The sequence below is a fragment of the Pongo abelii genome, chromosome 1, assembly GCF_028885655.2.
Source record: "Pongo abelii isolate AG06213 chromosome 1, NHGRI_mPonAbe1-v2.0_pri, whole genome shotgun sequence".
Lineage (NCBI taxonomy): Eukaryota > Metazoa > Chordata > Mammalia > Primates > Hominidae > Pongo > Pongo abelii.
The window spans coordinates 121,797,515-121,941,693 of record NC_071985.2 but is presented as its reverse complement, the minus strand read 5'-3'; the positions used below and the strand labels follow the sequence as shown (position 1 = coordinate 121,941,693).

At 37.4% G+C, this 144,179-nt stretch overlaps 2 protein-coding genes across 2 annotated transcripts; both read left to right on the top strand.

The window, feature by feature from the left end:
* The first annotated feature begins 55,150 nt into the window (after positions 1-55,150).
* Positions 55,151-56,103, top strand: LOC134762108 (olfactory receptor 6N2-like). The gene is given in 2 exon segments (XM_063728241.1): positions 55,151-55,322; positions 55,325-56,103. Coding segments are annotated over 2 exon segments (951 nt in total).
* Positions 56,104-74,330: 18,227 nt separating this feature from the next.
* On the top strand, positions 74,331-101,552 carry CD53 (CD53 molecule). Its single transcript, XM_024253389.2, has 8 exons — positions 74,331-74,482; positions 92,656-92,735; positions 93,609-93,797; positions 95,583-95,657; positions 96,218-96,313; positions 98,284-98,364; positions 99,440-99,523; positions 100,748-101,552. Exons 2-8 carry the CDS (start codon positions 92,673-92,675, stop codon positions 100,817-100,819), a joined length of 660 nt encoding a protein of 219 aa, XP_024109157.1. The 5' UTR covers positions 74,331-74,482; positions 92,656-92,672; the 3' UTR covers positions 100,820-101,552.
* Positions 101,553-144,179: the final 42,627 nt, after the last annotated feature.

The window sequence follows — 144,179 nt, the reverse complement described above, 5'->3', positions numbered from 1 at the left end:
AATAGACACTCAAAAAAACTTTCAATAAAACCCAAATACCTTCATGACAAAAATCCTTAACAAACTAGGCATCAAAAGAACATACCTCAAAATAATAAGAGCTATCTATGACAAACCCGTAGTCAATATCAGATGGAATGGGCAAAAGCTGGAAGAATTCCTTTTAAGAACTGGAACAAACCAAGGATGCCCACTCTCACTGCTTTTATTCAACATAGTACTGTAAGTCCTAGCCAGAGCAATTAGGCAAGAAAAAGAAATGAAAGGGATCCAATAGGAAAAAAAGAAGTAAAATTTTCTGTCTTTACTGAACATATAATCTACTCCTAGAAAACATTAAAAACTCCACCAAAAGGCTCATGGAACTGATAAACCACTTCAGTAAAGTTTCAGGTTATAAAATCATATGCACAAAAATTAGTAGTGGCTGGCCATGGTGGCTCACACCTCTATTCCCAGAAATTTGGAAGGCTGAGGTGGGAGGATGGCATAAGCCCAGGAGTTCAAAGACTAGCCTGGGCAAAATAGTAAGACCCCAACTCCACCCCTCAGCTGCCCCAGATCTGTAGCATTTTTATAGACCAATAATGCTCAAGCTGAGAGCCAAATCAAGAACACAATCCCATTTACAGTAGCAACACACACAAAAATAAAATACCTAGAAATACATCTAACCAAGAAGGTGAAAGATCTCTATGAGAAGACTACAAAACACTGCTGAAAGAAATTGTAGATGACACAAACGAATGGAAAAACATTCCATGCTCATGGATTGGAAGAATCAATATTATTAAAATGACCATGCTGCTTAAAGCATTCTACAGATTCAATGCTATCCCTATCAAACTACTGGCATTTTACTGTCGTTTTTACTATCAATTAGAAAAAAAATTCTAAAAGTCATCTGGAACCAAACAAGAGCCCAAATAGCCAAAACAATCCTAAGCTAAATGAACAAAGCAGTAGGCATCACATTACCCAACTTTGAACTATATTATAAAGCTACAATAACCAAAACAGCATAATACTGGTACAAATGCAGACACATAGACCAATGGAACAGAAGAATCAAGAACCCAGAAATAAAGCTGCACACCTACAGCCATCTAATCTTCAACAAGTTGACAAAAATCAGCAATGAGGAAAGGACTCCCTATTCAATAAATGGTGCTGGGATAGCTAGCTAGCCATATGCAGAAGAATGAAACTAGACACCTACATTTCACCATATATAAAAATTAACTCAAGATGGATTAAAGATTTAAGTGTAAGACCTCAAACCATAAGAATCCTAGAAGACAACCTAGAAAATATCATTCTGGAAATCAGCCTTAAGAAAAAATTTGAGTAAGTCTTCAAAAGCAATTGCAACAAAAAAAAAATCGACAAGTGGAACCTAATTAAACTAAAGAGCTTCTGCACAACAAAAGAAACTGTCAACATATTAAACAGCAGCCTACAGAATGGAAGAAAATATTCACAAACTGTGCAATTGACAAAGGTTTAATATACAGAATCTATAAGAAACTTAAACAATTCAATGAATAAAAAACAAATAGACTCATTAAAAAGTGGACAAAAGACATGAACAGACATTGCTCAAAGGAAGACATACACACAGACAACAAACATATGAAAAAATGCTGAATACTAATCATTAGAGAAATGCAAATCAAAATCACAATTAGATACCATCTCACGCCTGTTGGAATAGCTATTAATAAACAGTCAAAGGGCCAGGTGCGGTGGCTCACGCCTGTAATCCCAGCACTTTGGGAGGCCGAGGCGGGTGGATCACGAGGTCAGGAGTTCAAGACCAGCCTGGCCAAGATGGTGAAACCCTGTCTCTACTAAAAATACAAAAAAAAAAAAATTAGCCGGGTGTGGTGGCAGGTGCCTGTAATCCCCCCAGCTACTTGGGAGGCTGAGGCAGGAGAATCACTTGAACCCGGGAGGTGGAGGTTGCAGTGAGCTGAGATTGCGCCACTGCACTCCAGCCTGGGTGACAAAAAAAAAAAAAGTCAAAAAATAACAGATGCTGGTGAAGCTGCAGAGAAAAGGAAACATTTATACATTGTTGGTGGGAATGTAGATTAGTTCAGCCACTGTGGAAAAGTTTGGAAATTTCTCAAAGAACATAAAACAGAACTACCATTTGACCCCGCAATACCATTACTGGGTACATATCTAAAGGAAAACAAACTATTCTTTTAAAAAATAATTAAGAGAGTATTATTTTCTTTTTCTTTTTTAACTTTTGTTTTAGATTCAGGGGTACATGTGCATGTTTGTTGTATAGGTAAACTCATGTCATGAAGGTTTTTTGCACAGATTATTTAATCACTCAGGTAGTAAGCCTAGTACCCAATAGATAGTTGTTTTTTCTGCTCCTCTCCCTCTTCCCAACCTCCACCCTCAAGTAGGCCCCACTGTTGGTTGTTTTCCTCTTTGTGTCCATGTGTTCTCATCAGTTAGCTCCCACTTTATAAGTGAGAATATCCATATTTGGTTTTCCGTTCCTGCATTAGTTTGCTAAGGATGATGGCCATCACCTCCATTCATGTTCCTGCAAAGGACATGATCTCATTCTTTTTTATGGCTGTGTAGTAGTCCAATGTATTTGTGTCACATTTTCTTTATCCAGTCTACCACTGATGGGCATTTAGGTTGATTGTATGTCTTCCTATTGTGAATGGTGCTGTGATGAACATACAGGTGTATGTCTTTGTGGTAGAATGATTTACATTCCTTTGGGTATATACTCAGTAATGTGACTGTTGGGCCTAATGATAGTTCTGTTTTCAGGTCTTTGAGGAATCACCACACTGCTTTCCACAATGGTTGAACTAATTTTCTCTCCCACCAGCAGTGTATAAGTGTTCCCTTTTCTCTGCAACCTCACCAGCATCTGTTATTTTTTACTTTTTTATCAATAGCCATTCTGCCTGGTGTGAGATGATGTCTCATTGTGGTTTTGATTTGTGTTTCTCTAATAATCAGTGATATTGAGTTTTTTTCATATGCTTGTGGGCTGCATGTATGTCTTCTTTTGAAAAGTGTCTGTTCATGTCCTTTGCCCACTTTTTAATGTGGTTGTTTGGTTTTTTTCTTGTAAATTTGAATTTTTTATAAATTCTGAACCTTTGTCAGATGCAAACATTGTAAATACTCTCTCCCATTCTGTAGGTTGTCTATTTACTCTGTCAATAGCTTCTTTTGCTGTGCAGAAGCTCTTAACTTTAATTAGATCTCATTTGAAAACAAATTATTCTACCAAAAAGACATATGCACTTGGATGTTCATTGCACCACTATTCACAATAGCAAAGATAATGGAATCAACATAGGTGCCCATAAATGCTAGACTGGATAAAGAAAATGTGGTACATATGCACTATGAAAGACTATGTAGCCATAAGGAAGAATGAAAACATCTGCACTGCAGCAACATGGATACGTTATTAGGAGGTCATTATCCTACGTTAATTAACACAAGAACAGAAAACCAAATGCTGCATGTTCTTACTTTTAAGTGGGAGTTAAGCACAGGGTACACAGATGGGAACAACAGACACTGAGGACAACAAGAGGAGAGAGAAAGGGAGGAGGGAAAGGGCTGAAAAACTACATAATGGGTACTGTGCTCACTACTTGGGTGACGGGATCATTCAAACTCCAAACCTCAGCATCAGGCAATGTACCCTTGTAACAAACCTGCACATGTACTCCTTGAATCTGAAATAAAAGTTGAAATTTTAAAAAAGTTATCAACATGTAAACTTACAAACAGTGAATTTCACTGTGTAAAAATTATATCAGTAAATGTGACTTTAAAATATCTTTGAGAAACAACTAAACTTTACTGACTCATAATGACATATTTTATATAAGGTACTCTTTGAAAGAATGTACAGAATCATGCCTGATCTTTCTTAACACTTTATCTTCAATTTAATTTGTATTTTCACTCCCTTGAACACTTGCCAACAACCCCAGAACAGAGATTATCAAATTTTTAGGGGGTCAGTGAATCTTTGGAAATTAAGGGCAGATTTTGTGTGTGTATACAAATAGGTCCTCATATGAGAAGAAGCTTCATAACTTTGAGTTTTCAAAAGTGGTCCCAAAAGTTACCGATATGTAATGCTTCATTAAATCCAGGGGGAAGAGGTTCCACTGTTGTGTGATACCAACTGTGGAAGATTCTGTTCTGTGGCAGCCTGGGGCCTTGCCGCCCCCAGACTCCAATGCTGGCACCAAATAAAAAGTTTTATGAGAGATAGGCCTAATCTTGGCTGACACATGAGTAGTTTCCTGTGGGAATTCTAGGAGCCTTTTGTTTTTGATAAGGTATTTGGAGAAATCTTTGGCTTTATATTTCTGCTTTTGTGTATAGTTGTTCAAGGGGTTATTATTATTATTAGAGATTCTGCAGCAATCTTGTAACCAATGGAGAAAGATCCAAAGAATTTCTGAGAAGACATCTCAGAGCTCTGATATGGTTGAACTGCTGAAGAAAACTTCAACTGCTTACCTAACCCTTAAGGGTAATTACCTGGATCCTTTCTACCCTACTTTTATGAATGAGAGACGGAAGGTTGGTAAAGGGAGCACAGAAGGGGCAATCTTTTCCAGACATCTCCACCCCTCAGCCTGGGATAGCATGGTCTGAAGAGAGAGCAGACTCGACAGCTCTCAACAATTGATAATCTTAGAATACTCTGATAAAGGTGGGGGAAATTAGACAATTAATTATAATAAGTTTCATGAATCATTGTTTAAAAATTTTGTACTTTTATCTTTGTTTAAATTGACCTGAAAACCTGAGGGACATCATTAAAAGTTGAGTGTTAAATAACAAGGGAGTGTGGATTTGTTTTAAACTTACCTGGTTTTAATGTGAAAATGACCCAGTGATAATGTATACGTAATTAAGATCTCATTTGCTTCCCTATACACTATGAGAGTTAATAAATATAATCCTCTATGGGCAATTTCTTTAAATCACAAGAATATGGGTCCCTGAGGGAGTGTGAGTGATCGAGCACTTCCAGGATATTTCCTTCTTTGAAAAGTCTGTTACTCTTATTTCAAATGGATACATACCATCCACTTAGACATGTAGCAGCAGGCCAGGTAATTCCTCTGATACTCATGCCAGATGGCAATGAAGTCACCAGATTCACTCAGCACTGGTCTCCAGTTGCCCAGGATATGCATCACTCACTACAGCCAATAACTTGGTGGATGAATAGATCAGAATGTGGCTATCAGGTTTTCTTGTTTTGTGGGGCAAACCACATCCAAACTGTAGTACTCATAAAAGTTAAAGAGGCAGAGCAGGTGCACTTCCAGAAGCTCAGCACAATCTTCTTTGGGTCTATAGTATGTCACACAGTACCTGCCAAACAGCAAGTATTAATACAAAATAAATAAATATTATGTACTTAATGAACCCAGTTCACTAAGAAAGAGCAATGCTTTACAGTAGTGACTACCCCCAGATTCTTAAAATAAACACAGTTAGTGGTGAGTTGAAGAAACTCTCTAAAGTTTCTTTAAACATTTCTAGGCTTATTTTTTTGTAGAATAATGAGAGGTCTAGGAATAAGAAGTCCAGAGGTGATATCATATATCAAAGATGGCACAAAGCCCCAGCCTCCTTTGTTTCTTTCTGATCCACTAAACTTAGCCTGAGGTTGTTCTCCTAGTTGAGAGATGGCATAGGGGATGTGTAAGCTTTTTAGATTTTATTTTATTTTTTTTTAGATTTCCTGAGTATTTCTTCCTTGTTAATTATGATTATCTAACCTATTTTAGAAGGAGAAACTATTCGGATGGCCTTCTGGTTCTCATAAGATTTTACTCTTTCAAAAGTCTAGTTAATATAAAACATAATTCTTGCTTACCTTGGCCTCTTTTTGTATAATTTTGGCTCCATTTTATATGATATCATCATTAGAGCAGTTCCATTTCAAGCCCATAAATATTTGTTTCCTCTGCTTCATTAGTATTTTTCTCATAGTGACCCCAGAGGGAGGAAAGTAACTATAAAAGAAAAAAAGGAAAGGAAAGAAGGAAGAAAATAGCTATCAAGGGGTCGGAAGAAAATAGCTATCAAGGTGTTGTTATTAAGGCCTGTATAACATTCTAAGAAGACCATATGTATTCAGGAGTTAAACTGACTAGCTAATGACTTCTAGAATAGCCTCTGGTTAAAAATAGCAAATCTGAGCCTTGCGTTTGAGCTGTGGCAGGAGGGATAAGTTTCTGCAACAATTACCCTACTCCCCAAGATGTTGATTGATGTTTATCAACATTTTCCTTTGGTTTAATCTCCCTGCCACTGACTTTTGGACTATAAAATGTGGTTCCCTGTTTAAAAAAAAAAAAAACCCTTGAAGATATAAGGTTTATTTCATGGATTCAAAGGAAAAAGCTGGCAAAAACTAGGCAAGGATGCTTTGGTAATAAGATTGCTTTAGTGATATATAGCCAACTACATAAATCTCTCATTTTCAGGGTGACAGCTTTCTGCCACAACCAGAACATCTGCTTTTGGTGGCTATCCATGGTACTGATCGTCCTCTGCCTTCAATTCTCTTTGATCCAGTAGTGCAAACTTCCATCTTTGGGCCTGCCCTAGTTATACTGTGAATATAGTATTGAATTCGATTTTTTAAAAAGTATTATCTTCTTATTATAAGCATACAAAAAGCAAATTACCCATAAACCCATTAGCTCCAAGCAAGTATAAATAAGACATAGGTTCATAACTCTCTAGTCTTTTTTAAATACATATTTTCAAATATTTGAGATTATGTGGAATATGCAATGCAATTTTGTACATTTCTCTTTTTCATAGTGGTACATGCATTATTTATATTAGATACTGTTTGAATACACTTTTGAAGTAAATACGTAACACATTCTGTTCCATAATTGACCTAAAAATGCTTATGTAATTGAAGTCTTTTTATCTTAAATATTATTTATAACAAGATAGTAAATTGTTTTCTGATAATTTTTTCAGTATTCAACATTCAAAATGGTTTCCTTAGGAAAAAATACTGAAAATGCATTCCATGTAGTCACTTGCTAAAGGAAATGACAAATCTAAACTTGATGAAAATTTGATAAATTATGTAATTCACTCTGAGTTTAGAAAGAAAGCAAACAGAAAGCTCAAGAAAACAACACTATTCTAGTGTTAAAGAATAGATAAATTTTTTCCTGAAGCTCCTCAAAAAGAGACTAAAAGTTAACATAACAAACCATGCTCTTGATAACATCATTATAGCAAACAGTGATATATTTCAAAGGGTTATTATTTATGAGAGGTCAATGACACCACACTAAAACCAATAGAAGGATGGGAGAAGATTCATTATAATATCTTCTTGATAAACAGTGCTCTACTGGTATGTTTCAATACAGGGTCAATTTTGAAACATCTAGAGGAATGATAGACATTGGGCTAGTTTCTATTAACATATTTCCTTCAGAAAATAAACGAAAATGAAATGGCAATCTTGTTCATAAATATAGATGCAAACACATCTTTTAAAAATATTAGCAAACAAATCTAGTAATATAAAAGAGGATATTAGGTCACAATCATAAAAAAGTTTATTAGGTCACAATCAAGTTGCATTATTTCATTAACATTAGAAAATCAATAAATTTATCACATTAACAGTTTAAAGGAGAAAAACTATGTGAATATCTCAATAGATGTAGAAAAAGCATTTGCCAAAATTCAACCCACATTTATAACAACAACTTTTAGCAAATTTTAAAAAAAGAAAAGAATTTTCTTGCTCTGCAAAATGTAGCCTCAAAAATCTACTGCAATCATTTTTAGTGGCAAAATATTAAAATTTCTCCCTTTGATATTTAGAGCAGAACAGATACCTACTAACATCAGTATTTTCTATATTGTAACAGAAGTCCTAGCCATCACAAAGAGATAAAATATATATTTGGAAAACGAAATATATATCATTATTCATCAATGACATGATTATGTAAAAAATCCAAAATAATCTACAGATAAATTATTAGCATTAAAAATGAGTTTATCAAGATTTCTGGGTACAGACAACATACAAAATCAACTAGGATTTTATATACCAGTATCAAACAAAAAATGACTTTGAAATAGCATAAAATGACTTCTGGTTCCAACATGATGACAGAAGCAAGCTGGCTTTAGTTTCCTCCTGCCCCCCAGAAAACCAAAAACAAAGATACACTGCTGAGATTACAATCCGCAATATCTCAAAACTCAGACATGAAGATGAGACCGTTCCCAGGGCAATAGAGAAGTGAAAAAACTTTAAGCAGACAATAAGAGAACAAGACTTCCATATTCATGACACCCCTCTCCGCAATCTGCTTGGCACCAAGTTTACCAAAAACTTTACTCCAACTCACCGTTTTTTCACAAATACATGAGTTTGAGGTGAACAACCAGACTCCCCATCATCAAGGTTCCTTGACAAGAAACCTTTTTCCTGCCTCCACCCGCAGGAAGCATCAAGAGTGCCTAAAGGGAGAAATCTCCCTGAGGACAGCCAGAGACAAATGGAAGAGACAGGACTACCTTAGGCCTAAAAACTCTGATCTGTAACTCTGCCAAACTAGATGTCAAAGAAGAGTGGATATTCAGCAGCAGCATGCTATAGAAGGTTTGTTTCACAGGTCCCCTGGGCATGAACCCCTAGCCAACCTTCCCGCACTGCCAGAATGTCCTCTTTGGGACCTCCCTCATTCTGGACAAGCAGTGTTCCATTTATTAGAGCTGAGGTAAACCTGGGCTTAAAGTCCCATGTAGTGCCAAAAAGGAGGCAGTGACCTAGGAGGCAAAAAGAAAGATATCCAACAAGGAAATTACAAGGAAACTCTAAGAAAACATGTTCAATAAAAACAAAAACAAACCAGATAAAGAAGAATAAATTAGATTAGAATAAATAACTAATCATTCAATGCAAAGACATAGATGTACATTCACAAGAAACAGCTGCAAACAGGGAACCATGCTCTCCCCAGACTGAGGAACAAACGAGACAGTGATATCTGAGCTCTCTGACCAATAATCCAAAATAGTAATTTAAAGGAAACTCAGTTATCTCCAAGCTAACACAGAAAAGCAGTTCAAAAATTTATCAGAAAGCCCAGGCATGGTGCCTCACGCCTGTAATCCCAGTACTTTGGGAGGCTGAGGAGGGTGGATCACGAGGTCAGGAGTTTGAGACCAGCCTGGCCAAGATGGTGAAACCCCGTCTCTACTAAAAATACAAAAATTAGCCGGGCGCAGTGGCGGGTGCCTGAAATCCCAGATTCTCAGGAGGCTGAAGCAGGAGAATCACTTGAACCTGGGAGGCAGAGGTTGCAGTGAGCCAAGATCGTGCTACTGCACTCCAGCCTGGGCGACAGAAAGAGACTCTGTCTCAAAAAAAAAAAAAAAATTATCAGAGAAATTTAATGAAACTTGAAACAATAATACATAAATCAAACAGAAATACTGGGACTGAGAAATACATTTGCTAGACTAGAAAAAACAGCAGAAGCTCTCAACAGCAGAATGGATCAAGCAAAAGAAAGGATCCGTGAGCTTAAAAACAGGCTATTTGAAAATACACAGAGGAGAAAAAGAAAAAAGAATAAAAAGGACCAAAGATCACCTGTGAAATACAGAAAACTACCACAAAAGACTATATATAAGAATTATTGGTGTTCAAGAGAGAGTTGAGCAAAAACAAAGGATAAAAATCTCATTGAAAGAAATAATGACAGAAAAAAATTTCAAAATTCGAGAAAGATACAAATATCCAGGTACAGAAAAGCCAGAGAACACTAAACAGATTTGACCCAAATAAGACTACCCAAAGGCATATAATAATAAAACTCTCAAAGGGAAAGGACTAAGAGAGGATTCTTAAGTCAGAAAGAGAATATAAGCAAATAGCACATAAAGGAGCTCCAATTTGTCAGGCCGCAGACTCTTCAATGGAAACAATACAGGCCAGAAAGGAATTGAATGGCATTTTCAAAGTGCTGAAAGGCGGGGAAAAAAACCCTTCTCTTTAAGAATACTGTACCCAGAAAAGCTAGTTTTCAAATATGAAGAAGAGATAGTCTTTGTTTCCCAACTTTTATTTTAGGTTCAAGAGGCACATGTGCAGGTTTGTTACATTGGTAAGTTGCATGTCATGAGGATTTGGTGTACAGATAATTTTGTCACTCAGATAATCAGCATAATACCATATGTGTAGTGTGTCTATCTTCACCCTCCTCTCAGCCTCCATCCTCAAGTAGGCCTGAGTGTCTTTCGTTCCCTCCTTTGTGTCCATGTGTGCTCAATGTTGAGCTTCCACTTGTAAGTGAGAATATGTAGTATTTGGTTTTCTGTTTCTGTGGTAATTTGCTAAGGATAATGGCCTCTAGCCCCATCCATGTTGCTGCAGAAGATATAATCTTATTTTTTATAGCTGCATAGTATTCCATGGTATATACGTACTATATTTTCTTTATCCAGTCCACTACTGGTGGTCATCTAGCTTGACTCTGTCTTTGCTATTGTGAATAGTGCTGCGATGAACATACTAGTGCATGTTTTGTTTTTTTTTTCTGTAGAAAGATTTGTTTTCCTTTGGGTATGTAACCAGTAATGGAAATGCTGGGTCAAATGGTAGTTCTGTTTTAAATTCTTTGAGAAATCTCCAAACTGCTTTCCACAGTAGCTGAACTAATTTACATTTCTGCCTGCAGTGTATAAGCATTCCCTTTTCTCTGCAACATCATCAGCATCTGTTATTTTTTGACTGTTTAATAATATCCATTCTGACTGGCATGAGGTGGTATCATATTATGGTTCTGATTTGCATTTCTCTAATGATTAGTGGTGACATCGAGCCTTTTTTTCATATGCTTGTTGGCCATGTATATGTTGTTTTCTGAGAAGTGTCTGTTCATGTCCTTTGCCAGTTTTTTAGTGTGGTTCTTGGTTTTGTGCTTGTTGATTTGTTTGAGTTCCCTGTGGATTCTGTATATTAGACCTTTGTTGGATGCATAGTTTGCAAGTATTTTCTCCCATTCTGTAGATTGTCCATTTACTCTGTTGATAGTTTCTTTTGCTGTGCAGAAGCTCTTTGGCTCCATTTATCAATTTTTGTTTTTGTTGCACTTGCTTTCAGAGTCTTCAACATGAGGTTCTTGCCTGGGCCAATGTCCAGAATAGTATTTTCTAGATTTTAGGAAGAATCAATATTGTTAAAATGGCCATACCGCCCAATGCTATTTGCAGATTCAATGTTATTTCTATCAAACTACCAATGACATTTTTCACAGGATTAGAAAAAAAATTCTAAAATTCATTTGGAACCATAAAAACTTCACCCTGAATAGCCAAAGCAATCCTAAGCAAAAAGAACAAAGCTGGAGGCATATACTACCTGACTTCAAACTATACTACAGGGCTACAGTGACTAAAACAGCATGGTACCATTACAAAAACAAGCACAGAGACCTATGGAATAAGACTATCTGATCTTCAACAAAGCCCACAAAAACAAGTAATGTAGAAAGAACCCCTTATTCAATAAATGGTGCTGGAATAACTGGCTGGCCATATATAGAAGATTGAAACCGGACCCCTTCCTTTCACCACATACAGCAGTCAATTCAAGATGGATTAAAGACTTAAATGTAAAACCTAAAACTATAAAAAATACTAGGAAATAAAGTCTTTACCAGACAAACAAAACCTGAGAGAATTCACCACCGCCAGCCCTGTCTTACAAGAAGCGCTAAAGGGAGTTCTTTAGTCTGAAAGAAAAAACACTAACATGCAAAAGAAAAACATTTGAAGGCATAAAACCCACTGGTAAAATTAAGTAGCAGCAAACCTAGAATAACCTACTACTGTGATTTTGGTGTGTATTCCACTGATAACTCTAGGATGAAGCCTAAAAAAATAGATTTATTAAAGACAATAATAGCTACAACAACCTGTCAAGGGATAGGCAATATAATAATATGTAAATCAAGACAATAAAATGTGAGAATGTTGGGTTGGTGAAGTTAGAATGTAGAGGGTTTTTTTTCATTTTTTCTATTTCTATTCTTTTCTTTGTGATCTAAGATAAGTTGTTATCTCTTTAAAATAACTTGTTATATCTATAAGATGTTTGTTTGCAAGCCTCACGGTAACCACAATGCAAAAACCTATAACAGCTTCACTAAAAAAGTAATAAATTAAAACATACATCAGTGAAAAATACTTTTCCACCTAGAAAGACAGTAAGAAAGGAAGAAGGGAACAGAGGAGTTACAATACAACCAGAAAACAAACAAAATTGCAGAAATAAGTTTTTACTTAATAATAACACTGAAGTTAAATGAACTCAGTTCTCCTATTAAAAGGCACAGAGTGGGTGAATGGATAAAGAAACAAGACCCAAGTATGTATTACCTGTAAGAAACCCACTTCACTTATAAAGACACCATAGACTGAAAGTGAAGAGAAAAAGTTATTCCAAGCAAGTGGAAACCAAAAACAACAGGAGTAGCTATACTTAGATAGAATAGACTGCAAGTTAAACACTATAAAATGAGACAAACAAGGTCACTATATAAAGATAAAGGGGTCAATTCAGCAACGGATATAACAACTATAACTATCAAGGCACCCCACACCAGAGCACCCAAGTAGATAAAACAAACATTAACAAATCTAAAGGGAGAGATAGACTGCAATACAATTATAATAGGGAACTTTAACACTCCACTCTCAGCAAAGAACAGATGATGCAGACAAAAAAATCAGCAAAAAAATCAGAGTTAAACTGTACACTAGAATAAATTGGTCTAACTGACATTTACAGAACATATCACCCAACTGTTGAAGAACACACACTTTTTTTTCATTAGCATGTGGAACATCTCCGGAATAGATCATATCTTAGGCCAAAAAACAAGTCTCAAAAAATTCAAAAAGGTAGAAATCATATCAAGTATATTTTCTGACTGCAATTGAATAATGCTAGAAAATCGATAACAAGAGGAATCTCAGAAGCCACACAAACACATGGAAATTAAACAACATGCTCCTGAATAATCAATGGGTCATGAAGAAATTAAGAAGGAAATAAAAAATTAAGAAGGAAACAAAAATTTTTTGAAACAAATGAAAATGGAACCTACAACATACAAAAATCTATGAGATACAGCAAAGCAGTATTATGAAAACAGTTTATAGCAATAAATATCTATATTAAAAAAGTAGAACGACCTCAAATAAATAACCTAATGATGCACTTCAAGGAACTAGAAAAGCATGAACAAACCAAACCCAAAATTAGTAGAAGAAAAGAAATAATAAAGATCAGAGCAGAAAAAATAAAACTGAGACTAAAAATTACAAAAGATAACCAAAATGAAAAATTGGTTTTTTGAAAAGATAAACAAAACTGACAGACCTTTACCTAGACTAAGAAAAAAAGAAGATGAAAATAAATGAAATTAGAAACAAAAAAGGAGACATAACAACTGATACCACAGAAATACAGGAATCATTAGAGACTATTATGAACAACTGTACACCACTAAATTGGGAAACCTAGAGGAAATGGACAAATTCTTGGACACATACCTACCATGATTGAACCATGAAAAAATAGAAAACCTCAACAAACCAATAAGGAGTTATGAAATCAAAGCTGTAATAAAACGTCTCCCATCAAAGATTGAACCACGAAGAAATAGAAAACCTCAACAATATGGAGTAATGAAATCAAAGCTGTAATAAAACGTCTTCCATCAAAGAAAAGCTTAGGATCTGATGGCTTCACTGCTAAATTCTAGCAAACATTTAAATAAAAACTAATACCAATTCTAATGAAAGCCTTCAAAAAAATTAAAGAGGAAAAAATACTTCCAAACTCATTCTATGAGGCCAGCATTATCCTAATACCAAAACCAGTCAAAGAAGCAACAACAACAAAAAAGACTATAGGCCAATATCACTTACACCAGTGGTTTGCCAGGGGCTCTCAGGCCTTTGGCCGTAGACTCAAGGCTGCACTGTTGGCTTCTCTACTTTTGAGGTTTTGGGACTTGGACTGGCTTCCTGGCTTCTCAGCTTGCAGATGGCTGGACCTTGTGATTGTGTGAGTCAATTCTCCTAATAAACTCCTCTTCATATATTAATCTATCCTATTAGTTCTGTCCCTTTAGAGAACCCTGACTAATGCAATAGCCTATATGAAAACAAAATCACGAAAACACATTTACAGTAGCATAAAAAATAATTAGGAATAAATTTAACCAAGAGGATGAAAGATCTGTACACTGAAAACTATAAAACATTGATGAAAGAAATTGAAGAAAGTACAAATAAACAGAAAGATACCTTATGCTCTTAGATAAAAAGAGTTAATATTATTAAAATGTACATACTACACAAAGTGTACACATTCAATGTAATCTCTATCAAAATCCTGATTGTATTCTTCACAGAAATAGAAAAAACAATCCAAAAGTTTATATGAAACCATAAAAGCTTCTGAATAGCCAAAGCAATTCTGAGAAAAAAGAATAAATTTAGAAACATCACACTTCCTGATTTTAAATTATGTTACAAAATGATAGTAATCAAAACAGTTTGGTACTGGTATAAAAACAGACACATAGACCAGTGGAACAGAATAGAGAGTGAAGACGTAAATTTAAACTTACATAGTTAACTAACTTTTGACAGGGGCACTACAATGACACAATGGGAAAAAATAGTTTCTTCAATAAATGGTGCTGGAAAAACTGGATTTCTGCATGCAAAGAATGGAACTGGACCTTTATCTTACACCATACACACAAAATCAACTCAAAATGGATAAGAAATCTGACTGTAAGACCTAAGACCATAAAACTCCTAGAAAAGAACATAGTGAAAAAGCTCCTTGACATTGGCCTTGTCAATGACTTATTTCAACATCACAGCTGAAAGACTACAAAAGCAAAGATAAATACATAATACTATTTTAAAATGAAAAGCTCACTGGGCACAGTGGCATGCATCTGTAATTCCAGCTACTTGTGTGGCTGAGGTGGGAGGATCCCTTGAGCCTAGAAGTCTGAGACCAGCCTGGGCTATATAGCAAGACTCTCATCTCAATAAATAAATACATACATAAAATAAAAAGCTTCTTCACAGCAAAGGAAACTATCAACAGAATGAAGAGACAACCTATGGAATGTAAGAAAATATTTGCAAGTCATATATATCTGACAAGGGTTAATATCTAAAATTTATTTGTTTTGAATTATTTGTCTTCTACTATTGTGTCTGTTTTCAGTTAAAAGTGGGCGAAGGATCTGAATAGATATTTTTGCCAGAGAAGACATAAAAATGGCCAACAGGTATAGAAAAAGATGCTTAACTTCATTAATCATCAGGGAAATGCAAATGAAAACCATTATGAGATATCATCTGATACCTGTTAAGTTGACTATTACCAAAAATTCAAGAGAACAAATGTTGGTGAAGGTGTGAGGAAATCACTGTAGGAATGTAGATTGGTGCAGCCATTATGAAAAACAATATAGAGGTTCTTACAGAAATTAAAAACAGAGGTACCATATGATCCAACAATCCCTCTTCTCGGCATGTACTCAAAGGAAATAAAGTCACCTCCTCAAAAATAAATCTGTGCTCCCATGTTCATTGCAGCATTATTCATAATAGCCAAGATAGGGAAACCCAAATGTCTGTCAATGGACAAATAGATAAACAAGTATATGTACACACACACACAGACACACACACACACAGAGAGTATTATTCATCCTTAAAAAAGAAAGAGATCCTGCCATTAGCTATAACATGGATAAACCTGGAAGACGTTATTCTAGTGGAAATAAGCCAGGCACAGAAAGAAAAAAATGTTGCATGATCTCACTTACATGCGGAGTCTGTTTTTAGAAGTCAAATATACAAAGATAGGGAGTAAAAGAGTATTTACCAGGGGCACGGTTGGGGGTAGAGAGGAAAAGTAGAAATTAGGTCAGAGGATGCAAAGTAGCATATATGTGGGATGAACAAGTCTAGAGATCTAATAAACAACATAAGGGCTATAGTTAATAAAAATTGTACTGTATTTAGGATTATTGCTAAATAAGTAGATTTCAGCTGTTCTTGCCACAAAAACAAAACCAGAAAAAGTGGTATGGATTTTTTTGATGATGGATATGTTAATTTGCTTCACTATAGTAATCATTCTACTATCTATATGTCATCCCATACAGCATACTGTATATCTTAAATATACACAATAAATATTTTTTATAAAGAGTAATACTATACACAGTAACATGTAAGAATTGTAGATGCTGAGGGAAAAAAACATTAAGTATAAAAAGTACATATTGTACTATTTTATTTATATAAATCTCAAACATGAAACTATTGTGTTTTGGGATGCATATTTAGGTAGTAAAACTTTAAAATATAGCGAGGAAATAATCACACAAACTGTCAAAACAGTGGTTGCCTTTAGGAGAAGGAAGCTAGACTAAAGAAATTTAATGAGATTCTATTTACAAAACATTTTCTTTTTTTTTTTTTTCTGAGACAGGGTCTCACTCTGTCACCCAGGCTGGAGTGCAGTGGCGTGATCTCGGCCCACTGCAACCTCCGCCTCCCAGGTTCAATCGCTTCTTCTGCCTCAGTCTCCCTAGTAGCCTGGATTACAGGCACCCACCACCGCGCCCAGCTAGTTTTTGTATATTTACTAGAGATGGGGTTTCACCATGTTGGCCAGGCTTACAAAAACACTTTCAAAGCAGAAAGTTTGAAAATGCAAGGATAGGAAAAGATATTCCATTAAAAAACACACAAGCACACACACACTGACACTATGAAGCAAATAATCATTTTGGATAAGACCGCTGAAGGCAGAAAAATGGTCTATAAAAAGTCTCTAAAGCTTAAAGTAATGTAGTGCATTTAAGAACATATAGGATGCCAATTTGGTTGAAGTCTAATGAGCCAAAGAGCATAGGTATGATGGATCTGGTGAGGGACTTACAGTGGAGTCATATTGTGGAGATTTGAGACTTTATCCTAATAATCAGAAGTCATAGACAGGTCTTCATCAGAGAATATTTTTGTTTTCTGACTACAAAACAAACAATTGCAGTGAACAAGAGTTTAAGTGGAGACACTAGCTAGGAACCTGCTGTAATGTCCAAGGCTAGTGTCTTGTACTAAAGCAATAACCCAGGTGGGAGAAAGGAGCTTTTTTAATAAGATACTTTGGATGTAAAACTGAAAGGACTTAATGGTAAGAGTAAGGGAGTTCTCAATTAATTATTTCCAGAGAACATCGTAAGAGGGAGAGAGGTATGGCACTTCTTTTGAAGGACTCTATTGTCTTCACTTCTCCCAGGAAAAATATATTTATTCTTTCCCTCTATGCAAGACATTTGCCCAAATTCAAAAGAACCAAATGCTTGAATCAACAGGAAATCTAGTACATGCCCCCAAGACAAATATGAATACAGGCTGAATGGACAAGCACACATGGAACTGGGGTTGGATGGAAGTTCAGAGAGAGAAAAATACCTTCATAATAAGCTAGATGAAAGTTGCACTGCAATAAACATGCAGATTGTGTAGAATCATATTTTGGTTAAATAAATCCAGGGTGATTGAAAGCAGGGCTCTAGAGTTTTGAGAAAGAACTCCTTCTAGTTTTCCTTCTTCCTTAGAGAGGGTCTCGCTCTGTTGGCCAGGCTGAAGTGCAGTGGTATGATCATAGCTCACTGCAGCCTCAATCTCCTGGGCTCAATCCCCTGCCTCAGTGTCCTGAATAACTAGGACTTCAGGTGTGTGCTACCATGCTATTATTATTATTATTATTATTTTTGTAGAAACAAGGGTCTCACTATGTTGCCCAGGCTGGTCTTGAACTCCTGGCCTCAAGTGATCCTCCTACCTTGACCTCCCAAAATGCTGGGATTACAGGTATGAGCCACTGTGCCTGGCGAATACTTTCCCTAAGGTAAAGCTAGGGATGACACTTATGTTCCAGGGAAGATTATGAAAAAATGTAGGTGGAGTAATTGACAAGAAACCATCGGTTTCCGGAAACAAATAGATTAGTCTTCAATGAAAATAAAGTTTATAAAATCCTTTTGTGTCTGTCAGTTTGTGTACTCATAAGATTGAAATCCGATTTTTAAAGAAATTTTATAATCCCACAAGACTTTCCAACAGCAACCAATATTATAATCTCTTTAATAAATATGAGTTCCCAAATTATACAACATTAAACCTTAAGACGGTCAGGACTAGGTGTAGTGGTCTCTGTAGTGGAATCCTCAGTTGCCACTTATCCTTCACTGTATAGCTGCAGTGTGATTAGAACAAATTCAGCTTCACGGTTGGGCTCTAATTAAGTTAATCATGCTAATTTATTCCCCTAGGCAATAACCCGAAACTCTGTTGTCAGCCATTAATTTCATGGCATTCCCTACTAAGGTTTTGGCCCAGGGACGGGCTTGGGACTTCAGTTGGTCCAAATTAAAGAGAACTCTCATTCTCTGATTTAGATGGAGTTACTTTTTCTCTGCCTGTTGGCTATGCACACGGAAATACACGGCTTTAATCACTGCTGCAGCCATCACAGCAGCCTGTGAAGAAAGCCAGTCTAAACATGACATTGATACTGTGGCAAGTAGAATTATGGGCAAAATTCCTATGGGTCTTTGATGCCCTCATAGAACCACTGACCACTGAATCAGACCACTGAATCAGATTGAACAGTATTACCTTAGTTTTGTAAGAATACATGTGGTGTATGTATGAATGTGTGTGTGCACACTAACAGAGGGAAAAGAATAGAGTGAGAGTGAGAGAAAGAGAGTAGGCTATGAAAAGATATACATCAAAATATTAATTGTGCTTATCATTAGGTGACGGGATGTGGTAATCTTATTTTCTACTTTAGAGAGGGCTTTTAAAAAGCATAGTCTCTAATTTCAGTCAATCTATAACTTCATAAGTCAATTTTTTATTTGCAAAAGGTTGGAGTGAAACTTTGTGTCACACAGGTCAATTCAATGCTGAACTTCTGAATTCCTCTAGCTTCAGTCCTGACTTTCTAATGTCACCTAATTTTGCATAACACAATTATCAATAATGAAAATAATAATCCGCATTTGTATTGCTTTATAGTTTACAAAGCTTTTCATCTGTATTATTATTTCCTTTCCCCATTGAGAAAAAAAAGACTCCTAAATATTTAATGACTTGATAAAATTTACACAGTGAAGCTTAACTCTTTACACAGCATGAGTGCCTCAGAATTTTAGCTCCTATAGACAACTACATATGTCTTCATGCTTTTCTTTAATCCATACTTTTCTATTTGGGGGATATACTTTTTGATATTTCTTTATATATAAGAATCCCTCAGTGAAAATAGAAACATCATACCTGTTCAATGAATCCTCAGTGTGTTCATTCATTTACATCTTAATTTAGCAAGTGTACAATGAGCCCCTGCTGTATGTTCGGCACTGTGCTAGGTATCAGAGATAGCATGATGGTGAAGAAGATCCAATCCCTGCCTAAAAGTTGCTCAAGATCTAATTGGGTAGATGGGCTTTTAAATAGATTTATAAAGCTGTGTGGAAGGGTAATAACAGGAATATGTACATGGTGTTTGATTTTCTTTTGAACCAGACACACAGTAGACACTCAAAAAATGTTTGTTTTGAATGCTGTAGTTTGATGTGCTTGATTACTGGTACTGATTTTGAAAGGCTGATTTCTGTTTGTGAGGATGGTAGTCTTGATTGCTATTATCTAGTTGCTCAGTGTTATGTTATGAATAGGATTCTTAAACATCCTATTCATAATATCTTTTATGTAGTTTGTTCACCTATGTTCTCAAAAAATTCTCTGCTTTCTCTCCAGTCTTTCAACTTGAGCAGATAAATTTTCAAAATTATCTCCCAATGTTAATAAACCCTATTGAGAAGAAGAATAAAAGCAAGAATGACTCATGATTGAGAAGACAAATTAACAGTTGGATCTACTTCATTGGATACTCAGAATAAAAGACAAAATTAAACAGCTGAACTAGCTTCTTTGCTGTGTTAAATTCAAGTCCCCTAGCAGCCATTCTCCCATTCTTCCAAGTAGTAACAGAACCTTTCCCCCCAAAAAAAATTTTCCAGGGAATATGACTAACAAGTTAGAGATGACATTTTCCAGCCCTCCTTGCACTGCATTCACACCCATGTGAATACAGTGTGGTGTGTAAGCACAGTGTGTGTGCAATTTCCATGTGAAATCTTTAAAAGGACACTGCTTGCCTTCCGCTTTCTCCTTTCCTCACTTCTTGTAGGATGGTGTGCAGGTATGCTTCTGTTGAGCTATTTCCAGGCATGTGGTTGAGGACAACACTCCAGGGAGAATGTAGAATAACACAGAGGGAACATCAGGGACCAATGCCAGCTACAAAGCTTGGACCATGTACCTGCCTCTGTTATGGTAGATAAAGATGAAGTTCTATCTTGTTACAATCACTGTATTTGGGAATCTTTTTACTATAGGAACTTAGCCTGTATGCAAACTCATAACAGTGCCTTGTTTGCTTCAGGGAAGCACATGACACTTCTGGAGAAACAAAGGATAATAGACATGGGATACAAACAGATTGATGCCTTTATGGACAGATGTTACAGCTCACTTAATACATAATTCCAATAATATTTTATCTTGCTTTCCTCTGATAAGGGCTGAAATATTAAAAACTTCTCTTTCTAGACTCCACGGCAGCTGGTATGATCATGTGACCCAGTTCTATCCAATGTATCATATGTGAAAATTGGACGAGGATTTCGGGCAAAACCTTGCTTTCCTGATATTATCCCCTCCTCCTCCTTCTCTTTTCCAGTTTCCTTCTTCCAAGAACATATATGTGAGGATTTAAAGTAGAATATTCTTGTAATCATGAAGGAAAAGTAGGGATCATAGAGATCTCAGTCCTACCATGTTAGGCCATTGAACTTACGCCAGCAACTACTTAACTAAACATATTTTGGTATATGATGTCTCTACTAAAAATACAAAAAATTAACCGGGCGCGGTGGCGGGTGCCTGTAGTCCCAGCTACTCAGGAGTCTGAGGCAGGAGAATGGCATGAACCCGGGAGGCGGAGCTTGCAGTGAGCCGAGATGGCGCCACTGCACTCCAGCCTGGGCGACAGAGAGAGATTCCATCTCAAAAAACAAACAAACAAACAAACAAACAAACAAAAACATTGAAAATGTGTTTAACCACAATGTAGATAACTTTTCTGTAACTCATAACTAAAAATTGTTACTAATCGATTTATGAAAGAGCAAAGAGAAGGTAACCCTCATGGAGGAAAAAGAGACAAGATAAACTTCCCTCAATATTTTTCTGCTTATTGGTTATCTATTGCCACAAATGTGTCAAAAGTGTACTGTAAAAGAAATAACAATAAAGCCTTGGTGACATTAAATAGGAAACATTTATTGCTCATACGTCTGGAGCCTATTGGAGGTTGGTTAGGTGACTCTGCTAATCTTGGTTTGGCTCGCTCACATGTCCAAGGGTAAGCTGTCTCTTAGCTGATCTAGAATGCTTTATGTGAGCTAGCAGATGAATAATTTCTGCTCCACCTCTTTCTCAACCTTCAACATAATTGTCCTGACATGTTCTCATGTTGATGGCAGAGATAAAACAGCAAGGACAAATCCAATTACTTAAGCACTTGTCAAGTCTCTACTTGTATTATGTTTGCTAACAACTCATGAGCCCAAGCAAATCACATGGCCAGGCACAGATTCAAGGAGTTCAATAAATAGTCAGGACACAAAATATATCACTGTGTTGGGTAAAGCTTCCTCCTTCCTTCCTTCCTTCCTTCCTTTATTCCTTCCTTCCTTCCTTTCTTCCTTCCTTCCTTTCCCAAAGTTTCTTTCTTTTTTTCTCAACTTTTATTTTAGGTTCAGGGGGTACATGTGCAGTTTTGTTACATGAGTAAATTGTGTATCACTATGGTTTGGTGTACAAATGATTTCATCACTCAGGTAGTGAGCATAGTACCTGATAGGTAGTTTTTTGACCCTCACCCTCCTCCAACCCTCCTCTTACAAGTAGGCCCCAGTGTCTATTGTTCCCATCTTTATGCTCATGTATACTCAATGTTTAGCTCCCACTTTTCAGTGAGAACATGTGGTGTGTGGTTTTCTAATCTTGCATTACTTTGCTAGGATAAAGTCCTCTAGCTCCATCCATGTTGCTGCAAATCACATGATTTTATTTTTTTCATGGTTGTGTAGCAAACCATGGTGTATGTGTACCATTTTCTTTATCCAGTTGCCACTGTTGGGCACCTAGATTGATTCTATGTCTTTGCTATTGTGAATAGTGCTGCAACGAATGTACAGATGCACATGTCTTTTTGATAGAATTACTGGGTATACACCCAATAATGGGATTGCTGGGTCAAATGGTAGTTTGGTTTTAAGTTCTTGGAGAAATCTCCAAACTGCTTTCCCCAGGGGACACTAATTTATTTTCCCACTGGGAGTGTATGTATTCCTCTTTCTCCACAACCTCACCAACATCTGTTATTTTTTGACTTTTTACTAATAGCTATTCTGACTGGTGTAAGATGATATCTCATTGTGGTTTTGATTTGCATTTCTCTAATGATTAGTGATGCTGAATATTTTTTAACATGCTTATTGGCTACATGTATGTCTTCTTTTGAGAAATGTCTGTTCATGTCATTTGCCCATTTTTAATGGGGTTGTTTGTGTTGTGTTCGTTAATTTGTTTAAGTTGCTTATAGATTCTGGATGTTAGAACTTTGTCAGATGCATAGTTTATGAATATTTACTCCAATTCTGTAGGTTGATAGTTTCTTTTGCTGTGCAGAAGTTGTTTAGTTTAATTAGGTTCCACTTGTCTATTTTTGTTTTGTTGCAATTTCTTTTGGAGACTCCGTCATGAAATCTTTGCCAAGGCCTATATCCTGAATGGTATTCCCTAGGTTTTTTTAAAGAGATTTTTATAGCTTTAGGTCTTACATTTAAGTCTTTAATTTATCTTGATTTAATTTTTGTATATGGTGTAAGGAAGGGGTCTAGGTTCAATCTTCTGCACATGGTTAGCTAGGTAGCCCAGCACCTTTTATTGAATAGGGAGTCCTTTCCCCATTGCTTGTTATTGTTGACTTTGTCAAAGATCAGGTGGTTGTAGGTGTGTGGCTTTATTTCTGGGCTTTCTATTTTGTTCCATTTGTCTCCATGTCTGTTTTTGTACCAGTACCACACGGTTTTGGTTACTATAGCCTTGTGGTATAGTTTGAAGTTGGAGAATGTGGTTCATCCAGTTTGTTCTTTTTGCTTAGGATTGCTTTGGTTATTGGGGCTATTTTGGGGTTCCTTGTGAATTTTAGAATAGTTTTTTTTAAAAATCTGTGAAAAATGATATTGGTAATTTGATATGAATAACATTGTAAATTACTTTATGTAGTACGGCCATTTTAATAATATTGATTCTTCTAATCCATGACCGTGAAATGTTTTTCCATTTGTTTGTTTCATCTCTGATTATATTCAGCAGTGTTTTGTCATTCTGTTGCAGAGATCTTTCACTTCCCTGATTGGCTGTATTCCTAGGTATTTTATTCTTTTTGTGGCTAGTGTGAATGAGATTGTGTTCTTAATTTGGCTAGTGTGAATGAGATTGTGTTCTTAATGTGGATGTTGTTGGTGTATAGAAATGCTGATGATTTTTTATATTGATTTTGTATCCTGAAACTTTACTGAAGTTGTTTATTAGTACTTGGAGCCTTTGGCAAAGACTATGGAATTTTCTAGGTATAGAATCAAATCATCTGGAAAGCAAGGTAATTTGACTTTCTCCCTTCCTATTTGAATGCCTTTTATTCATTTCTCTTGCCTGATTGCTTTGGCTAGGACTTTCAGTACTTTTTTTTTATTTTTGAGATGAAGTCTCACTCTTGTCCCCCCGGCTAGAGTGAAATGGTGATCTCGGCTTACTGTAACCTCTGCCTCCTGTGTTCAAGCAATTCTCCTGCCTCAGCCTCCCAAGTAGCTGGGATTACAGGTACCTGCCACCATGCCCAGCTAATTTTTGTATTTTTAGTAGAGACGAGGTTTCACCATGTTGGCCAGGCTGGTCTTGAACTCCTGACCCCAGGTGATCTGCCCACCTCGGCCTCCCAAAGTGCTGGGATTACAGGCATGAGCCACCACACCCAGCCTTTCAGTACTATTTGAATAGGAGTGGTGAGAGTGGGTATCTTTGTCTTGTTGCAGTTCTCCAGGGGAATGCTTCCAGCTTTTGCCCATTCAGTATGATGTTCATTGTGCATCTGCCATAGATGGCTCTTATTATTTTCAGATATGTTCCTTCAATGCCTAGTTTGTTGAGAGTTTTCAACATGAAGCAATGGTGAATTTTATCAAAAACCTTTCTGCATCTATTGAGGTAATCATGTGGATTTTTATTTTTAGTTCTCTTTATGTGATGAATCACATTTATTGATTTGCATATGTTGAACCAACTTTGCATCTCAAGAATAAAGCCTACTTGATCATGGCGAATTAGCTATTTGATGTGCTCCTGGATTTGGTTTGCTAGTATTTTGTTGAGGATTTTTGTGTATATTTTCATCATGGATATTGGTCTGAAGCTTTCTTTTTTTCAATGTATCTTTGCCAGGTTGTGGTATCAGAATGAGTTAGGAAGGATTTTCTCCTCCTTGATTTTTTCAGAGCAATTTTAGTAAGATTGGTGCCAACTCTTCTTTGTACATCTGGTAGAATTTTGCTATGAATCCATCTGTTCTATGGCTTTTTCTGGTTGACAGGTTTTTTTTTTTCTTTTTACATTACTCTTCAGTTTTGGAACTCATTAATTGGTCTGTTCAGGATTTCAGTTTTTTTCTGGTTCAATCTTGGGAGGTTGTATGTTTCCAGGAATTCATCCATTTCTTCTGGGATTTCTAGTTTGTATACATAGAGGTGTTCATAATAGTCTCTGAGGATTTTCTGTATTTCTGTGGGGCTGAGGCTTATGTCACCTTTGTCATTTCTGATCGTGTTTATTGGGATCTTCTCTCTTTTTCTCTTTCTTCTTTGTTAATCTAGCTAGTGATTTATCAATTTTGTTTATTCTTTTGATGAACTAAATTTTGTTTTTGTTCATCTTTTGCATGCTCAGTTTTGTTCAGTTCAGCTCTGATTTTGGTTATTTCTTTTCTTCTGCTGGTCTGAAGATTGGTTTGCACTTTTTTCCCCAGTTCCTCTAGGTGTGATATTATGTTGTTAATTTGAGATCTTTCTAATTTCTTGATGTAGGTGTTTAATGTTCCTATTAACATTGCTTTAGCTGTGTCCCAGAGATTCTGTTATATCTTCATTTTTACTCATTTCAAATTTTTTTTTGTTTTTGCCTTAATTTCAATCTTTACTCAAAAGTCATTCAGGAGCAGGTTGTTTAATTTCCATGTAATTGTCTGGTTTTGAGAGATCATCTTGATATTGATTTCTATTTTATTGTGCTGTGATTCAAGAGTGTGATTAGTATGATTTTGTTTTTTTAAATTTTTTTCAGAATGCTTTAAGGCCAAGTGTGTGGTTGATCATAGAGTATGTGCTGCATGCAGATGAAAACAATGGATATTCTGTTGTTGTTGAGTGGGGTATTCTGTAAACTTCTTTTGTTCATTTGGTGAAATGTTGAGTTTAGGTTCTGGATATTACTGTTACTTTTCTGCCTCAGTGATCTGTCTAACACTGTCAGTGGAGTGTTGATGTCTCCCGCTATTATTGTGTGGTTATCTAAATCTCTTCATAGGTCTCTAAGAACTTGTTTTATGAATCTACATGCTCCAATGTTGGGTACATATATATTTAGAATAGTTAAGTCTTATTGTTTAATTAAACACTTTATCGTTATATCAGGTCCTTCTTTGTCATTACTGATCATTGTTTGTGTAAAGTCTGTTTTGTCTGATATAAGCATAGGAACTCCTGCTCTTTTTTGTTTTCTGTTTCCTTGATAGATCTTTCTCCATCCTTTTATTTTGAGCCTATGGGTGTCATTGCATATGAGATGCATCTCTTGAAGACAGCATACAGTTAGGTCTTGCTTCTTTATCCGACTTACTGCTCTATGCCTTTTCAGTGGGGGTGTTTAGTCCATTTACATTAAAGATCAGTATTGATTTGTGAGGATATGATCCTATCACTATGTTGTTAGCTGGTTGTTATGTATACCTGATTATATAGTTGCTTTATAGTGTCGGTGGGCTATGTACTTAGTGGGCTATGTACAAAAGCATGATGTGCTTTTGTGGGAGCAGGTATGGATCAGGCAAGTTTACCATTCCCTTAAGGACCTCTTGTAAGGTAGGTCTGGTGGTAATGAATTCTTTTAGCATTTCCTTGCCTGAAAAGGATTTTATTTCTCCTTTGCATATGAAGCTTAGTTTGGCTGAATATCAAATTCTTGGTTGAAATTTCTTTTCTTTCAGGATGTTGAATATAAGCCCCCAGTCTCTTCTGGCTTGTAAGGTTTCTGCTGAAAGTTTCACTGTTAGCCCGATGGGGTTCCCTTTGTAAATGACTTTCTCCTTCTCTTTAGCTTCTTTTAAGGTTTTTTCTTTCACATTGACCTTTGGGAATGTGATTACTATGTGTCTTGGGGATGGTCACTTTGTAGATTATCTTGCAGGAGTCCTCTGAATTTTCTAAATTTACATGTTGGTCTCTCTAGCAAGGCTGGGGAAATTTTCATGGACAATAACCTCAAATATGTTTTCCAAGTTATTTGCTGTCTCTTCATCTCTTTCAGGAATGCCAATGAGACATCTGTTTGATATCTTGACATAATCCCATATTTCTCAGAGGTTTTGCTCATTTTTAAAATTATTTTTTGTTTATATTTGTCTGCCTGTCTTAATTTGAAGGAGCAGTCTTCAAGCTCTGAGATTCTTTCCTCAGCTTGCTCTATTCTGTTATTAATGCTTCAGATTACATTATGAAATTCCTGTAGTTAATTTTTCACTTCCAGAAGTTCTGTTTGGTTTTTCTTGAAATGGCTTTGTCACCTTTCAACTCTTTGGTTGTTTACTGCTTTCCTTCTATTGGTTTAAGCCTCCTCCTATATCTTGTTGAACTGCCTTGTCCTCTAGATTCTGAATTCTATATCTATTATGTCAGCCACTTCAATCTGGTTAAGAAGCATTGCTCAGGAGCTAGCATGGGCATTTGGAGATAAATAGACACTGGCTGTTAGAATTGCCAGAGTTCTTGTGCTGGTTCTTTCTCATCTGTGTGGTTTGAAGTTCCTTCAATCTTTAAAGTTACTGTACTTTGGATGAGGCCTTTTGTTTTTTTTTTTTTTTAATGTCTTTGAGGGTTTGATTGTAGTACATGTTGAATACCATCAATTGGCTTCATTTCTGGATTCTTTCAGGGGGCCACAGCTCAGCTCAGCACTCCTGGGCTATATATTCTAACGCTAGGGAGCTGGAATCCAGCCCACAACTTCATTCTCTGTCCACTCAAGGTCCAGCACCTGCTGCATTGGAGGGAGCATGGTGTTCCCAGACTACTGGGAACAACACTCTGATGGGTGCTGTTGGCAAAAGTGCTGCAGCAGGGGGGCTGGAGGGCCACAGGATACTGTGCTGTTTTGGGGTGGGGGGTGCAAGTGAGTGTGCCCTACTGGGGTGGTGTGGGGGATGCCAGCAGGTGTGTATCAACAGGGCAGTGGGGGTGCTGCAGGTGAGTGCACGCTGGTGGGGTAGCAGTGGGTCCTGGTACATATCCTCTGGCAAGGCAGCAAGGTGGGTGGGGGCAGTAATGCAGGCAAGCACTTCCATGGAGGAAGGCTGCAGGTGGATGTGTGGCAGTGGATGTCCATCTGCAAATGCTTTGGGACAGAAAGGCAGGGGCTGCTGGTGAAAGAGCTATGGTGGTGGCCGCTGGTAAGCATTTCAGCAGGGCAGCTGAGGCTGCACTCTAAGTGTGTCCAGTCACGCCAGGATGATGGGAAAGGCTGGCAGACTGGGGCATTTACGTCAGACTGGCCCCAGCCTGTGGTCAGGACAGCCCTGCTGTCTTCAGGTCTGGCTGCTAACAAAGGCTAAATCCACCTACAAGAGCATGGCAAGCCTTGGGGGATGGGTGTCCATGGCCATGCTACATTACAGCCCTTCCCATGCCAAATGCTTGGGTTCCACGCAGACTGAAGTTCTGTCTCTTCCAACTTCCCAGGAAGTTTTCTTTGCCAACCCAAATGTCCATGAGGGTCATGGGGTCTCCTGAAGCTAGAATCACTGAGGTCCATGGTGAAAGTAGGTCACTCCATGCCTATTTCATTCACCTCTTCCCTAAGTGTGGCTTGGGGCTAAAAACGAGTGCGGGTGGTCAGCAACCCTGTGCAGGGTTCCTAGCTTCCTCCACTTTCAGCCCCAGAATCTGAGTCCTCCCTGTATCCACTCTCAATGCCTTATTTCCAATGATCTGTTCTGAGTGTGCTGGTCTCCTTGATGGTCTGGTCTGTCTCTGTGGAAGAAGCTCTTCCTGGCTGCATCTAGTAGACTATCTTGGCTCTTCCCCTAGGAATAAGACATTTGTTTATGTGGAAAGAGAGGTGGTAACTTAGGTTATCTCTACATCAGTTATTCCTGGGAAGTTAGGTATAGGAGAAACAAACTTGTCTGGCATCACTATCCTCTCTAGAGTTCACTAATTAGTGGAGTCATTAATTTTAAAGCAGCTGAGATGAAACACTTACAAAGAAAGATAGTACTACAATAGGACATGGTGATTAAGTTAGGATGCATTTGATTATAATTATCAGAAAAATATAACTCAAATGTCTACTTATAATAACACATTAAAGGAGGGATAATGTAGTGGAGTAGATAAAATAGAAGATTTTCCACCTAAAAACTCCTAGAAATGCCTACATTCTAGATTCAGAAAAGCATAACATCTTTCAGGCACATGGCTCACTTCAAAGAGAGAAAAAAATAAAAAACGGAGCAGGCAAAAATAGAGTATTGAGTAGATGCTAAAGTCACAACTACTATTGGCACATTAAGCAATCTCAGTAAACAAGAGACTTGTTTTTTGATGACTACATGAAGCCAGGAAATACAGTTTGGGACCCAAATGTGACACACAGTTTGAACATAGGCCTGTGCATAAAGCCAATCCTATATGTCCTATATACTCAATGGAAAAATGGACTAGAAAACAGATACATTCTGTCAAAGAGAGAAAGCAAAGACCACCTGAGTAGGAAAGTAGTCTAAACATTCTAACCATAGCTGTTCATCTCACAGCATATAAAAAAATCAACTCAAAATGGACCGAAGACTTAAATGTAAGACCAGAAACCCTAAAACTACAAGAAGAAAACAAAGGGGAAAAACTAAACAACACTGGCCTGGGCAATATTTTTTTTTCAATTTACCCAAAGAACAGACAGCAAAAGCAAAAATGTAAAAATGGTATTGTATTAAAATAAAAAGCTTCTGCACAGCACAGAAAACAGCAACGTGAAGAGACAATTTATTGATTGGGTGAAAATATTATAAGCCATACATTCAATAAGGGGTTAATACCAAAATACACAAGGAACTGAAACAATTCAAAGCAACAAAACAAATAACTCAATTTACAAATGGGCAAGGGACTTGAATATACATTTCTCAAGAGAAAACATACAAATGGCCAACAGATATATTTAAAATGTTCAACATTGCTAATTCATTTGCATTAGGGAAATGCAAATTAAAACCACAATGAGATATCATCTCACACCTGTCAGACAAAACAGCTATTATCAAAAAGACAAAAGGTAACAAGTGTTGGCAAGGATGTGGAGAAAAGAGAGCCCTTGTACATTGGTGGGAATGTAAATTAGTACAACCATTATGGAAAACTGCATGGAGGTTCCTAAAAAAAAATAAAAACAGAATTACTACACGATCCAGCAATCCTACTTCTAGATATTTGGCCAAAATATTTAAAATTAATTTTTCAGGAGCTCCAGGGGTGCAATCAGTTAGTGTACATTACTTATATAAAATTAATTTGTCAAAGAAATGTCTGCATTCCCATGTTCAGTGAACCACTATTCACAATAGCCAAGTTACTGAATCAACTTAAATGTCAATCAATGAGTGAATAAAGAAAAATGTGGTATATAAATATACAATGGATGTTAACAATGGATACTATTCAGCTTTTTTATAAAAGGAAATTCTGTCATTTGTGACAGCATGGATTGAATTGGAGAATATTACACTAAGTGAAATAAGCCAGGCACAGAAAGACAGATATTTCATGTTCTCACTTATATGTGAAATCTGAAACAATCAAAATAGAAGCAGAGAGTAGAATGGTGATTACAAAGGATGGGAGGTAAGGGAATGGAAAAATGATGATCAAAGGGTACAAAATTTCAATTAGACAGGAGAAATAAAATTTTTGAGACCTATCACACAGTGTGGTGAATATAGTTAATAACAGCATATTGTACTTCTCAACATTGCTGAGTAAATTTCAAGCATTTTCACTACAAAGATAATAAGTATTTGAGGTGATGGATATGTTAATTTGATTGATTTAATTATTCCATATTGTATTCATAAATCATAACATCACTTTGTACCCATAAATATATATAACAATTAATTGCCTATTTATAATACATTTCATTAAAAAGGAGGTCATGCAATCACAAGGCCCATGATCCCTCTGAAACTCTGGGTAGAATCTTTTATTGCTTCTTCCTAGCTTCTCGTGGTGATCAGCAATCCTTGGAACTCTTTGGCTTGCAGCCGCATCACTTCAGTCTTTGCTGCTGTTGTCACATGGCGCTCTCCCTGCATGTCTCTCCCTTCACACAGCATTTTCCTCTTCTTATAAGGACACCAGTCATATTATAGTAGGAAACCCTACAACCTCATCTTAACTTTATTACATCTGCAAAGACGCTATTTCTAAATAAGGCCACATTCACAGGTATCACAGGTAGGGGTTGGAATTTAAACATGTCTTTTTGGGTGACACAGTTCAACTCACAATAATGAGTAAGGGACCTTACTTTGGTATGATGAAAATGGTTAATTTTATGTTACGTTAATTTCACCTCAATAAGTTATTATTTAAAGAATCATCTGTGCATATTAATAATTATAGTAAACATAGATAAAATAAACTTTACAACTAAAAGATGGGGACTGTTGCTTTTTTAAAAAGCCAGATACATACTATTTACAGACACATGCTTAAATTCCCAAGATACAATAAGGTTACAAATAAAGTGGTGAAAAAATTCTAAGAAAATACTAATCAAAAGCAAACTAGTTTAGCCATGTTAATACCAGACAAATAAACTTTAAAGCAAAACCCATGATTAGGGATAAAGAGAATACATGTATAATGCGAAAATGCTTTACTTAATTGACTATGCAATGTGTTAAATTCAAAAGGCATGTATATCGTTTGAAGTATTTTTAAAATATAGACTCAAAATTACATAAAGCAAAAATTATTAGAATTACAAGAAGAAACTGACACAACAAATACAGTAAACATAATTCTTTAGTAATTCCTCATTCATATACAACAAAAATTAGCAAAAAGATTAAACAGACATCCAAATTAGTGAGCTTGATCTTATGAATATATTTATAGCTATATTTATAGCTATATTTATACTTATATCTATAGCTACAAATGTTAACCTTATCCAAAAGTACAGAGTATATATTCTTAACAAGTATACATAGAACTTTCTGAAAGTTGGACATATATGCTAAGCCATGAAACAATGCTCAACAAATTTTGAAGAATGAATGACAAAGAGAGTACAATATCTGAGTAAAAGTTAATTAGACCAGAAATCAATAACAAAATGATAATTCCAAACAAATAAAACATGAATCCAAAATGTAAACCCTACATCTGAGAAATGTAAATGTCAAAGAAAAATAACAAAATGGAAATTACAAAAGCAGAACTAAACAATAATGAAAATACATTTCAAAACTGTGGACTGCAGCTAACCTTGTATTTACAGAAAAAATTGCATAGTTCTCAATGTTCATGTCATAGAATGAGGTGTGAGTATTAATGAGCTAGGTGTTCAAATAAAAAAGATTGGGATAAAAATGAAAAAAAGCAAATAGAATAGAATAAAGGAAAGAAAGAGGAGAGCTAAACTTATAAATAGAGAACTTTGATGCAAATAATGGTGAACTAAGTGATTCAGATAAACCAAACCCTCCCACTACTAGCAACTAAAAAAGTTGTAAAAAATAAGATTAGATGTGCCAAAGAGCTAATGAGTTAATAAAGAATTATGGACCAGAAACTTTACATTAAAAACTTAAGCACACAATTGAGAGAATATGAAAAAGTTCTAAATAAATGAAAGTATTCATTTATGTTTATGGATTGAAAATCTAGGTATTATCAAAAATGTACATTCTTTTCAAACTGATCAATAGATTTTGATGCAATCTCAATGAAAATCCCAAAAGTTTTGTGTGTGCATAAATTGACAAAACATTTGTAAAAATAAACTATAGTGTTCAGGGATGCTTTTATGATAAAACTATAGAGAAAGGTAACTAGTTGTTTGCTATAACATCCTAGATAGTGGTTATCTTTGGGGATAAAGAGCATTATTGGCAGTCAAAACAACACTCAAAACATATGCAGAGACTCCAGATACTGAAATTAATGGACATAGTCTAAAAAGATTACACTTACATTCAAGGAAATAAAAGCTAAGATTGAAAATTTGGCAGTGTAGTAAAAACCATGATATGTTACACAGAAGAATTGAAAAATAAGAAAACTGTAGATTAAAAATAAAGTCATCAAAATTTAAAATTTAAAAGGACTGGTTTAACAATAGAACTAAACGGGGAATAAGAACATTGAAACTTGGGCCAAGCACTGGAATATTTCCCAAAACCAACAACCCATTCTCTGATTCTTTAGACACCAGCTGGCTGGTGTTCAACAACTCAGTTCAATTCTGACACTACCCAGAGTTAGTGCAGACCCCACAGCTTAAGTACTCAGTCTCACAAGACTGTTTCTCACTTCAGATGCTAATTGCAAATTCCAGGACACCCATACTTCTAAACAACTGGCTATAAATTTAGGATTCCCATGATCTGCTCCCCACTGTCTGCCCCTGTGTTTGATAATCTGCTGGAACAGCTCACAGAACTCAAAAAGGTATTTTACTTATGTTTACCAGTTTACTATAGAAGATACAACACAGGAACACCAAATGGATGCATAGGGCAAGGTATAGGGAGAGGAGTGTGTGGAGTGTCCATGATCTTTCTGGGTAGGCCATTATCCCAGCACTTCGATGTGTTCACTAACCAAGTCTGATCATTCAAAAGACTTTAGTGGAGCTCAATCTTCAGTTACCCCACTCCCTTTCCCTCCCTAGAGGTTGATAGGTGAGGCTGAAAATTCCAACCCTCAAGTCACTTGACCTTTCTGGTGACCAGTGCCATCTTGAGGCTATCTAGGGGTACTACCCTAAGTCACCTCAATAGTATAAACTCAGGTATGATAGATAGGGACTTGTTCTGAATAACAAACAACACTCCTAACACTCAGGAAATCCCAAGGGTTTTAAAAGCACTGTGCTAGGAACTGGGGACAAAGACTAAATATGTTTCTTATTATGCCACAAGCACAGAGTCAAAAATTGGAAAATACAGGAGAAGGTAAAAGACATGCATATAATGGAGAGGGATATTGAATGTTTCACTGGCATTTCAGAAAGGATAGAGAAAACGGGAAAGAAAATATATTTTAAATAGGAAATAGAAACTTAAAAACAGGAAAAAAAGGTGTTCTGCATCCCTTTAATTGTCTGAAGAGGACAGTAAAGGAAATGATTCATGTTAGAAATGGATAATTCAAGAATGTTGTAATTTCTAGGTGCATTAGTCCCTTTTGCATTGCTATAAAGAAATACCTGGGACTGGGTAATTTATAAAGAATACAGATTTATTTGGCTCACTGTTCTGCAGGCTGTACAAGCATGGCGCCAGCATCTGCTCAGCTTATGGAGTGGCCTCAGGAAGCTTACAATCATGGTGGACAGTGAAGGGAGAGCTGGCATATCACATGGAGAGAGAGGGAGCAAGAGAGAGAGAACAAGAGAGATGCCAGGCTCCTTTATCAACCAACTCTCACATGAACAAATAGAGTGAGAACTCACTCATTACTGCAAGCACAGCATTAAGCCATTGGTGAGGAATCTGCCTCCATGATCCAAACACCTCCCACTAGGCCCACCTCTAACATTAGAGGTCACATTTCATCATGGGATTTGGAAGGGACAAAACATCCAAACCATATGACTAGGTTTGCCTCTAAAAGAATAAAAAATGTCAAAGTTAATATATGGCAGAAATGGAATCATTTAAAAAATCAAACATCACCTCATACCCACTAGAACAGCTATATTTTAAAATACAGATAATAAGTGTTTGCAAAGATGTACAGAAATGAGAGCCCTCAAACACTGCTGAAAGGAATGCATTTGGTTCAGCTGCTTTGGAAAACAGTCTTACAGTTCCACACACAGGTAAACATAGAGTTACTATAGGATCCAGCAATTCCTCTGTTAGGTATACCCAAGAAGATTGAAAGCATATATGTCCACACCAAAAAAAATACACAAATATTCATAGCAGCCTTATTCATAATAGCCAAAAAGTGAAACAACCCAAATTCCCCCTGAGTGGATAAACAAAATGTGGTATGTCCATACAGTGGAATATTATTCATCCATTAAAAAGGAAGTATTCAAAGATGATTCAACATAGATAAACTTTTAAATCATTATGCTAAGTAAAAGAGTCAGTCACCAGATATTGTGTCATTCCATTAATTTCAAATGTCCAGAATAGGCAAATCTGTAGACACAGAAAATAGATTAATGATTGCCTAGGGCTTGGAGGGAGTCAGGTATAGAGGATGAAGTAATGGCTACAATGTGTGGGGTTTATTTTTGGGGTAATAAAAATGTTCTACAAATGACTGTGGCAACATATACACAACTCTGTGAATGTACTAAAAGCCATTGAATTGTACACTTTATATGAATAAATATATGGTATGTAAATTGTATCAAGATAAAACTTAAAAATGAATCTAAGCAAAAACAAAATCAGAAGAAAAAACAAAATCAGGAGTAAAAACATGGAATAGATGGGAAAAATAAAAATTACATCCTAAACATATATATTAAATGAAAATAAATTTTCCAATTTGAGATAAATATGTTCACAGGCTTGATAGAAGAACAAAACGGAACTATATGTTGTTTTAAAGTCATAAATAAAATTTAAAAAATTTTAAAAGATCAAAAGTTAAAGGATGAAAAACTATATAACCTTTGAACACTAACCAAATCAAGGAGATACAGCCATATTAATACAATCATGTGGCATATAATGTTTTAGTCAATGATGAACCACATATGTGATGGTAACCCCATAAGATGATAATGCCACATTTTTACTATACATTTCCAAAGTACAAAATGCTTTTGTACTTTGAATACAAAATATTTTTCAGAGTATTTGCAAAGTATTTCAAGGTATTTGCAAAATATACACTTTGCAAATTTTTTATTTTAAAATTTTACTATTGTATTTATCATTGATCTTTACTGTGCCTTTAACTCTTAAAATATTACATTAAATTATCTTTGAAATCTTAAAATTCTTTTTGCTTAATAAAAATCATATGTACTTATGATATCTAGCATGTTTTGATATATGTATATACTGTAAAATGGTTAATCAGTCTAATTAACATGTGCTTAGATACATTTAGGTACACAAATACTTACCTTTGTGTTACAGTTGCCTACAGTAGTCAGTATAGTAACAGGCTGTACAGGTTTGTAGCCTACAACAATAGGCTATATACCATATTTCCTAGGTACGTAGTAGGCTATACGATCTAGGTTTGTATACATACACTGATGTTTACACAATGACAAAATTGTATAATGATGCATTTTTCAGAATATGTCCTCAGTGTTAAACAACACATGAATGTATAAGAAAAATAGAAATAAATATTACTAGAGAAAAAGAGAGTTATATCATAATAACAAAATTCATCAAAGAGTTAGGAAATTTCTAAATTTGTATGAATGGAATAGTATAGCCTAAATCTGAATAAAACAAAACAAAAACAAAGACAAAAATGAGAGAATTAGAGGAAATAGAAAATTCCACACTGACAGTGGGATGATTTAAGGTACTCTTTCAGTAACTTAGATACGTTTTTTCAATTAAATTTTAATTTTGAGATCATTGTAGATTCACACGCAGTTGTAAAAAATTACACAGAGAGATTCCCTGTACACTTTATATAGTTCCCTCCAATGGTAACATTTTGTAAAACTATAGTGCAATATCACAACCACAATATTGGCTTTGATACAGTCAAGATAAAAATTATTTTTTATCAAGGCAAGAATTCCTCATGCTGCCCTTTTTATAGCTACACTCTCTTCCCTGCAACTCTCAACACTTTTCTTTGGCCTTAACCCCTGGCAACCACTAATTCGTTCTCTAGTCTATAACTCTGCCATTTAAAGAATGTTATATAATTAGAAGACTTTATATTTTCTCTGAAATTTACTATTATCTATGAGAAAACTGGTTTCTCCTGTTAATTATGTGAAAAATGGCATAGTGTCATGCCAAATCACTGTAAGAGACTAACACTTTATAAGGACTTTATATGTTTGATGTGTTTTAAATCTAATGCAACTGAGTCTATATGAATTTTGCCTCCTTTTAAGCTAGCCTTGCAGGGCATCTGCTTGGAATAGACCATTTGGCAGTTTGGGTTATGAACATACTTGAGCATATCACTTCATTTCTTTGATAAAAAATGATGGAAATGCCAGCTATTTCTGTCAACCTAGAATAACACTTATCCACATGTTTAATAGTGCTTAGGAAATTTGTGAGGACTTTTTTTTATTATTATATTTTAAGTTCTAGGGTACGTGTGCACAACGTGCAGGTTTGTTACATATGTATACATGTGCCATGTTGGTGTGCTGCACCCATTAGCTTGTCCTTTACATTAGGTATTTCTCCTAATGCTATCCCTCCCCCCTCACCCCACCCCACAACAGGCCCCGGTGTGTGATGTTCCCCTTCCTGTGTCCAAATGTTCTCATTGTTCAATTCCCACCTATAAGTAAGAATATGCGGTGTTTGGTTTTCTGTCCTTGCAATAGTTTGCTCAGAATGATGGTTTCCAGCTTTGTCCATGTCCCTACAAAGGACATGAACTCATCCTTTTTTATGGCTGCATAGTATTCCATGGTGTATATGTACCACATTTTCTTAATCCAGTTTATCACTGATGGACATTTGGGTTTGTTCCAAGTCTTTGCTATTGTGAATAGTGCCCCAATAAACATACGTGTGCATGTGTCTTTACAGCAGCATGATTTATAATCCTTTGGGTATATACCCAGTAAACGGATGGCTGGGTCAAATGGTATTTCTAGTTCTAGATCCTTGAGGAATCGCCACACTGTCTTCCACAACGGTTGAGCTAGTTTACAGTCCCACCAACAGTGTAAAAGCGTTCCTATTTCTCCATATCCTCTCCATCACCTGTTGTTTCCTGACTTTTTAACGATCGCCATTCTAACTGGTGTGAGATGGAATCTCATTGTGGTTTTGATTTGCATTTCTCTGATGGCCAGTGATGATGAGCATTTTTTTTCATGTGTCTGTTGGCTGCACAGATGTCTTCTTTTGAGAAGTGTCTGTTTGTATCCTTTGCCCACTTTTTGATAGGGTTGTTTGATTTTTTCTTGTAAATTTGTTTAAGTTCCTTGTAGGTTCTGGATATTAGCCCTTTGTCAGATGAGGAGATTGTAAAAATTTTCTCCCATTCTGTAGGTTGCCTGTTCACTCTGATGGTAGTTTCTTTTGCTGTGCAGAAGCTCTTTAGTTTAATTAGATCCCATTTGTCAATTTTGGCTTTTGTTGCCATTGCTCTTGATGTTTTAGTCATGAAGTCCTTGCCCATGCCTATGTCCTGAATGGTATTACCTAGGTTTTCTTCTAGGGTTTTTATGGTTTTAGGTCTAACATTTAAGTCTTTATTCCATCTTGAATTAATTTTTGTATAAGGTGTAAGGAAGGGATCCAGTTTCAGCTTCCTACATATAGCTAGCCAGTTTTCCCAGCACCATTTATTAAATAGGGAATCCTTTCCCCATTTCTTGTTTTTGTCAGGTTCAAAATCACTCAACTACATGGAAACTGAACAACCTGCTCCTGAATGACTACTGGGTACATAACGAAATGAAGGCAGAAATAAAGGTGTTCTTTGAAACCAATGAGAACAAAGACGCAACATACCAGAATCTCTGGGACACATTTAATGCAGTGTGTAGAGGGAAATTTATAGCATTAAATGCCCACAAGAGAAAGCAGGAAAGATCTAAAATTGACACCCTAACATCACAATTAAAAGAACTAGAGAAGCGAGAGCAAACAAATTCGAAAGCTAGCAGAAGGCAAGAAATAACTAAGATCAGGGCAGAACTGAAGGAAATAGAGACACAAAAAACCCTTCAAAAAATCAATGAATCCAGGAGCTGGTTTCTTGAAAAGATCAACAAAATTGATAGACTGCTAGCAAGACTAATAAAAAAGAAAGGAGAGAAGAATCAAATAGATGCAATAAAAAATGATAAAGGGGGTATCACCACCGATCCCACAGAAATACAAACTACCATCAGAAAATACTATAAACACCTCTACGCAAATATACTAGAAAATCTAGAAGAAATGGATAAATTCCTGGACACATACACCCTCCCAACACTAAACCAGGAAGAAGTTGAATCCCTGAATAGACCAATAACAGGCTCTGAAATTGAGGCAATAATTAATAGCCTACCAACCAAAAAAAGTCTAGGACCAGACGGATTCACAGCTGAATTCTACCAGAGGTACAAAGAGGAGCTGGTACCATTCCTTCTGAATCTATTCCGATCAATAGAAAAAGAGGGAATCCTCCCTAACTCATTTTATGAGGCCAGCATCATCCTGCTAACAAAGCCTGGCAGAGACACAACAAAAAAAAGAGAATTTTAGACCAATATCCCTGATGAACATGGATGCAAAAATCCTCAATAAAATACTGGCAAACCGAATCCAGCAGCACATCAAAAAGCTTATCCACCACGATCAAGTTGGCTTCATCCCTGGGATGTGAGGACATTATTAACCAGGGGTTTATGATCTTCCTTTATAATCCTACTGGAGTCTTTGGGTTTTCGAACTTCAGATGCTAGTGGGGGCCAAGATGGATGCATTGGAGTGAGCTATTTGCAAATATCAGGATTTGGGGACACCAGAGGTTTTCTAAATGAGACAAACATGTTAGTGAATTTGTGAAGAAAAGACAAGTGATTTAATAATGGCTTTAATATTAACCAACCAAATGAACTTGAAACACCTAGGTGAAAAACTATAAAATATAGAACAGCAATAGTATATTATTATATTTTTATGCAACTGACATGATCTTTAGAAAGAAATCTGAATCCTTTCTCTTACAACCATAATGGTCAACTGGGGGGTGAGTAATTTACATTTTCACTGCTCTTTTATCTTTACTTCAGTTTGTGTAAGGGCTTATCAAATCAGCAAACATTTATTGAATATGTATGTTGAATATACTAAGTACAGTATCACAAAAATAGGGCTCACTCCCTGCTCTCAGAGAGCATAGCATCTAGAATGGATGGGAGAAATAGATAATTACCATAAAAGGTAAAATGTGATAAGTGCTTGCAGAAGGTACTAGTAATGACAGAAGCGTTCAGGATAGTAGACATTGGATTCTGCTTGGAAGAAGTAGCATTTGAATTGAATCCTCAGTAATGAAGTATGTTTGCTTACTTATTTATTTTAGTGCTTACTTTGTAGCATGTTTATTGTAACAGAATTAGAAAAAATTCAAGCATGAAACAGAAGGTAAAAACTCCTTGTAATCTGGTCACTCAAAAGATTATAAAAATTAAAACTTGGTTTGTTTCCACTCAAGAAAAAAAGAATGTTGTATAAATGGAATCATGAGAAGGTAACTCCTTTGAAATCAGCTTTTTCCCCCCCATTTAGCATAATTCTATGGAGCTTTGTCCACGTTGCTGCATGTAGCAATCGTTTATTCTTTTTTATTGCTGATTAATATTCCATGGTATGAATATGCCACAGTTTGCTTAAAAACGGTTACTGAAGGACATATGGATTGTTTCCAGTTTTTGGCTATTACTATAAAGCTGCTATAAACATTTGTGTACATTTTTTGTGAACATAAATTTTTATTTCTCTGGATTAAATGCCTAATAGTTCAATTGCTGGGTTGTATGGTAATTGCAGGTTAAGTTTTGAAAGAAACTGCCAAACTGTATTTCATAGCAGCTATGCTGTTTTACATTTCTACGAAGATATGAGTGATCCAATTTCTCTGCATCCTTGCCAGATTTTGATGTCTTTGTTTTTATTTTATCCATTATGATAGGTGTGTAGTGATATTTTATTGCTGTTTTAATTTGCAGTTCCCTAATGGCTAATGATGTTGAACATATTTTGATGTGCTCATTTGCCATCTGTATATCCTCTTTAGTGAAATGTCTTTTTATGTCTTTGCCATTTTCTAACTAGATTATTTTCTGGTGAGTTTTGACCATTCTTTGTATATTCTGATTACTAGTTCTTTGTCATATATGCACTTTGCAAATTTTTTATTGAAATTTATTTAGCTTTTACTTTAGATTTTGGGATACATGTGTGGATTTATTTTATAGGTAAACTTGTGTTATGGGGGGGTTGCTGTGAGATTATTTCATAACCAGGTACTAAGCCTAGTACCTAATTGTTATTTTTGTTGTTGTTCCTCTACCTCCTCCCATCCTTCACTCTCAAATAGGCCCCAGTATCTGTTGTTCCCTTCTTTGCATTCAGAAAGCCAAATACCACATGTTCTCACGTATAACTGGCAGGTAAGTGATTTAAACTTTTAAATATTTTATTCATCATTGATTTTTACACTAATTTTAACTCAAAATATTACATTAAACTCTTTTCAAAACTAATTATTTTTACTTGATAAAAATTATATATATTAGTTTTGTATAGCATGATGTTTTGATATATGTATATATTGTGAAATGCCTAATCAATCTAATTAATATATGCATTACCTCACATACTTATTATATTTGTGGTGAAAACATTTAAAATCTACTATTTTAGTAATTTTCAAGTATACAGTATATTGTTATTAACTGTATTCACCTTGATGTATAATAGCTTTCCTGAGTTTATTCCTCCTGTCTAACTAAAATTTTATATCCTTTGACCAACATCTCTCTATTACCCCATTTCCCAGACTGGTAATCACTATTCTACTCTCTGCTCCCATGAGTTTAACCTTTTTAGAATCCATGTGGTATTTGTCTTTCTGTGCCTTGCTTATTTCACTGAACATAATGTCCTCCAGCTTCTTCCATGTTGCTGCAAATGACAGGATTTTCTTTTTTAAAGGCTGAATAGTATTCCATTGTGTGTATATTCAACACAGTACTAGAAGCCCTAGCGAGAGTAATCAGGCAAGAGGAAGAATTAAAAGCCATCCAAATAGGAAAGGAAAAAGTTAAATTGTCTGTTTGCAGATGACAGGACCTTATATTTAGAAAAATTTAGATTCCAGCACAAAACAGAACTAATAAACAAATTCAATAAAGTAGCAGGGTACAAAATCAACATACAAAAATCAGTAGCATTTCTATACACTAACAACAAACTATCTGAACAAGAAATGAAGAAAACAATACCATTTATAATATATACAAAAAATCAAAATAGTCAAGAATAAATTTAACCAAGGAGGTGAAAGATATGTATACTAAAAACCTCCTGGGTAGCTGGAGCAGAGAATTGCTTGAGACCAGGAGTTTGTTCAGCAACATATTAAAAGGATTACACACCATGACCAAATGGGATCTATCCCAAGAATGCAAGTATGGTTTCATATAAAAAATCAATCAATATAATACACTACAGTAATAGAATAAGGACAATATCATATGATCATCTCAACTGATGCTGAAAAAGCGTTTGAAAAAATCCAACACCTTATAATAATAAAAATATTCAACAAACTAGAAATAGAGAACCTCCTCAACATGATCAAAGCCTTATATTAAAAAAACCCATAGTTAACATTATATTTCATGATTAAAGTCTGAAAGGTTTGCCCTAAGATCAGGAACAAGACAAGGATGTCCATCTCTGTCACTTCCATTAAACATTGTTATGGAAATTCTAAGCAGGAAAATTAGATAAGAAAAAGAAATAAAAGGCATTGTATCAAAACTGCAAAGGAGAAAGTAAATCTATTTCCATTTGCAAATGACATAATTGTATATAAAGAAAGTCCCAAAGAATCTACACACAAAAAAACTACTAGAGTTGATAAAAGAATTAAGCAAAGTTGCAGATTACCAGATAAACATACAAAATATCAGTTTCATTTTCACATGCTAAAAATGAATAATCTGAAAATGAAAGTTTAAAAAAATTTCATTCACAATACCATAAAAAAGTTAAGAATAAATTTAACCAAGGCAAGACTTGTATACTGAAAACTACAAAAACATTGCTGAAAGGAATTAAAGACCGAAATAAAGGAAAAGATATCTACGTTCATGGATTAGAGGACTTCATATTAAGAAGACAATACTCCCCAAAGAGATATACAGATATACAGATACATAAAAATAATTATCAATATCTTAATGTCATTTTTTGCACAAAAGTAAAATCTGATCTTAACATTCATATAGAATTACAATAGATTCTAGTCAAACAATTTTGAAAAAGAATAAGTTGAAGAATTTACATTTTCTGATTTTAAAATATATTTCAAAGCCACAGAAACCAAACGTAGTATGGTACTGGCACAAGGATAGACACATAGGCTAATAGAACAGAATTCAGAGTGCAATTATAAACTCTCACTTTCATGGACAATTCATTTGTGACAAAGATACCAAGACAATTCAATGTGGAAAAAAATCATCTTTTCAATAAATGATGCTGGGACAACTTGATGTTGACCTATAAAAGAATGTAGGCTCACATCATATGCAGAATATAACTCAGAATCATTCAAAGAAGAAAACGTAGTGATACATCTTCATGATCTTGGATTTTGCTATGGATTCTTAGATTTGACACCAACAGCCCAAGACACAAAAGAGAAAATGATAAATTGAAATTAATGAAAATTTAGAACTTTTCTGCACCAAGGCATATCATCAAGAAAGTGAAAAGACAACTCACAAAATTGGAGAAAATATTGGCAGCCATATATCTGATAAGGTCTGGTAATCAGAATATGTAAAGAACTCTTACAAGTCAACAACAAAAAGACAACCTGATTTAAAACTGGACAAAGGACTTGAATAGACATTTCTCCAAAGAAGATATATAAAAGGCCAATAAGCACATGAAAATATGTTCAATATCACCAGTCATAGGGGATTGCAAATCAAAACCACAGTTTTATACTACTTTACACCCACTAGGATGGCTATAATAATAATTTTAAAAAGGAAAATAAATGTTGGTGAGAATGTGGAGATGTTGGAATCCCCATACTGATAATGCAAAATGGTATAGTTGCTGTCAAAAAGAAACAAGCAGTTTCTCAATATGTTAAACATAGAATTATTATATTATCCAGAAATGTCAGATAATTGAAAACAGGTGTTTGAACAAAAACTTGTACATAAATACTCATAGCAACATTATTCATAATAGTCAAAAAATTAAAGCAACCCAAATTTACAACAATTGATGAATGGATAAATAAATTGTGGCATTTCCAAATCATGGTATATCCATACAATGGAATATTATTCAACCATAAAAATAATGAAATACCGATACATGTTACAACTACTTGATGAACCTTGAAAACATTATATAATGTGAAAGAAGCGAGACCCAAAAGTCATATATTACATAATTCCATGTATGTGAAATGCCCAAAATAGGCAAATCCATAGAAACAAAAAGTAGATCAGTGGTTGCCAGAGGCTAGAAGTAAAAAGAGAATGAACGGTGACTGCTGAATAGGTATAGGATTTCTTTTGGGGGTAATGCAAATGTGCTGGGGTTAGATAGTAGTGATGGTTGTGCAATATAGTGAATGTATTAAAGGTTACTTAATTTATACTTTGAAATGGTTACAGTGGTGAACTTTTTTAATGTGAATTTTACCTCAATAAAAAAATTCAAAAATAGTGATAACATCAAATGCTGGCAAAGATTCAGAGAAACTGAGTTATTCATATATTACTGTGAAAATATAAAATGGTACAACTACTCCAGAAAACCAGTTTTGCAGTTTCTTAAAACACTAAGCATGCAACCATCATTCAACGCAGCAATTGTGCTCCTGGGCACTCTAGAAAAAGAAAAAACTTACATTTACACACAAAAACCTGTACACAAATGTCTATAGCAGCTTTATAGAAAAAGCCAAAAACTGAAAAAAACTCAGATGTCTTTAAACTCATAAATGGTTGAACAAACTACTACATCCATACCATAGACTACTTCTCAGCCTTAAAATGAAATCAACTATTGATACATGCAACATCTCTAGATAAATCACTCTTTGGGTGAATCTCCAGAAAACTATGCTTAGTGAATAAAGTCAGTCCCAAAAGATTAGGTACTGTATGATTCCATACACAAAACGTTCTTGAAATTACAGAAATGGATATGAAGTTATAAAATTGTAGAGCGAGTTGGTGTTTGCTAGGAATTAATGAGAGGTGGTGATGAGGGATATGAGGGTGGCTATGTAAAGGCAACATGAGGAATTTGGGGGTGATGTAAATATTCTTTATCTTAACTGTATCAATGCCATAGTTATGATATTGTGATATAGTTTTGCGAGATGTGTTCATTGAGAGGAAATTGCGGAAAAGGTACATGGGCTCTCTATTATTTTTTTTAAACTCTGTGTAATCTACAATTGTCTTCAGGCAAATAAACTTTTAAAAATTTTAATAATATATTTTATTTCATCCAATATAACAAAAAATATTTTCATTCATCAAATAATATATGAAGTTATTTTTATAAGTTTTATTTTGTTTTTAGTTGATGCATAATAATTGCACATATTTATGGGGTACAGTGTGATATTTTCAATATATAGTATATATGTGTATATATAGTGTGTGCATATATATATGTAACGATCATATACATATACATATATATAGTATATATGTGTATATATACTGTAATGATCAAATCAGGGTAAATAGCATATCCATAACCTCAAACACTTGTCATTTCTTCATGGTGGGAGTACTCTAAATCCTCTCTTCTAGCTATTTTGAAGTATACAATAGATTGTTGCTGACTATAGTCACCCCACTATACAATAGAACACCAGAACTTATTCCTCCTATCTAACTGTAACTTTGTATACATTGACCAATCTCTCTTCATCCTCCCTCTTTCCTACTCTTCCCAGTCTCTGGCAACCACTATTCTACTCTCTACTTCTATGAGATTAACTTATTAGATCTCACATACGAGTGAGATCATGCAGTGTTTGTCCTGTGCTTGGCTTATTTCACTTAACATGATGTCCTCTAGGTTAATTCATTTTGTTGCAAATGACAGGGTTTCATTCTTTTTTATAGCTGAATAGTATTCCATTGTGTATATATGTCACATTTTCCTTATCCATTCATCCATCAATAGATGCTTAGGTTGATGTCATATGTTGGCCATTGTGAATAGTGCTGTAATAAGCATGAGGGTGCAGATATCTCTTCAATACATTGCTTTTATTTCTTTTGGATAAATACAAATAGTAAGATTGTTGGATCCTATGGTAGTTCTATTTGCAATTTTTTTGAGGAACCTCCATACTGTTTTTCATAATAGCTGTACAAATTTACCTTTCCACCAACAGTGTATAAGGGTTCCTCTTTCCCCATATCCTCACCAGCATTTGTTATTTTTATCTTTTTGATAATAGCCATTCTAACTGACCTGGGGTGATATGGTGATTTTGATTTGCATTTCCCCAGTGATTAGTGATGTTGAGCATTTTCTTCAAATAATGTTGGCTGTTTGTCTTGGGTCAAATATCTGAAACGTCTATTCAGATTTTTGCTCATTTTAAAAATTATTTGTTCTTTTGCTATGAGTTGTTTGAATTGTTTATATACTCTGGATATTAACAGCTTGTAAGATGCATAGTTTGAGAATATTTTCTCCCATTTTGCAGGCTGTCTTTTCATCCTGTTGATTGTTTCCTTTGCTGTGCAGAAGCTTTTTAGTTTGATGTCACTCCATTTGTCTATTTTTGTTCTTGTTGTCTCTTTCTGAGGTCTTATTAAAAAATATTCTTGCCCAAACCAATGTCATGTTTTCTTCCAGTAGTTTCATAGCTTTGGATATTACATTTAAATCTTTATTCAGTTTCGAGTTGATTTTTGTAAGTGGTGAGAGAGAGGGGTCTAGTTTCATCCTTCTGCATATGGATATCCAGTTTTCCCAGCACCATTTATTGGAGAGACGGTCCTTTCTCCAAGGTGTGCTCTGGGCACCTTTGTCAAAAATGAGTTGGCTGTAAATGTGTGAATTTATTTTGAGCATTCTATTCTGTTCCATTTGTCTATATGTCTGTTTTTATACCAGAAGCATGCTGTTTGGTTACTATTGCTTTGTAGCATATCTTAAAGTCAGGTAGTGTGATGCCTCCGGTTTTGTTCTCTTTTCTCAAGAAAGCTTTAGCTATTTAGGGTATTTTGTGGTTTAATATGCATTTTAGGATTGCTTTTTTTCTATTTCTGTAAAAAATGTCATTGATATTTTGATAGGGATTGAATTGAATCTGTAGATCACTTTGGGTAGTATGGACTTTTTATTTTTGTAAAAATATAATAAAGAGAAATCTGATTTGCTTCTATGGTGAAGTCCTTGTTATCTGGTGGTAACTTGGAGGTAAAAGACCAAGCTGGCTAAGGCAATCATGTGCACTGTAGCCCCACCGTCCTGTCAGGGCACAGCAGTCAGGAAGGGGGACCTAGAGGTGGTGACTGTGTGAGGACCTTCTGGACCTCTGTCTACTTCCACTCTGCTTCCTGGATCTGGCTATCAAACAGGAGCAAGAAACTGGGGGAGAGTGTTTCACAATTTTCCTGTGGCAAAGATTTCTACAACTTCTAGGAAAGGAAACCAGTGGCAAAGAATCTATAAGAAGACTAGTCAATTCCTTGGTTATTTGTAATCTTGTGTCCAGTATACAGAAGCTGGAGTCAGAACTGGGTTCTATAGTTCTATTGATGATGAAATAGGTGAACTCAAGACAATTTTTTTTCCTAACTTACTTGTGTTTCAGTTTTCTTTTTAAAACGTTGTACTAACCTCTCCTTTTATTATTATCTAGATGTTTTTACGTCAACTTCCCTAATCGGACTACAAATAACAGGATGGCAAGCAGTGTACCTCCATAATTTTCTGTCTGCAGTATCAAATTAGCACAGTGTACACAGCCAATAAAAGAATGAAGATACAATCCAAATGGAAGCCTAATAATTATGTAGGCAAGCAGGTCCTTTCCCTCAGAACTCTTAAGTACAATGTCTGGAGAATGGGTTTAGAAAGATAAATTTGGAACAAATGAATTAGAGCCATGGTTGCCAGGAAAGTCTTTCCTGATTGGAAAGGACCCACCAATTCATGTAGGTGCAAGGAGTCACCTTGAGAAATAGTTCAGTGTCCTCTTCCTTTTCACAAGAAAATAGCAAGAAATAAAGATTAAGACAAATTTTGCAATGAAGCCTTACAAAGCAAAAAGAAATTCACCTTCCTTTCTCCATCTGTTAACTTTTGGGTATGGCAATGCTCACAAGTCAATTAACAGTTAATTAGTAACTCTCTGTCACAGGATATAAACAGCAAAGTGAGATTGAACTAGAACCACTTATCAAGGAAGCCTGAAGCCCAAGTGCTAGAACAGTCCACATTCCCCACAGTGCCCTGGCTCTAAGCAAAGATTCAGGTTAAGTTTGCTATTGAGGCCCAGACAACAACTAAAATAATCTTTGAGAAACTAGTCTGTAGCTGGTGTTTGTATATACTATTTTAAAATATTTATCTTTACCTAAAATTTGTACAATGTGAGTAATATATTTATTTAATATTCATATGTCTATTTTAAAGTAATTCTTTCTAGAAAAGCTAAGAAGCAGGGTTGTGTGGTCCACACTGCCTCTGTCTGTGATATGCACATGAGGACAACTTGGCTGGTTAGGCACAGAAGCATAATTTTTCCCCTGAAGACAAAGTCCCTGAGGAAGATAACCAACCTCTAACAGCTGGCCTTGGGAACCCAATTCTTAAGAACAACTTCAAACTTCAAGGTAGTATCATTGATTTTTTGTTCTCATTATTTCCTGCAAATAATTATTATCTACTATGTGATAGATACTGTTCTTGGCACTGGGATACAGTATCAGACAAGGTGGAAGAGTTCCCTGCTCTTGTGGGATTATAGTCTAGTAGTAGATGCAGTCAATTACCAAGGAAATAAAAAAAAATGCAGGGAAATAATGATACACATCATGCAGAAATAAAAGCAGGGCATGTTCTAGGCAGAGTCAACATTACAGATTCTCTGAGATAAAATAGGACTTGGTGCTATTACAGGATGAGGCAAAAGAGAAAAAAAAAGTAACAGGCAGCCAAAAATAGTTAACTTTTCATTATATCCACATAGTCACGTTCACAATCATGTGAATATCTGAAGTTGACACATTAGGCTCAAAAATCCTTTTATTTCAGCCCTTTATATTTTCTTATTAGATTTTTTTCACCTTTTAAAGACAAATGGTATGTAAAGATTATAATTGTAATCTTTTCTGAAGTCAAAGGATCAGTTATAATTGCTTCTTATATTATGCTATATGGGTTAAGAGTCAAGTATTTATCTGAATCTGTACCCTCTGCAGAATATATTTGAAATGTCTATTCCTGAATAAATGTGTATTAGTGGCTTGGTTTCAAAAAATAAATATCTCTTATTTCTAAAAGTAGAATGATCTCTTAGAAATTGAAAAATAGCCTTTCTGCAAAATAACTAAATAGCTGAAATGCTTGAAACAGCTTCTCTGAAATGGTCTTGCTCTAAATAAAATAATCTTTGTGTTTTGATCAGTGGTCTTTGACTTTTAAAAAGTATCTTTTGCCATTTAAAATCTTTTTAGCATCATTACTGCTTCTAACACCTATTCAGCTTCAATTCAGGCTCTAGAGTCCTTCCTCTAAACTGACTTGCTGACAATACCATTTGTGCAGTTTGCTAAAATGGAAAGGACACTAGATTTGAAGGAGTCAGACATTTGCTCCATATTTGTCCATTCCTCTAAGTGATTAATCTTAATCCCTTGCTATGTGACAGGCTCCAAGATAGGACCTAAGTACGGAGTAGTAATGAGACAGACACACTCTGTCTTCATGAGACGTGCAGTTTGCTCCCAGCTCCCTCACAGTCCTCTGCCTGGAGAATTCTCATGAGGAACTCTCTCAGAGCCTGGATGTCCTCATTTGTCAAATTGACAACATGCAGAGGGGTTGTGAGGATGATAGAAAGATATGCTGGCATACATTAGATATGTAGTAAATAGATATCAATAAGGACAAGATTGCAGGAAGTCTGGGTACTATACCATAGACAAAAAAAACCTTTAGTTCTAAAGAACAAATGAGATGGTTTCAATTTAGTGTTTATTTCATCATTGTTTCCTTTGTTTCACTTATTGGAGAGCTGTGTTAATTTGTTAGTTTGAGCAAATGTCTCTCCAGTTTGCTAATGCCTGTCAATAAATAAGAACTTTAATTCCATAAGGTTTCCATCACAAACTTACATTTCCTAGAACAGAACTAGCCTCAGTCACTATTTTTTATTTATTTATTTATTTATTTTTTTTGAGACAGAGTCTTAGTCTGTCACCCAGACCAGAGTGCAGTGGCATGATCTTGGCTCACTGCAACCTTTGCTGCCCAAGTTCAAACAATTCTCCTGCCTTAGCCTCCCGAGTAGCTTGGATTACAGGAACCTGCCACCACACCCAGCTAATTTTTTTTGTATTTTTAGTAGAGACGAGGTTTCATCATGTTGGCCAGGCTGGTCTTGAACTCCTGACCTCGTGATCCACCCGCCTTGGCCTCGCAAAGTGCTGGGATTACAGTCGTGAGCCACCGTGCCAGGCCCTTCAGTCACTATTTTTAATCAATGACAGGAATCCAGGAGGACACAAGTTCTTTAGAATCTTAATTGATGGCTTTGACAATAAATGTTTACTATTGCAGATAATTGTTTCAGTTCCCTACCAAACGTGTGACAATAAGGAGATACACAGTAATTTTTCTTTCGGGAGGTAGAAACAAATTGAATACTTCCTTCAAAATATTCTTTTAATCCATTCCCCTAAAGCACAGCATAATCACTCATTTTCAATTAAATCTCTTTATAAAGGTCATATAAGTAAAAAGAGTCATTATCAAAGTAAAAGCTTAATGCAAAGCAAGGAGGAAAAAAACATTTTCTTTAAGGTGAAGGTACCTTGGTTTCATAGAATTTGTAAGGTAAACAACAATTTCCCGCCAGAGTCATTTGGGAAATGCCCACGAGCACCAGTAGCAGGGGAGATGATGGCTTTGCCCACAAAGGGACTCAAGTTTATATGGAAAAAAGAAGGTTGAGAAATGAGGCCCAAACTCAAGTATCCTCCTACGTTCATGGGGAGAGACAGCTCTGACGTGGTTTTTGTCAAGTGCACCACGTGGCATATTTCTGGATAAAAGCTGGATTCCAGACATCTAGCCCAGTTCTACAAATCCAGGAGAGGTGGACACGCCATAGTCTTTGTGGCCTGGCTCCCCAAATTGGGAGTGGGTTCCTGTAAGGCACTGACAGGTAAAGCTCATCTATTCTGATGGTGTACACTTGACTTTTTCCTGTTTTGAGTCCTTAATTTGCTAGATGAGTCCGTGTGCACAATTGCCTACTATATTAAATAAACTATTCCATGCTGGTTTGGTGGCAAAATCAAATTATTTGTCTATCTGGTTGCCCAATTGTTCACTTGAACTGACCAGCACCTGGCATGAGTTAACTGTCCTTATCATCAGCTAGATGCTGGCTAAATGGATTGGTTAGTTCACTGACCACTTAATTCAGCTAAGAGGGTAGATCCTATTCAGATAGCCCCTGAATCCTCCTCTGCTTTTTGTTGTTGTTAGTGGAAGTTACAAAGCCCAGGATAATTCACCGAGTACTTGTGTTTTTTCTTGGCTTTGTGATAAGCCTCTTACCTTTTGCCTGAATTTGCTTTATGTGTGTGTCCTGGGGGAATGAAATGCTTCTCAATTAGGAAAAAAAATCTTAAGTTTGAAAGGAATGTTTAAAATCATCAGATCCAAATAATTCTCTACTGATTTAGTTTCCTTTAGTTGTCTTCACATGTTTTTCTCATTGAACATCTCCAGTGATGGGGAGCAGATTCCTTCCATTTACCTATAGACAATACTAACTGTGCTGGGCATATTTGGAAGGAAAGGAGGGAGTAGATGAGAAAGAGCTGGAGAGGAGAGGATGAGGAGAAAGCACTGCCACTTACTGAGCACATTCCCTGGGCTCAGCCCTGTCCCAACATCATTTACAGACATATTGTGCAATTTGCTGGGCTGTGGCTCTAGAGTCAAGCTGCCTTATGTGAGCAGAGTTAACATAAGAGCATGTTAGCAGAGTTCACACCTCTAGCTTTTTCAATAATACCCTTTTAAAATTTGCTCTCTTCTGCTGAGGAGATAAGGGAGGAGAGAGTGGTTGCATGCTAGGATGGGAGGTCAGTATCACTGGCTTCTCTGCTGCCCTTGAAGGCCTCTTTCTGCACAGACCTGGAGACGGTAGACTTGTTTTTCCCTTAAAGATTGTCCAACTTGCCTTTGCTAAATGTCTTTGTGGCTGAGCAGCAACTGAAGCCAGACTGTTTAGTTTTACAGCCCATGCTCTCACAGGCTTCACTGTCTTTCTAGTTAATTCTCTCGCACATTCACTTGGCTTTCCATTCTCCATCATGGGGCTCTGACCTGCATCCAGGTGGTGAGGCAGTCCCGCAGCAGAAATGTAACTGCCTGGTAGAGGGGAAGAGGTAATGCCCTGTGCACATAAAAGTAGCAGCGTGAAGGCAAGTTCAGGAGATGATATAGAAAGTTGTCAGAGAGTGTGACTCTTCATGGGATTGTACCCTCACCAAGCAACAAAGCAGGCCTCACTTTCCCTGAAGTTAAAAGCAGGATGAAAGGCCGCCCTGTGAAAACTTTTATCTTCCTGCCTCTGTGAGATGATGCACATGAGCCTATGTACTCAGGCTCCATGACAGGCAGTGTTAGCGGTTAGGTACAAGAGATCTAGAGTGAGTCTAAATTTCATCTCTTCCACTTTTTAGATGATTATCACGGATAAGTTATTTCACATCTCTGTGCCTCCATGTAAAGTGTGCCTCCATCTGTAATAAGAGTACTCACTACATAGGGTTGTTGTGATGATGAAATTTAGTTCTATATTTTCAGCACTTAGAACAGTGCCTGGGATAAAGAACATCACCATCATTAGCAGCAGCCCCAGCCAGGAGTTTGGCTGTGTTTTGTCAGAACTGAAGCCCTCTCTTTGAGATCTCAGACCATCATTTGTGCTTTGCAGGGGCTGGAGAGAAGTTTTCTCTTTGCACCTTCCCCATACTCCACTCAATGTGTTCAGGGTCTGAATCACCAGTTGCTGGGCATCCTCAGGGAACCAGGGCATCCTCTAGGCGCCAGGACTGCCAGGCAGCACAGATTCCAGGTTATTTCTATAAGCCACGTGGAAAGCTAGAACTGATGCTCCACAAGATGGTTCCCAAGACATTGGATCAGTTTAAACATGCGATCAGTGTATTGCCAAAGGCTATTGGTATGAGAACAGATAGCAGGAACAGCTTAATTATTCATGCAGTTGCACACACACACACACACACACACATACACACACACACACACACACACACTACAGGATACTGCAAAGGAGACTGAGCTTTGTTTCCAGTGCTCCCTTCAAAGTAAAAGCAATTCCTTGGTAAATTTAAGTAGTGTCTGCAGCCCTGAATAACCAGTGATTTCCCAGTCTTTTCAGTTATATGCTTTTTGTACCTACTTAGCACATGTGACGTTCTCTGGTCCTAAATCCCATTTTATAGTTTATAGCAAACTGTTGAACAACTTGCTCAAAGTCTGATGCATAAACAGAGCTCCTGCTTTGTTTGGGACTCTCTGGCTACTCATGGTAGCTACCTCATTATTATAGCCACACAATGCTTTCCATGCCTGTGTGTAGGCTTTCCCATCTCCACTTGCTTTCCTGCAGCCAACCAGTCCCTCTAAAAACTACCTCAAGTAGGTGCAGATCCAGCACAAGGGAGTTGAGGATACTAAAGTGGGTTCAGCTTCAGACCTTGCCTGTGGCCTTAGCAGTTTTTTTGTGGGGGTTGGGGGAGATTGTCTATCCACCCCGAGCGTTTTGGTTGGGTGCGTGGTGGGCTTTAACCAATATGGTACTGAAGATGAGACTTGGGCTTCCTTAACTCATTTAAAATAACCCAAGTCTATCTTACACTCAATTGGTTGGTTGCACACAGTATGTTAGGCCAGTTAGTTCTGAATCTTCTTTTCCATTTACTGCAGTCCTAGATAAAATATTTTCAATGATCTGATTTTACCTATTTAAAACTGTGAGATAAGGCATTCCTGGGTTATACCAGCATGCATGCTGACCTCAGAATCAGAGAATCTCAGCTGGGCACGGTGGCTCACACCTGTAATCCCAGAGCTTTGGGAAGCTGAGGCGGGCAGATTACTTGAGGTCAGGAGTTCAAGACTAGCCTGGCCAACAAGGTAAAACCCTGTCCCTAATAGAAATACAAAAATTAGCCAGGCATGGTGGTGCACACCTGTAATCCCAGCTACTTGGGAGGCTGAGGCAGGAGAATCACTTGAACCCGGGAGGCAGAGGTTGCAGTGAGTCAAGATCATACCACTGCACTCCAGCCTGGGTGACAGAGTGAGACTTTGTCTCAGAAAAAACAACAACAACAAAAAGAATCAGAGAATCTCAAACCTCACATTCACATGATTTTCTCTTGATAGTGCCACGGAAACCAAAATAGAAATAAAAAAACTTCCTTCCCAACTCAGGAAGAAACTGAAAAGAAAAGGATACATGATTGATAGGACAGGGCCATTTCACTAAAGACAAACAATGCTTGAGGTGGGAGGGGAGGGGTTCTTTGTCTTGGATCTGTGACTCTCTTAGGTCCTCTGTGAGAGTTCTTGAATCCTCTGGAATGTGCTCCTCATCCTCCTCTCTGTCCTACCTCCCTTCAGATCTTCTTCCTTCCTTTTCATAACTCACCAGATGAACACAGTACATGCAGGAAGGGCATATAGTAGGTGATTCTTCCTCTCTTTCTTTGTCCTCCTTCCCCTTTGCATTCCTGTTTCCGTTTTTCTCTGCATTCCTCTGTTTCCGTTTTCCTCAAAGACTGACATTGCTCCTGAGGAAGTGAAGATACAAGATAAGAGAAAAGGGGAGATTGAAGGCATAGGTTCTTATTCCAAATTTTTTTCTTTCCCATTTTAGACCTTGAAATGAAAAGATGATCTCTCTCCACTCAAATAAGAAACCTTCCAAAAACCTGAGTGGGGATTAAAAACCATTCACTGTCCATGTTCTTTGTGTAAGCTAGAACTTTCTACATTTTCTTGTTTTATCACTGGGTGTTCTGTTTCTAGTGAAGCTGAGGCATGGTGATCCTGTCCTGGGAAAACCAAACGATGAGAGTGGAATTCGTGCTTCAAGGATTGTCTTCAATCAGACAGTTAAATATTTTCCTCTTTATGATAATTTTAGTTTTCTACATCTTAACTGTTTCTGGAAACATCCTCATTGTCCTTCTAGTTTTAGTCAGACATCATCTCCAAACCCTATGTACTTCTTCCTGGTGAACTTATCCTGTCTGGAGATCTGGTATACCTCTAACATCATCCCCAAAATGTTGCTGATTATCATAGCTGAACAGAAGACTATCTCTGTGGCTGGCTGCCTGGCACAGTTCTACTTCTTCGGATCCCTGGCTGCCACGGAGTGCCTCTTGCTCACTGTGATGTCCTGTGACCGCTACCTAGCCATCTACCAGCCTCTTTGCTACCGTGTCCTCATGACTGGCCCCCTTTGCATCAGGCTAGCTGCTGGCTCTTGGTTCTGCTGCTTCCTCCTTACAGCAGTCACCGTGGTCTTGCTATGTAGACTCACCTTCTGTGCACCCTATGAAATTAATCACTTCTTTTGTGACTTCACTCCTCTGGTTCATCTCTCCTGCATGGATACCTCAGTGACTGAGACCATTGCCTTTGCCACCTCTTCTGCAGTGACTCTGGTCCCATTTCTCCTCATTGTAGCCTCCTACTCCTGCGTCCTTTCTGCTATCCTAAGAATCCCATCTGGCACAGGCCAGAAAAAGGCCTTCTCCACCTGTTCTTCCCACCTCACTGTGGTCATGGTGTTTTATGGGACACTGATTGCCACATACCTTGTGCCCTCAGCCAACTCATCCCGACTCTTTCGCAAAGGGTCCTCTCTGCTCTACATCATCCTGACACCCATGTTTAACCCCATCATTTATAGCCTGAGAAACAGAGACATCCATGAAGCTCTGAAGAAGTGCTTGAGGAAGAAGTCAGGTGGTTGCCTTAGATAATACGAAAAGGAAAAAAGTTGTATTTGTCTAAATGTTGATGAACTGAGTTGAGTCATTTAAATTCTACACAAAATGCAATTGCCTAAATGAGGAGCTACCTAAAACAGATGACCAGATACCTCTACTGAGTTATGACAGCCCCAGGTAAACTGCTGTCCCAGGATACGATCTATGCAGGTGAGACTGTGCTCCATCATCTCCAGTAGACTTGGATTCTTATGTAGAAGCCCATATTCAAAATGAGCCAGTAAGTGTGTTCACTCGTTCATTAAAATATTCATCAAGGGTTTGTTAATGCTCAAGGCATTGTGTTGGACATAAGTGATAAAGTGATGGGCAAAAACAGAGGCAGTCCCTGCTTTCACTGAACTCACAGTCTATGGGGAGAAAAACATTAATCAAGTAACGAATATAAAACTACATATATGATATAAAACTGTACTTGTAATTCAAAATTGAAAATAAGATGACCAGTACACACCTATTAGAACGGCCAAAACCCAAAACACTGACAACACCAAATGCTGGTGAGGCTGTGGAGCAACAGGAACTTTCATTCACTGCTGGTGGGAATACAAAATGGTACACCAACTTTGGAGTATACTCTTACGGTTTCTCACAATACTGAATATACTTTTACAACAAAATTCAATAATCACCTTCATTGCTATTTACCCAAATTAGTTGAAAACGTATGTCCATACAAAAACCTGTACATGGATGTTCATAGCAGCTTTATTCATAATTGCCGACATTTGGAAGCAAACAAGATGTCCTTCAGTAAGTGAATGAATAAATAAACTGTGGTACATCCAGACAATAGAATACTATTTGGTGCTAAAAAGAAATGAACTATCAAGCTATGAAAAGACATGAAGCAAACTTAAATGCATATTACTAAGTAAAAAAAAAACAATCGGAAAAGGCAAAATTATGGAAATACGTAAAAAGATTAGTAGTTGCCAAGAGGTAGGAGGGAGGGAGGAATAAGAGCACAAAGCGGAGCGCAGAGAAATTTTACAGCCGTGAAGCTACTCTATATGATAATACAGGGGTGGATACATGCCATTATACATTTGTCCAAACCTATTCAATGTACAACACGAAGCATGAACCCTAATGTAAATTACGGACTTTGCTGATGATGTGTCATTGTGGGTTCATTGATTATAAAAAATGTACCACTCAGATGTGAGATGTCAGTAGTGGGGAAGGCTGTGCATGTGTGAGGGTGAAGGATATGTGGAAACCATCTGTATTTTCTGCTCAGTTTTGCCGTGAACCTAAAACTGCTCTAAAAAATCAATTTAAAAAGAACATTATTATAGATGTTAATTGTATATTAATAATGTAAAACTTCAGTCTCTTTGGAGTAGATTTTGCCTAGGAAAAGCATTTTCTAGTCCTTTGTACTCTTGAAATTAGAAGTGGGAAAATGAAGATTTGGAGAAATAAGCTAGACAAAGGACCTATGACAATATCTCCAGTACTCCATCTCCTCCACTGCCACAGTGGTAGGCTCAGTTGGAAGTTAGGGATTTATATTTATTGAGTGCCACCTCTTCCTGCCAGGCTCTTGTCTGTACTTGGTCCTCTTCCTGTTGGCACATACTCTCAGCAGTTGGAACACAGGGTGTGGTGAGCTTGTGTTTGTTCTTGGCTCTATGCAATTCTAAAGAGCAGAATTGACTTCAGAGTAGAAAAGCTGAGGTCAGCATTGCACACAGATGCTACCTGCCTCTTTCTCTGGTTCCTACAAAGTATGTTCCCCCAGTGCTGGGAACAGGAGTCTTTCTTATCCAAACTTTTCTCTTTTTTTGAGTTAAGCAAAGAGATTATATTCACCATTCATGGAGGTTACTCAAAACTCTGGCTGGGAAACAGTTCATAAGTAGCTGAAGACATTCTCAGGCTTTGCTTATGAAAAGATAATTAATTGCCCTCTTCTTGTAAACTAGAAGAATATTGTTGAAATCATCTTAGAGTAGTTTCAGCAAAAGTAAAAGTTGTCAGCTTTCAATTATCTGCAGGTGGCTCATCTGCAGCACGTTTCAAAGCCAGATTAAATTTAAAGGAAGATGGATGGCTGGATAAGAAAGCAAGATCTGCATCAAGGGCAAGTTTGAATTCAAGTACTGCCACTTTCTAGCAGTGTGGCTTTGGTTAAGTTATCCAACATCACAAATCTTAGGATTTCCTATCTGTAAAGGAGAAAATGCCATGTCTATCTTTTTTTTTTTTTTTTTTTTTTTTTTTTGAGACAGAGTCTTGCTCTGTCACCCAGGCTGGAGTGCAGTGGCGCGATCTCGGCTCACTTCAACTTCCACCTCCCAGGTTCAGACAATTCTCCTACCTCAGCCTCCTGAATAGCTGGGACTATAGGCATGCACCACCACACCTGGCTTTTTTTTTTTTTTTTTTTGTATTTTTAGTAGAGACAGGGTTTTACCATGTTGGTCAGGCTGGTCTCGAACTCCTGACCTCAAATGATCTGCCCACCTCGGTCTTTCAAAGTGCTGGGATTACAGGTATGAGCCACTGCGCCCTGCCTGTCATGTCTATCTCATACTGCTAAAAACATGTCCAGTTCACGGTCTGGCCCACAGGAAAAGCTCAGAAAATGAAAAGCTCTTGTAATTGTTCTAGGTTCCACCTTCTGCACCAAATCCTAGTCAAAACTATGCTCTACTAAGAATTATTTTTGATATTATAAAGTGATGAATGCTCAGAATTTTTTTTTTTTTTTTTTGAGACGGAATTTCACTCTGCTGCCTAGGCTGGAGTGCAATGGTGCAATCTCGGCTCACCACAACCTCTGCCTCTGGGGTTCAAGTGATTCTCCTGCCTCAGCCTCCTGAGTAGCTGGGATTACAGGCATGTGCCACTAAGCCCGGCTAATTTTTGTATTATTAGTAGAGATGGGGTTTCACCATGTTGGTCAGGCTGGTCTCGAACCCCCAACCTCAGGTGATCTGCCCACCTCAGCCTCCCAAAGTGCTGGAATTACAAACATGAGCCACCGTGCACGGCCAATGCTCAGAATTTTTAAGATGCAGACAGAATATATGGCTTACCTAGTCTATATATTATTTCACAGATAGAAAAGTGATCTCCTACTTTAGGTGGACTTTTCCTAGGTAATTATATAACAAAGGCTAGAATCCAGTGCTTCTGTTTCCAAATCTAGGCCTCTTCCCCAACAACACACCACCTACCAACTCAGTGGCTTCTCTCTCTGTCCAGAGGCACCTAAGAAACTTCCCTTTTGTAGTAGTGCTCCCCTTATCTGAGGTTTTGCTTTCCATGGTGTCAGTTGCCCTCAATAAACTATGCTCCAAAAATATTAAGTGGAAAATTCTGGAAATAAGAAATGTATAAGTTTTAACTTGCCTGTTCTCCTGAGTAGCATGTTAAAAATCTTTCACTGTCCCACTCTGTCCTGCACAGAAGTGAATCATCTCTTTATCCAGTGTATCCACACTGTATAGGCTACCTGCCCCATTAGTCACTCAGTAGCCCTCTTGAGTGTCACAGCAATTGTCCTAGTATCGCAGAGCTTGTGTTCAAGTAACCCTTATTTTGCTGAATAATGGCCCCTAAGTGCAAGAGTAGTGAGATTGGTATATTGTTATTATTGTTTTATGTTATTATTAGTTATTGCTGTGAATCTTACTGTGCCTAATTTATAAATTAAATTTTAGCAGGGGCGTGTATGTATAGGTAAAAAACATAGTGTATATAGGGTTTGGTGATATCTGTGGTTTCAGGCATCCACCAGGGGTCTTGAAATGTAGTACCCCCTGCAGATAAGAGGAGACTACTGCGTATGCCAGAATTGCCTCTAGGATCACTGTTAGGTTGCACTCGGCAGGGATTGAGTGCCGTGTATCACAGCACATGCCAGTGCCATTGACATCCCCTGCCAGCACTGAGCTCCATGTTGTACATTCTACAAAGTCACAGCCTTGAATTAGGTAACACGGCCTCGGATTTTTGTGGTGAGCAAACCCCTATCAGATGGGAGATATTCCCATTATTCTTTCTGCAAAAAAGCCACAACTCCCAGCCTTCTAAATAGGGAAGGGGAAATGTTGGGTATAGAACTGGCTTATTTTCACTGTGACATGACAATGAAGCACAAAGACTGGAGACTCTCCTTCCAGGTCACTGAGGGATGTAGGACTGGAGGAGCCACACCCCTGGTCTCACAACTGAAAATAAATTCCAACACTGGCAAGGAACCCAGAAGTCTGACCCCCTGGACCAGTGGTTTTTTATCCTGAGAGTTGGGCAAAGGTGCCTAAGAAGCCACCAAAGGAGGAAAGTGGCTGAGCAGTCTCTGAGCCCCACCCCTGTGCTCACTGAGCAATTCTGCTTTTATCTATCCTGTTTACTGCTATTCTGTTTAAAACTTCATTTGAATAAAGACTTTTGGTGCCATATATGCATGCCCACACACTTTCACACATATAGCTTTTTGGTAGGCCTTTTCTTTCTTTAGAGCTTACCTTATTTTTCTGCTAGAAAACATGCAAAACACAAGGGTCATGTTCGGCTTAATTTATATCCTGTGAGTTCAAAGACAGTTGGTGTGCCCTTGCTGAGAGGAGAAAAAGGAGAGAGTATCTGGAGAAGGCTACGGTTAATAGAGAATGACCAGCTTCTATAGATAATTTTGTACATCACCATTACAAGCACTATACCTTTTTAAGCCTTCTGAATCTCTGTAACTGACTTTTCTTCTACAAGTTGAGTCATAAAACAACACTTGCCACCAGGCGCAGTGGCTCACGCCTGTAATCCCAGCACTTTGGGAGGCCGAGGTGGGTGGATCACGAGGTCAGGAGATGGAGACCATCCTGGCCAACATGGTGAAACCCCATCTCTACCAAAAATACAAAAATTAGCTGGGCGTGGTGGTGGGCACCTGTAATCCCAGCTGCTCGGGAGGCTGAGCCAGGAGAATGGCTTGAATCCAGGAGGCAGAGGTTGCAGTGAGCCAAGATCGCGCCACTGCACTCCAGCTCGTTGACAGAGCAAGACTCTGTCTCAAAAAAAAAAAAAAAAATACTTGCCAATACCTTCTCCAAATTTATGAACGATGCCCATCCCTGTGTGGCATAGGATACCAGTTAGCCTGGCTACACCCTGACATATTTGTTCTTTGAAGCTCAGGTGTGAGATGGCCTTCAAAAAGTGTGTCTTGTCATCCACAGACAGTCAAATTACTTCTGAGGACAAGAAAAGGGAGTAATGCTACATGATGATCTATAAGTTACTGATTCTTGGCTCATAGCTGGCAGTCCTTTGGTGATAAATGGGAGAGGATACTGATGTACAGTCAAGGTTGGATTGGGGAACTACATGGGAGATATCACAGCCACTGCAGTCATCACAGGACGTAGCAGTGTTTCCTGAGAGACTTCTCACTCTTCCCTCTCTGAGTTGGGACAAGAAAATCCATTCAGTCTGGGCTACGGTGTCATCCAGTCTGGGTGGTTTCTCACTATCCACATCCATCTGAGCTCAAAGAAGATGAAACCTAAACAAGAGAAAGTCACAGCCTTCATGCTGAAATCAAGAGTCTGCAGCACAAGAGACCACTTTTTTTTTTTTTTTTTGTACTTTAAGTTACAGGGTACATGTGCACAACGTGCAGGTTTGTTACATATGTATACATGTGCCATGTTGGTGTGCTGCACCCATTAACTCGTCATTTACATTAGGTATATCTCCTAATGCTATCCCTCCCCCCTGCCCCCACCCCACGACAGGCCCCTGTGTGTTATGTTCCCCATCCTGTGTCCAAGTGTTCTCACTGTTCGATTCCCACCTATGAGTGAGAACATGTGGTGTTTGGTTTTCTGTCCTTGAGATAGTTTGCTCAGAATGATGGTTAAGGAGACCACTTCTTGTACATCCTCCTGGGACCTACCTGTTCCTCAACCGCTGAGTGAGTCAAGTTTGTGATGGTTCCTATGTAGCTGACAGACCTGGGCCAGTCTCTTAACTGCTTTGGGGCTCAGACTCCAAATCTGAAAAACCAGGAATATTGGCTAGGTGTTTTCTAAGGAACATACTAAGAATAATAACTAATATTTATATTGTATTTTAAACTTTATAAAACTTTTCCACACAGTTACTCACTTGCTCCTCATTTAGTTGTAAAGTAGAAACCATCTCCATGGCACAGATGAAAAAACTAAGACTCAAAGATGCTAAACAACTTTCACGAAGTGTCTCTGCGAATGCCTTCAGGTTTCCAACATTCCATTATTTATTTCCATTACATCACACTCTTAGCTCTAAGATTTCATAATTCAGTGTTTTTCTTCTGGATATATACATATATATATACACATATATCTCCATCCAAAGTACAGCAACTTCAAAGACTGAAGGAACATCAGCCCACACAGATGAGAAAGAACCAGCTCAAGAACTCTGGCAACTCAGAGAGCCAGAATGCCTTCTTACCTTCAAACAACCACACTAGTTTCCCAGCAATGGCTCTTAACCAGACTAAAATGGATGAAATGACAGAAAGAAATAGAATTCATATATATATATATATATATACACACAGTTATATATATATATATATATACACACAGTTATATATGTTTATATATAATTATAGCTATATAAAAAAAATATATTTAATTACAGTTACAATAATCAACCATAATACTGCCTTATCTTTGGGGCTTAATCCAATGTGATACAGATTGGAAAGCTTGCATCCATGGTAGCTGCATGCTGGTACCACTGTCCCAGATGCCATACTGCCAAATAGTTTGGTACTTTTTATGTAATCTGTGACATATTATGCATAACTTGAATTAGGCACTAGTAATGATATGGGCTCTTGATAATACATACCCAATTTCTGAAATCCAGATTTTAATTCATATTTAATACGATTTTTTTAAACTTTTATTTTAGGTTTGGGGGTATATGTGGAGTTTTGTTACATAGATAAACACATGTCATGGGTGTTTGTTGTACATATCATTTCATCACCCAGGTATTAAGCCCAATACCCAATAGTTATCTTTTCTGCTTCTCTGCCTCCTCCCAGACTCCACCCTCCAGTAGACCCAGGGGCTATTGTTTCCTTCTTTGTGTTCATAAGCTCTTATCATTTAGCTCCCACTTACAAGTGAGAACATGCAGTATTTTGTTTTCTGTTCCTACATGAATTTGTCTAGGATAAAAGCCTCCAGCTCCATCCATGTTCCCACAAAATACATAATCTTATTCTTTTTTATGGCTGCATAGTATTCCATGGTATGTGTGTAACACATTTTCTTTATCCAATCTGTCATTGATGGGCATTTATGTTGATTCCATGTCATTGCTCTTATGAATAGTGCTGTAATGAACATTTGCATGCATATGTCTTTATGGTGGAATGATTTATATTCCTCTGGGTATATAGCCAGTAATGGGATTGCTGGGTTGAATGGCAGTTCTGGTTTCAGCTCTTTGAGGAATTGCCATACTGCTTTCCACAATGGTTAAACTAATAATTTACTCTCCCACCAACAGTGTATAAGCATACCTTTTTCTCTGCAGCCTTATTGGCATCTATTGTTTTTTGACTTCTTAGTAATAGCCATTCTGACTGGTGTGAGATATTATCTCATTGTGGTTTTGATTTGCATTTCTCTAACGATCGATGATATTGAGATTTTTTTCATGTGCCTGTTGGGCACATGCATGTCTTCTTTAGAGAGGTGTTTGTTCATGTCCTTTGCCCACTTTTTTATTGGGTTGTTTTTCTCTTGTAAATTTGTTTAAGTTCCTTATAGATTCTGGATATTAGACCTTTGTCAGATGCACAGTTTGCAGATATTTTTTCCCATTTTGTAGGTTGTCTGTTTACTCTGTTGACTGTTTCTTTTGCTGTGCAGAAGTTCTTAAGTTTAGCTCTTAATCAGGTCCCAATTGTCAATTTTTGCCTTTGTTGTGATTGCTTTTGGTGCCTTTGTCATGAAATCTTGCCCATTCCCATGTCCAGGATGGTATTTTCCAGGTTATCTCCCATGGTTTTATAAAGTTTTATGTTTTAGATTTAAATATTTCATCCATCTTGAGTTGATTTTTGTATATGGTGTAAGGAACGGGTCCAGTTTCAATCTTCTGCATATGGATAGCCAGTTAGCCCACTACCATTTATTGAATATGGGGTCTTTCCCCATAGCTTGTTTATGTCAGCTTTGTTGAAGATCAGATGGTCATAGATGTGCAGCCTTATTTCTGGGCTCTCTATTCTGTTCCATTGGTCTATGTGTCTGTTTCTGTACCAGTTCCATGCTGTTTTGGTTACTATAGCCTTATAGCATAGTTTGAAGGTGAGCAACGTAATGCCTCCAGTTTTGTTCTTTTTGCTTAGGATTGTCTTGGCTATTTGGGCTCTTTTTTTTTTTTGTTCTATATGAATTTTAAAATAGATTTTTCTAGTTTTATGAAGAATGACATTAATAATTTGATAGGAATAGCACTGAATCTGTAAATTGCTTTGGGCAGTATAGCCATTTTAATGATATTAATTCTTCCTATTTATGAGCATGGGATGTTTTTCCATTTGTTTGTGTCTTCTCTGATTTCTTTGAGCAGTGTTTTGTAATTCTCATTGTAGAGATCTTTCACCTTCCTGGGTAGTTATAGTCTAGATTACTAGACATCTTATTCATTTTGTGGTGATTGTGAATGGAATTTCCTTTTGGTTTCGCTGTTGTTGGTGTATAAGAATGCTAGTGATTTTTGTATTGTACAACTTTGCTGCAGTTGTTTATCAGCTGGAGGAGCTTTTGGGCTAAGACCATGGGGTTTTCTAGATATAGAATCATGTAATCTGCAGAGATGGTTTGACTTCCTTTCTTCTTATTTGGATGCCATTTATTTATTTCTCTTGCCAGATTGCTTTGGCTAGGACTTCCAATACTATGTTGAATAAGAGTGGTGAAAGAGGGCATCTTTGTCTCGTGCTGGTTTTCAAGGGGAATACTTCCAGCATTTGCCCATTCAATATAATGTTTCTGGAGTTTTGAAAAACCATTTGTTGTCCCACAGCCAATGAATGGTTTTTTGAAACTCCAGAAATATCCAGATTATATGAAGGCAAATATTAGAATTTTTAAACACCTATGCTTATTTCTAAGTAATAATAGAAATGAAATTATATGATACATTTTCTTATTAAAGATGATATTCTGGCACTGAGCTTAGTTGCTGTCTCCACTGCTCCATCTTCTCTGTTCCAGGAGTCCCTGAGTGATTATACTGCAGCCTCTGTCTGTCATCCTGTGACCTGCAGGTACTGGGAGGAGATCCATAGAAAAGTCTCCAGAACATATGGAGGCTGGGAAATGTACTGGTTGATTCCACCGTGCTGTCATGGCTGCTGGCATACATGAGTGAACATAGATCCTGATAAAACACTTTGGCTAGAACCACCCATTGGAGTGTTGTGGCCAGTAGACTAGGAACACTTTGGCCCCACCAGCATAGCAGGTTCCTAATCTCCAGAGACTGCAGAACAAAGCTAGAGGCTGAGTACCAGCCCCCCAGAGTTAGAGCATGCAGATCAGAAGTGCTGAGCTGAGCCTTTGCCCTGTAAAACTTTCCAGATATAAATTCAGTCGACTGAACCCACCTCATGTTGCAATCAAACCACCAAGGGCATCAGAGAAGATAAACCCCCCCCCCAAAAAAAAATCCAAAGTACAGCATCTTCAAAGACTGAGGGATCATCAGCCCACACAAGTGAGAAAAAAACCAATGCAAGAACTCCAGCAATTCAAAAAGCCAGAATGTCTTCTTACCTCCAAATGACCATACTAGTTCCCCAGAAATGGCTTTTAACCAGGGTGAAATGGCTGAAATGACAGGAAGAGGATTCAGAATATGGATAGGAACAAAGGTCATTGACAGGAGAAAGTCTAAACTCAATCCAAGGAATCTAAGTAATACAATACAATGATATAAAAGATGAAAGATGAAATAGCTATTTTAAGAAAGAACCAAATTGATCTGATAAAGCTGAAAAATTCATTTCAAGGATCTCATAATAAAATACAAGTATTAACAGCAAAACCAACCAAGCTGAGGAACAATCTCAGAGCTTGAAGACTAGTTCTCCAAACTAACTCGGTCAGACAAAAATAAAGAAAAAACAATAAGGAAGAATGAACAAAACCTCTGAGAAATATGGGTTTATGTGAAGAGATCAATCTATGACTCATTGGCATCCCTGAAAGGAGGCAGAGAAGACAAGCAAGTTGAAAAACATATTTGAGGACACCATCCATTAAAGTTTCCCCAACCTTGCTAGAGAGACGAACATTTAAATTCAGGAAATGCAGAGAACTCTTCTGGGATACTATACAAGATGATCATCCTCAAGTCACATAGTAATCAGATTCTCAGAGGATGAAATGAAAGAAAAAATGTTAAAGGCAGCTAAAGAGAAGGGAGGAGACACCTACAAAGGGAACCCCATCAGCCTAATAGCAGACCTTTCAGCAGAAACCCTATAAGCCATAAGACATTGGGGGCTATATTTAGCATCTGTAAAGAAAAGAAACTTCAACCAATAATTTCATATCCAGCTAAACTAAGCTTCATGAGCAAAGAAGAAATAAGATCATTGTCAGAGAAGCAAATGCTAAGGCAATTCATTACCACCAGTCCTGCCTTACGAGGGGCCCTTAAAGGAGTGCTAAATATGGAAACGAAAGACTGTTACCAGCCCAACACAAAAACACATTTAAGCACAGAGACTACTGACACTATAAAGCAACCACACAAACGAGTCTGTATAACCAGCTAACAACATGACAACAGGATCAAATCTTCACATATCAATATTAACCTTGAATGTAAACAGACAAAATGCCTCAATTAAAAGGCACAGAGTAGCAAGTTGGATAAAGAAGCAAGATCCAACTGTGTGTAGTCTTCAAGAGGACCATCTGACATGCAATGACACCCATAGACTCAAAGTAAATAAGTGGAGAAAAATCTATCAAGCAAACAGAAAACAGAAAAAAGTAGGAGTTACTAGTCTAATTTCAGACAAAACAGACTATAAACCAACAAAGATCAAAAACAACCAAGAAGAGCATTACATAATGGTAAAGGGTTCAATTAAACAAGAAGACATAGCTATCGTAAATATATATGCACCCAACACAGGAGCACCCAGATTCATATAGCAAGTTCTTAGAGACCTGCAAAGAGACTTAGATAACCACACAATATTAGTGGGAAACTTCAACACCCCACTGACAGATCATTGAGATAGAAAACTAACAAAGATATTTGGGACCTGAACCTGACACTTGACCAAATGGGCCTAAACAACATCTACAGAACTCTCCACACAAAACCAAAAGAATATACATTTGTCTCATCTGCACATGGCACATACTCTAAAATTAACCACACAGTTGGCCATAAAACAACCCTCAGCAAATTTAAAAAAGACCCAAATCATGCCAAACACACACTCGGGCCACAGTGCAATAAAAATTGAAATCAGTATGAAGAAAATCATTAAAAATCAGACAACTACATGGAAATTAAACAACCTGCCCCCGAATGACTTTTGGGTAAATTATGAAATTAAAGCATAAGTCAAGTAGTACTTTGAAACTAATGAGAACAAAGATACACTATACTAGAATCTCTAGGAAACAGCTAAAGCAGTATTAAGAGAAAAGCTTATAGCACTAAATGTCCACATCAAAAGGTAGAAAGATCACAGTTAACAACCTAACATCATACCTGAAGGAATTAGAAAAACAAGAGTGAAGTAACCCCAAAGCTAGCAGAAGACAAGGAATAACCAAAATCAGATTTGAACTGAAGGAAATTAAGATGCAAAAAACCATACAAAAGATCAACAAATCAAAGGGCTGGTTATTTGAAAGGATAAATAAGATTGACAGACTGCTAGCTAGACTGATAAATAAAAAAAGAGAGAAGTTCCAAATAAACACAATCAGAAATGACAAAAGGGACATTACCAATGACTCCACAGAAATACACAAACTCTCTGGGACTACTATAAACACTTCTATGCACACAAACTAGAAAACCTAGAAGAAATGGATAAATTCTTGGAAACATACAACTTGCTATGTTTGAACCAGGAGGCAGTTGCATGCCTGAACAGACCAATAACAGTTTCCAAAATTAAATCAGTAATAAAAATCCTACCAACCAGAAAAAGCACAAGACCAGATGAATTTACGGCCAAATTCTACCAGATTTATAAAGAAGAGCTGCTACCATTCCTACTGAACCATTCCAAAAAATTCAGGAGGAGGGTCTCCACTCTAACTACTTGTATGAGACCAGCATCATCGTAATACTGAAACCTGGCAGAAAAAAAAAAAAAAAAAATTTCAAGCCAATACCCCTAATTAACATAGACACAAAAATCTCCTACAAAATGCTAGCAAATTGAATGCAGCAGAACATCAAAGAGCTAATCCACCACGATTAAATAGGCTTTAACCCTTGGATGGAAGGTTGGTTCAACATACACAAATCAATAAATGTAATTCACCGCATAAACAGAACTGAAAACAAAAACCACATGATTACCTCAATAGATGCAGAGAAGGCTTTTGATAAAATTCAACATCCCTTCATGTTACAAACCCTCAACAAGCTAGGTATTGAAGGGACGTACCTCAAAATAATAAGAGCCATCTATGACAAACCCACAGCCAACATCATACCGAACGGGCAAAAGCTGGAAGCATTCCCCTTGTGAACTGCAAGAAGACAAGGATGCCCACTCTCACCACTCCTATTCAAATAGTACTGGAAGTCCTAGCCAGAGCAATTAGGCAAGAGAAATAAATAAAACCCATCCAAATAGGAAGAGAGGAAGTCAAACTATCCTTGTTTGCCAACAATATGATTCTATATCTAGAAAACCCCATAGTCTCTGCTCAAAATCTCCTAGATCTGATAAACAACTTCAGCAAAGTGTCAACATATATAAAACCAACGTACAAAAGTCACTATCATTTATATACATCAACAGCTTCCAAGCTGAGAACCAAATCAAGAATGCAACCCTATTCACAAACACCACAAAATGAATAAAATACCTAGGAATACAGTTCACCAGGGAGGTGAAAGATCTGTACAATAAGAATTACAAAACATTGCTCAAAGAAATTAGAGGTGACAGAAACAAATGGGAAACATTCCATGCTCATAAATTGGAAGAGTCAATATTGTTAAAATGACCATACTGCCCAAAGCAATTTGCAGATACTATGCTAATCCTATCAAACTACCAACACTGTTCTTCACAGGACTAGAAAAAAACTATTTTAAAATTCATATGGAGCTAAAAACAAATAGCCAAGATAATCCTAAGCAAAAAGAACAAAGCTGGAAGCATCATGTTACCTGACTTTGAACTATACTACAAGGCTATCATAACCAAAACAGCATGGTACTGATACAAAAACAGATGCATAGACCAATGGAACAGAATAGAGAGCCCAGAAATAATGCTGCACACCTACAACCATCTGATCTTCAACAAAGCTGACAAAAACAAGCAATATGGAAAGGACTCCATACTCAATAAATGGTACTGGGCTAACTGGCTATCCATATGCAGAAGATTGAAACTGGACCCCTTCCTTATACCATATACAAAAATCAACTCAAGATGGATTAAATTTTAAATCTGAAACCTAAAACTTTAAAAACCCTGGGAAATAACCTAGGAAATACCATTCTGGACAAAGGCCCTGGTAAAGACTTCATGATGAAGATGCCAAAAGCAATTGTGACAAAAACAAGAATTGATAAATAAGGCCTAATTAAACCAAAGAGCTTCTGAACAGAAAGGGAAACTATCAACAGAGTAAATAGACAGCCTGGAGCATGGGAGGAAATATCTGCAAACTATGTATCTGACAAAGGTCTAATATCCAAATCTATAAGAAAGTTAAACTAATTGACAAGCAAAAACCAAACAACTCCATTAAAAAGTGAGCAAAGGACATGAATAGACATTCGTCAAAAGAAGTCACACATGTAGCCAACAGGCATATGAAAAAATACTCAGCATCACTAATTATTAGAGAAATGCAAATCAAAACAACAATGAGATACCATCTCACACCAGTCAAAATGCCTATTATTAAAAAGCCAAAAAATAACAGGTGTTGGCGAGGTTTCAGAGTAAAGAGAATGCTTATACACTGTTGGTGGGAATGTAAATTAGATTAGCCAGTGTGGAAAACAGTTTGGAAATTTCTCAAAGAACATAAAACAGAACTGCCTTTTGACCCAGCAATCCCATTACTGGGTACATATCTAAAGGAATATAAATTGTTCTATCATAAAGACACACGCATGTGTATGTTCAGCATAGCACTCTTTACAATAACAAAGACACGGAATCAATCTAAATGCCCATCAATGATAGACTGGATAAAGAAAATGTGGTACATATACACCATGGAATACTATGCAGTCATAAGAAAGAATGAGATGATGTTCTTTGCAGCAACATGGATGCAGGTAGAAGGCCTTATCCTAAGCAATTTAATGCAGGAAGAGAAAACCAAATATCGCATATTCTCACTTATAAGTGGGAACTCAACACTGAGTACACATGGACACAAAGAAGGGAAAAACAGACACTAGGGCCTACTTGACGGTGGAGTGGGGAAGGAGGGAGAGGATCAAAAAACTACCTATTGGTCGCTACACTTACTCCCTGGGTGATGAAATAATCTGTACACCAAAACCCAGTCACACGCAATTTACCTATATAATAAGCCTGCACATGTACGTTTGAACCTAAAATGAAAGTTAAGAATGATGTTCTATAGCATTTTCTTCAAAACTTTACTCTTAGAGCCCATAAGCAAAATCCAATGTACTACTAGTTAACTTTAATCTCCCATTTGAAGTTTCCAATCTTATAATTCTCATAAAATCTATGCCTCCTAAACTCTAATATCCTTATATACTTAAATAACTCTGAAATAAACTTGGAAGTTCTATCTGTATTCTCATATTTCAACAGTGATTATCTTCCAATAATAAAACAGAACTACTCACTTAGAAGGCTTTTGAAAAAGGCCTAAATGGGGACTAAATTCAAAATGTCTATGTGAGTATTTGTCTATTCAGAATGTATTTTGGCAAGTACGACTGCACAATAGTAGAGTACTCATAATTTGTATTCCCACTATTCATCTGGCCAAGTTCAAGTTTCCTAAACTCTCAGGTTCTATTATCATCTATGATGGTGATCAATATACCCTGTATTGAGAAGACCAAGCCATGAGTCTGAGCTTCTGCTAAATGCCTTTTCTGATTTAGTTTTTTCAAAGTTTTTGAGCATTCTTTTGGGTTATTCAATAACATGGGGTTCCCTGACATTGTCTTATTCTCTATTTGTTTTTGTTCTTTTCCCTCCAAATGAATTCTAAATATCTGATGGTCAGAAACAGAATTAATTCTCAATAAAATTTGATAGGTATGGGTATAAGTGGGCACGTTTTTCTCTACCAAACCCCTAAACCCAGGAAACAGCCACCTCTAGTTGTCCAGCACTTGGAACAACTCTTCCCAGTGAAATGATGGAAAGAGGCACATTCAAGGAAAAATGTTCTGCATTAAAATGGTCACCTATTTTGCTGTGAACAATTTGTCTTGAGATAGTCTTCCTGATATTCCTAAGATTCCCCCTTATTTATCACTTCTCTCTCTGCAGATGTTCAGTCTACCTATCTCTTTCTTCCCCTTACTCTCTCTGCCTGTCCCAAATTTCTGGTTCCCCTAACTTTCAGGCCTCACATTACCTGAAACTATTCAAATGTTTATAGAACACCTCTTATGTGCCAGACCCAATACCAGGCACTAAAAATACAGTCATGAGCAAGATCACCCAACATACACAGAGTAACACAGAACCTACAGAGCTTTCAGTCTAATGGGGAAAACAATGAAAAACAAGGAATGACAGAGGGTGGAGGAATGCCTGTGGGCAATGGGAGCAGAGAGCAGGAGTAACTGTTCCTGCCTGGAGGGCTTTCTAGTGCTATGATGGGGGATGAGTAAGGAATTAAGTGAACAGGTGAGAGGATATTCTAGAGAGAGCTCGTGAGACAGAACTAGATTGATTTGTTTAAGCAACTAAAAGGAATTCCACATCCAGTGTTACCCAGTGTGAGGAGATCTTGGGGGTGGGGCGGGGGAAGAAATAGCCAGCTGAGAGTTTTAAGCTGGAGAGTCATGTGATTAAATTTGCGTTTTAGAAGGCTCTCCTCCCTTCTTCCTGAGGACAGACTGAAGAAACATCCAAGCTGGTCTTGAAGGAGACTGGGATCCTGTAACACAGGTAAGAGATAAGGACTAATGTAATTTCTATGGGGTTGGAGAGAGGTGGTCTGGTTTGAGAAATATTTAGGCAAAAGCATAACTGACAGGACTTGGTGGCTGATAATAGGTGGTGGTGTGGGAGAGAGAGTAGCTTAAGAGGACATCTGGTATCTCATGAATGTGACTGAAAGGCCAGTCAGGCCTTTCCTAGATGGTGGACATGGTGAGAGGAGCAGGCTGGAGTGTGGGGATGCCAAGTTAATCAAACTGAATTTGGATATTGGATTTCAGGTGCCTGGGAGAGAGTGGAGCTCAAATGAGAGATCAGGGCATCTATATAGATTTGTGAATCTTTGGAACAGACAGATAGTAATTAGAGCCATCAGAATGCGTGAGGCAACTAGGAAAATATGAGTTCAGCTAGAAGCCTCTCCTCAGCCCCACCACTTCAGGGACCTGTAAGCATGGCAGCAGCCCTGAGTGAGGGGCAGTGATTCCAGCCGAGGTGCAGAGAGTTTTTAATAGCATTCCCTAAAGTGTAGTTACACTGAAAAATTGTTCCCCAAGAGAAACTACACACACACACACACCACACACAGTTCCACGCTCAGATAAGTTTCGAGAAATCTGTATATTATTTCCCCTGCTTACAGAGTATTAAGGACTGACAAGTTCTGCAGTAAAGACCTTTTTACCTTCATTTAATTCAGTTTTCCCCACAGGACAGCCCTGGCTGGAGATTACTCTGGATCTGAATGTCTCAGGGTGAAGGAAGCGGGAGACAGCTAGCTTTCCCAGAGGCATGCCTCCAAGTCAGCACCACAGAGTGTCATCTATCTGTTCATTTATAAGATGAAAACACTGGGGCCCAGTGATTGCTTCCAAGTTTCATAGTTAGCTAGTGATACATTTGGGTTGTCACATACTCCTTTGACCCAATCTAAGAAAATTCCAGTGATGCAGCATAGTGAAACTAGAAACACATTTTTCAAAATATATTGATCACAGTGTTTCTCAAAAGGCATTCTCTGTTACCTTGAATTTTAATCCTAGCTCTGACATGTCTTAGTTGTATGAGCTTGGGCAAATTTTCTAACCTCTTTGAGCGCCTGTTTTCTTGTATATAAATAAGGATGTAACAGTAACTAGTAAGATTTTTATTAGGTGTTACCATTAATAAACTGAGGCTGACAGGTTGAGACTTGCTCAAGATCTCACAGCTAAAAGAGATAAAGCTGGAACTGAAACTCAGATCTTTGGCTCCAAATGTGGTGTTTCCTGTACTAACCAAATCATTTCTACTAGTGCCCCTGGGATTATGCCTTGGGGACTCACCTTAAGACAGTCTTGCTCTTGAGACAGAGAAGTCTGCAAATGGTGTCCAATTCAACTGAAGTCTAGAGACTGGCTGAAGCCAGACAGAGGGAATATGAGGAGGGGGCAGAGAATCTTCAGAAAGACATTCCAAAGTCTCGGGCCTAGAAAATGTTTAGAAATATTGGTTCTTGTGTTCCCCTCCAGTCTGTCTACCTGAATGGGAAACTGGTGGTGGGGCCAGGCATACTTATTTTTGAACAAATACACAGTTAATTCTGAGATGCCACCTTGATTGAGAAGCACTGTCCTTTTCTAAGCAAAAATCATTGCCAAAATTACCCTAGAATCCACCACTGCTCACAGATCTGTGCCTGAACCAACTTGGTTTTGAAGTTTTCCTTTGTTTCATGAAACTAGTTTAGGGTGGGCTGTGAGAGGAAGCTTCTAAAAAGCCACTGGGGAAGGACTAAATCTCTGAGACTGAAGAGGGCGGACTCAGCCTCACTTCCTCCTTCTTCTCATCTGGGCTTCCTGTCGTCACAGCACGATCATATTTTTTCACCCTTCACTTCTCCTTTTACACAAATAGCCCCGGATATCTGTGTTACCAGCCTTGTCTCGGCCACCTCAAGGATAATCACTAAATTCTGCCTAAAGGACTGAGGAACGGTGCCTGGAAAAGGTAAGGTTGATGACATTTTAACTTGGCTTGCTGTCTAATGTGGGGTAGGGCGTATTCTTAGGGGTCTCCATATACCTTTCTAGTAACCATAAAATCTCCGGCAATTTCTCTTTCACAAATATTTAGTGCACAAAGTAAAAAGGATTAGCAAGATCCTAGTAACATCCCCAAAGGCAATCAGGCCAGAAATACTTTTACTTAATCAGGTTCCCATTATCTAAATCTCTGAGTCGAGGCATTCACATGGCTTAATTGCTTCAGAGCTTGAATTACTCTGTGTAGTAATTCCTGATGCCTGGAGCTTTCTATGTGAGATGACATTGGGGAGATTTCCTATGTGCTCTGGTCTTCAGAAAATCGGTCTTGTGATTTTAAAGTGAGGAAAGAACCCACAGCCAGAGCTGTCTTTAGAAAGACAGCTAGAAGACACAGTTCTTTTTCATTTGAGAAAATTTCAAAAGTAAATTTAGTGACTCCCACTGTGGTTCTTCAAAGCCACTAAATAGAAAGGTGGCTAAAAATCAAAACACCAGGATGTGCTCAGTAACTGTATTTTAAAAGGTGAAAGCCAGACATCTCTAAAGGACGCATAGATTGTTGGCTTTTAAGGAGCAGGAAGCACATTGTGATCCTCAGCATTTCCCCAAATTATCCTTGGTGTACAAAACATGACCACTGATAAATGTAACATGAAATGTACGTATAAAATGCAATCCCCAAAACTTGATACTGCAGTAATTTCCAATCATGTGCTGTAACTAATGACTAAGGTTGCATGGACTCAGCAAAGTGTTAGCAGAGCTTTGGTCCTGACTCTCTGTGACCACCCTAGGAAACTGTATATAAGAGCTTTCTTCTTCCAAGACCTGTGAGAATTTCACTTGATTATGCCCTGGAGCAGAAAGGAGAAAGTTCTCTTTGACTACACCCACCCATCTAAGTATGAGGGTTGGGAACAGGACAGAGGGATCTAGATTTCCAAGAGGGGTGGGGACAGGGGAGAGGGCTCTAGATTCCCAAAACACCTCAGAGTTTATTGAGCCTTGTATTAAAAAATAAAAAGCAGTCTTTTAAATAAATTCACTTAATAATCAAGTGGTAGGTGCCTCCTGAGGCCAGGCACTGTGCTTTGGGAATTGTGGGGGAGGGAGATGAAAAGGTAGAAGGAGAATATTTGTCTAGCAAACAGTCCTACTCTTAAGGAACTCCCATGGGAGATAAGAGATATCATACTATGCATGTGCTTTGGAAGAAAGCTGAGAAAAAGCAAACTCCTAGCTTCTGGACAAACAAAGAGGTTTTGCTTTCTCAATCTTGAGGAGAATCTGTACTATTTTGAAATTGTGGTTGAATGGGAGCAAAGACTGAACTGAAACATTATTTCCTGTGATGTTTCCTGTGTGGGCCAGTTAAGAACATTTAACTTTTAAATGAAAGGATTGGGTACCTTTATATTCATGAGGAATGATTCCAAGTTCATGCCTTCACAGCTATGGTTACCACCACCTAAGTGACCTCACCTTTGTTCACTGATAAGAGGCACAAACTGGAAAGGACAAAGTCTGTTGGTCCTTGGTTTTTTGTGCCCTCTGATTGACCTCTGACTGCACAGAGGCCCTCGGACTCTGGTTCTCCTTTCCCACTCCTACCCCATGGCCAGATATGGCACTTGGTGCTGGAGATACAGGATAACAGAAAAGATTATCATCTGAAAGGAGTTGTAGAGTTTATTATGGATGACAGTCACAGCAATATACAAATACAGTGCAATGTGCTCTTTTCTATAATAGATGGAGAACGTGCACAAACTGTAGGAGGAGTTAGGAGTGTGCCAAAGACTCCCTGGAGAGGTGACTGGTGGGTTCACTTTCACAGAAGTATGGGTTTGCTATGGAGACATTCTAGACCAAGGGTGCTGTATATTCAAATTCAAAGAAGTGTGTACCTCCAGGCATGTTAGAAATGAGAGAAAGCAAGTGAGACTGCAGTGTAACAGACCATGTTTACAGAGCCACACGAAGTGGAAAGCCCTTTCTCCTACTTGGCATCAGAAAGTGGAGGGCAAGATCGCTGACCAGGCAGGTCCTAGATCCAGCTCTGGGTGGGGCTATGCCCACCATGTTCACACGGCAGAACTGATGGGATGTAGGGTTGAAATGAGGGAGAAGAGGCAGGTTTTTGCCTCCTCAACCTAGATTTTCACTTAGAGCAGAAGGAAGGGTGGAGCTTCTTGTGAGGTTACAGCCATTGTTTTCAGCTTAGCTTCTGTTCCAGGAAGTACTGCATTGATTCAGTTATAGTGGTTTGTTTTGCGTTCCTAGATTAGTCAGCCCAGGGCACTTCTTGTACCGAGCAAGCATCCACTGTGTGTAGATCACCCTGGGCCCTAGAGACTGGGCACCTGTCCTCAGGAAGCTCCTAGGACCCATCTGCCACTGCAGATGCAGGGCACTGAAGCAAAGTAACCCAGAGAAACCAGACAGCTGTGCAAAGCAGGACTCCAGCATGGCTGCTGGGGCAGAGGAGGGAAGGATTGGGCTGGAGGTTGGGTGGTCAGTTTGGGAAGGCTGTCTGGAGGTAGGTTTTGGGAAAGAGAAAGACATGCATTTGCAAAGCCAATGGATGACCACTCAGAGTAAAGGCCAGGAATCTCTACGCTGAGAGTTAGAGGTGAGTGCTCTCTCTTCATTATCCATTTCATAAGCACACAGCAGAATTTCTACCCAAGCAATAGCATCAATATGTCATAACTATGACCAAGAATTGTTGTAAAAGAAAATATGACACAAGCATACATTTTTATAATCATTTAAAAAGAGAGTGCTATATTCCAAGAATTAGAATATTGGTACTTAAAGCAAAGTTAGAGATTATTTAGATTCAAATAAAGTATCTAACTCACAATGAGAGCCAATAAATGTGAGCTGTTGCAACTGTCCAATCTGCTTACTTTTCAGGTAAAATGACTTGTCCAAAAATCATGAAATTACTTAATAGTTATTTAGAATATCTTCTGATTCTCTATGGCATGCTCTTTCTTCTACATTATACTATAGTCCCTTTTCTAAGAGACTTTTTTATTAAGTAAACATCATTAGACTGTATTCTTCATTTACATAAATTCCTAGTGCATTTTAACATAAGCAAACATAAAAATACAACTTAATTGTAAATGTAATTGATCTTAAGCTACTATGCTAGCAAACTAAATACTTAACATATATTTTATTTTCCAAACCTTTTTGTTTGGCCTTTTCTATTTCAGGAGAACTAGATTGAGGAATAGGGGTAAGAAATTATTTTAATGCCTCATATCTTTTAAAACTTGTTAAAGTAAATTTGAACTTATGGCTTACTTTATATCAGGAGCAAATAAAGGCATTCAAGAATTATTCCATGGTTTAGTCTTCTTAAAATAACTATTGTAGAATCTCAGTATTTATAACATAGAAGACAAATTGTAATGATTTTGAGATGAGAATCCCTTAGATCATTTATTTATTTCCCATCTCTTTAAAAAAATCATGACAAAATTCAGACTGATAAAAAGGTTGAAAAAATATTATGAAAAATTTCTAAATCCTTTTCACCCAGATTTCCAAAATATTAACATTTTACTTCATTTGTTTATTCTCTGGCTTTCTCATTTGAGATTAATTAGTAACTTGATTGATGCCCTTTCCCCTAAGTACGTTAGTGTATATTTCTACAAACAAATGCATTCTCTTATATAACGACTTTACAATGATCAAAACCAGGAAATTAACATTTATGCAGTATAATTAACAATCTATGTATTTTATTCAGATTCCACCAATTACCTCATTAATGTTCTTTATAGCAAAAGGAAATTTCTAGTCACTCATTGCCTTCAACTGTCACTTTTGTCTCCTTGAGTCTGGAACACTTCCTGAGTTTTTCTTGCCATTGATATGCTTGAAGAGTAAGGTCAGTTCTTTTTTAGAATGTTTCTCCATTTGGGTTTATCTGATGTTTTCTCATGATTAGATTCAGGTGATTTAAATTTTTGATAGGAATACCAACAAAGTGGCTTTCCTTATCCCACAGAGTCTTGCTTAATCTGAGCATAGCCAGCCTGCAGATACCATGGACAGGCCTCTAGCCGAGGGACCCTGATGTCAAGTTCTGCATATTTCTACCTAGGAGGACGGAGAACCTCTGATCTCTTGACTCTGTAACAGTGCTAACTGTTTTAGGTAACTGTTCCTGATTTACGAAGTAAGCTTATTAGAAGAGTCCCTGTCCCACCTCAGCTGTTATTAGTATCTTGCTAAGCTCCCACATGGGAGGAAGTGAGCTTCCAAGATCATCTGGATTTGTCTTTCTTCACTTTTTCTCTCCTCTTTTCTTCTTCCTTATTTCTCTCTTCTTCTATAAATCACCAAATCCTCTCCCCTAACAGCAGCCTAGAAGAAACCAAATTTTTATCAGATTACAATTTTAGGAAGGAATAAGATAACAGACATTCCTTGATTAGTTGATGGAGAGATGAGTGGACACTAATACATGAGAGTTGATGCTTTGGCTTCGTTTTATTTTACTCCTACTTCTTCCTCTACAACTGCTTATTACTCTTCAAAAGGACGTACAGCCATAACTTTGATTGCACCTCAGCCACTGCTCACAGGAGTTCAAACTACAGAGGCGCAAGCTGATGAAAAATGGAAGGTCTTCTCCTGGATGCTCAACACATTGCACCAAATGAGTTGGGAAGTAACAGGCACAAAACCAGAGCCTGGGACGGTGGAAAGAGCATGGGCTTTGGAGGCTGAAAGACCTTGGCCTTCACCCTGCCTTTGATGATTCTTAGCTGGGTGACCTTGCGCCAATCCTCGGCTTCTCTGTTTGCAGAATGGGGCTAATGACACCTAAGTTGTCAGGCTGATTTGAGGATTATAAATAAGACATTTATGAGGAACTTAGTATTTTGTGGGATTCAGTGAACTATCTATTATGTATCTAAGTTTGTTTGAGCAAGAAGGCCTAAATTTGGGAGCTCTCATTGGGGCAGATTTTCGCTCCTATTTAGAAAAACTTTTTCTTAATCACAGCCTCAGTTTTCTTTGCTAAGGAACAAAGACTGCCACAGGCTCTGTGTAGGAAGGGATAGGGAGCCGTAATTACCTTGCGAATGCTCTTGTATGTAAATTGACAAATCTGTATATAGAGAAATGTATATGGAGAAGTGTCTGGAAAGACGTTTGCCAAAATGCTAATGATGGTTATCTCTGGGAGGTGGGATTTCAGAAGATTTTATGCTTTCTTCTTTATACTTTTATTTTTTAAACGTAGAATTTTTTTTTTAAAGAAAGCATGCTTACATTTGCTTTCTATTGCTGGATTTTTCAACTTTTCCTAATAGGTTTGAATGGAGTAAGAAATGTGTTCTAATAATATATATTCTCAATCTTAGCTTACAAAGGTGTTTCTCTACCAAACACTTCCATTCACTGAAAGAAAACAATTTATGCATCTTAAAGAAACTATGCTTGCATTTGCCTTTTATTGCTGGGATTTTCCAACATGTCTTAACAGATTTCAGTGGAGAAAGAAATGTGTTCTAATAAAGTATTCTCAATCTTAGCATACAAAGGTGTTTTTCTACTAAACGCTTTTCTTCACTGAAAGGAAGTCTTACAGAAACTATACTTACATTTATTTATTTATCTTTTATTACTGAAATTTGAAATTTTCAGTTTGTCCTAATAGGTACTAATGGACAACAATGTGTTTTTCTTTATTGTTTGATTTATTTTCATTTTTTTATTTTTTTTACAAATGGCACACGAAACCTCTTTTTAAAAGGTATGAAACAAGCAAGGGATTATTCTGGCCCCGTGCATATTTTATTCCTAAAAATCTATTAGAACCTAAGGGTTACCTTTAGGAATGGACTGGTAGGTAAGCTCTGAACTTGCTCTTTCAGTGAGTATTCACTGAATAAGGCAGATACTCAGGGACTGAGCCATCCTGGAAATAGTATCTCATTTAGCCCTCAGAACAGCCTCTGAGGTAAGTATTAATAGCCCTATTTCAAAGATATAGTGAAAGATAGGTTAAGCAAGTTGCCCGAGGTCACACTTCTGATAAGTAGTACTACCAGAATTCAAAACTAGACCTGTCTGATTCCAAAGCTAGTGTTTATCAAACTGTGTTCCACACAATACTATGCTATTTGACCTGTTAATAAGTGATCTGCAACATAAAAATAGGTTTGTAGTTATATAAACATATTTTTCTCTTAGAGACTCACAGCGCACATTAAAATATAACAGGTTTTTCTCTTACACTGTTTTTTTTCTTTATCTTGGCTTTTGTTTGAGGAACACTTATTAATATCTCATAAGAGTAACGGTCTATGTAGCAACAAAGCTGTCTTATGTGGCTCCTGACTAGCTTGTAATATTGGATCAGATAAGGCTGAAGATGAGGAACTGATAGAAGTTCTTTTTTTTTTTAACTTAAAAAAATTTTAAAATAGAGACAGGGTCTTGCTATGTTGTTCAGGCTGGTCTTGAACTCCTAGGCTCAAGGGCTCCTTCCACCTCAGCTTCCCAAATTGCTGGGATTACAGGTGTGAGCCACCACGGCCAGCCTGATAGAGGTTCTTGAAGCCTCTATCCAACCTTAACCACTTCTAAGCTTGATTAAATTCAAGAGTAGATTACATGGTGCTGTTAGTACAGGTCAAAAAAAAGACAGCGATGGAATTAGAAATCCACAGGTTCTATCAGCTCAAGCCCATTGGAGGAAACTAAAGGGCAAAGCTGATCCCTAACCTCCATGTTGAGTTGTGGAAGGTAGCCACAGCTAAGTGCAGTTTGGTCACTCAGGTTTCCTGGAAACTGATGTTGGTGGCTTTTTGCATAGAACCGTGAGTCATGGGCTAAGAGTCATAGATTTTGACTGTGGGAGGGGTGTCAGTTCCTCTAGATGATAGTTGGAAGGGGTGGGAGGCTTAATCACTGCCCAGTAACAGTGAAGAAGGGGAAAGGGAAATGGAGCAGCATTGTCTCTGGGGCCCTTATGGCATGTGGCAAAAGTAGTGACAATCTTCACTAGGTGAGAAGATTTTCTTACTCAATTTAGTATGAGTCTAGAGAGGTAGAAAGTAGGAGAGGAAGGAAGAAGAGGTTCTTCTTCCTGTCTGTGAAGGAAAGAATCAGTAGGAATGTCCCTAAGTTTGTGGGTACCTAGCCAGCTGGTGCTCTGTGGACTATCAGGTTACATGGGCCTGAACTAATTTCACAGGATACCAGGATGTTGGGGCTGATGTGACTCTAGGAGGCATCTGGCTCAATTCCTTTCTGTTACTGATGGGTAAGTTAGTTATTTTCCTATGTCCAAAACATCAGTTTATTAGCAGACTAAAAATTCAAGCCCAAAGCCCCTGACTCTGCAGTGTCATGTTCATTCCACTACATCAGATAATTCTGAGGTAATGAGGCTTTGAGAATTCAGAGATGAATAGCATAGATCTTACCCTCAAGGAGCTCACATTCTAGTGAGGGAATAGTCACTTATAAAACAAAATGGTTAGTACAATGGCAGAGATACACAGGTATTACAGATACTCCTTAGGGCAAGTGAGGGTTGGGTGTGAAGACTTAGACACAAACAGAGAAGACTTCCTGGAAAAGTGACACATCATTAGGATGAGTAACTAACCAGAATAAGAGGCCAGAAAGAAAAGAGAAAATTTCAGCAAAGAAACCCATTACCAAAGTAAGGAAGGAAGCATTAGGACAAGGATTCAATATTGCTTTGCTAAATTTTAAAGTATAATACAGGGGGTGTTGCCATGAGTGTGGAGTGATGGACAGGAGCAAATTAGGAGGGGCCTTTGACGTAAGTGCACATGCATAAATCCATCACCACAGTCAAAACACTGAGCATATGCATCACTCACCACAGATTGTTGTGGCCTTCTGTAATCCCTTTCTCTCACCCTTCCCTGCTCCCTCTCTACTCACCTCCTGCCCTCCCCCACCTTCATCCTCAGACAATCATTGATCTGCTTTCTGTTGCTATAGATTAGTTTTCATTTTCTAAAATGTTATATAACTGGAATCATACAGAATGTACTCTTTTTTATTTAACCTCTTTCACTCACCGTGATTATTTTTACATTCATCTGTGCTGTATAGGGTAACAACAGTTCATTCTTTTTAATTGCTAAGTAGTTTCCATTGTAAAATTATACCACTATTTATTTATACATTCACTTGTTTATGGACATTTGGGTTGCTTCCAGTTTGGGCTATTACAAATAAAACTATAAAACTATGAACCTTCATGTACTAGTCCTAGTATGGACATATGCTTTCATTTCTCTTGGGTAAATACCTAGGAGTAGAATGGCTGGATCATATGATAAGTATATGTTTAACTTTGTACAAAACCAGCAAACTGCTTTTGAACATGGTTATACCATTTTACATTCCCACCAACAGTGTAGAAGAGTTCCAGTTTCACTACATCCTCGCCAACACTTGGTGTGGTCAGGTTTTGAAAACATTTTAGCCATTCTAAGAGATGTGGAGTGGTATCTTTCCATAGTTTTAATTTGCATTTCCTTAATGACTAATGAAGTAGAGAATTTTTTTCCTGTGCTTATTTGCCATCCATATAGTATCTTCTTTGGTGAATTGTCTGTTTTGATCTTTTGCCCATTTTAAAAATTGGATTGTTTATTTTCTTACCATTGAGCTTCAAGAGTTGTTTTTGTACTCTGGATACATGCCTTTTATCTCCTGTGTGATTTGGAAATATTTTTTCCCTTCTGTGCCTTGTCTTTTCATTCTCTTAACAGTGTCTTTTGAAGAGCAGAAGTTTTTAATTTTGAAGAAGTCCAATTTATCATCTTATTGTGCTTTTGGTGTCTTATCTGAGAACTCTTTGCGTAACCAAGGTTGCAAATATTTCCTTCTGGAGAATTATAGTTTTGGATTTTACCTTTAGATCTATGATTCATTACTAGTTACGATTTCATATGGAGAGAGGTATAAATGCAAGTTCCTTTTTGCATATTAATGGACAATTGTTCCAGCACCATTTGTTGAAAAAAGTATTCTTCATTCTCTAATGTATTAATTTTGTATTTTTTTGAAAATCAGTTGTCCGTATACATATGGACTCTATTTTGTTCTCTTGATATATTTATTTAACACCAGTGCTATGCTGTCTTTATTGTTGTAGTTTTATAGAAAGTAATATAATTAGGTAGTGTTTGTACTCCAATTTTGTTCTTTATCAAACTCATTTTTACTATTCTAAGTCTTTTGCATTCCCAAATGAATTTTAGAATTAATTTTTTGAAGTCTACAAAAAATTCTGCTGTAATATTGATTGGGATTACAATCTATAGATAAATTTGGAAGAACTGACATCTTAAAAATATTTAATTCCTGGTAGATGGACGTGGTATATCTCTCCAGTATTTGCATCTTTTCAATTTCTTTCAGCAATGTTTGTTTTTAAGTTTTCAGTACAATTCTTTCACAACTTTTGTCAGATTTATGCCTAAGTATTTCATACATGATGCTATTGTAAATGATACTTTTAAAAATACTTGATTTCTAATGGTTACTAGTGCATAGAATGCTATTATTTTTTGTGGATTGAATCTTGTTTCTAGCAACCTTGCTCCACTTGCTTGTTAGTTCTAGTAGTATTTTTGTAGATTTATTTAGATTTTCTACAAAGACATTCATGATATCTGTGAACAAAGCCAGTTTTACTTTTTTTCTTTCCAGTTTGGATGCCATTCTTTTCATATTTCATTTGCACTGCCTAGACACTCCAGTACAATGCCAAATAGAGTAGTTAAGAGTAAACAGACTTATTTTCTTCCTTATATAAGGGTAAGGCATTTGGTATTATACCATTAAGTATGATGTTCTTAATTCTATGCCCTTCATAAATGCCTTTTATAAGTTTGCATAAGCATTCTTCTATTCCTAGTTTGCTAAGAGTTTTCATCAGAAATAGATGTTGAATTTTGTCAAATAAATTTCCTGTATCTATTGAGAAGATAATTTATTTTCTCTTTCAGTTTGTTAATATGATTAAGTACTTTTTTCAATGTTAAAATAACCTTGCATTCCTGAGAGTAGCCCCATTTGTTCATAATTTCTTATCATTTTTCTATATCGTTAGATGCTTTTTACTAAAATCTTGTTTATAATTTTCACATCTTGTTCTGAGGAACATTGGCCCGTGGTTTTATTTCTTGTAATATCTTTCTGCTTTTAGTATCTGAAAAGTCTGGCCTCACAGGATAAGCTAGAGAGTGTACCCTCCTTTTCTATTTTCTGGAAGATTTGATATAGAATCAGTATTATTTCTGCCTTACATGTTTAGTAGAAATCATCAATAAGACATCTGGACTAGCAGTTTTCTTTATGGGAAGATTTTTAAACTCCAAATTCAGTTTCTTATTAGAGATAGGATTATTCGGGTTATCTGTTTCTTGAGTGAGATTTGATAATTTGTGCCTTTCAATGAATTCATCTATTTCATCTAAGTTGTATTGGCATGAAGTCATTTATTATATTGACTTATCTTTTTGATATCTATAGAATTTGTAGTGTTGTTCTGGCATTCCTAATATTGATAAATTTTTTTCTCTATTTTAAAATTGATTACCTGTGTATAAGTTTATCAATTTTATCAGTCTTCTAAAAGAGCCAACTTTTGTGGGGTTTTTAAAATTGTTTTTCTGTTTAATTGATTTCAGTGTTTATCTTCATTATCTACTTCCTTCTGCTTATTTTGGGTTTAATTTGTTATACTTTTTCTAGTTTCTCAAGATGCAATCTGAAGTCATTAATTTGAGACCACTCTCCTTTCAGCTATAGACATTTAGCACTAAAATTTACCCCAAAATATTGCTTTAGTGACATTCCCACATTTTCAACATGTTTTTAAAGTTTTTCTCATTCAGAATTCTAATTTTCTCTTTGATTTCTTCTTTCATCTATGAACTATTTAGAAGTATGCTATTTAGTTTCCCAATTTGAGGAAATTTTCTAGGGATATTCCTGTTATTGATTTCTAATTCAATTCCTTCTAAATTTGTTGAAACTTGGTTTATGGTCCAGAATGGTCTATCTTGGTAAATGTTTCATGTAACCTTGAAAAGAATGTATATTCTGCTGTTGTGGGGTGGAGTGTTCTATCACAATCAGTTAGTTTAAGTTGACTGATGCTGTTGTTCAAATATTTACTGCTTTTCTGTCTACTGATTCCATCAACTATTGAGAGAAGGATATTGAACTATTCAAGTATAACTTATACTTGTCTATTTCTTCTTTCAGTTCTGTTCATTTCTGTCTCATAAATTTTGACTAGGTGCAAAAACACTTAGGATTTTTATGTTCTTTAGCTCAATCAGTTCCTTTATAATTATAAAGTAATCTTCTTTATCCTTGATAATTTTTTCTGTAATAGTGTTTGTTTTAGTCTAATATAGACACTCCAGCTTTTTTTTCCCTTTTATTAGTGTTAGTATGGTATATCTTTTTCCATCCTTTTACTTTAAAATGTATTTGCTTCTTTATATTTTAAATGTATTTTTTGTAGGCAACATAATTGGGTCTTGTTTTTTTAATCCATCTATTTATTCCTGCTTCATATTTTAAGTATTCAGACCATTTCATTTACTGTGATATTGGTATGGTTGGGATTTTAGCATATTTGTTTTTTATTTGTCTCATTTTTCTATTTGTTCTTTATTTTTTCCCATTTGTTGTTCCCCCTTTTCTCTTTTTCTGGCTTCTTTTGATTAATCGAGTATTTTTTAAGATTTTTACCTTCAAGTGAGATTTCCACTTTACATATAAGAAGCTCACAGTAGTATACTTCCATTTCTCCCTTCCCAGTCTCTACACTATTATTATCATAAAGTTTACTTTTACATTGATTATTAATGCAATGCAATATTGTTATTATTTTTGTTTGAACAGTTCAGTACCTTTGAAAGAGATTTGGCCAGGCGCAGTAACTCACGCCTGTAATCCCAGCACTTTGGGAGGCCGAGGCGGGCGGATCACAAGGTCAGGAGATCGAGACCACGGGGAAACCCCGTCTCTACTAAAAATACAAAATATTAGCTGGACGTGGTGGCGGGCGCCTGTAGTCCTAGCTACTCAGGAGGCTGAGGCAGGAGAATGGCGTGAACCCGGGAGGCGGAGCTTGCAGTGAGCCGAGATCGCGCCACTGCACTCCAGCCTGGGCGACAGAGCGAGACTCGGTCTCAAAAAACAACAAACAAACAACAACAACAAAAAAAGAGATTTAAGACGAGGTGCAGTGGTTCAAGCCTGTAATCCCAACACTTTGGGAGGCTGAGACGGGTGGATCACCTGAGGTCAGGAGTTCCAGACCAGCCTGGCCAACATGGCGAAACCCCCTCACTACTAAAAAAACAAAAAATTAGCTAGGCGTGGTGGTGCATGCCTGTAATCCCAGCTACTCAGGAGGCTGAGGCATGGGAATTTCTTGAACCTGAGAGGCGGAGGTTGCAGTGAGCCGAGATCACGCCACTGCACTCCAGCCTGGGTCACAGAGCAAGACTTTGTCTCAAAAAAATAAAAATAAAAATAAAAATATATTAAAGAGATTTAAATAACAAGAAAAAAAATATTGTGCATTTATTCCTGTAGTCACCATTTCTGGTGCTCTTTGTTCCTTTGTGTAAATCTGTAATTCCATCTGGTCTCATTTTTCTTCTACTTAGAGGATTGCTTTTAACATTTCTTGTAGTATGAATCTACTGATGAGGAATTCCTTCACCTTTTGTATATCTTAAAGTCCTTTTTTTATGTTAGTAAAATGTATTTTTATTGGGTATAGATTTTTAGGATGACAATTTTTTTTTCTTTAGTGTTATAAATGTGTTGCTCCACTTTCTTCCAGCTTGCCTGTTTTCCAATAAGAAGTCTGCTCTTATCCTTACAATTGTTCCTTAGTCCATAACATGTCTTTTTTTCCCCTGGTTGTTTTAAGATTTTCTTTTTATCACTGTTCCTTGAGTACTTTGATTATAAAGTACCTTAGTGTAGCTGTCTTCATGTTTCTTGTGCTTGGAGTTCATTGAGCTATTGAGCTTCTTGGTTCCTTAGGGATATTATTTTCATCAAATTTAGGATTTTATTTAGTCATTATTTCTTCAAATATTTTTTTCTCTCTCTTCTCTCCTCAACTTTAGAGACTCCAATGACATGTATATTAAGCCACCTGAAATTATTTCTCAACTCATGATGCTCTGTTCATTTAAAACATTTTATTTTCTGGCCAGGCATGGTGGCTCACACCTGTAATCCCAGCACTTTGGGAGGCCGAGGTGGGCGGATCACTTGAGGTCAGGCATGCGAGACCAGCCTGGCCAACATGGTGAAACCCTGTCTCTACTAAAAATACAGAAATTAGTTGGGCATGGTGGCACGCGCTGTTGTCCCAGCTACTTGGGAGGCTGATGCAGAATTGCTTGAATCCAGGAGGTGGAGGCTGCCGTGAGCCAAGATCACGCCACTGCACTCTAGCCTAGGCAACAGAGCGAGACTCTGTCTCAAAAAAAAAAAAAAAAAAAAAAAAAAAATATATATATATATATATATATATATATGTTTTTTCTGTCTGTGTTTCTTTGAGGATATTTTCTCTTGCCGTCTTCAAGTTCGCTAGTTTTTTTCTTCAGCAATATCTAATCTGCCATTAATCCAATCCAATGTATTTTTCATGTCACACATTGTAGTTTCATCTTTAGAAGTTTGATTTGAGTCTTTTTTATATTTTCCATGTCTCTATTTATGTTTATTTTATTTTATTTCGAGACGGATTCTCGCTCTGTCACCCAGGCTGTAGTGCAGTGGCCCGATCTCGGCTCACTGCAAGCTCCGCCTCCTGGGTTCACGCCATTCTCCTGCCTCAGCCTCCCGAGTAGCTGGGACTACAGGCGCCCACCACCACGCCTGGCTAATTTTTTCTATTTTTTAGTAGAGACGGGGTTTCACCGTGTTAGCCAGGATGGTCTCCATCTCCTCACCTTGTGATCTGCCCGCCTCAGCCTCCCAAAGTGCTGGGATTACAGGCGTGAGCCACCGCGCCCAGCCTATTTTTTTAAAACATAGTATCTGGCTTAATGGCTTTACTAATCTAACACCTGGGTTGGTTTTCATCTATGGCCATGTTATAGGTTGTACTTTCTTGTTTCTTGCATGCCTGATATTTTGAGTGAATCTATGTGTAAATTTTACTTTGTTGGGTGCTAAATATTTGGCATTCCTATAAATCTTATTGAGCTTTGTTTTAGGATACACTTAAGTTACTCGGAAAGTGTTTAATATTTTGGGCCCTTACTCTTAAGATTTGTTGGGTAGAACAGTGTTCAGTCTAGAGATATCTGTTCCCTATTACTGAGGCCACATCCTTCTGTGTACGCTAGCCTGTGAATCTTGGGGTTTTCCAGTCTGACTGGTGGGAATAGTCACTGGTGCTGTGTGAATGCCAGGCACTGCTCAGATGGTACCTATCCTTGGGTAGTTTTGTACATGCAGGTGCTAATCTGGACTCAGCTAAATTCTTAGTAGACACTTTGGTAGACTGAATAATAGGCCCCAAATATGTCTATGCACCTGATAGGGCAAAGATGACTTTGAAGTTGTGATTAAATTAAACATCTCGAAATGGGGTGATTATCCTGGATTAGCCAGGTGGTTCTTATCTAATCATATGGGCCCTTATAAGAATGAAGCAGGAGAGATAAGAGTGGAAAGTAGCAGATGTGATGACAAAAGCAAGAAGTTGCACGATGCAAGAAAGGAGATAAGGAATGCAGGTGACTTTAGAAGCTGAGAAACACAAGGAAACAAATTCTCTCCCTGAGCCCTTAAGAAGAAATGTAGCCTAGCCAACAACCTGAATGTATACTTCTGACCTTCAGAACTGTAAAATAATAAATTTGCGTTGCTAAGGCACAAAGTTTGTGGTAATGTTTTAGCAGCAATAGGAAACTGATGCAAGCACCAGCTGCGAATCTCTGGGGTTTGCTCTCTGTGCACCTTTCTTTTGTACATTGCTGTGTCCTGTAAACCCTAGCTGACTTGGTCTCCTCAAAATCTCAGCTCTGCCAGGCTCTCCCTCTATGCTCCATGGTTTGGAAACTGTCTGTGAATATAAGCTGAGGCAGTCACAGGGCTCACACCATTTATTTCCCATCTCTCATGGGTCCGTGTCCTTCATTGTCTTACATTCAGTGTTTTGCAGACCGTTATTTTATAATCTACATTTTTTAGCTGTTTCAGGTGAGGGGGTAAATCTGGTCCCTGTTAATCCATTGGCCAGAGGCACATTTCCCAAATATGTGATTTTATATTTTTATGTTAAGAAAAGGAAAATGAAAAAGGTGAAATGAATTTTAATAACATTTTAGTTAACTCAATATGTACAAAATACTGTAATTTAAAAATGTAATCCATATTGAAAAATTACTGATATAATCCTTTTTGTACTAGCACATAGTAATTCAGACTAACCAGATTCTAAGTGCTCAAAGCTGTAGCACAGCTCTAGGGTACAGTGAATCATGAGAGTCCGTGTTTAGCTGCTCAAGGGGACTACATTCATTTGAATGTTTCAGCTTTAATGTCCTCCACCATGAAATATTCTTTGATCAACCCAGCTGAAAATCTTTGCATTTTCATGACCTTTGTTACTGTTCTTTGGGACTTGACATATTTTATCTTTTATTCATTGATGTAGCTTGTGCAAAGGGCAACAGGAAGGATTCTCAAGAATTTGGAAATGAGGACTGGCAAATGTCACATTCTGAGTTAATTTAATTTTTTAAAATTCTAGATAAAATGAATAAGATTATTTATTCATAGATGTGTCTTACTCTATGAGATATTTTGTCAGTGTGATACTGATAAAGGGCTGCGAAACACTCAAATTCATCATTCACTCCTGATAAACAGAGTAGTTCTTTAAGACTCAATAATCGGCCGGGCGCGGTGACTCAAGCCTGTAATCCCAACACTTTGGGAGGCTGAGGCGGGTAGATCACCAGGTCAGGAGTTTGAGATCAGCCTGGCCAACATGGTGAAACTCCGTCTCTACTAAAAAAAAAATACAAAAATTAGCCGGGCATGGTGACGGGCACCTGTAACCCAGCTACTCGGGAGGCTGAGGCAGGAGAACGGCTTGAATCTGGAAGGTGGAGGTTGCAGTGAGCTGAGATCATGCCACTGCATGCCAGCCTCGGCGAAAGAGCAAAACTCCATCAAAAAATAAATAAATAAATAAATAAATAAATAAATAAAGACAGACTAAATAATCGACTAAATAATCATGGGTTCAATTTATTGAGTACCGGTCTTGCTGTATGCCAGTCTGTGTGATAAGATCATTTAATATTCACATCCACCCTATAAGGGATAAGTGTTGGCCCGTTTTACATAGGAAGAAATTGTGACTGGAACTGTTAAGTTGATGTCCAATTCTCACACGGCTGTTTAGAGGCATATGTAAGAGGAAAATTCAAGTTTGACCCCAAAGCCTGGGTAGTAAATCATCACACTTTACTTCTGATATATATTCAAATGCATTTATAATCTAATTTATTTTATTTTAATTTTATTAAAGTAATGATGTAGATTTAAGAATAATCCTGAGGAGTAAGACAAGAAGAAAAAGGGGGAAAAGAACACAAAGTAAAGGAAAAGGGTATGAGATAGATACAAGTATTTGGTGTTTACAACAGAGAAATTCACTTTATTGTGGAAGAGAAGTAGCTCATCAGGCTTATCTACAGCCTGGATGAACTATTCCCTCAAGACCATGTGATTCCCGGGTACCTTGAAACTGCAAAGAAGATACTATGGATTGCACAAGTGACCCATGCACTGGAAAAGGCATAATTTTAATGGAAAAAAATCACTGCCTCAACATTCTGCTTGATATATCAGTCCTGTGCACAGTTTTAAAAATGAGTCACTTTATAGAATATCATTACCTCTGACAGAAAATTCAAAATTCTGGCCAGGTGCAGTGTCTCATGCCTGTAATCCCAGCACTTTGGAAGGCCAAGGCAGGCGGATCACCTGAGGTCAGAAGTTTGAGGCCAGACTAGGCAACATGGTGAAACTTCGTTTCTACTAAAAATACAAAAATTATCTGGGCATGATGGTGCATGCCTTTAGTCTCAGCTACCTGGGAGGCTGAGGTGGGAGGATCACTTGAGCCTGGGAGGTGAAGGTTGCAGTGAACTGAGATTGTGCCACTGCACTCTAGCCTGGCTGACAGACTGAGACCCTGAAAGAAGAAAGAAAGAGAGAAAGAGAAAGAGAAAGGAAAGGAAAGGGAAAAGGAAAAGGAAAAGGAAAAGTCAAAATTCTGTATCTGGATTTCTAGAATTGAGGACCAGACATTGGACATTGATGTCCTCACTAAGAAAATTATATTCTAGTTGAAAAAATTAAAGCTTACATTGCTATCTCTTTTTACTTCCCCATTGCATATTTGTTGGCTTGTTTTATCTCTGCTGTAAGACTGTTATCTTCTGGAGGATAGCTACTGCTTAGTCATGGTTGCATCTTCCACAACATCTAGAACAGAAAATATAAATGTTTCTGCAATAAAAGAATAAATGAGGCGTGGATATGTTCCCCCTACTTTCATGTGGAGAAGTTTACTGATCAAATGTAGTATGTACATGAATCACAGAGTATTTAAGAAACTGGCTGATCAAGCTGTTGGCTTTCTTGATGGCTGATTGACCAGTCCATCCCGACTTCAAGGGCTTAAGTGTCCAGGCACTAGTTGCTAATGCTGCAGTTAGAGCTAAAGCACTGGCCTGGTCTCTGTCACTGTGACTCATCCTCTTCTAAGAATGGCTCTATTTTCTTCTACAATACTTAATTCAATGTTAAGCATTGTTGGCTTGCTGAACTGGACAAAAAGTGAATGTCTAAGATGAGCCAGTTGGTATTTCAGTTCAGAACTAGGAAAGCGGAGAGTTTGGGGAAACTTTCCAGAGGAGAGCCATAGCTCAAACCCAAGGTAATGCTAGAGATCCCTGAACATTTGTGCACTCTGATCTCTGGCTACCTTACAGAGCCAGGTAACTTACTTTCTTCTTCCTTATTCCTTAGGGCAAGAATATCACGGCATGGGCATGAGTAGCTTGAAATTGCTGAAGTATGTCCTGTTTTTCTTCAACTTGCTCTTTTGGGTAAGTGTGTCTCTTCTGAGCATGGTTTAGCTCACCTTTACCCAGTTAAGCTCTCCTCATTCCTCTACTGAAGAGGCTGGTGTGGGGTAAAATGCATGCATGTTTGGGTCATGTCCAGCACAACCATCCTAGAAACAAAGGAGTAATAATTTTTCCCCTCTTCCTGCCACAGAATAAACCTGCAAAATTGAAAGGTACTAGTGCAGTTATTAATGGAGGTGCTGTTTCTCTCTGAGGGCTTTAGTTTACTACTACTCATAGCTAACATATATAGGTGAGAAACCTGAGACTGTGCTCTGGATATTGAGTGCCTCTGTTTTTCTTGTCTTTTTTTCTGGATTCCTTGAAACAATAAGTGATTGAAAGGAAAGTCACCCTTTCTGGGGAGGTTTCACTGTACAAAATTCAGCAATTGAATTTCAGATATAGGATGGGTTGGTACTTGTGTATATGAGAAGATTATTATAAGTTTGGCTTCTCTAGTTTTCTGCCTACCAAGATGAGCTTCCTCAAGCAGGGCATCTTCTCTACATGGTCATGGTTTCTACAGGGAAAGCCATGTGTGAGCGACTGAAAAGATAAGGAACAAGAAGTTAGACCTATATATGGTGAAGATATTGTGTGGCTCACAGAAGTGATCTTTCCTTGGTATCTGGAAATGGGTAGGAAGAGTTGTGAGTAGGTCTCCACATGAGAAAGCTGGGATTGCCTCTCCAATGTAAGCATGGAAAAGTTTGGTAAAGAAATTGTTCATGAGACTCTTGATTGAGCCAGTTAAAAACAAAGTGATTCTGATCTCAAGGAAGTGAGAATATGAGGAGATACCCAAGAACCACATTTTGCTTCAGGATGTTGTGGGATTCTTCCTTTCAGATCTGTGGCTGCTGCATTTTGGGCTTTGGGATCTACCTGCTGATCCACAACAACTTCGGAGTGCTCTTCCATAACCTCCCCTCCCTCACGCTGGGCAATGTGTTTGTCATCGTGGGCTCTATTATCATGGTAGTTGCCTTCCTGGGCTGCATGGGCTCTATCAAGGAAAACAAGTGTCTGCTTATGTCGGTGAGTCCTTACAGCAGATGTGGTGCCCCAAGTCGGGGAGATGGTGCCTAAATCCCAGGCAAGATGTTTCTTGGTAGATCACTTATAGGCACAGAAAGATCATAGGAAAATGAGATTGGTACCTCAGATCAGCCAAGTCTGCCCAGACCAATAGTATATTATGTAAGACTAGGGTCCCATGGACAGGTGAAAGAGGGCATTGCTATCCCCCTTGTAGCCATTTTTACACTGCTAATAATGACTTTTGTCATTATTATAATTCCCCTTGATAGCATTTTATTTTTTCTTTATGACTGGATGAAATCAGGTGTCATCCATCTTCTGAAATCCTCCTCATGCTAGCTATTATTATGTACTTTCAGATTCTGACTCAGAGTCGCTAACTAATGGAAAATAATTTCTAGACTCTTTCCTCCCCAAATGCCAAAGGATGCTTCCTTAACTCATATCTGCACAAGATACTCCATAGAGAGATCCAACTTAGGTGAGGGCTCTGGCTGCAGCCATTGAGGTCTAATGTGAGAGATGCTAGAGCCTTTTGCATGTTCCCTATCAGGTACTATCCTGAGGAGTACCTTAAGGCTTAGGTTTTGCCTGTAAGCACAGTGCCTGTAGAGCACTGAGCTCTACATTTCTCTAGTGTTCCCAGAACAGAGCTTGGTATAACAGTGCCACTCTACCAATAGGCGTGGGTTTCTAATCACCTTGGTTCTTCCTTAAGTCATTTGGTTGATCTTTTTTCCATTATGGTTCAACATTTTGGTGGTGGTTTTTTTTTTTTTTCTTGTTGTTGTTGTTTTGGAGATGGAGTTTCACTCTTGTTGCCCAGGCTGGAGTGCAATGGCATGATCTCAGCTCACCACAGCCTCCGCCTCCCGGGTTCAAGCCATTCTCCTGCCTCAGCCTCCCGAGTAGCTGGGATTACAGTCATGCACCACCATGCCCGACTAATTCTGTATTTTTAGTAGAGACAGGGTTTCTCCATATTGGTCAAGCTGGTCTCTAACTCCTGACCTTAGGTGATCCACTTGCCTCGGCCTCCTGAAGTGTTGGGATTATAGGCGTAAGCCACTGCACCCAGTCTGTATGGGTCAACTCTTAAACTGGAGCCAAGAGAAAGAATTTTAAAAAAAGTCCCTCTTCTCAGATAGTTCTCAGACTAATGGCAAAGGATGGAAGATAGCAGACGGGGGTAAGGTAAATGTTTTAAGCAGTCAAAATTAATGTTGGGGTAAAAAAGGTGAAGGAGAAGGAATAAGTGAAAATGTTTTCTGTTGTGTGTTATTAGCATAAAAGGAGTAAGCATTGAAAGCTGGAAACAAATATGAGTTAGAACCATGGCTAGGACCCTTCTTTCCACCATTGTACAGGGCTCCCCTCAGCCACTACCAGCAGTCCTCCACCCAGAGGTATCCCTGATCTTGTAGAAAGGACCAGGCCCCAAATGATCTAGTTTACCGACCTTTTGCTTAACTGCTTCAATAGGCAGATGTCAAAATTGCTTAACTTATTCAACAGGTGGTGTTGTGTATGTATTATGCATGTAGTGCTCTGATAGGCACAGCAGGTAGGAGAGAGCAAAGAAGACAGTTGATCTGCCCTCTAGAGTCTAATTGTAGAAAAAGAACACATTTTCACAAAACAAAAGAAGGCTTACAACGGCCTGAGGAGGCAGAACAGGAACATCCTGTACGTGCGCAAACGCCCCTGGACGCTCCCAGAGCTGAGTGGGAGTGGGACGAGAATGGGGATCAGTGCGGTGATAATGTATCTGCTTTGTTCCAGTTCTTCATCCTGCTGCTGATTATCCTCCTTGCTGAGGTGACCTTGGCCATCCTGCTCTTTGTATATGAACAGAAGGTAAGTTATAAAGACAACAACTCATTGTCTTAATACTGAAAGTGGGGAGTATGCAGTGGAGAAGTTGGTACAAAATTACAAAATAAGTCCTATAATAGAGATAGAAATGAAGTGGAAGGATAGAGGAAACAGAGTAATTGTAATTGGGGGGAGAAAAAATTTGTATGAAAGAGACTGTATCTGAGTGGTATCTTGAGAGGTGCCTGGAAAGAACAGTAAAACAAGTGTCTCTTCCTCTACTTGCTTTCCTCTGTGTATTTGGCAGGAGAGAATGTCTGCCTCAGTGCTTAAGGATAGTCCTTGCTTTAATTGACCCTTTTCCTCCCTTGTAAAGCCAGAGCTCTAGAAGGAAGCAAGCCTACTAAATACTTCTTCCTTCAATGCCACCTCGTGCTCAGCATGTATGCCCATAGATAAACACCCTCCCCTCACCCTTAGTTCTGAGGAGACCATTTGGAAGGGAAGAGCAAGTGGAACCACTAATCTATACTGGAAATTCCTTATTCCTTGAACTCACCTGCTTTTTACCATGTCTCCTCTGCTGGAATGTGCCTACCCAGCTGAATGAGTATGTGGCTAAGGGTCTGACCGACAGCATCCACCGTTACCACTCAGACAATAGCACCAAGGCAGCGTGGGACTCCATCCAGTCATTTGTGAGTACAGGTGGAATCCTCTTCAGATCAGCCCAGACTTCATTTTCAAGCCTAAATCCTTGGGGGCTAGTTCCTTTTTCTGGAAGTTTCAGAATCTAAGGTCCACATCCCTGAATCCCAGAATAATGCCTTGGCTATCACAAACATGGGAGCCAAGTAATTAGTCTGATAAGTACAAAGTTCTCTATATTCTCTTTCATCGTTTTCTAACATGAATAGGTTTATTATCTAAGTTCTACTAGGATGTGAAGAAGACCCAAACACAGCAAACTGGATTAGTTTATGTATTTTCCAAAATTTTACTGAAAACAGCATTGTATAACACAAGAAATTGCCATTGAATTCCTGAGTTGCCCAAATCAGGCTTGTTACCTAGGCCACCAACACCCCATTCTTCATGCACTGTTTCCACCCACAAACGTGTCTATGTATATGTACAGCATATACAAGCTCTGCGTTCCTGACATGATGTGTTGGGAGATAAAGATGGAGCCTTGCGCCAGTATAATCTATTTGTGTCTCAAAACAGTACCACTATGACCGCACGCCAGCTTAGTGTGGAGTAGAAGAAATGGCACAGGAATTACAGCCTGGAGACCAGAATTGGGTAGCCCTGGGGAAGTCACTTAACTTATTTAGATCTCCAATTCTTTATTTTTTCAATTCAGTTTAGAAAACTTTTTATTATATAATTTTTAGAAATATACAAAAGAGAAAAACAGAAAAATGAATCTCCCAACTCTTCAATAGTTAACATTTTCCAGTGTCATCTCATCTAATTCCCCACACTTTTTTTGTTAGAATATGTTAAAATACTAGACAATATATTATTTCACCCACTAAATATAAAAGAACTTCTTTTTAATACACCTAAAATTTTATAATTTCTTAATACCACTAATAAAGTCTATACTATGCAGCCATAAAAAATGATGAGTTCATGTCCTTTGTAGGGACATGGATGAAATTGGAAATCATCATTCTCAGTAAACTATCGCAAGAACAAAAAACCAAACACCGCATATTCTCACTCATAGGTGGGAATTGAACAATGAGAACACATGGACACAGGAAGGGGAACATCACACTTCAGGAACTGTTGTGGGGTGGGGGGAGGGGGGAGGGATAGCATTGGGAGATATACCTAATGCTAGATGACGAGTTAGTGGGTGCAGCGCACCAGCATGGCACATGTGTACATATGTAACTTACCTGCACATTGCGCACATGTACCATAAAACCTAAAGTATAATAATAATAATAAAAAAATTAAAAAAAGTCTACAATTAAATTTCCCTAATTTTCTCAAAAAACTTTAATTGACTTGTTCAAATCAAAATCTTAACAAGGCCTATGTGTTTATATTTGAATGATAGGTCTCTCTATTTGTCTTTTAATCTATAATAGTACACCTCTTTGTTCTTGCTCTTTGTGGAAAGAAATTAGGCTATTTGTCCTTTAGACTTCTCCACTCTCTAGATCTGGCTAGTTGCTTCCTCGAGTATTTTGGTATCAGGGAGTCTGTGTCTCCCATAAGCCCCATGAACTTAAAAGTTTGATGTGGTTTTTGTTTTGTGGTAAGATTGCCATAGCTGTCACTTCCTGTTGAATCGTGTAAGCAGGTACATAATATCTGATGGTCCTCTTTTCTGTGATCTTAAGACTGGTTGGTGGGTCCAGGGGTGGTCAGCCTAATCCCTCCATTATGCAGTCCCTGGGTGCCTTATTCTTGATCTGTAAAATGTGACTAGATTAAGCACAGGGGTCTCTACTCCACAGGGATCTTACGTGAATGAAATGGTATAACAGATTAGAAAGCACTTTGTTTTAAGGAGCCCATAGCAATCAGACCAATTCTGGACGTCTGCTATAGAGTCAGATCTGAAGGGCCCACCTTTTCCTCTAAGGTCCACAGCCTTTTTTCACTGTTGACTTTCTAACCATCATCATTTTGGGGGTTTGGCTTTTAGCTGCAGTGTTGTGGTATAAATGGCACGAGTGATTGGACCAGTGGCCCACCAGCATCTTGCCCCTCAGATCGAAAAGTGGAGGTAATTTTGTCAGCAATGTTTCTGTTATTGACCTCTTTGTTTAAATGTTTAATTACCTTGGAAACTGCAGTCATAGAGGACCTAGACTTTCTATTGAAAAACAGGGGACCTTGAATAAAAGAGAGGCCAGGGCAACAACCTTGGGTAATTAGAAAAATCAGAAAAACATATGAACAAACTCATTTAGACTAGAGACACTGTGATTGATCTTGCTACACTAGACTATTACATTAGAGGGGAACAGTTACTTTTGTGTGAAAGTAGGAGAGGGTTGTGTCTAGATATTTCTTAAGCAAGAAGTAGGTCTCCTTATGGTTAAAAGTAAAATGTATAGGGTTGAGATAGAAAAGCTTCTCCCTCTCCCTCTTTCTCTGCTCTTCTTCCTTGGAGATGGCAGAATCCAGCCCCTTAGGGAAATGAATCATAGGTGAAGGAGTAAGGAGTTGAGGGAGACAAAGTTAGTGGAACTACTGACACAACCTGTCCAATTAATTTGGACCTCCAGAATAGGCTCTGAGAAGAAGCCACAACTATCTTCCAACTAGACCAAATCCCTGAGGTCTTGTCTCCTCATGTTATCTGCTCCTGAAGGGGTTTGGAAATCTCCAGGATTTTTCAGGTTTGTGGAGAAAGACTAGGACACCCATTGACCAGCAACTGCCCTGGCGTTTGGTAGGGCTATGATGGATTTACTGAATGTTGAAGCAGAAAGTGAAATGCAAACCAATTTTAGTATTGCATGCCCTATGTTAATCTCTGGTCAGCACTGAGTGTTCAAAGACAGCAGGACGTCGGTTGCTGACCTGCCTCTTAGAAGCTAGTTTAACTCAGCGGGTAAGGATCTAGGACTTCTACATTAGTTACCATTGTAATGATAACAACACCAGAAAAGTCTCTAGTTTAATATTTCCCATGTTATGCCTGTTTCTTCATTCATGTAAAGAAAATAAAAATATAATACCTAAGTCTCTTTGTATTACATAAAGCAAAATGCAAAGCACTGTATCTTCCAAATACTCCTCTTGATATGGTGGAATTATAGAGTAGTATCATTTGTAACTGAAATGTTTTCTAGGGCTGCTATGCAAAAGCAAGACTGTGGTTTCATTCCAATTTCCTGTATATCGGAATCATCACCATCTGTGTATGTGTGATTGAGGTAAGAGCTTAACCATAGGGTTATTGTGAGGATTACATGAGTTAAGTCAGGTAAGGTTTCAGAATAATACCAGGTACACAGTATTTACACAATAAATGTTAGCTATTTTTACTAGTATCTGAATTCCCCCAGCCAAGTAGCAAATAATGTAATTAACAATTTGCTTTAAGGTATATAGAAAATGTGCTATAAGAACATCTCTCGGCCGGGTGCGGTGGCTCACGCCTGTAATCCCAGCACTTTGGGAGGCCGAGGCGGGTGGATCACGAGGTCAGGAGATCAAGACCATCCTGGCTAACATGGTGAAACCCCGTCTCTACTAAAAATACAAAAAATTAGCCAGATGTAGTGGCAGGTGCCTGTAGTCCCAGCTACTTGGGAGGCTGAGGCAGGAGAATGGTGTGAACCCGGGAGGCGGAGCTTGTAGTGAGTGGAGATCGCGCCACTGCACTCCAGCCTGGGCGACAGAGCGAGACTCCGTCTCCAAAAAAACAAAAAATAACATCTCTCTGGCCAATTCATTCCTCAGAGATATGAGTGATTCACATGATTCACAGTCAAACAAAAAGCCACCAAGCAGAATCCCACTGTGATCCCTCCTCAACTGGTCTGAAAAATACGAATTGATAAAGCATTTCATTTGAAAACCTGATCTTGCATGTTAAGGGGCTGATGACGAAAATTGTAATCAATTTCCTCTTTGTTTCTGTGCTTAGTTTGACAAGTGATGGGTGAATTGAGGGTAGTTTTTTGTCCTTTTTAATAAAAAAGGACAAAAATAATGTGATATTTCTAACATTTTTCTACCCAAGTGTTGGGTATATCATAGATTAGTTAAAACTCAACCAGGAAGCTCAGAGAAAATGATTTTTCTCTGTTTGGAAACAAAGGAGGCACAGAGCATGGATAGAGATAACTCATTGCACAGTGTTCAGTGAGCAGAATATGACCATCCTAGCAGCAGGGCTTCTGTGACTTCCTCAGAAGATAAAACATGCTCCAGTACTTTACAGCCTGTTATCTTGTCATCATTGACCCCGTTTCTCTCCCCACTGCTATTCTTTAACTAAAGGAAAGAGCTCCTGAGACAGACTTGAAAGTAACGGTTGGAAGGGTGGTTTCAGTGTAATGGATACATTCTTTTTCTCAGAGGCCAATCCCAGGCATTGTGAAAGAAATGGCTTTTCTTATGAAGACTTCAAATTTTCCCAACTCTTTTCACAGGTGTTGGGGATGTCCTTTGCACTGACCCTGAACTGCCAGATTGATAAAACCAGCCAGACCATAGGGCTATGATCTGCAGTTGTCCTGTGGTGAAGAGACTTGTTTCATCTCTGGAAATGCAAAACCGTTTATAGCATGAAGCCCTACATGATCACTGCAGGATGATCCTCCTCCCATCCTTTCCCTTTTTAGGTCCCTGTCTTATACAACCAGAGAAGTGGGTGTTGGCCAGGCACATCCCATCTCAGGCAGCAAGACAATCTTTCACTCACTGATGGCAGCAGCCATGTCTCTCAAAGTGGTGCAACTAATATCTGAGCATCTTTTAGACAAGAGAGGCAAAGAGAAACTGGATCTAATGGCCCAAGATCAAAGGGTGAACCCAGGATATGAATTTTTGCATCTTCTCATTGTCGAATTAGTCTCCAGCCTCTAAATAATGCCCAGTCTTCTCCCCAAAGTCAAGCAAGAGACTAGTTGAAGGGAGTTCTGGGGCCAGCCTCACTGGACTATTGTCACAACCCTCTGTTTCTCTTTGACTAAGAGCCCTGGCTACAGGAATTACACAGTTCTGTTTCTCCAAAGGGCAAGATCTCATTTCAATTTCTTTATTAGAGGGCCTTATTGATGTGTTCTAAGTCTTTCCAGAAAAAAACTATCCAGTGATTTATATCCTGACTTCAACCAGTCACTTAGCTGATAATCACAGTAAGAAGACTTCTGGTATTATCTCTCTATCAGATAAGATTTTGTTAATGTACTATTTTACTCTTCAATAAATAAAAGTTTATTATCTCAATCACAACATTCCTATATATCAAACACTCCTTCCATGACCCAGCCTGATTACCCTGATTAATGCACCAAACTAGGTGTATTAATTGTCTACTGCTGCATAAAAAATTACTCCAAAATTTAGTGGCTGAGGACAACAAACATTTATTATCTCATGGTTTTTGTGGGTCAGGAATCTAGGAGCAGCTTAGCTGGGTGATTCTGGTTCACAGTCTCTCAGGTAACTGCAATCAACATGTCAGCCTGGGCTGCAGTAACCTTAAGGCTCAACTGAAAGAGGATCTACTTTCAAGCTCTCTCACCTCGCTGTTGGCAAGCCTCAGATCTTTGCCACTTGTGCCTTTCCACAGGACTTCCTTATGACATGGAAGCTGGCTTCCCCCCATTTAAGGACATCCAAGAAAGGGCATGAGATTCGGCACCCAAAACAGAAGCCACAGTTTGTTGTTTTCGTTGTTGTTGTTTTGAGATGGAGACTCGCTTTGTCCCATAGGCTGGAGTGCAGTGGCACAATCTCAGCTCACTGCACCCTCCGCCTCCCAAGTTCAAGCGATTCTCCTGCTTCAGCCTCCTGACTGGGACCACAGGTGTGTGCCACCATGCCTGACTGATTTTTTGTGTGTTTTTAGTAGAGATGGGGTTTCACCATGTTGGCTAGGCTGGTCTTGGACTCCTGACCTCTGATGATCCACCCGCTTCAGCCTCCCAAAGTGCTGGGATTACAGGCGTGAGCCACACCACAGTTTTTTTTATAACCTCAGATGTGCCACCACATCAGTTCTGCCATATACTGTTTTTAAAAAGTGAGTTGAATTGTTCAGCTCACACTCAAAAAAAAAAAAAAAAAAAAAAAAAAGGAGATTATAGACAAGGATATAAATCTGTAGCAGATAGAGATCACTGGAGGTCATCTAAGAGGTTGCCAACCCCACCATATTTGTTTGGTCAAAAAAAGAAGCTAAATTGAATTGTCTATAAGCTAAATTTAATTATCTACATATAACCACACTTTGTAAGGCAGAAAATAAGACCATATCTAATAGGGAGCCAAATGTAGAGAAGTCAGAGAAAGGAATAGAGAAAAACTGGTTGCTGTTCTTGAAGTTTTATGTGTCATCTCCCCTCTCCCTTTAAAAAAATTAGTATTTCAGTGGTAGTCTGTAGAAAAACCTACAACTTTTGCATTTTCCTGAGACAAAGAAATAGCAGAGGAGACATTCTCTCTCTCTCTCTGTTTTTTTTTGTTGTTGTTGTTTGTTTTTTGTTTTTGGTTGTTTGTTTGTTTTTTTCTGAGACACAGTTTTTTGCTCTTGTTGCCCAGGCTGGAGTACAGTGGTGCAGTCTTTGCTCACTGCAACCTCCACCTCCTGGGTTCAAGTGATTCTCTTGCCTCAGCCTCCTAAGTAGCTGAGATTACAAGCACACGCCACCACACCCAGCTAATTTTTGTATTTTTAGTAGAGATGGGGTTTCAGCATGTTGGTCAGGCTGGTCCCGAACTTCTGACCTTGTGATCTGCCCACCTTGGCTTCCCAAAGTGCTGGGATTACAGGTGTGAGCCACCTCGCACCCAGCCTTTTTGTTTTTTTTCTTTTTTTTTTAGATGGAGTCTCACTCTGGCCAGGCTGGAGTGCAGAGGCCTGATCTTGGCTCATTGTAACCTCTGCCTCTCTAGTTCAAGCAATTCTCCTGCCTCAGCCTCCGGAGTAGCTGGGATTACAGGTGCACACCACCACGCCTGGCTAATCTTTGTATTTTTACTAGAGACAGGGTTTCACCATGTTGGCCAGGCTGGTCTCAAGCTCCTGACCTCAGATGATCCACCTGCCTTGGCCTCCCAAAGTGCTGGGATTATAGGCGTGAGGCACCATCCCCGGTGAGACATTCTCTTCAGTATCACAAGTTTCAAAAGTATCTCACATTAAACATGCACAAAATGAAACTTATCATTCTATCTTCCAAATCTGCTTCTCTTCTTTGTTCCCCATATTAGTGAGTGATAACATCACCCACCTAGTTTTCCTAGCCAGAAGCCTAGGCTTTGTCTTTAACTCTAGCCTGTCCTTTACTCCCAAAAACAAGTCAGAGTCAGTCATGAAGCTCTGAGGATTCACCCACCAAGTATCACCAAATTCATTAATTCTCCCTATTTCATTAACTTGCCTGCCTGTATTCCTTCAATAATCTACTATCTGCTCTTCTAGTATTCACCATTGGCCCTTATCTACACTATTTTGCATATAGCAGCCAAAGTAATATTTCTAAAACATAAATGTAATAATGACACTTTTATGCTTGAAACTCTTCAATGACTCTGTTGTTATTAGGATAAAGTCTAGATTTTTTATTTATTATAGCTGTGAAGCCCTACATGAGATGGCCCACTCTTAGCTCTCCAGCCTTCCTCTTGCCATTCTCATTTTGTTTTACTCACCAAAAGAATACAGCACATAGTGCATCTTAAAAGAAGCATGCTTAGATTTACCTTTTAAATGGGTATATGTAAACCTTTCATAATAAGGCTTTGTGGAACAAAGGCAAGAGACATCCCTTAATAGCATGCTCCCACTTGCTTACAGTGATCAAATCAAACTAAATCAATCACTAAAAAAAAAGACAGAAATACAGACAGAAAGGAAGAAAGAAGAAAGAATTCTAAAGAATAAATTTCAGGCATTAAAAACAGTGATCTCGGAACGTCTGAAATACAAGAAGGATCAAAGAGAAGAGGTAAATATGTGGAAAATATAAATGACCACTGATTTTATAAAAGTTATAACAATATGTTCCTTGAATTATAAACAAAAGATAGAAGGTATAGCGAGATGGTGGAATAGAATACCAGTTTCCCCTCCCCACCCAAGGACACCAATTTAACAACTATCTAACACAAAAAAACACCTTCGTAAGAACCAAAAATTAGGTGAGTCCTCATAGGACCTGCTGTTAAGTTTGTATCACTGAAAGTCATGCTGGAGAGGTGAGTAAAACAGTTTTGAATCTCTAATGCCACCCCTGGCAGCAGCAGCATGATGCGGAGAGTGTCTCTGGGTGCCGGGGGAGGGAGAACACAGCAATTGTGTGGCACTGAACTCAGTGCCATCCCGTTAGAGCAGAAAGGAAACTGGACCAAACTCTGCTGGTGCCTGCCCATGGAGGGAGCATTTAAATCAGCCCTAACCAGAGGGAAATCGCCAATCCCAATGGTCAAAACTTGAATTCCTGCAAACCTCATCACCAACAGCTACAGTGCTATGTGTTTCTAAGTAAATTTGGAAGGCAGTCTAGGCCATAAGGATTGCAAATCTTAGGTCCTAGGGTTGAACCAGGCCCAGAGACAGTGGATTGGAAGGGGCATGTGACCTACTAAGACACCAGCTGGGGTGGCTAAGACAGTGCTGGCATCACCCTTCCCCTAACCCCAGGCTGCACAGCTCACAGCTTCAAAAGAGACACCTTCCTTCTGCTTAAGGAGAGGGGAGGGAAGAGAGAGGAGGACTTGTTTTGCATCTTGGATACCAGGTCAGCCACAGTAGATAGAACACCAGTCAGAGTTGTAAGGTCCCTGTTTCAGGCCCTAGCTCTTGGATAGCATTTCTGGACAACCTCTGGGCCAGAAGGGAATCCATTGCCTTGAAGGGAAGAACCCAGTCCTGGCAACATTCATCACCTGCTAAGTGAAAAGCCCCCAGGCTCTGAATAACCAGCAGTGAAACCAAGTTACTATGTCCAGGGCTTTGGGTGACCCTCTGAGACTTGCTTGCTTCAGGTGAGATTCAGCACATTGCTAGCTGTGGTGGCTATTGGCTGAAACTCCTTCTACTTGAGAAAAGTGGAGGGAAAAGTAAAGGAAACTTTGTCTTGCACCTTAAGTACCAGCATGGGCACAGGGGAATAGAGCACCAAGTAGGCTCCTGAGGTCCCTGATTTCAGGACTCGACTCTTGAACAGCATCTCTGGACCTGTCCTGGGCCAGAAGGGAGCCCACTGTCCTGAAGGGTGAGTCCCAAGACAGGCAGCATTCACCACAAGCTGACTTATGAGTACTTGGACCTTAAAGGAACATCAGCAGTAGTCTGGCAGTACTCCCTATGGCTTGTGGTGGTAGTGGCTACAGGGTGAGGCTCCTCTGCCTTTGGAAAGGGGAGAGAAGAGTGGGGAAGACTGAGTCTTATGGTTTGAATGCCAGCTCAGCCACAGTACAATAGAATATCAGCTAGAGTTCTAAGGTTTTCCACCCTAGTCCCTGACTCCCAGACAGCACCTCTGGAACCACCCAGGGTCTAGAGGGACTTGGCACTCTGAAGAGAAGGACGCGGGCCTGGTTGGTTTTGCCATCTGCTGATTGTAGAGCCCCAGGGCATTAAGTGAACATATGCAGTAGTCAGAGAGTGGTTACAGCAGGCCTTGGGTGAGACTCAGTGCTGTGCTGGCTTGAGGTAAGACCCAGCACAGTCATAGTGGTGGTGGCCACAGGCGTGCTTGTGTCACTCCATCCCCAGATTTAGATGGCTCAGAACAGAAAGAGAGAGAGAATCCCTTAGTTTTGGAGAAAGTGAGGGAAGAGAACAAGATTCTCTGCCTGGTAATCCAGGGAATTCTCCAAGATTTTATCCAAGACCATCAAAGTAGTACTTCTATGAGTCCATAAGAATCACAGTATTACTGAGCTTGGGGTGCCCCTAAAGCAGATACAGCTTAGATTACAACACTCAAGTCCTTTTGAATATCTGAAAAGCCTTCCCAAAAAGTACAAGTACAAACAAGCCCAGACAGTAAAGACAACAATAAATACCTAACTCTTCTATGCTCAGACACTAAAGGACATCTGTTAGAAGCAATACCATCCAGGAAAACATGACCTCACCAAAAAAACTAAAGAAGGCACCAGGCGCCAATCCTGGGGAAACAGAGATATGCAAGCTTTCAGACAGAATTCAAAATAGCTGTTTTTGGGAAACACAAATTCAGGGTAACACAAAGAAGGAATTAGGAATTCTATCAGATAAATTTAATGAAGAGATTAAAATAATTAAAAAGAATCAAACAAATTCTGGAGCTGAAAAATGCAATTGCCATATTAAAGAATGCATCAGAATCTCTTAGTAGCAGAATTGATCAGGAAGAAGAAAGAATTAGTGAGCTTGAAGACAGGCTATTTGAAAATACAGTCAGAGAAGATTTTAAAAAAGAATAAAAAACAATGAATCATGTCTGCAGGATCTAGAAAATAACCTCGGAAGGGCAAATTTAAGAGTTATTGGCCTTAAAGAGAAGGTACAGAAAGAGATAGGAGTAGAAAGTTTATTCAAGGGGATAATATCAAAGAATTCCCCAAACCTAGAGAAAGATATCAATATCCAAGTATAAGAAGGTTATAGAGCACCAAGCTGACTTAATCCAAAGAAGACTACCTCAAAGCATTTAATAATCAAACTCCCAAAGATCAAGCACAAAGAAAGGATTCTAAAAGCAGCAAGAGAAAAGAAACAAATAACATACAATGGAGCTCCAATACATCTGGTAGCAGACTTTTCAGTGGAAATCTTACAAGCCAAGAGAGAGTGGCGTGACATATTTAAAGTGCTGAAGGAGAAAAACCTACCCTCGAATATTATAACCAGCAAAAATATCCTTCAAAAATGAAGGCGAAATAAAGACTTTCCTAGACAAACAAAAGCTGAGGGATTTCATCAACACCAGATTTGTCCTACAAGAAATGCTAAAGGGAGTACTTCAATCAGAAAGAAAGGGATGTTAATGAGCAATAAGTAATCATATGAAGATACAAAGCTCACTGGTAATAGTAAGTACACAAAAAGACAAAGAATATTATAACACTGTAACTGTGGTGTATAAACTACTCTTATCCTAAGTAGGAAGACAAAACAATGAAGCCAATCAAAAATAATAACTACAATAACTTTTAAGACATAGACAGTACAATAAGATATAAATAAAAACAACAAAAAGTTAAAGAGCAGAAGGATGAAGTTAAGGCACAGAGGTTTCATTAGTTTTCTTTTTGCTTTTTTTAAATGCAGACAGTGTTGTTATCAGGTCAAAATAATGGGATATAAGATAGCATTTGCAAGTCTCATGCAAAAACATATGATGGATACACAAGGAATAAAAAGCAAGAAACTAAATCATATCATCAGAGAAAAATCTTCACTAAAGGAAGACAAGAAGGAAAGAAAGAAGGAAGAGAAGACCACAAAACAACTAGATAAAATGTACACATTTACAGATAAACTGTAAAAATTAATAAGAGATTTTGGCAATGTTATTGAGTATAAAATCAATATACTAAAGCCAACTGTATTTCTACTTACCAGAAACATAAAAAAGAGACAACAGACATGGTGGCTCATGCCTATAATGCCAGCACTTTGAGAGGTTGAAGCAGAGGATTGCTTGAAGCCAGGCATTTGAAACCAGCCTAGTCAACATAGTAAGACCCCATATCTACCAAAGAAAAATTAAAAGCCAAACGTGGTGGCTCATGCCTGTAGTCCCAGCTATTCAGGAAGGTGAGGCAGGAGGATCACTTGAGCCCAGAAGTTCAAGGCTGCAGTGAGCCATGATTATACCACTGCACTCCAGCCTGGGTGACAGGGTGAGATCTTGTCTCAAAAGAGAGAGAGAGAACATTTACGATCGCATCAAAAAAAAAAAAAAAACCTGAAAAAGATGTACAAGACCTTTACACAGAAAATATTCTAATTTGATTGGAATTCTAAAGAAGAGAGCTATATCCTGAAGATGTATACCCACAGGAAGCTATCATACTCACTAATAGGAAGACTCAATATTTTATATATGTCCATTCTTTCCAAATTGGGTTGTAGATTCAATGCAGTCTCAAAAAAAACTCCCAACAAATTTTTTTTAATGGAACTTGAACAAGCTGATTCTAAAATTTACATGTAAATACAAAAGGTCAAAACAACTGAGATGCTCTTGAAGAAAAAACACCAAGTTGGAGAACTTACTTTAAAAATATTGATACATATTTTAAAGTTATTACAATAGTATGGAAATTATAATAGTTTATGTTGTTTCAGGGACAGGTTAAACAAACCAGTAGAATATATTAGAGTTCTTAAAGAGGCCCCATGCTGAGAAGTACAAAAGAACTCTCAGCATATAACAACTCAGTCCAAACCCCTGCACTAAGAGACCTGACCATACTCTAGCATGGCTTCTAGCAGCCTAAGGTCGTGTCTTGAAAAATAGCCAAATCCCCCTTTTGAGCTTTAAGAAAGCTCAAAAATGATGGGATAATTTCCTGTTTGTTCCAGCCAAAACCTAGTGATAGGTAAGTAGATCCCTGAACCTCCTCTTAAAACATTGACTTTAGAAGGCTTGCAATTATATATTTTTTGCTACCCTTTGAGATGTAAATGTTCTACCAGAATTTTCTTCTCAGAGATTTTAGAAATGCAAACATTAAGGGAGATAACTTACTGTCAGTCTCTGTGGGAGGATAAGGACTTAATTTTGGTGGGCATCATGCTCCAACTTCCACCATTGCCTCCTGGGATTAAGATTTGAGCCAGGCACGGTGGCTCACGCCTGTAATCCCAGCACTTTGGGAGGCCGAGGTCAGGAGTTCAAGACCAGCCTGGCCAAGATGGTGAAACCCCCTCTCTACTAAAAATACAAAAAAAATTAGCTGGGCTTGGTGGTACACACCGGTAATCCCAGCTACTCAGAAGGCTGAAGCAGAGAATTGCCTGAATCCGGGATGCAGAGGCTGCAATGAGCCGAGATTGCACCACTGCACTCCAGCCTGGGTGACAGAGTGAAACTCCATCTCAAAAAAAAAAAAAAAAAAAAAAGGGTTTTGAGAAGTTTGTTTCTTCTCCAGTTAAGTGCCAATTAGTAAACCCAGATGGCCTACTCATACACACCAACCCACTTTAACATCCTTCAGCACCTTACCATTAGCATACTCTAGATGTTAAAAAATCTCTTGCCTTTTGTTTCAACAGAGTTGAACTCAGATGACATGTGGTGCTCTCCCCTACTGCAATAGTTATTACTGAATACAGTCTGCCTTTACTGCTTTAACTAGTGACCAACTTGTTTATATTTCAAAATGCTAATATGATGTTTGATTTATATCACGGTAACCTTTCAGAGAGATGATAAAAGAAGGGTCTTTTCAACAAATGTTCCTGGGAAAACAGAAATTCTATATAAAAAGAACAAGTTTTGATTCCTATCTCACATCACAACAACTCATAAATCAATTTCAAGTGAATTAAATATTTAGATGTAAAAGACAAATATAGAAAGCTTTGGGGAGTCTGGGCATGATGGTGAAGAATATAAAAGCAAACAGCCCCATTCAAAAGACAATAACTTTAAAGATTAAAGGAACATCAGCCTACACAGGTGAGAAAGTGCGAGTGCAATAACTCCAGCAACTCTAAAAGCAAGAGTGTCTTCATACCTCCAAGTGATCACACTAGCTCCCCAGCCATGGTTCGCAACCAGACTGAAATGACTGAAATAACACAGAATTCAGAATCTCGATGTCAAGGAAGCTCATTGAGATACAGAAGGTTGAAACTCAATCCATAGAAAACAGTAAAATGGTTCAAGAGTTGAGAGATGACATATTCATTTTAAGAGAGAACCAAACTGAACTTCTGACATGAAAAATTAGCACAGGAACTTCATAATGTAATTGGAAGCATTAATATCAGAGTAGACCAAGCTAAGGAAAGAATCTCAGAACTCAAAGAATCTCAGAACTCAAAGACCATTCTTTTGAATCAATACAGGCAGATAAAAATACAGAAAAATAATTTTAAGAAAATGAACAAAACCTCTAAGAAATATGGAATTATGTAAAAGAGACCAAACTCATTGGATTCTTGAAAGAGATTGAGAGAGAGCAAGTAACTTTGGAAACATATTTAAGGATATTGTCCACGAAAATTTTCCCAACATCTCTATAGACGTCATCGCACAAGTTCAGGAAATTCAGAGAACCCCTGTAAGATATTATGCAAGATGACCATCCCCAAGTCACATTGTCATCAGATTCTCCAAAGTCAATGTGAAAGAAAAAATCTTAAAGGCAGCTAGAGAGAAGGGGCAGGTCATGTACAAGGGCTAACAGTGGACCTCTTAGCAGAAACCTTACAGGCCAGAAAAGCTTGGGGGCCTATATTCAGCATCATTAAAGAAAAAAAAAAAATCCAATCAAGAACTTCACATCTAGCCAAACTAAGCTTCATAAGCAAATGAGAAATAAAATCCATTTCAGGCAAGCAAATGCTAAGAAAATTTGTTACCACCAGACCTGCCTTACAAGAGGTCCTTAAGGGAGGGCTAAACATGGAAATGAAACCCTAATACCTGTCACCACAAAAACACACTTAAATACATAGAGCTTACTGCCATTATAAAGGAACTATACAATCAAGTCTACATAACAACCAGCCAACAACATAATGGCAGAATAAAATTCTCACATATTAATATTAACTTTGAATGTAAATGGGCTAAACACTCCACTTAAAAGACACAGAGTGGCAAGCTGAATAAAGCAGCAAGACCCAACTCTATACTGTCCTCTAGAGATTCATCTCACATGCAATGACACATATAGGCTCAAAGTAAAGGGATGGAGAAAGATCTATCAAGCAAACAGAAAACAAAAAAGGGCAGGGGTAGCTTTTTTTTTGAGACAGAGTTTCACTCATTGCCCAGGCTGGAGTGCTGTGGCGCGATCTCGGCTTACCACAACATCTGCCTCCCGAGTTCAAGCGATTCTTCTGCCTCAGTCTCCCGAGTAGCTGGGATTACAGGTATGCATCACCACGCCTGGCTAATTTTTGTATTTTTAATAGTGACGGGGTTTCTCCATGTTGGTCAGGCTGGTCTCGAACTCCTGACCTCAGGTGATCCACCCACCTCTGCCTCCCAAAGTGCTGGGATTACAGGGGTGAGCCACTGCGCCCAGCTGGGGTAGCTATTCTTATATCAGACAAAACAGACTTTAAACTAACAACAATCAAAAAGGACATTATATAATGATAAAGGGTTCAGTTCAACAAGAAGACTTAACTATCCTAAATATACATGCACCCAACATTGGAGCATCTAGATTCATTAAGCACGTTCTTAGAGACCTACCAAGAGACTTAGATAACCACACAATATTAATGGGAGACTTCAGCACTCCACTGACAGTTTCACAGATCATCAACGCAGAAAACTAAGACAGATATCTAGAATCTAAGCTTGACACTTGAAAAAAACAGACCTAACAGACATCGACAGAATGCTCCACCTGAAAACAGAGTATTCATTCTTCTCATCTACACATGGCACATATTCTGAGATCAACCACACATTCGGCCTTAAAGCAATTCTCAAAAAAAAAAAAAAAAAAAAATCCCTGGGGCGGACACAGTGGCTCACGCCTGTAATCCCAGCACTTTGGGAGGCTGAGGTGGGTGGATCACCTGAAGTCAGGAGTTCAAGGCTGGCCAACATGTGAAACCCCATCTCTACTAAAAATACAAAACAATTAGCTGGGCATGGCAGCACAGGCTTGTAATCCCAGCTACTTGGGAGGCTGAGGCAGGAGAATCGCTTGAACCCAGGTGGCAGAGGTTGGAGTGAGCTGAGATCGTGCCATTGCACTCCAGCCTGGGCAACAGAGTGAGACTCTGTCTCAAAAAAAAAGCAAAACAAAACAAACAAACCTGAAAATCATACCAACCACGCTCTCTAAGACCACAGTGCAATAAAAATAGAAATAAATACCAACACGATTTCTCAAAACCACATAATTACATGAAAATTAAACAACCTGCTCCTGATGACTTTTGGGGTAAAGAATCAAATTAAGGCAAAAATTGAAAAAGTTCTTTGAAATGAATGAAAACAAAAATACAACATACCAGAATCTCTGGGACACAGCTAAAGCAGTGTTAAGGGGAAATTTTATAGTGTTAAATATCTACATCAAGATGTTAGAAAAGTCTCAAATTAACAGCCTAAGATCACACCTAGAGAAACTGAAAAATAAGAACAAACCAATTCCAAAACTAGCAAAAGGAAAGCAATAACCAAAATCAGAGCTGAGGTAAATGAAATTGAGATGTGAAAATTCACACAAAATATCAATGAAGGCAAGAGTTGGTCCATCAAAAGAATAAACAAGAACAATAGCTCACTATAGATTAATAAATGAGAATAAGAAAATACAAATAAACACAATAAGAAATGACAAAGTTTACGCTACCCTCAACCCCCCAGGGAAAAAAAAAACCTGGAGACTATTATGAACACTTCTATGCACACAAACTGGAAAACCTAGAAGAAATGGATGAATTCTTAGAAGCATACAACCTCCCAAGACTGAAGTAGGAAGAAACTGAAATCCTGAACAGATCAATTAATGAGTTTCAAAATTTAATGAGTTATTTTTTTTAAAATCCCTATCAACCAGAAAAAGCCCTGGACCAGAAAGATTCACAGCTGAATTCTTCCAGACATATAAAGAAGAGGTGGTACCAATTCTACTAAAATTACTCAAAAATATTGAGGAGGAGGGGCTTTTTCCTAACTCATTCTACAAGGCCAGCATCATTCTCATACTAAAACCTGGCAAAGATAAAAAGAAAAAAGAAAACTTAAGGCCAACATACCTGATGAACACAAACACAAAATCCTCAACAAAATACAAGCAAATTGAATCCAGCAGCAAATCAAAAAGGTAATCTACCAAACAATCAAGTGGGCTTTATCCCTGGGATAAAAGGTTTTGTTCAACATATACAAATCAATAAATGTGACTCATCACATAGACAGAACTAAAAACAAAAACCACATGATCATCTCAAGAAATGCAGAAAAGGCTTTTGATAAAAATTAACACCCCTTCATATTAAAAGACCTCAAAAAACTAGGCAATGAGGGAATGTACCTTAAAATATTAAGAGCTATCTATGACAAACACACAGCCAATATCATACTAATGGGCAAAAACTGGAAGCATTCCCCTTGAGAACCAGCACAAGACAAGGATGCCCACTCTTACCACTCCTATTCAACATAGTACTGGAATTCCATCCAGAGCAATCAGGCAAGAGAAAGAAATAAAAGACACCCAACTGGAAAAGAACAAGTCAAACTCTCTCTCTTCATAGACAATATAATTCTATACCTAGAAAAATTCATAGTCTCTGCCCAAAGGCTCCTAGAATTGGTAAACAAGTAAAGTCTTAGGATACAAAACCAATGTAAAAAAATCAGTAGCATTTCTTTTTTTTCTTTCTTTCCTTTACTTATTTATTTATTTTAGACCGAGTCTGGCTCTATCACCCAGACTGGAGTGCAGTGGCATGATCTTGGCTCACTGCATCCTCCACCTACTGGGTTCAAGCGATTCTCATGCTTCACGCTCCCAAGTAGCTGGGGTTACAGGCATGCACCACCACATGTGGCTAATTTTTGTATTTTTAGTAGAGATGGGGTTTCACCATGTTGGCCAGGCTGGTCTAAAACTCCTGACCTCAGGTGATCCACTTGCCTCAGCCTCCCGAAGGGCTGGGATTACAGGTGTGAGCCACTGCACCCGGCCAGTAGCATTTCAATACCCCAATGATGTCCAAGCTGAGAGCCAAATCAAGAATGTAATCCCATTCATGATAGCCACAAAAATAACAAAATATTTAGGAATTCAGCTAACCAGGGAGGTGAAAGATTTCTACAAAAATAATTACAAAACACTGCTGAAAGAAATCAGAGACCACACAAACAAATGCAAAAAACATTCCATGCTCATAGATAGGAACAATCAATATTGTTAAAATGGTCATACTGCCCAAAGCAATTTGTAGATTAGTGCTATTTCTATCAAACTACCAATGTCATTTTTCACAGAATTAGAAAATACTATTCTAAAATTCACATGGATCTAGAAAAGAGCCCAAATAGTCAAAGCAATCATAAGCAAAAAGAACAAAGCTGGAGGCATCACACTATCTGACTTAAAACTATACTGCAACACTACAGTAACCAAAACAGTATGGTACTGGTACAAACACAGACACATAGACTAATGGAACAGAATAGAGAATCCAGAAATAAAGCAACACATCTACAACCATCTGACTTTTGACAATAACAAGCAATGGGGAAAGGACTCCCTATTGAACAAATGGTGCTGGAATAACTGGCTAGTCATATACACAAGACTGAAACTGGACCTCTTTCTTTCACCATATACAATAATCAAATCAAGATAAATTAAAGACTTAAATGTGAGACATAAAACTATAATTAAAACCCTAGAAGAAAATCTGGGACATACCATTCTGGACATAGGTCTTGGCAAAGAGTTCATGATAAAGTCCCCAGAAGCAATTGAAACAAAACCAAAAATAGACAATTGGGACCTAATTAAACTAAAGTACCTGTGCACAGCAAGAGAAACTATCAATCTACAGAATGAGAGAAAACATTTGCAAACTATACATCTGACAAAAGCTTATTATTCAGAATTTATAAGGAACTTAAATTAACAAGGAAAAAACAACCCTATTAAAAATGGACAAAGTATATGGTCAGACACTTCTCAAAAGAAGGCATACATGTGGCCAACAACCATATGAAAAATGCTCAACATCACATATCATTAGAGAAATGCAAATCAAAAAAGATACCATCTCACACCAGTCAGAATGGCTATGATTACAATGTCAAAAAATAACAGATGTTGGTGAAGTTGTAGAGAAAAGGGAACACTTAGACACTGCTGGTGAGAATGTACATTAGTTTAGCCACTGTGGAAAGCAGTTTACAGACTTCTCAAAATACTTAACACAGAAGTACCATTCGACCCAGCAATCCTATTACTGGGTATATACCCAAAATAATATAAATTGTTCTACCAAAAAGACACACACACTTGTATGTTCATTGCAGCACTATTCACAATAGCAAAGACATGGAATCAACCTGGATGCCCATCAACAGTGGACTAGATAAAGAAAATGTGGTACATATACACTATGGAATACAACACAACCATAAAAAAGAACAAAATTATGTCCTTTGCAGCAACATGGATGCTTCTGGAGTCCATTATCCTAAGCAGACTTGCTTAGGATAATGCAGAAACAGAAAATAAAATATTGCATGTTCTCACTTCTTTTATGGGAGCTAATCATTAAGTACACATGGACACAGAGAGGAACAACAGACACCATGGTTACTTGAGGGTGAAGGGTTACTTGAAGGAAGGTGAGGATCAAAAAAATGCTTAATGAGTACTATGCTCACTCCCTGGGTGACAAAATTGTTTGTACATCAAACCCCAGCAACACACAATTTACCCATGTAACAAACCTGCGCATGTATCCCCTGAACCTAAAATAAAAGTTGAAAAAGAAAAAAAGGGACAACTCCTACAAATAATGAGAAAAAGACAGATAATCCAAAAGGAAAAGTCGCAAAAGGCATGAAGAATCGCTTCAAAGAAGAGGAAATCTAAATAGCTAAGAAATATGTAAAACTGATTAAACTCATCAGCCACTGGGATAATGCAAACAAAAACCACAATAAAATACTGATTAGATTGGGAGGCTGAGGTGGGTGGATCATCTGAGGTCAGGAGCTTGAGACCAGCCTGATCAACGTGGTGAAACCCCGTCTCTACAAAAATGGTAAAATTAGCTGGGTGTGGTGGCAGGCGCCTGTAATCCCAGTTACTCAGGAGGCTGAGGCAGGAGAATCACTTGAACCCAGGAGGCAGAGATTGCAGTGAGTCGAGATCACACCATTGCACTCCAGCCTGGGTGACACAGCCAGAATCCATCTAAAAAAAAATACTGATCAGATTAGAAAATAATTAAAAGATAGATATATAAATAATACAGATCTTACCAAGGATATGGAGCCCCAGGAAACCTGATTAACTGCTGGTGGAAATGTTTCATGGTACAACAATGTTTCACAACAGTATGTCATTATATAGTAGTATTGAAGATATGACCCAACAATTCCATTCCTAAGTATATACTCAACATAAATGCATGTTTATGTGCACCAAAAGAAAGTATAAGAATGTCAGTAGCAGCATTATTTTTAACTACCCGTGACTAGAAATCATCCACATTATCATAAACTTACAATGGGCAAATAAATTATGGTACAGCCACATAAGGAATTATAGTACATAGTAAAAATAAGCTACAAATATTTCTAACAACATAGATGAATCCTACAAATAAAATATTAAACAATAAAAAGGCTATAAAATAAATTTACGGCCGGGCGAGGTGGCTCACGCCTGTAATCCCAGCACTTTGGGAGGCCAAGGCGGGCAGATCACGAGGTCAGGAGATCGAGACCATCCTGGCTAACACGGTGAAACCCCATCTCTACTAAAAATAGAAAAAAAAATTAGCCGGGCGCGGTGGCAGGCGCCTGTAGTCCCAGCTATTCGGGAGGCTGAGGCAGGAGAATGGCGTGAATCCGGGAGGCGGAGCTTGCAGTGAGCCGACATCGCGCCACTGCACTCCAGCCTGGGCGACAAAGCGAGACTCCGTCTCAAAAATAAATAAATAAATAAATAAATTTACTTATTATGTTCAAAAATGTACAAAACCGTATTATTTAGGGATACCTTCACCAACAGCAAAAGCACAAAGTAAAGGAAGAAAGTCACTATCATAAAGTCAGAACAGTGACTATCCATGGAGGAGAAGAACAAGTGGTGATTGTGAAGGAATATGCAGGAAACTCTCGGGATGCCAGTAATGTTTCATTCTTGATCCGGGTGTTGTACACAAGGCCAGTGTTTCTTTTATCACTACTTGTTCAAATGCTATTTATGTCTTATTCATTTTTTAGATATTATGTCACACAAGGGTAAAAAATTTAAAAAATAATAAAAGCTGTAAAAACAAAAAGACAAATTAACTTTCAAAAAGCAACAGATTGTCAACCGTCTTCTCAACAGCTAGTAGTAGATGCCTGATTGACAACAGCACATCTTTGATGACTGTTGCCTATCTTTGATGTGGTAGGAGAAAATAAATGTCAATGTAACATTTTATACATAGTGGAAAATATCTTTTAGCATGTATGTGAAATGCAGATCTTCAAAAAAACAAAAACTGTGTTTATCAAGAGCAGGTAAAGGAATTTCCTTTACTTACTAAAAGAAATTCTAAAATACGTACTTTAGGCAGAAAGTGATCCCAGATGAAAAGTCTGAAACCAGAAAAAAATGAAGAGCCTGGTAAAATGATAAATATATAAATAATCTAAATATATTTTGACTTTATAAACAATGATAATAATATCTTGCAAAGTTAAGAGTATTGTAGACACAGGAAAGGTGGCAAATGAAGTTAAAATGCTTAAATGTAATTTCATTGCTGGAAAGAAGACGAAATATTGATTAATTTTAGACTTGTAGGGTCGAATAACACATTACATCAACTAACATTAAATATGCGTGGTTACATGAACTAATCAGTAAATGCAGAGAAACAATATATAAAACTAAAAAATGATAAAAAGTAAAACCTAATTCGGTCAAAGTAATATAAAGTGATACCAAAAAAGAAATATTGAAAAGATTGGAAAATAGAAAGCAATAAAAATAAGAAGAGTCAACACTAACATCTTAGTAATTATAAGTAATGTAAATATTCTAAATGTACAAATTAAAAAGACAAAACTTGCCCCAAACTGTCTGTTTAAAAAATAAATTCCACTATGTGCTGTTTATAAGAGATAGCTCTAAAACATAAAGATACTGAAATTGAAAGTGAATAGTTGGAAAAATATGTCTTGCAGGCACTAACCAAATAAAAGGCAGTGAAGCTGTATTAGATAGACCTCAAGGCAAACAGCATTTATAGAAATAAAGAGGGTCACTTTATAATGAGAAAACTGTCAACTCATAAGGAAAAAAATAAAACTTCAAATTTGTAAACTCCTGCTGTGACTTTGTCCAACTTGTCTAAACTAAATTATGTTTCCTGCTTAGGGTGTGCCACAAGACATATTTTCCCATGAGATTTGGAGGATGATAGTGAAACTGCAGTCATGTTTTTTTACACTAGCGAGTTCAGGGCAGAGTCACCGTATTTGCTGACTCACCTTGTGGGTGTGGGCAGCAGTCAGTCTAGCAATTGTTTCCCCTTCTCCTGGATCCTCCTTCAGGTTCTCCTACTCCTGAGCTAGGGTTATGTTTAGCATCAGGACAAAGTTTCTCCTGCAGGACACCTACATTATCCATTATTGGAGCAGTGAGAACTGACAGGGGCTTGCGTGTCCTCATAGATTCCAACTTACATTAGTTGGTTCCTACTTGTTGCCACTCTCTCCCAATTTACATCCATCTTTCCTTCCCAATTGCTTACCGTGCAGACTTCCAGTTCTAACATCAGACAGGAAGACAACGTCTTTTCAGAGATTGTTTAACCAGCTCCCAAAATTGTGTAAGTAAAATTTATGTAACAAATTATGTGTGTATTTGTATATTCAAGTGCACGTGAAACATTTGCAGAAACTGACCACAATTAGGGGCATAGTTGAAGACAATCTCTGTCTTCAACTCATTTATTTAAAATATTTACTCAAAGTTTATGATATGCCAGGAATTTGGGTGCTTGACATATATCAATGCACATAACAAAAATCCCTGCCCTTAAGGAGCTTATGTTTTTTTTTTTTTTTTTTTTTTTGGAGAGAGGTCAACATAAAAAAATAGCTGTAGTAAACAGTTAAACTCTATAGTATGTTATAAAGTTATATGTGCTATGGAAAAAATTAGATCAGCTAAGGGGTAATATAGATAAGGGACTGTAATTAGTTTGAGATCCATAACTTGCAAAGAACAATATGAGAGAGGAAAATTATAGCACGATCTTATTCATAACATACAAATCCTAAACAAAATCCTAACAGAATTTGTCCAGCAACATATAAATCGTGTTTTATGCTCAAATAATTTTGTCTCAGAAATTAAGTACATTAATTTTAAAAATCATTAAATGTGATTTAATTCATTGATAGATTAAATATGTATGATTATCTTAATATATCAAAATGCACTGAATGAAATTTAAAATTAAAAATTTTTAACAAAATTATTTTTAAAATGGGCTTTCTTAAATTTATAAAAGGTATCTAAAAACACCTACCTCCCCTCCACTACACAAACATAAATACACACACATACAAAACCAAAAGAAATCCTAAACTCTGCAACAAACACTTTGCTTAATGATGAGGTGCTGAACAATTCCCTTTGAGACTGATGTCAAGATAAGATTGTGTGCTGTCACTAATACTCAGCAATGTCCTGAAGATCAGGACTGTGTAGTAAGACAGGAACAAAAAATAAGAATGGAAAGGGAGAAATAATATTGTTATTACTCATAGATGATAATGATTTTATTTTATAGTCAATCCATTATTACTAATAGACAAAATATTTAAAAATGTATCATAGTTGATAAAGAAATATCAAATCCAAAGATTAATTAAACGTTATGTATAAATGACAAAGAATTATAAAATGAAAGAAAAAAACTCAGGAGATTTAGTTTTTTGATAATTGTGATGAGGTTATTTGGATATACTATCTCACTGAAAATAATAGAAATGAGGGATAAAATATTTGTAAAATCACCTTAGAAGAATCACCTTAAAAGAACGGACAACTTGAAGAGACAGTGAGAAAACTCCAAGGCCAATTTTATGAGAAAGACAGGCAAAACATCAGCACCGAAAAATGTACTGAGCATTTAGAGACCTCACACACTTGGGCTTTGGTTCAGAGTCTTCATGGCACAGAAGTCAGAGGAAGAACTTCCCCAGGCAACGAGTCTTACAGGAGATCTTCTCCACACATTACACTGGACACTAAAGAACTACACACTCAGATTAAGAGCCAACCAGAAGAAAAACCACTCCCTCCACCCAGTTGGAAGGAGTTTCTCTGCCAGGAAACAGAGCATAATATTTAGGGAATACAAAACTGGACATAAGAAGTGGGGGCCACAGCCTGGCCCTCCAGTTTACACCTGAGTTAGACATAGCTTAGGTCAGCCAAGAAATCTCTAGCTATACATTTACTTTGAGGTGGTTTCTTATGAGTGGTACCTACAAGTACCTGAAAAAGTAAATGGCAAAACATAGTGAAACTAGAAAACCAAAGTCAATGAGAAAAATCCTTAAAACATCTGTGATGGTTAATACTGAGTGTCAACTTAATTGGATTGAAGGATGCAAAGTATTGTTCCTGGGTGTGTCTGTGAGGGTGTTGCCAAAGGAGATTAACACTTGAGTCACTGGGCTGGGGAAGGCAGACCCACCCTTAATCTGGTGGGCACAATCTAATCAGCTGCCAGCAAACATAAAGCCAGCAGAAAAACTCGAAAAGGTGTGACTGGCCTAGTCTTCCAGCCTGCATCTTTCTCCTGTGCTGGATGCTTCCTGCCCTCAAACATCGGACTCCTAGTTCTTCAGTTTTGAAGTTTGGACTGACTCTCTTGCTCCTCAAGCTTGCAGACAGCCTATTGTGGGAACTTGTGATCGTGTAAGTTAATACTTATTAAACTCCCCTTTATATCTATCTATCTATCCTATTAGTTCTGTCCCTGTAGGGAACCCTAACTAATACAACATCCAAACAGAAAAAAGATTATCTTCCAAAAAGTGGTAAATTGGCTAAACTTTTCTGGAGGCTAAAATCAGTAGTGTGATAACTTCAAAGCTAAAGAAAAATAACTGCCAAATTAGAATTCTATGCTCAATGCAAATGTCTTTGAAAAGGAATATAATAAAAAGAGAATTAGAAGGCAAGCCACAGACTAGGAGAAAATATTTGCAGGCACATCTGACAAAGGGCTGTTATCCAAAATAACCCAAGAACTCTTAAAACTGAACAATAAGAAAATGAGCCACCTAATTAAAACATAGGCAAAAGATCTGAACAGGCATCTCATCAAAGAAGATATACAGATGACAAATAAACATATAAAAAGATGTTCAACATCATACATCATTAGGAAATTGCAAACTAAGACAATGAGATATAATACATATCTATTAGAATGGCCAAAATCCAAAATGCAGACACCATCAAATGCTTGGAGGATGTGAAACAACCAGAAGTCTCTTATTCACTAGTGGCTGGTGGTAATGAAAAAGTACACCCACTTTGGAATATAGTCTTGCAAAACTGAGCATGCTCTTACCACATGATCCAGGAATCATGCTCTCTTTGGTGTTTACCCAAAAGAATTGAAAACTTATGTTCATACAGAAACCTGCATATGGATGTTTATAACAACTTTATTAATAATTGCCAAAACTTGAGAGCAACTAAGACATACTTCAGTAGATGAATGGACAAACTGTGGTACATCCAGACAATAGAATATTATTCAATGCTAAAAAAAATTACCAAGCTACAAAAAGACATGAAGGAACCCTAAATGCATATTACTAAGTGAAATAAGCCAATCTGAAGGCTATCTAATGTACGATTCCAGCTATAAGACATTCTGGAAAAGGCAAAACAATGGTGACAATAAAAAGATCAGTAGTTACCAGGGGTTAGTGGGGAGGGAGAAATAAATAGGCAGAGTACAGAGGATTTTTTATGGCAGTGAAATTATTCCTTATAATACTACAATGGTAGATACATGTCATTATAACATTTGTCAAAACCCATAGAACCTACAACACCAAAAATGAACCTTAAACTCTGGACTTTGGGGTGATAATGATGTGTTAGTGCAAATTCATTGATTGTAACAAATACACCACTATGATGGGGGCTGTCGATAGTGGAAGAAGCTGTACATGGGGTGGGGGAAAGGCATATATAGAAAATTCGTACTTTCCACTCCATTTTGCTGTGAACCTAAAACTGCTTAAATAAAGTGTATTAATTTAAAAGGTTGAAGTGAAATAAAAACAATTTGAGACAAGTGGGAGAATTTATGACCAGCAAAATCTAGTTAGAAGAAATTCTAAAAGATATACTTCAGGCAAATGGAAAGTGGTCCTAGGGAGAACGTCTAAGATACAAGAATAAATGAAGAGAGGGAAAAAAGTGGGCAAGTATAAATAAACATGACTTTCTAAAACCAGAATAATGTTTATGAAATTTAAAATATACTTAAAAGTTCTACTCAAATTCCCAGACAATAACATTTGAATTATGAGGTATGTATATGAAGTTAAAGTGTTCTAAAAGCTTTGTGTCATCTGGTAGGTGAGTAAAGGTTTTAATTAAGTTAAGAATTTGGTAGTTAAGTGTTCATGTTTTCAATACTTGGGTTACCAGTGAAAGTACAGAAATAGCATGAATAACTTCTAAACTAAATAGAGAAAAAAATGAAATGATTAAAAAGGAATACATATTCAGTCAAAAAATATCAAGAAAGGACTTTTCTGTTGGGACTAATAAACAATAAAAAATAAAATGGCAAATATGAATCCAAATATTTCAATGGAAACACCAAATGTAAAACAATTAAAGGTCCAACTTTTTAAAAAATCATAAAATTGAATAAAAACAAAATTTAACTAATACAACAAAAAAGCTTTACTAAAATCAGGCAAAATAATAGTTTAAGGAAGATAACATTATTATAAGTGAAGGACCACTTCAAGTCACCAAAATAATAGCAATTTAAAAAATTTTATATGTCAAATTACATAGTCTCAAAATTTATAAAGGCAATGACTGACAGAACCATAGAAAGAAATAGACAAGTAGATAATTATAGTGGGATATGTCTAGCAAACTTTTTTTCAGTGATAGTGCTATGGTTTAGACGTGCCTCCTAAAGTTCATGTGTTGGAAACTTAAGACTCAAGACAACAGTGATGAGAGGTGGTACCTTTTTTAAAAAAAGTTTTTATTTTAGTTTCAGGGGTATATGTGAAGGTTTGGTATACAAACTTGTGTTATGAGGGTTTTTTGTACAGATTATGTCATCACCCAGGTGTTAAGCCCAGTACTCAATATTATCTTTTCTGCTCCTCTCCCTCCTCCCACCCTACAACCTTATGTAGACCCCAGTGTCTGTTGTTCCTTTCTTTATGTTGATGAGTTGTCATCATTTAGCTCCCACTTATAAGTGAGAACATGTGGTATTTAGTTTTGAGTTCCTGTGTTAGTTTGCTAAGGAAAAGGATAAACCTCCTGCTCTATCCATGTTCCGGCAAAAGATATGATCTTGTTCTTTTTTATGGCTGCATAGTATTCTATGGTGTGTATGTAGAGTGGTAGTACCTTTAAGAGATGATTAGGATTTGAGGGTTCTGCCCTCATGAATTGATTAATGCCATTATTGGAGAAGTGAAATCATTATTGTGGGAGTGGATTCCTTACAAAGGATGAGTTCAGCCTTCTTCCCTCTCTCATATCATGTGCCTTCTGCAATGTTATGATGCAGCAAGAAGGCCCTCACCACATGTTGGGGCTTTGATCATGGACTTCCCAGCCTCCAGAACTGTGGGGAAATGAATTTCTGTTTTTAGAAATTACCTAGTTTCAGATATTCTGTTATAGCAGCACAAAACAAAAACAGGTAAATAGAATAAGTAGATGTAAAAAAAATCAGTAAAGATAGAGAAGATTTAGGAAACATGATTAATAAAATTGTCCTAACAAACCCATATATAAAGTTATCCGTCCAATATGAATAATACAAATTGTTTTCAAATAAACACACATTGTAGTTGTTTTCTATTGCTACTGTAACAAATTACCACAAATTTAATGGCTTAAAACAACACAGATTTGTTCTCTCATAGTTCTGGATATCAGATGCCCAAAATGAGTTTTAAAAGGTTAAAGTCAAAGTCTCAGCATTTCTGTTCCTTCTGCATGCATTAAGGGAGAATCTATTCTTTGCCTCTTTCAGCTTCTAGAGGCTATGGCATTTCTTGGGTCTTGGCCACATCACTCCAGACTCTGCTTCCATCGTAATATTGCCTTATCTCCTCCATAATCAAACCTCTCCTTTTCTTCCTCTTGTGATTACACTGGACCCACCTGGATAATCCAGGATAACTTCCACACCTCAAGAACTCTAACTTGGCCAGGTAGGGTGGCTCACACCTGTAATACCAGTACTTTGGGAGGCTGAGGCAGGCGGATTGTCTGAGGTCAGGAATTCCAGACCAGCGTGGCTAACATGGTGAAACCCCATCTCTACTAAAAATATAAAAATTAGCTGGGTGTGGTGGTGCACACCTGTAGCCCCAGCTACTCTGGAGGCTGAGGCAGGAGAATCTCTTCAACCCAGGAGGCGGAGGTTGCAGTGAGCCGAGATCGCACCACTGCACTCCAGCCTGCGAGACAGAGCAAGATTCTATCTCAAAAACAACAACAAAACTCTAACTTACCATATCAACAAAGTTTCTTTTACCATATAAGAAAAAATATTCATAGGTTCCAGGTATTTGGACATCAACAACTTTGGGGAAGGGGCATTATTAGTCTACCACATAAATGAACATTTACCAAATTTTATCATGTGCAAGGGTCATAAATCAAGTCTCAGAAAAATAAAAAGATAAAAATCACATGAAAATTTTTTATCATGATGCAATTTTGGTAGAAATCAATAACAAAAAGAATCAGAAAATCTTTATATATTTGAAAAATAAGAAATACACTCCTAAGTAGCCATGAATTAAAGAAATAAACAATGGCAATTAGAAAATGTTTAAACTAAAACTCAGAGAAAATACCATTGAGAGATAGTGGCTAAAAATTTTTCAGAACAGATAAAACGAGATGCAGTTAAACAAGTGCCAGAGTGACATTTGTTTTCTAAATTCATATATTAGAAGACAAAAAAGAGTGAATATTAAAGAGCTGAGCATTCACCTTAGGAAGTAAAAACAGAATGGCAAAAATAATCTGTAAGAAGTAGAACAAAATAAACATTAAAATTCATACAGGAATTAAAGATATGTAACAACATGTAGAAGATAGGATCAATAAAACTAGAAACAGGTTCTTTCAAAAATCTAGCAAAAATGAAAACTTCTGGTAAGATTGTTGTAGATAAAAAGGAAAAGTCACATTACAAATACAAAGAATGAAAAGGAGATATCACTAGAGATTCTAGAGACATTAAACAGAAATAAAAGTATTGTGAATAACTTTATGACAATACATTATAAAGTTAGTAGAACTGGAAAAATTCCTAGGAATACAATTTACCAAAAATATTTTAAGCAGAAAACATGACTAGTCCAATAGCCATTTACAAAATTGGATCAATAATCAAAAATATTATCATAAAGAAAATCTAGTCCCAAATGGTTTCACTGGTGAGTTCTACAAAATATTAAAAAAGAAATTATTGTAACGTTTCTCAAAAATCTCCAGACTAAAAAAAAGAATACTCCCCAGGCTTATGTATTAGTCTGTTTTCATACTGCTATAAAGGAAAGAAGTTTAATTGACTCACAGTTCCACATGGCGGGAAGGCCTCAGGAAATTTACAATCATGGCAGAGGGCAAAGAGGAAGCAAGGTGCCTTCTTCACAAGGTGGCATGAAGAAGTGCCAAGTGAAGGCGATAGAGCCCCTTATAAAACAATCAGATCTCGTGAGAACTCACTGTCGTGAGAACTCACTATCATGAGAACAACATGGGGGAAACCGCCCCCATTATTCAATTACCTGCACCTGGTCTCTCCTTTGACATGTGACAGTTTTGGGGATTATGGGGATTGCAATTCAAAATGAGATTTGGGTGGGGATACAAAGCCTAACCGTATCAGCTTAATACCAAAACTTAAAAAGAACGTTATGATAAAGAAAAATTATAGCCATTCTCACTCGTGAACATAGATGCAAAAATTATAAACAAAATATTAGCAGCATTTATCCTAGAAAAATGGATAAAAGATTATGATCATGTTAAGTTTATTTTAGGAATGCATTAGAAAACTAATGTAATTCATCATATTAATCAAATAAAAGAGAAAAACATATGATCATCTCAACAGATGTCCAGAAAGTATTTCACAAAATTTTAACATTCACTAATTATTAAAACAAACACCTTTTAATGAACTAGTAGTATAAGGAAACTTTTAAAATCTACAATGATGATTAATTTTATGTATCAACTTGGCTAGGTCACAGTACACAGATATTTGGTTAAACATCATTCTTGATGTTTATGTGAAGGTTATTATAAATGGGATTAACATTTAACTCCGTAGTTTTGGGTAAAGCAGATTTCCCTCTATAATGTGGGTGAGCTTCATCCAATCAGTTGAAGGCCTTAAGAAAAACAAACAAACAAACAAAAAAACTGACCTTCCTCAAAGAGGGAATTCTGCCATCAGACTGCCTTTGGACTCAAATTGCAACTCTTTCCTCAGCTCAGTCTCCAACCTGTCAGCCTACTCGGCAGATCTTGGGCATGCCAGCCTCCACAATCACATAAACCAATTTCTTAAAATCTCTCTCTCTCTCTCTCTCTTCATGCGCGCCTACACATACACATACACGCTCTAGTGGTTCTGTTTTTCTGTAGAACTCGGACCAATACACAGTAAAAGAGAGTATTTACAAAAAAACATACAACAAACATCATTCTTCATGGGGAAATGTTGAAAAATTTCTCTCTGATATTGAGAAGGAAATAATAATTTAGTATCATACTAGAGATTCTACAGCAAGAGAATAAGGCAAAAAAAGAGAGATAAGATAAAAGGATGAGAAAGGGATAAACAAAACCATCATTCGTTACATATAATATGTAATTGTATACGTAGAAAATCCAAAACATCTGCAGGTAAACCAATCTGTTAGAATTGGTTTATCCAATTTAATCTAATGAGATGAATTATCTAGAATGAGAGAGTTTAGCAAGGTTGTTGGGTACATAGTCAATATACAAATGTAAATTATATTTTGATATGCTAACAATAATCAGGTAGAAAATGAAATTGAAGCCAGATATTATAAAAATACTTTAATCAAGCAAATAAAAGAATAAATCTAATAACAAATGTGTAAGAATTCTATGGAGAAAACCACAAAATTTTACTGAGAGAAATTAAGATAGACCAAAATAAATAGATAAATATGATGGATGGAAAAGATTGGTAAAAATGTCATTTTCACCCAAAATTGATTTATAGTTTTAAATATCATCATAATCAAAAGCACAATATTGTGTATGTGTAAGACAACAATTCTAAAATTTATATGGAAATTCGAAGAACTGGAAATAGCCAATATATCCTTGGTGAAGTATAAGGTAAAAGACTTGATCTATCAAATATAAAGACATAATGAGGCTAGGGTAATCATGACAACACAATGTTGGCACAAGGATAATTAGGCCAAGGGAATAGAAGATAAAAAGCCCTAACGTCTATCAACAATAAAATGGAAATTGTGGTATATTCATACAATAATATATCACATGGCAACGGAAAGAAACTGATGGATGAATCTAGAATATTGAATGAAAAATTACACATTTATATATATATTATAGTTATACTAAGCACTTTTAGAGTTATATATTACACTTCACACTAAAAATATTTTAATTACTGTTTTTAATATATCAAAAGATTAAGAAACTAAAAATAAATCTCCAAAAAGTTGTACAAGACCTTTTAAAGAAAATATTAGAGTTTAAAGTAAAACTTAGAAAGACATTACAAAAGACTTAAATAAATGAAGAAATGTACCATGCTTAGAGATTGCATCTCTCAACATTGTATATGTATCAATTACCTCTGCATTAATCTATCGTTTCCATTCAACCCCAATACATAGCCAACAGATGGCATTATGGAATTTGACAAGATAATTCTAAAATTTGTATAAAAGTACAAAGGATCAAGAATGTCAAGATACTCCTGTGGAAAAAAAATAAATAGGGTATCTGCCAAGATCTATGTTAAAGCTATTGTAATTAAGACATAAGTGTGCACTGAGAAATAGATATATCAATGGAACCTAAGAGAAAGACTAGAAAATAAACCCAGACATATATGGACACTTGCCAGATAATAAATTTGGTATTACAGATCAGTTGAGAAAAGGTAGACTTTTCAATTAAGAATGTTGGGACCATGGTTATCCATATGGAAAGAAATGGAACTGGACTCTTCATTCACACTATACACAAAAAATCAGTATGAGGTGAACTAAAGACCAGTCTTTGTTTGAAAGGCGAAATTCTAAAAACTCTTAGAAGAAATTATGCGATAATTTCTTTGTAAATTCAGGATAATGTATAGTTACGTTTCAATCAGAGGAGCAGAATCACTAAAATGTGGAGTGTGTGTGTGAGTCTGTATGTGTGTGTAAAGTAATTTGCTCCAGGGATCTGAACTTCTTGCCTCCTTGTGAGGAGCTATTGTCTTTCCTCCTGATCCTAGAACTTGGAGTCCATAATATAAGAAGTCAGGAATTAAAAAAAGATAAATGTAGTGTGAGCGAGCAAGAACACGCTGGAACACAGAGGAACAACCTGAAGCTCACGAGGACCTATTGAAACCTATGTTGGTTCTTTTTTTTTTTTTTTTTTTTTATTATTATTATTATTATTTTTTCTTTTTTTTTTTTCTTTTATTAATATTATTATTATTATCATTATTATACTTTAGGTTTTATGGTACATGTGCGCAATGTGCAGGTAAGTTACATATGTATACATGTGCCATGCTGGTGCGCTGCACCCACCAACTCGTCATCTAGCATTAGGTATATCTCCCAATGCTATCCCTCCCCCCTCCCCCCACCCCACAACAGTCCCCAAAGTGTGATGTTCCCCTTCCTGTGTCCATGTGTTCTCATTGTTCAATTCCCACCTATGAGTGAGAATATGCGGTGTTTGGTTTTTTGTTCTTGCGATAGTTTACTGAGAATGATGATTTCCAGTTTCATCCATGTCCCTACAAAGGACGTGAACTCATCATTTTTTATGGCTGCATAGTATTCCATGGTGTATATGTGCCACATTTTCTTAATCCAGTCTATCATTGCTGGACATTTGGGTTGGTTCCAAGTCTTTGCTATTGTGAATAATGCGGCAATAAACATACGTGTGCATGTGTCTTTATAGCAGCATGATTTATAGTCCTTTGGGTATATACCCAGTAATGGGATGGCTGGGTCGAATGGAATTTCTAGTTCTAGATCCCTGAGGAATCGCCACACTGACTTCCACAAGGGTTGAACTAGTTTACAGTCCCACCAACAGTGTAAAAGTGTTCCTATTTCTCCACATCCTCTCCAGCACCTGTTGTTTCCTGACTTTTTAATGATTGCCATTCTAACTGGTGTGAGATGGTATCTCATTGTGGTTTTGATTTGCATTTCTCTGATGGCCAGTGATGGTGAGCATTTTTTCATGTGTTTTTTGGCTGCATAAATGTCTTCTTTTGAGAAGTGTCTGTTCATGTCCTTCGCCCACTTTTTGATGGGGTTGTTTGCTTTTTTCTTGTAAATTTGTTGGAGTTCATTGTAGATTCTGGATATTAGCCCTTTGTCAGATTCTTAGTGTCTCTGACATTAATGGTATGGGTGGCCTCCAGTAGCCAGAAGTCTTTGTTACAGAGATAAACACAATTACCTGGCCAAGGAGTAAGAGAAGCTGAAGAAAGATCCAGGGGATGATTGAGTAGTTTCAGATGTGGCCACTGCTTCATGCCAATGAGATGAGTCAGTAGATCAGAGACAATATGGGTCAGCTACAAGATGGCTGCTGCTTCACTTTTGCCTTCCAGGTTTTCCACAGTAATGTCTCTTGCAGTCCACCCTAACCAGAAATATACAAAAAAGTGAATTCTGGGAAATGTAGTTCACCCTAGCCAGGCTGACATATTACAAAACCATCAGAGGTAGAAATAGTTTTCTTAAAAAATACATAATAAGCAGCTGTTATAGTACATATTTTAAAAAATTTATTTAAGAAGAAAAGATGAGTATCTTTTCTGAGTTCTTGAATACTTGAAAATATCTTTTCCTTCATCTTATACATCATTCAAGATGTGCATGTGTAGAAAATCCTTGATCTACATTTTTTTCCTCTCAAATCTGTAAAAGTGCTGTTTTCTCTCAGTACTATTAAAACAAAAGTAAAAATTCCTGGCGGTTTTTGGTTATCTTTTAAGTAACACTAGTTTTGGCGGGGTAGGTCTGAATAGTTTTTGTATTCATTCTTTGTCTTTATAACCTAACCCTTTTGTTACAAGTGTCTAGATATACTGATATTATCAGTAGCTATCCAGTAATTTGACCCCTTGCTTTCTTACCAACAAAAACTAAATTTTGTTTGTTGAATAGTAATGTTCCTAGCCTTCATTGCAATTAGAGGTGGCTATGTAACAGTTTTGGCCAGCGATGCAACGACACGTGAAAAGAGGTTTTGCTTTCCTAACATATTTCTTACTTTATTACTTCCTTCTTCCTGCTCTTGAAACTAGAATGAGACATTGGAGGTGAAGCAGCCTTCATGTGACTATTTTTGCCTTCTCCATTTATGTTCAGTGGTAATTCATCAGTGAACAAAACAGTCAAATGTCTCTCTCTTTGTGTATCTTAAACTCTACTGTGTATCAACAAACAATAATAGAATTAAATAAGTAAACTATTTAGAATATGAACAATGATAAGCGCTGTAGGAAAAAATGTTAGAATATGAGATTCTAAGAAGCTAGTGAGTGTAATATTAAACAAAGTGGTGAGGACAGGGAGCAGGCCATGCAGCTAGCTAGAAGAGGAACTTTACAGAGAGTGTGGGGGAAAAGATCAATGCAAAGACCCGACCTGGGAATATGCCTGCTATATTTAACAACCAGCAAGCAGCTAGTTTACTGAAGTTCAGTGGTGACAGAGGACTAATAGACGAGGTTAGAGAGGACAGATGGGGAAAATTAATGTAGGGCTTTTAGGTCATTGTGTAGAATTTGCCATCTACTTTGAGTGAGATAAAACATCACTAGAGAGTTCTGAACAGGGGAGTGACTTGCTGTGACTTATATTTTTAAGACTTTGTTTTAAACCTTTTTATTTTCATCGAATTTTATACCTACATAAAAATTGCAAACGTAATACAGAGCTTCCTTATATCCCTCACTGTACTTTCCTTAATGTAACACCCAACATCAAAACAGGAAATTGTTTATGGCTGCATAGTATTCCATGGTGTATACATACCATATTTTCTTTACCCAGTCTGTCATTGATGGGCATTTAGATTGCTTCCATGTCCTTGCTATTATGAATAGTGCTACAATGAACATACATATGCATGTGTCTTTATGATAGAATGATTTCTATTCCTTTGGGTATATACCCAGTAATGGGATTGCTGGGTCAAATGGTAACTCTGGTTTTAGCTCTTTGAGGAATCACCATACTGCTTTCCATAAGGGTTGAACTACTTTATACTTTCACCAACAGTGTATAAGCATTGCCTTTTCTCCACAACTTCACCAGCATCTGTTATTTTTTGACTTTTGAATAATAGTCATTCTGACTGATGTGAGATGGTGTCTCATTGTGGTTTTGATTTGCATTTCTCTACTGCTCAGTGATATTGAGCTTTTTTTCATATGCTTGTGGCCCGCATGTATGTCTTCTTTTGAAAAGTGTCTGATCATGTACTTTGTTTACTTTTTAATGGGTTTTTTTTCTTATAAATTTGTTTAAGTTCCTTATAGGTGCTGGATATTAGATCTTTGTCAGAAGCACAGTTTACGAAAAAGAATGAGATCATGTTTTTTGAGAAACATGGATGGAGCTAGAGGCCATTATCCTCAGCAAACGAACGCAGGAACAGAAAACCAAATACCACATGTTCTCACTTATAAGTGGGAGCTAAATGATGAGATAACATGAAAACAAAGAGGAAACAACAGATACTGGGGACTACCAGGAGAGAAGGTGGGAGGAAAGAGAGGAACAGAAAAAAGAACTATTAGGTACTAGTCTTAGCACCTGGGTGATGAAATAGTCTGTACATCAAACTCCCATGACACAAGTTTACCATATAACAAAGCTGTACATGTACCCCTGCACCTAAAATAAAAGCTTTTTGAAGAAAAGGAAATCAACATTTGGTGCGATATTATTAACTAAACTACAGACCTTATTTGATTTTCACACATTTTTTTCTTATGTGTTCTTTTTCTGTCTGGCATCCTATCCAGAGTCATATATTGTTTTTGTTTTCCTTCCTTAGTCATTTCCAGTCGGCAACAGTTCTTCAATTTTTTCCTTATCTTTCATGACTTGACACTTGGAAGATTGTTAATCAGCCATTTTGTAGAATGTCCCTCAATTTGGGTTTATTTGTTAAAGCATTTTTCTCATGATTGGAAATTGTAATAGTCTGCTCAAGCTACCATAACAACGAAACACAGATTGGATGGTTTAAACAACAGAAATTTATTTCTCACAGTTCTGAAAGCTAGGATCAAGAGTTCAGCTGATTCCGTTTGTGGTGAGGGCTCTTTTCCCCACTTGCAGATGCCTACCTTCTGTTTCCTTACATGGCCTTTCCTCTGTGTGCATGCATGGAGCAGTGGGGAATTAGAAAATGAGCTCTCTGATGCCCTTTCTTATAAGGACTCTAATATTATACTATTGGATTAAGGTCCCACCTTTATGATCTCAAGTAACTATAACCTTAATTATTTTCATAGAGGCCTCATCTCCAAATACAGTTATACTGGGGGTTAATGCTTCAATATATGAATTTTAGGGGGGACAAAAACATTCAGTCCATAACAGAAGGCTTTGTATTTTTGGCAAGACTACCACAATATGCACAAAAAGTCTTTCATTATGCATCATATTAAGGTATTGATGATGTTGATATGTCTTTTTTTAAATAATAGCAATGTTTATTAGAATATCCTATTTAGAACCAGCAATCTGTGCAACATACACAGCTTTTAGGAGACGGGCTGGCCCCAAGTTTCTTTCTGATGATGGACTTAGTGGGCTGGCATCTTGACCCTATCATCCAGCCTGTGGGTACCATCAAAAGGCAGCATGACCTTTTTTTTTTTTTTTTAAATACTTTAAGTTCTAGGGTACATGTGCACAACGTGCAGGTTTGTTACATAGGTATACATGTGCCATGTTGGTTTGCTGCATCCATCAACTCGTCATTGACATTAGGTATTTCTCCTAATGCTATCCCTACCCCAGCCCCCCACCCCCCGACAGGCCCCGCTGTGTGATGTTCCCTTCCATGTGTCCATGTGTTCTCGTTGTTCAATTCCCACCTATGAGTGAGAACATGCGGCGTTTGTTTTTGTCAGGTTTGTCAAAGATCAGATGGTTGTAGATGTGTGGTATTATGTCTTAGGGCTCTGTTCTGTTCCACTGGTCTGTATCTCTGTTTTGGTAACAGTACCATGCTGTTTTGGTTACTGTAGCCTTGTAGTATAGTTTGAAGTCAGGTAGCGTGATGCCTCCAGCTTTGTTCTTTCTGCTTAGGATTGTCTTGGCAATGTGGGCTCTTTTTTGGTTCCATGTGAACTTTAAAGTAGTTTTTTCCAATTCTGTGAAGAAAGTCAGTGGTAGCTTAATGGGGATAGCATTGAATCTATGAATTACCTTGGGCAATATGGCCATTTTTACGATATTGATTCTTCCTATCCATGAGCATGTAATGTTTTATTATTGATGTTTATCTTGATCATTTTTGTTGGTATCTGCTAGGTTTCTCTGCTACAAAGTTCCTATCTTTCTGTTTATAGTTAATAAGTATCTTCTTTGGAGGCTATGTGAATCCTATTTCTCCTCGAACTTTTGCTCACTCATTTTAGCATCCATTGGTGAATCTTGTCTGCAGCTACTATCACTAGGGCATTTGCAATGATGAATCTCTATTTTCTCCTTCCATCGACATTTATTACTTGGAATTCAACTGTACTGAAGAACTGCTTCTTCTCCCCTCATTTATTTATTTGATTTTTATATTGGCATAGATTAAAAATTTCCCTCTTGGGACAGTTGGCAGTGCTTCAGTCTCATATTGGTATAGATTAATAGGTATATTTTATTCTAGCAGTCAAATACTATTTATTTTGTTGTTCAAATTATTCCAACTTTGATCATTAGTAACTTCTTTAGGTTGACTCCTCTGTTTCTTTGATAAGCCCCCATTTGTTACAAAATATTTTCTTACCTTCTGACATCACAAGATGTTCTAGGCTCATCTTATATTTTCCTTGCTCAGCTCTGAAATCAGCTTCTCCAAAAAGCATTGGTTTCTCATGTTGAGAATGGTGTTTAGAAGCCAAGATCTTGAGGCAGAGCAAGATGGCCGAATAGACGGCTCCACCAGTGGTCCCTGCTGCCCCCACAAGGTCACTAATTTAGCAACTATCTACACAGAAAGAACACCTTCATAAGAACCAAAAATCAGGTGAGCACTCAGTACTTGGTTTTAACTGTGTACTGCTGAAAGAGGCCTTGAAGACACAGAAAAAAAAGCCTTGAATCACTGACACCACCCCTCCCCAAACCCCCCAACAGCAGCCAGGTGGTGTAGAGGCCAGGTTGTGTGGAGGGCATCTCTGGGTGCTGAGGAGGGAGAGCACAGCAATTGCGGGGCATTGAACTCAGTGCTGTCTTGTTGGAGAAGAAAAGGAGACCCAACTCACCTGATGCCCACCCATGGAGGGAGAACTTAAACCAGCCCTAGCCAGAGGGGAATCACCCATCCCAGAGGTCGAAATTTGAGTTAATGCAAACCTTGCCATGGAGAGCTACAGTATTCTGGGTTGCTCAGTAAACTTGAAAGGCAGTCCAGGCTATAAGGACTACAACTCACAGGTGAGTCCATGTGCTGAACTGGGCCAAGAAACAGTGGACTTGGGGGACATGTGACCTATGGAGACACCAGCTGGGGTGGCTAAAGGAGTGCTGACATAACCTCTCCCCTAACCACAAGGGTGCACAGATCACAGCTCCAAAAGAGACCCCTTCCTTCTGCCTGAGGAGAGGAAAGGGAATAGTAGGAGGGACTTTGTCTTGTATATTGTATACCAGCTCAGCCACAGAAGGATGGGGCACAGGTCAGAGTTCAGAGACCCTTGTTCCAGGCCCTAGCTCCTGGATGACATTTCTAAACACACCCTGGATGAGAAGGGAACCTACTGCCTTGAAGGGAAGGACCCAGTCCTGGCAGCATTCATCACCTGCTAAATGAAAAGCCCTTCAGTCCTGAATTACCAGCAGTGATACCCAGGTACTATGTTGAGGGCTTTAGGTGAGCCACTGAGACTTGCTGGCTTCAGGTGAGACTCAGCACATTACCAGCTATGGTGGTTATTGGATGAAACTCCTCTGCTTGAGAAAAGCAGAAGGAAAAGTAAAGGAGACTTTGTCTTGCACCTTAGGTACCAGCATGGCAACAGGGGGATCAAGAACCAAGCATGCTCTTGGGTTCCCCGATTCCAGGGTTTGACTCTTGGATGGCATCCTTGGACCTGCCCTGTGTCGGAAGGGAGCCCCCTGCCATTAAGGGTGATTCTCAGGCCGGGCAAGATTCACCACAGCTAACTGACAAGCTCTTGGGCCTTAAGGGAACATTGGAGGTCCTCCAGCAGTACTCTCCATGGCTTGTGATGGCAGTGGCTATAGCATGAGGCTCCTCTGCCTTTGGAAAGGGGAAGGAAGAGTAGGAAACACTGTGTCTTGTAGTTTGAATGCTAGTTCAGTCACAGTATAATAGAACACCAGGTAGATGTCTAAGGTTTTTTACCCTAGTCCCTGACTCCCAGGTGGCACCTCTGGACCTACGCAGGGCCTGAGGGAACTTTCCAACCTAAAGGGAAGGAGGCGGGCCTGGCTGGCTTTGCCACCTGCTGATTGTAGAGTCCCAGGGCCTTAAGTGAACATAGACAATAGCAAGGGAGTAGTATCTTGAGTGAGATCCAGTGCTATGCTAGCTTTAGGTATGACACAGCACTGTCATAGTGGTGGTGGCCACAGAGGTGCTTGTGTCACTTCATCCCCAGCTTTAGGTGGTTCAGGACAGAGAGAAAGACTCCGCTTCTTTGGAAGAAAGTGAGGAAAGAGAACAGGAGCCTCTGCCTAGTAATCCAGAGAATTCTGGATCTTGTCCAAGACCATCAAGGCAGTACCTCTATGAGTCTGCAAGAACCACAGAATTACTGAGCTTGGGGTGCCACATAAAACAGACACAACTTAGAGCACAACACTTAAGTCCTTTAGAATATCTGAAAAACTTTCCCAAAAAGGACAGGTACAAACAAGCCCAGACAATGAAGACTACAATAAATACCTAACTCTTCTATGCCCAGACACCACAGAACATCTACTAGCATCAACACCATGCAGGAAATCATGAACTCATCAAATGAACTAAATCAGGTACCAAGGACTAATCCTGAAGAAATGGAGGTATATGACCTTTCAGACACAGAATTCAAAATAGCTGTGTTAAGGAAACTCACAGAAATTCAAGATAACACAGAGAAGGAATTCAGAATTTGATCAGATATGTTAAACAAAGAGATTGAAATAATTTAAAAGAATTACATTTTATTCAGCAGAAATTTTGGAGCTAAAAAATGCAGTTGGCATATTGAAGAATGCATCAGAGTATTTTAATAGCAGAATTGATCAGGCAGAAGAAAGAATTAGTAAGCTGAAAGACCTGTTATTTGAAAATACAGTCAGAGGAGATAAAAAAGAATAAAAAACAAGAAAGCATACCTACAGGATCTAGAAAATAGCCTCAGAAGGGCAAATTTAAGAGTTATTGGCCTTAAAGAGGAGGTAGAGAGAGATAGAACTAGAAAGCCTATTCAAAGGGATAATAATAGAGAACTTCCCAAACCTAGAAAAATATATCAATATCCATATACAAGAATGTTATAGAACAATGAGCAGATTTAATCCAAAGAAGACTACCTCAAGGCATTTAATAATCAAACTCCCAAAGATCAAGGATAAAGAAATATTTCTAAAAGCAGCAAGAGAAAAAAAAAAAAACATACAATGGAGCACCAATATATCTAGCAGCAGACTTTCCAGTGGAAAACTTATAGGCCGAGAGAGTGGCATGACATATTTAACATGATGAAGGAAAAAACTTTTTACCCTAGAATAGTATATTCAGCAAAAATATTCTTCACACATGAAGGTGAAATAAAGACTTTCCCAGACAAACAAAAGCTGAGGGCTTTCATCAACACCAGGTCTATTCTACAACAATGCTAAAGGGAGTACTTCAGTCAGAAAGAAAAGGACATTAACAAGCAATAAGCAATCACCTAAGAGTACAAAACACACTGGTAATGGTACACAGAAAAAAACACAGAATATTCTAACACTGTAACTGTGGTATGCAAACTACTCTTATCCTAAAAAGAAAGACTGACCAATGAACCAATCACAAATAACAATAACTTTTCATGACATAGTACAATAAGATATACATAGAAAGAAGAAAAAGTTAAAAAGTTGAAGGATGGAGTTAAGGCATATACTTTTTATTAGCTTTGTTTTTGCTTCTTTGTTTGTTTATACACACAGTGTTAAGTAGTTATCGGATTGAAATAATGGTTTAAAAGATGGTATTTGCAAGCTTCACGGTGATCTCAAACAAAAAACATACAATGAATACACAAAAAATAAAAAGCAAGAAACTGAATCATATCACCAGAAAAAACTACCTTCACTAAAGGAAGACAGGAGGAAAGAAAGAAGGAGGAGAAGACCAGAAAACAAATAACAAAATGGCCAGAGTAAGCTCTTACTTATCAATAATAACATTGAATGTAAATGGACTAAACTCTCCAATTAAAAGCAAGAGAATGGCTGAGTGGATGAAAAAACAAGATTCATTAATCTGTTGCCTACAAGAAACACAATTCAACTATAAAGACACACATAGACTACAAATAAAGGGATGGAAAAAGATATTCCATTCCAATGGAAACCCAAAAAGAGCATGAGCAGCTACACTTATATCATACAAAATATATTACAAGACAAAAACTATCAGAAGAGACAAGGAAGGTCGTTCTATAATGATAAAGAGGTCAATTCAGCAAGAGGATATAACAATTTTAAATATGCATGCCTGGAGCACCCAGATATATAAACCAAATATTATTAGAGCTAAGGTGAGGGATAGACCCTAATACAATAATAGCTGGAGACTGTAACACCCAATATTCAGCATCGGACATATCTTTCAGACAGAAAATCAACCAAGAAACATCAGACCTAATCTGCACTATTGACCAAATGGACTTACAGATAATTATAGAACATTTCATCCCTCGGCTGCAGAATACACATGCTTCTCCTCAATACATGAATAAATCTCAAGGATATACACTATTTTAGGTAACAAAACAAGTCTTAAAACATTCAAAAAAATTGAAATAATATCAAGCATCTTCTCTGATCACAATGGAATAAAACTAGAAATTAATAACAAGAAGAACCTTGAAAACTATACAAATACATGGAAATTAAACAATATGCTCCTGAATGACCAGTGGGTTGATGAAGAAATTAAAAAGGAAATTGAAAAATTTCTTGAAACAAGTGACAATGGAAACACAACATACCAAAACTTATAGGATACAACAAAGGCAGTACTAAGAGTGAAGTTTATAGCTATAAGTGCCTACATCAAAAAGGGGAAAACTTCAAATAAACAATCTAACAATGCATCTTAAAGAACTAGAAAAGCAAGAGCAAACCTCATCCAAAATTAGTAGAAGAAAAGAAATAATAAAGAGCAGAAATAAATGAAATTGAAATAGAGAAAATACAAAAGATCAATGAAACAAAATGGTTTTTTGAAAAGTTAAACATAATTTACAAACCTTTAGCCAGACTAAGAAGAAAAAAGGAGACACAAATTAATAAAATCAGAAATGAAAAAGGAGCATTACAACTGATACTGCAGAAATTCAAAGGATCATTAGAGGCTACTATGAGCAACTATATGCCAATAAATTAGAAAACCTGAGAACATGAACAAATCCCTAGACACATATAATGTTCCAAGATTGAACTATGAAGAAATCCAAAACCTGAAAAGACCAATAAAAATAATAAGATCAAAGTCATAATAAAAAGTCTTCTGGTAAAGAAAAGCCCAAGACCCAATGGCTTCACTACTCAAGTCTATCAAGCATCGAGAGAAGAACTAATTCCAATCTCACTCAAACTATTCTGAAAAAATGAGGAGGAAGGAATACTTCCAAACTCATTCTATGAGGCCAGTGTTTCCCTGATACCAAAACCAGACAAAGACACATGAAAAATGAAAACTACAGGCCAATATCTCTGATGAATATTGATGCAAAAATACTCAACAAAATACTAACAAGCCAAATCCAACATATATTAGAAAGATAATTCATCATGACTAAGTGGGATTTATCCCTGGGATGCAAGGATGGTACAACATACACAAATCGATTAACATGACACATCATATCAACAGAATGAAAGATAAAAATGATATGATCATTTCAATTGATACTGAAAAATTATTCGATAAAATTCAACATCCTTTCATGACAAAAACCCTCAAATAACTTGGGATAGAAGGAACACACTTCAACATTTAAAAAAGCCATATATGATGGTCCCATAGCTAGTATCATACTGAATGGGGAATAACTGAAAGCCTTTCCTCTAAGATCTGGAACACAATAAGGATGCCCACTTTCACCACTGTTATTCAGCATAGTACTGGAATTTCTAGCTAGAGCAGTCAGAAAAGAGAAAGAAATAAAGGGCATCCAGATTGGACAGGAAGAAGTCAAATTATTTTTGTTTGCAGATGATATGATCTTATAGTCAAAAAGCTTAAAGACTCCACCAAAAAACCATTAGAACTAATTTAAAAAATCAGTAAACAGGATACAAAAACAACATACAAAAATCAACATCAGTAGCATTTCTATATGCAAACAGTGAACAATCTGAAAAAGAAATGAAAAAAGTAATCCCATTTACAATTGCTACAAATAAAATTAAATATCTAGGAATTAATCAAAGAAGTGAAAGATCTCTATAATAAAAACTATAAAACACTGATGAAAGAAATTGAAGAGAACACCAAAATAAAAATTCCACGTTCATGGAGCAAAAGAATCAATATTGTTAAAAATGTCCAAACTACCTAAAGCAATCTATAGATCCAATGCAATCCCTATCAAAGTACCGATGACATTCATCACAGAAATAGACAAAAAAAACTATCCAAAAACTTATATGGAACCACAAAAGACCAAGAAGAGCCAAAGCTATCTTAAGCAAAAAGAACAAAATTGGAGGAATCATATTACCTGACTTTAAATTATACCACAGGGCTATAATAAGAACAAAATTGGAGGAATCATATTACCTGACTTTAAATTATACCACAGGGCTATAATAAACAAAACAGCATGGCATTGGCATAAAACCAGACACATAGACCCATAGAACAGAACAGAGAACCTGGAAACGAATCCACACATTTACAGTGAACTCAGTTTTGACAAAGGTGCCAAGAAAATATACTGGGGAAAAGACAGTCTCTTCAGTAAATAGTTCTGGGAAACTGGATATCCACATGCACAAGAATGAAACTAGACTCCTATTTCTTGCCATATACAAAAGTCATATACAAAGTAGACCAAAGGATTAAATCTAAGACCTCAAACTATGAAACTACTATAAGAAAACATTGATGAAAATCTCCAGGACATTTGTCTGAGCAAAAATTTCTTGAGTAGTACCCCACAAACACAGACAACCAAAGCAAAAACGGACAAATGGGATCACATCAAGTTAAGAAGCTTCTGCACAGCAAAGGAAACAATCAACAAAGTGAAGAGACAACCTCCAGAATGGGACAAAATATTTGCAAACTACCCATCTGACAAGCGATTAAAAACCAGAATACATAAGGAGCTCTAAAACCTCAACACGAAAAAAAAAAATCTGATCAAAAAATGAGCAAAAGATTTGAATACACATTTCTCAAAAGAAGACGTACAAATAGCAGTCAGGCATTTGAAAATGTGTTCAACATCACTGATCATCAGAGAATGTAAGTCAAAACTACAATGAAATATCATTTCTCCCCAGTTAAAATGGTTTTTATCCAAAAGACAGGCAATAACAAATGCTGGCTAGGATGTAGAGAAAGGGAACTCTCCTACATTTTTGGTGAGAATGTACATTAGTACAACCATTATTGAGAACAGTTTGGAGGTTCCTGAAAAAAATAAAAATAGAGCTGCCATATATCCAGAAATCCCACTGCTGTGTATGTACCCTCCAAAAAAAGAAATCAGTATATTGAAGAGATATCCGAACTTCCATGTTTGTTGCCACAATGTTCACAATAGGCAAGATTTGGAAGCAACCTAAGTGTCTATCAACAAATGAATGGATAAATAAAACGTAGTGTATTTACACAATGGAGTACTATTCAGTAATTAAAAGAATGACACCCTGTCATTTGCAACAACATGGATGGAACTGGAGGTTATTATGTTAAGTGAAATAAGCCAGACATAGAAAGACAAACATTGTATGTTCTCACTTATTTATGAGATCTAAAAATCAAAACAATTGAACTCATGGAGATAGAGAGTAGGATAGTTACCAGAGGCTGGGAAGGGTAGTTGGGCACTGGAGGGGGAGGTGGGGATTGTTAATGGATACATAAAAATAGAAAGAATGAATAAGACCTACTATTTGATAGCACAATAGGGTGACTCTAGTCAACAATAACTTGATTGTACATTTTAAAATAACTAGAAGAGTGTAACTGGATTTCTTGTAACACAAAGGATAAATGTTTGAAAAGGTGGGTAATCTATCCTCCATGATGTGTTTATTTCTCATTACATGCCTATATTAAAATATCTCATGTATTCCATGAATATATACACCTACTATGTACTCACAAAAATTAAAAATAAAAAAATTTAAAGTAGAAATAGAAGATAAAAAACAAGATCTGGTGTTAAATGTGCTCATTACTCTGAAGTTTCACTGCTTCTAGGCCCTTTAAGAGTTAGGAAATGTATAAATGTATATACTATGCCACAGATATAGTCACATGTATATTTCTTAATCTGTCTACATTTATATTAAAAACCATTAATTTATACTGACACCTCTTACTCCAATCCAACATTACAGGGTGTATTTTGGCCTGCCTCCTTTCTTTTAATAAGTCTTTCTCCAACAGTGAGAAACCTGGCTCTTATTATCTACAATATATGTACTTAGTTGTTCAATTCTAATGTACATGTAAAGGTAGCTTCAGTAGCACTAATTCATACCCCTGCAAGAAACCCTTTTACTAACTAGATTACAGCACTTTAAACCATTCTTTTTGTCGTTAGCATTTTAGTGCCCAGAAAAGATACTTACAGTTACCTAGTTATTTTCTTCCTCACTTGCTTAAGTGTGGTTGTTATTCATTCTTAATACATTTACTTCCATTTGTTAGTATTTGTATTCCATTTTATCTTGGTTGGTTTTATCATTTATTTATTTGGGATTATGTGAAGGGTATGTGAGACATAATTATGATTCCAAGAGTCAGAGCTATTCAGAAAGATATAATCAAAGAAATGTTACTGTACTTCATCCTTGCTAACCTCATTTCCTTCTTTATTCCTTTCCCTCTAGGTAATCAGCCTTACTAGTATTTTATCTTTCCTGTATTTCTTTTGAAAAATGAGCAGACAACTATTTACTTTCTTATATCCTTTCTTTCCTACATGAAGGTAGCATGCTGTGGATACTCTTTTGTGCTTTGCTTTTTTCATTTGACAGTCCATCTTGGAAATCACTCCATTAGTTCATAGAGCTCTTCCTCATTCTTTTCTTATACCTATTTAATATTCCACTGCACGACATGCTATAGTTTATTAAATCACTCTCCTGTGGATGGGAATTTAGGTTGCTTCCAATACTTTGCAACTAAGAACAATATTGCAACTAATAAACTTTTGCATTCCCATCAGCAATGTATGAATGTACCTATTTTCCCACAGCCTTCCCAACAGAATGCATTGCCATATTCTTACATTTCATGGAGTCTGGAAAGTGATAAATGGTATCTGAGTGGTTTTAATTTGCATATGCCTAGTTTCAAGTGAATTTAAACATTTTTCCTATGTTTTAAGGTCATTTTTATTTTTTTAGGGTGAATTTTCTCTTCGTGTATGTTTCTCATTTCTCTGTTGAGTTTTTGGTCGTTTCTCCTTCCTTAAATTTTAACAAAATCACTTGGCTATTGTGCTGAGGACAAGCTGTAGGACACTGGTAGAAGCAGAGAGACAGTTAGTTGATTATTCAATAATCTAGATGAGAGATATAATGCAAGCTAATCACAGTAGAGGTGGTGAGCAATGGTCAGATTCCGGGTATAATTTGAATGTAAACCAAGAGAATTTCCTAACAGACTGGTTGTAAGGCATGAGACAAAGGGAAAATTAAGGTGGACCCCAAAGTATTTCCACCTGATCAAGTGGAAGCCTGGATTTATCATTAACTAAGATACGGAAGATCTTGGTTGAGGCAAATTTTGTGTGGGTAA

Bases quoted from the DNA above. Each gene is read 5' to 3' on its own strand.
- CD53 (XM_024253389.2), top strand. From the start codon at position 92,673: ATGGGCATGAGTAGCTTGAAATTGCTGAAGTATGTCCTGTTTTTCTTC. The intron at 92,736-93,608 runs GTAAGTGTGTCT...TCTTCCTTTCAG, and splicing joins TCTTCAACTTGCTCTTTTGG to ATCTGTGGCTGCTGCATTTT. The intron at 95,658-96,217 runs GTAAGTTATAAA...GTGCCTACCCAG, and splicing joins TCTTTGTATATGAACAGAAG to CTGAATGAGTATGTGGCTAA.